Source organism: Thalassophryne amazonica, chromosome 17 (assembly GCF_902500255.1).
Source record: "Thalassophryne amazonica chromosome 17, fThaAma1.1, whole genome shotgun sequence".
Taxonomy (NCBI): Eukaryota; Metazoa; Chordata; class Actinopteri; order Batrachoidiformes; family Batrachoididae; genus Thalassophryne; species Thalassophryne amazonica.
In genome coordinates, this window is record NC_047119.1 from 30,136,724 (window position 1) to 30,260,494 (window position 123,771).

The 123,771-nt window shown below is 43.8% G+C and overlaps 1 protein-coding gene and 1 long non-coding RNA gene across 2 annotated transcripts; both read right to left on the reverse strand.

Moving 5' to 3' along the window:
- Positions 1-1,227: 1,227 nt before the first annotated feature.
- cabp7b (calcium binding protein 7b) lies at positions 1,228-99,866 on the reverse strand. The gene is made up of 5 exons (XM_034192826.1): positions 99,664-99,866; positions 5,876-6,019; positions 4,304-4,416; positions 1,875-2,022; positions 1,228-1,783 (listed from the first exon to the last, which is right to left on the reverse strand). The coding sequence occupies exons 1-5, from the start codon at positions 99,770-99,772 to the stop codon at positions 1,656-1,658; spliced, it is 642 nt and encodes a 213-aa protein (XP_034048717.1). The 5' UTR covers positions 99,773-99,866; the 3' UTR covers positions 1,228-1,655.
- On the reverse strand, positions 26,137-43,989 carry LOC117529922. Its single transcript, XR_004566145.1, has 4 exons — positions 43,858-43,989; positions 36,362-36,366; positions 32,059-32,062; positions 26,137-26,147 (listed from the first exon to the last, which is right to left on the reverse strand). It is a non-coding gene; the product is annotated as an uncharacterized LOC117529922 (long non-coding RNA).
- Positions 99,867-123,771: the final 23,905 nt, after the last annotated feature.

Genomic DNA, 123,771 nt, shown 5'->3' on the forward strand with positions numbered 1-123,771 from the left:
ATTTCAAAACGCACGACACCCAGCAAACGCATACATAAAAAGTTGGCTCACTTTAACTTTTATCGTGTTGGCTGGTACTGCGCTGCTCTCCAAATTTGTGAGGCCGTCGTCATCAAGCTGGCTGCTTTGGCTGCTGTTCATTGTCGGACTATCCATGATAAAATCATCCAGAATATCCATACTGGGGCCAACACACACTTCTCGCCTTTTCATGTTATCGTCTGTGGACAGTTCTTGGGTTACGCATGATATGACGTCATCACTTTATGCACAGCGGGCGCATATTGGGATACCCGCCCGTTACTGCGGGCAGGTATAGACAGGTAGCGTAAATGTAAATCTATGCTACCGGCCCAGCAACGCCTCAGTAAGTGATAATAATAGATAAATAAATCATGTCTGCTGTTTTTTTTTTCTCAAACTATTCAATGAATATTTGTACACACATTCCTTGGTGACTATCTGGCCATGGTAGGTTGGATGTTCTGACTGAATCCCTGTGGGGCACCACAGAGTCCCCCAAAAGGACAACAAATTCAGCTGACTATAGCCAAATAACTTATTTAATGCATTTCCCCATGTTTGGTCCAGGGGCTGTGTGCGTTTCTCCATGTAAAACTGGAGTTGCTTCTGGAATGACATCCGGTGTAAAACTTGTGCTGAATCCCAATGCAGAGCTGTGCTGGATCAACCCAGTCTCACGGCAGTTTATGGCGGCATTATAAAAAGTATGTTAATCTATGGGTTTGTGATGGGGGCACAAAAATGGGCCGCTTTTTGTCATGGGGCAGGAAATGTGGAGTGACGGGGTGGGGGGTCTGGGGGGGTTATAGTTAGGGTTAGGGGAGTGTAGACACGTTATGGTTATGGTTAGAGTTAGGAGAAGGGGAGGATTCTAAATAGCAAAATAAAGAATGTGTCACAAAAATCGGGCCCTTTTTGTTACGGGGGCACGAAAAAAAACGTGAGACTGGGCTGGCTGGATTGGCTGTGATGACCTCAGAAGAAGAGGAGCAGCTGTAAGTCCAACAACAACATACATGTATCAATGTCTGAGTAAAATTTGGTGGATTTTACCATTAACCACACAATTGTTACATATCTGTCCCGCTAACAGTAGATTTAGAGCTTTGTGTATCTCAGGTGTGTGATGTCGTTGCTCCTGGTTATTATTTCTGCAACAAGCTGCTGATTCTTGCTATAGTCCATGCATTCACAGTGATGTCATTTAAAAAAAAATTGGAAAATACTATTTTCCTTCGAGTTGCATATAATGTTTGAATGTTAAAAATGTCTATATATAAGCTACCAAAGTGATGGACAGAGTTTTTTCTATCCCAAGTTGCACATGCATCTCCGATCGTCTCCAAGTTGGAAACCATCCAGAATATGACTTCTTACTAAGATCTTTGTGCACCAGTATTTAGAACCAATGACATCATGCTGCTGATTCCTTCCTGACATCATTTTTGTTCCTTATATACAGAAAGTGTAACATGTGCAGTGAGAGTAAACTTGATTTTAAGCTCAAATGTAAAAAAAAAAAAAAAAAGGTGAACAATGCCCCCCAAAACAGGACATATTTTGGTTTAGCTTTGCTTTTGCAGAGCCCTTCCTTATATCCCTTTGCATTGACCTGCAAACAAAACTTGAGTTTACTTCATTCCTCTGCGCAGCATTTGATTGGCCGCGATGAGCATAACGCTGATGATAAATGCTATGGCGAAGGCACAGATCAGGCTTTTCCGCACACACGTGTGTTTCTCCTGTTGTGTTGGACTCGCTGCAGACAGATTCAGAGAAACAAACGTGTTAGCAGATGTGAGCTCTCTGGCACGTGAAAAACAGTACCTTGATATCTTTGTGAAACATACTGTCGATGTCAACGTGGGACTCTGGACTGTTCAGGTGCTTCTCCTCAGTCATGATGATGTTCTCGATGTCCTTCATAGTGAGGTGGTCACCGAACGTGTCGTAAAGCAGTCTCTTAAGCTCATCCACCGTTAGTTTTTGCATATCACACTGAGATAAGAGAAAATGCAAGTAAAAGTCACATTAGAGATGGAAAGAGCTAAAGTTTCAACAACGTAAAAGGAAACAGTTACACTCGCGTGCAGGGTTAGCATGCTCAGGGTATTGTTTTCAGTCCTGTGTGCACCTCCATGTGTGCAAAAAATATAGTAACAGACATTTCATCTGATTTGGATCAAAATAGTGGAATGATTTAGGGTCACACATCTGTGTCTAATTAAGTGACAAAATACCCTGCACTTTACTTTATGCTCAGATTACACATTGTGTAAGTAGCAAAGTGAAGTTGGACATGTCCCAGATTCACTTGGGTTTTGCAGTCCCACCCAACTCACAGTGTAAGTGTAAGGGGCCACTCTGTTTGGGGAACCCACTGGATCGCATCAAGTGGTTCCACTGCACAAACATTGAGGAGCTCATAGCATGGCCCCAACAGCCACTCGCCTCCTGCCATGAAGTCATATGATACTCTGATGGTACAAACACATTATGTGCCTCTGTCCTAAACATCTAACCTGAGCCATCCTGGACTTTGAACCTCATTAGGCTAGGAATCACAGCCCAGGACCTCAGGACAGGTAAAATCATGCTGGACCAAACTCAGCTTCTGGCACATAATAGACCAAAATGGAACTCACTGGTTAACCTATTTAGCTCTATGCACCAATTGCAAGAGGACTAAGGGGAAATGGGAACAGGTTTTGCTGTATTTGGTCTCACTAGCCATTTAAATAGATCAAGTGTGATCATTAGAGACCCTTAGAGATAGGGTGAGAAGCTCGGTCATCTGTGGGGAGCTCGGAGTAGAGCCGCTGCTCCTTCACGTTGAAAGGAGCCAGCTGAGGTTGTTCGGGCATCTGGTAAGGATGCACCCTGGGTGCCTCCCTAGGGAGGTGTTCCAGGCACGTCCATCTGGGAGGAGACCCCAGGGAAGACCCAGGACTAGGTGGAGAGATTTTATTTCCACACTGGCCTGGGAACGCCTCGGGATCCCCCAGTCAGAGGTGGTCAATGTGGCCCAGGAATGGGAAGCCTGGCGTCCCCTGCTAGAGCAGTTGCCCCCACAACCTGATCCTGGATAAACGGCTGAAGATGAGTGAGTGAGTGAAGTGTCATCATCAGTATGGTAATTTAGTGCATAGATCTTGTGGCAACACATCTCTGTGATAAGATCTGTTCCACCAAAGTACTGAGGGCAGTAGATCCCAAAACGAGCAGCACGCACAAGAGATGGTCTGTTCTTGCACATTTTGGAGTGTGTCGATTCCTTCTAATGTTTTTTTTAAACTAATCAACAATGAAAGGGGTGTGATCTAAATTAGTGCACCAAAAATCAATGTTCAATCAATCAATCAATCAATTTTATTTATATAGCGCCAAATCACAACAAACAGTTGCCCCAAGGCGCTTTATATTGTAAGGCAAGGCCCTACAATAATTACGTAAAAACCCCAACGGTCAAAACGACCCCCTGTGAGCAAGCACTTGGCGACAGTGGAAAGGAAAAACTCCCTTTTAACAGGAAGAAACCTCCAGCAGAACCAGGCTCAGGGAGGGGTAGTCTTCTGCTGGGACTGGTTGGGGCTGAGGGAGAGAACCAGGAAAAAGACATGCTGTGGAGGGGAGCAGAGATCAATCACTAATGATTAAATGCAGAGTGGTGCATACAGAGCAAAAAGAGAAAGAAACACTCAGTGCATCACGGGAACCCCCCAGCAGTCTAAGTCTATAGCAGCATAACTAAGGGATGGTTCAGGGTCACCTGATCCAGCCCTAACTATAAGCTTTAGCAAAAAGGAAAGTTTTAAGCCTAATCTTAAAAGTAGAGAAGGTGTCTGTCTCCCTGATCCGAATTGGGAGCTGGTTCCACAGGAGAGGAGCCTGAAAGCTGAAGGCTCTGCCTCCCATTCTACTCTTACAAACCCTAGGAACTACAAGTAAGCCTGCAGTCTGAGAGCGAAGCGCTCTACTGGGGTGATATGGTACTATGAGGTCCCTAAGATAAGATGGGACCTGATTATTCAAAATCTTATAAGTAAGAAGAAGAATTTTAAATTCTATTCTAGAATTAACAGGAAGCCAATGAAGAGATGTTTGCACTAACAGAAAAAGATTTTCTATACATAAAACATTCAAAGCACCCTTAACCCAAGACTATTAAATGAGGAGTTAGTATGCTTTGTAATGTTTGTATGGACAAAATAAAACAGCTCCATAAAGAAAATTGTAAAGGAACAAAAATTAACTGATCACGTCCAATGTGAACATCTACCTTCCAAAACACTGAATCAAAATCTGCTCCGTGGAACTTATCAGGCATTCCAGCAGCAGACAGCTTCGGTCCGAGCAATGTGACAAATTCATCAAAGCCCACCTGACCATCACCTGATGAAATGGACACAAATAGACATTTTACCTTACAGTGTTTTACAACCTCAATTCAGAAAAAGTTCAAATGATATGGAAAATGTAAAACAGAAAACAAACAAGCTATAAAAAACCCAAAACAAACTTAAAAAAAAAAAAACATCCATCCTTACATTTACATTGAGTTATATTTCATTCACAGCATGAACCCAAGATATTTCATCTTTTTTGTGGCCAACTTTGTTTTATTTGTTAGTATACATCCATTCATAAGGCTTACAATGCATTCCAAAATAAAAAAAAGTTGGGACCCTAAAACATTTACCATTTTGTAATGTTACCATTCCTTCTCACAACAGAAGACATTTTTCATTGAGGACACAAGTGATGAAGTTTCAGGTGTTATGATTTTTTTCCCACATTCGTCCTGTAGACACATATTAAGATGTGCAACACTATGGGGTTGTTGTTGCATTTTTCATTTCAAAATTCTGCACACATTTGATATTTAGGACAGCTGAGGACTGTAAGTACTCCAGTCCAGTATCCATACCGTCTTCCTCAGCCGCCATGCCTTTGTAATGTGTGTAGAATGTGGTTTTGCATTGTCTTATTGAAAATTGCATGAACATGGCTGAAAAAAAAAATCATTACAATATTAATGTACTTTTCTGCATTAACACAGCCATTACAGAGGTGTAAATTAACTTTGCTACAAGCACTGGCACAACCCCATACCATAACAGACCCTGGCTTTTGGACTTGTTGCTGATAACAGTCTTGATCGTCCTTTTGTGAATGTAACCACTTACTGTAGTGCTTGACAAAAGTTTCTCAGTGTAGTCCCTTGCTTATGCGGTTATGTCAGTTATTGATGAAAGTTTTTGATTCATTGCTGTCTGAGGGATCAACATCATGGGTGATCAGCTTGGGCTTGCACCATTGGCCTTTATGCACCGGAATTTGTCCAGATTCCTTGAATTGTTTAATGATATTATGCACTGTAGAGGGAGAAATATGCAAAAACCCTTCCAGTCTTTCTTTGAGGAACATGGTTTTTAAACATTTCAATAATTTTTTCACCCAGAAATGGAGATCATCTGCCCTTTTTTCCTCCTTAAAGACTCAGCTTTTCGTGGGTACTGCTTTTGTACCAAATCATGATTATAATCACCAGTGAACATCATCTTTTTGAAACATCATGATCATTATTATTTTTTATTATTATTATTTTACCTCATTACTAGCCTTAAACTGTCCGCATCTCAACTTGTGTTAGGAATGTTTTGTAGGCTTTAAAATACAGGAATGGATGTATATTAACAATTGAAGTGAAGATGTCTGCACAAACATGAAATATCTTTGGTTCAGTGTATTATTACTTTTTTCTTTTCCATACCATCCCAACTTTTTCTGACTTGGGGTTGTATAACAGTCAGTGTATTCATGAGCATTTGAGAGAGTGAGAAAAACTTGCCATCCGTGTCGAGTCTTTGGACGATAACTTCCAGTTCTACCTCATTTGGCATGTAACCGAGGGAACGCATGGCCGTCCCCAACTCCTGCTTCGAGATGAAGCCATTCCCATCTCGGTCAAACACTTTGAATGCCTCACGGATCTCTGGAAAAAGCAGTTAAAATGGAGAGAAAGGAGTCTAAAACACCTATGTATATTTATATTGATTTATCACTGAAGATTTTAATAATCTTAGCCAAATTCTTCTCGTGACAGACACAAAAGCAAAGCTGTTATTTATGATGTCATCAATGCCATAAGCTGCTTGCCTCCTTCAAAACATCTGAGAATAGATAAACTCAATTCTAAAAAACAAATTACAACCCCTGGCAAAAATTATGGAATCACCGGCCTCGGAGGATGTTCATTCAGTTGTTTAATTTTGTAGAAAAAAAGCAGATCACAGACATGACACAAAACTAAAGTCATTTCAAATGGCAACTTTCTGGCTTTAAGAAACACTATAAGAAATCAAGAAAAAAAGATTGTGGCAGTCAGTAACGGTTACTTTTTTAGACCAAGCAGAGGAAAAAAAATATAGAATCACTCAATTCTGAGGAAAGAATTATGGAATCACCCTGTAAATTTTCATCCCCAAAACTAACACCTGCATCATATCAGATCTGCTCATTAGTCTGCATCTAAAAAGGAGTGAACACACCTTGGAGAGCTGTTGCACCAAGTGGACTGACATGAATCATGGCTCCAACACGAGAGATGTCAATTGAAACAAAGGAGAGGATTATCAAACTCTTAAAAGAGAGTAAATCATCACGCAATGTTGCAAAAGATGTTGGTTGTTCACAGTCAGCTGTGTCTAAACTCTGGACCAAATACAAACAACATGGGAAGGTTGTTAAAGGCAAACATACTGGTAGACCAAGGAAGACATCAAAGCGTCAAGACAGAAAACTTAAAGCAATATGTCTCAAAAATCGAAAAATGTACAACAAAACAAATGAGGAACGAATGGGAGGAAACTGGAGTCAACGTCTGTGACCGAACTGTAAGAAACCGCCTAAAGGAAATGGGATTTACATACAGAAAAGCTAAACGAAAGGCATCATTAACACCTAAACAGAAAAAAACAAGGTTACAATGGGCTAAGGAAAAGCAATTGTGGACTGTGGATGACTGGATGAAAGTCATATTCAGTGATGAATCTCGAATCTGCATTGGGCAAGGTGATGATGCTGGAACTTTTGTTTGGTGCCTTTCCAATGAGATTTATAAAGATGACTGCCTGAAGAGAACATGTAAATTTCCACAGTCATTGATGATATGGGGCTGCATGTCAGGTAAAGGCACTGGGGAGATGGCTGTCATTACATCATCAATAAATGCACAAGTTTATGTTGATATTTTGGACAATTGAAAGGATGTTTGGGGATGATGAAATCATTTTTCAAGATGATAATGCATCTTGCCATAGAGCAAAAACTGCAAAAACATTCCTTGCAAAAAGACACATAGGGTCAATGTCATGGCATAGGGTCAATGTCAATGAGCAGATCTGATTTGATGCAGGTGTTAATTTGGGGGATGAAAATTTACAGGGTGATTCCATAATTTTTTCCTCAGAATTGAGTGATTTCATATTTTTTTCCTCTGCTTGGTCTAAAAAAGTAAGCGTTACTCAATCAATCAATCAACTTTTTTCTTGTATAGCGCCAAATCACAACAAACAGTTGCCCCAAGGCGCTCCACATTGCAAGGCAAGGCCATACAATAATTATGAAACACAGTCTACGTCTAAAGCAACATAACCAAGGGATGGTCCAGGGTCACCCGATCCAGCCCTAACTATAAGCCTTAGCGAAAAGGAAAGTTTTAAGCCTAATCTTAAAAGTAGAGAGGGTATCTGTCTCCCTGATCTGAATTGGGAGCTGGTTCCACAGGAGAGGAGCCTGAAAGCTGAAGGCTCTGCCTCCCATTCTACTCTTACAAACCCTAGGAACTACAAGTAAGCCCGCAGTCTGAGAGCGAAGCGCTCTAATGGGGTAATATGGTACTACGAGGTCCCTAAGATAAGATGGGACCTGATTATTCAAAACCTTATAAGTAAGAAGAAGAATTTTAAATTCTATTCTAGCATTAACAGGAAGCCAATGAAGGGAGGCCAACACGGGTGAGATATGCTCTCTCCTGCTAGTCCCCGTCAGTACTCTAGCTGCAGCATTCTGAACCAACTGAAGGCTTTTTAGGGAACTTTTAGGACAACCTGATAATAATGAATTACAATAGTCCAGCCTAGAGGAAATAAATGCATGAATAAGTTTTTCAGCATCACTCTGAGACAAGACCTTTCTGATTTTAGAGATATTGCGTAAATGCAAAAAGGCAGTCCTACATATTTGTTTAATATGCGCTTTGAATGACATATCCTGATCAAAAATAACTCCAAGATTTCTCACAGTATTACTAGAGATCAGGGAAATGCCATCCAGAGTAACGATCTGGTTAGACACCATGCTTCTAAGATTTGTGGGGCCAAGTACAATAACTTCAGTTTTATCTGAGTTTAAAAGCAGGAAATTAGAGGTCATCCATGTCTTTATGTCTGTAAGACAATCCTGCAGTTTAGCTAATTGGTGCGTATTCTCTGGCTTCATGGATAGATAAAGCTGGGTATCATCTGCGTAACAATGAAAATTTAAGCAATACCGTCTAATAATACTGCCCAAGGGAAGCATGTATAAAGTGAATAAAATTGGTCCTAGCACAGAACCTTGTGGAACTCCATAATTAACTTTAGTCTGTGAAGAAGATTCCCCATTTACATGAACAAACTGTAATCTATTAGTTACTGACTGCCACAATCTTTTTTTCTTGATTTCTTATAGTGTTTCTTAAAGCCAGAAAGTTGCCATTTGAAATGACTTTAGTTTTGTGTCATGTCTGTGATCTGCTTTTTTTCTACAAAATTAAACAACTGAATGAACATCCTCCGAGGCCGGTGATTCCATAATTTTTGCCAGGGGTTGTATTTCAGAAAACTGATGTTAAAATCACTTTATTTTATAAACTGAAAATAAATCCAATAATAATAATGGCAAAGCAATAGATTGCTTGTTGAAAGTGGGTAAAAATGGTGGATTCATTGGCACTGTGGCACTCTTCTGCAGCACCTCCAGTGCTTGCAGCTATTCAGTGATTACTGATGTGCTTATTGTGCTGCCTCATAGGTTATGCTTAAAGTAACATTGCGTAGGTTCGATGTTAAATCATCCAGCCTTGTTTAGACTCCACTGCTGGGACTAGAGTTGATTGATTTTCCTGTGCCGCCCGTTTCCCACTGCATCTTCTGAGGATTTTCTTAAAAAGAAGACCTGAAAGTTTAGTTACACTTTGCCAGAAGGTACATCTAAGATGTAAACCTAGATTTGATGTTTTGTTGAAAGAAAATCCTCCTCTGTACCACTTCATCATGAAGCTGTATAACTGGAGGTGCAAAAAGCAAAACATGCACTATGCACAATTAGACCAATCACAGCCACAGAAGGCCATAACTTCTGGATTGTCTGGGTGTCTTGGTGGCTTTCCTCACTCTTCTTCTTGCACAGTCACTCAGTTTTTGAGAACTGTCTACTCTACATAGATTTACCATAGAGTGCCACACTGTTTGTATTTCTTCGTAATTGATAAAGTCCAAGACATATTCAATGACTTGGAAATGTGCATGTATCCATCCCCTGACTTGTCTGAAGAAAACTGGCAATAAATCTGATTATTTACAGGCATTATACCAAAGTGTTCGATTACTTATGCAATCCTTCATCTTGGCTTTTATATTTTTAATTAATTTATATCAAGTTGTAGAGATTTGCTTTCAGTTTGAGTGTAAGGAAGATAATTTTAGGAACTTTTTTTTTTGTATTCGAAATGGCATCAACAAATTAAAATGTATGAAATGCCAAGTGTTCCAGTATTTTTGGAGGGCAGTGTAGCACAGTGTTGGACAGCATTTGGAAGCATGGCAGCTTCAACTGCAGCAGTGTGTCCTTGCTGTCCCAGAGAATGACAGAGACTGCAGTCAAACATCTCAGAATGACAGAGACAGACAGAGACTGCGGATGAAAGTTTGTAGAAAAAAAAAGTGCACAGTGCAAAGTCCAGCTTGGACACAGTGAAGGTGCAAAAAAAAAATTAAAGTGTATCCATTGTGAATACATGAACACTGGTTAGATAAAGTCATGAAGTGACAAGGCCACAGGACAGTGTTTTTTGACATAATGCTTTGTGTTTACAATTAACTGCATCTTTTGGCAAATAATTCAAAAACACTTGGCTCTGTTCACCAGCCTGTAATCCAGTGTCACAGACCGAACGGTCCACCCCTAAAAATCAGTCCGCCTTTTGCATCTGCGCATGCATCATTTTGGACCACAGCAGCACCTCTGAGACGGAGTCTCTTCACCCAAAGCAATCAAATGGATTAATGGGATTATTAACCATCAGATGATAAAGGTAAAACCTCTTAAATCATTCTAAAGTCAGTTTTAAGCAAAAACTGGGCCATTTTAAGCAGAAATGAGGCAAAGTTGCGTGACACTTTGAAATGTCCAACGTGCAGCGAACGCATCAGATAGCAGCTCGTTTAGCTGTAGCGCTCTGATTAGAGGTGGGCGATACCGGGAATTTTGGTATTGATCTGATACCAAGTAAATACAGGCCCAGTATCACCGATATCGATACCGATACTTTTTCATATTTAAGCTTCATAGATCCAAAGGATCCAAAAGACCTAGGATAAAAACTTGCCAAACATTGTACGTGACAACAAAATACTTTATTATCACAATCAACATTAAAAAAAAAAAAAAAAAAAATCACTCAACAGAACTTAAAACAAAATCTCCTGAGGTAGAGGACTAACAAACCACAATACAAGGGTGCACTGCTCCGTGTTGTGTGACACAGCACAGTGCTGCTCTTACAGACAGAGAGGAGACTATGATGAATCTGCGTGCGCAGCAGTCAGTGCGTGCGGGAGAGAAAAAAGCTTCAGTATCGATCTTTTTACACAAGGATTGTTCAATATCAATAGCAGCGTTGGTATCGATATTATCGATATTAGGATCGATCCACCCACCTCTAGCTCTGATCACTTCCTCTGTCTTTTATGATGAAATAATGCTGAATTTAAGTGGAAATGATTGTTGTAGAAATGCTTTAGATATCTGTGGCTGAGATAGATGATGGCTGGAGTGCAGTTTGAAGCAGAAACAGGTGATAATCGGTGAACTGCGACTGATGACGCATGTGCAGTGAAGGCAGGGCAGACCGATTTTTAGGGGGGACCTTACGGTCGGCAACACCGGCATTCAGTTTGAAGTGGTGAAAAAGAGCAGCTGCATATCAAACTAACAGGAGCTGAAGCTTTTTTTCATGAAAATTCAGTAAGGTATATCTTATATATTATATTCCAGTTCTAAGGTGGAACTATGCCAGTATATAAAGGTATATCTAAATATCTAAAAAGGAAGAGTAAAATAGGAGAGTAAAAAAGAGTAGATTAGAGCCACTTAGGTGCCTGGTCTTGAGAACCAGGGATGGTAGGTTGAAAAGCTTTTTTATCCCATGGGAACTCTTCCTACCCACCCAAGCGGCTCAAGTTGATCTTCAAATATACAAGACTGCAGTTCACGCTCAGTCGTGTTATCAGATAAGACAATGAGGTGACAGGTGATAAACAATCCACCCGTCCCAAGGCTACGACATTCTGCCCCTCACATTCACAATTTACAGCATTAAATCCACCTAACGTAGATGTCTTTAGATTACACGATCAAGGATGGTGTAGTGTGTTAAGCGAGAGAGAGAGAGAGAGAGAGAGAGAGAGAGAGAGAGAGAGAGAGAGAGAGAGAGAGAGACAAAGGACAAAAACAAAGTGGGAAGGACATTATAAATATTGTCAAAACCCCTCAAACATATTCACATCACCGTATTTGTTTATTTGCTTGAACTCAACGTTGCTCCTGAGCCATGAAATTGAAAGAATTCTATTTGAATTTATGCATGAAGTGTTTAATTACCGCCACACCCGGCTGTGCCACTGCAGAGAAACCACAATATTTAGAAGTATACAGCTGGGCCTGTAATTTACATGCAAGACATGACTGTGCAAACCGTACTGTACACCTGATGTGCACTTTCCCACATTAACAGTCTGCACAGTTTGTGAGAGAATGACATGATGCCAATCTCATGGAAAAATAACACTGTCTGTTCCCTCGTCAACACTTTGACATATGAGACAACACAATCGTTTTAAAATTGCAGCCAGCAGTTCTTGGATCTTGTTATCTTACTTCTGCAGGATTCTGAAATCAGTGTTACGACCTCTAGTGTCGGTGACAAATAATGAATCGACCCATGCGGCTGAGATGCGGCTTAACTGCAGATTGCTTGAGACTATGTGACGTGAATATATATATAATTATAACATGTAACTTAAAGAATTTTCATTCAATTTGGGTCAAACTTACCAGAAAGGTTGAGGGTCATCCAAAGAAAAAGTCAATCTATTTTGAGAAGAATCAATCAAAGCTCAAGATCACGGGCCAAGGTAAAATGGTCAGTCATTTAGAAAAATTGGTTAAAGCTACGCCTCTGTTTCCTCCTGAACACAGATATGAAGTTGTATCACCTTTCTCTTGGCCACATGATGTTTAACCTTGGCTGACCTTGACCATCTATCAATCGATCGATCTATGAGATAATTGACATTATGAAATATACTAAGAAATATTTAGATTTTAGATTTTCCATATTATTTTGAAGCTGGTGTGCAGGGGTGGTCGCCAAGAGGTTAAGTGTGCTTGCTTCCAGTGCGTAAGGTTCCCGGTTCAAACCCACCCCTGCCCACCTCTCCATGTCATGTGGAGTTGCGTCACAAAGGCAATCCGGTGTAAAACTTGTGCCAAATCAACATGCAGATCCACCTTGGATCTGCTGTGGTGACCCCAAGTGAAACAAGGGAGAAGCCAAAGGGACATTTGTTATTTTAAAACCAGTAGTCACATAAATTATGACTCAAAATGTCCCATGTCTCAGTGTTGGTATTATTTTCTGCATCTGCTTTTATGCAGATCAAACCCAAACTTCAACTCCACTTAAGGTCAGTCTCAACTTTCTCACTGCACTTTGTGAAAACCTGTTATGAAGTAATTTTATTGCAATTCCAGCAAACAAACATCACCTGCTGTGTAGTAAAAAAAAAGGCAAATAGACAGGTTCAAATGATGAAATAGAGCAGACTTAAGTTATTTTTCTTGTAGAACCTGCAGGTGTAGATCTGAAACTATACATACATTTTCACACCCTATGTGCCTATATTTAAACATTTTTATAAATGATTTATATGTTGGGGTTGGTGGTGGTGGTGGAGAGCAGAGCTGGATACATAACACATAATCCTGAAAAGCACCGTCTAAACGGTGGCCTTGAAAATGTCATAGGACTGAATCAATATCTCGCTTCTCATGCCTCGGAAGAAAAATGAGGTGTGTCACCTTCACAAGGGAATTTACTGCAAAGCTATTCACTTTGGTGCATTGTACGTGGTTTTGGATTTTATTGTACGACTAAAACAGTTGAAACCTGTCTATCCCATACGTGCATCGTACATGAAGACTTTCTACATTGTGAAAATGAATTTTCGCACATCATTTTAGAATATATGTTTCAGGGACAGACGAGCTTCACCTGATTTAGTTCTATGACATTTTCAAAGCTGCAGATTAAGTGGCACTTTTCTGGATTGCACGAAATGGTACAGCACTTGTGTTACGTGAGAACATATTTTCACACACTCCTCATTGCATGGAGAATGGGCACAGGTGGTCTTGAGCTGAGAACCTTCTGTTTTGCAAGGAAAATATACTTTCCTATTCATTTGAAAGGGAAAGTGTCCAAAGTTCTGACTGGCACTGTGTATATATATATATATCCATCCATCCATTTTCTTCCGCTTCACCCGGAATTGGGTCGCGGGGGCAGCAGCTCAAGCAAAGCCGCCCAGACCTCCCGATCCACACACACCTCCCCCAGCTCCTTCGGGGGAACCCCAAGGCGTTCCCAAGCCAGCCAAGAGATGTAGTCCCTCCAGCGTGTCCTGGGTCTTCCCCGGGGCCTCCTCCCAATGGGACGTGCCGGGAACACCTCTCCAGCAAGGCGTCCAGGGGGCATCCGGAAAAGATGCCCGAGCCACCTCAACTGACTCCTTTCGATGTGGAGGAGCAGCGGCTCGACTCCGAGCTCCTCCCGAGTGACCGAGCTCCTCACCCTGTCTCTAAGGGAGCGCCCAGCCACCCTGCGGAGGAAACTCATCTCGGCCGCTTGTACTCGCGATCTCGCTCTTTCGGTCATGAGCCAAATCTCATGACCATAGGTGAGGATCGGAACGTAGATCGATTGGTAAATCGAGAGCTTTGCCCCCCTACTCAGCTCTCTCTTCACCACGACGGTCCGATACAGCGACCGCATCACTGCAGATGCTGCACCGATCCGTCTGTCGATCTCACGCTCCATCCGTCCCTCACTCGTGAACAAGACCCCGAGATACTTAAACTCCTCCACTTGAGGCAAGGACACTCCACCGACCGGAAGAGGGCAAAGCACCTTTTTCCGGTCGAGAACCATGGCCTTGGATTTGGAGGTGCTGATTTTCATCCCGGACGCTTCACACTCGGCTGCAAACTGCCCCAGTGTACGCTGAAGGTCCTGATTTGACGAAGCCAACAGAACCACATCATCCGCAAACAGCAGAGACAAGATTCTGTGGTTCCCACTCTAGCTGCCACCTTATCGTCGTGGGGGAGTTTGTGTACCCGGATGATCCTAGGAGCTATGTTGTCGGGGGCTTTGTGCTCCCTGTAGGGTCTCCCAAGGCAAACAGGTCCTAGGTGACGGGTCAGACTAAGGGCAGTTCAGAACCTCCATGACCAGTAAAAAATCAAGGACCGAGACGTCGCCCGGTATGGCAGAGCTGGGGCCCCACCCTGGAGCCAGGCCTGGGGTTGGGGCTCGCGCGCGAGTGCCTGGTGGTCGGGCCTTAGCCCATGGGGCCCGGCCGGGCTCAGCCCGAAAGAGCGACGTGGGCCCGCCCTTCTGTGGGTTCACCACCTGCAGAGGGGGCCATGGGGATCGGGTGCAGAGAGGATTGGGTGGCGGTCGAGGGCGGGTGGCCCGGCGGCCCGGTCCATGCTCACACCCCCTGGCTGTTGAGACATGGAATGTCACCTCGCTGGGGGGGAAGGAGCTTGAGCTTGTGCGGGAGGTTGAGAGATACCGACTAGAGATAGTCGGGTTCACCTCCACGCACAGCTTGGGCTGTGGTACCCAACTCCTGGAGAAGGGCTGGACGCTTATATATACATATATATATATATATATATATATATATATATATATATATATATATATATATGTATATATATATATATATATATGTCACACCATTTTGTTGTGTGGGCCGCCAGAAGAGGAGGTACTGCTGGCCCACCACCAGAGGGCGCCCTGCCTGAAGTGCGGGCTTCAGGCACGAGAGGGCGCTGCTGCCACGGACACAACCGGGAGTGACAGCTGTCACACATCAACTTGTGACAGCTGTCACCCATCTTCATTTCATCACTCCATAAAAGCCGGATGTCATCTCCACCTCGCTGCCGAGATATCATCTACCTGTAGAGGTAACGACTCTCAGCCGTTTGTGTGCTTATACATAAGTATTGTTCTGTACGTGTTTTGCAGGAGTACCTGTTTAATCTCAGGACAGCAAGAGCTGGTGATTGGGAGCTAGGACTGCATTCCTTTTCCCCCTGAGAGATAACTGCTTTACTCTGCACGTTCTTGTATTAGAGGTGGAGGTGATATTTCCACCATTGTTGTTACTGGGTGTGCACGCACCCACATCTGACTGTTTTTGCTCCTCGCCAGCAGTACCAGATCCGACATCCGGAGACTGTGGCCACCTGGGAATTCGGGACTTGGCGGCTCCAGTATTCTCCATGTTCGGTGGTGGAGGAAATCGTGTGGTTCCGGTTCTTCTCAGGACAGACGTCTTCTATCCTCGAGCCTGCCCACACGTCACCTTTCTAGATTGACTGTTTGTATAAATTCTGTAATCATCTGTGTTCTGGTTGTGCTTGTTTCACAACAGTAAAGTGTTTATATTCGACTCTTTCATTGTCCGTTCATTTACGCCCCCTGTTGTGGGTCCGTGTCACTACACTTTCCCCAACAGGATATCTCGGCCAGCGTCATGGATCCCGAGGGGCGTCAACCATCTGTTGGACAACCAATGGAAGAGCAGGGTGCACAGGCGTCTGCAGGAGGCGTAATTGGTGAGTTGCAGCAAATCCTCACCGCCTTTACCGCTCGGTTGGTTTTGATGACCGAGCAAAACGTCATCCTTAATCGCAGGATGGAGGCTCTCACCGCGCAGGTGGAAGCGTGCGCTCAGGGCGCTGTTGCAGCTCCTCCTCCTGCCGACCCAGTGCGGAATATAGACGTTCCTCTGGTTGTTCAACGACCCACCCCACCATCCCCTGAAGCATACATAAGTCCCCCAGAGCTGTACGGAGGTTGTGTGGAGACGTGCGCGGACTTTCTGATGCAGTGTTCGCTCGTCTTCGCACAACGTCCCGTAATGTACGCGTCTGACGCCAGTAAGGTGGCTTATGTAATCAACTTGCTTCGAGGTGTGGCACGCGCTTGGGCTACAGCACTTTGGGAGCAAAATTCACGGCTCCTTACCACGTATGCTGGGTTTGTGAGGGAGTTCAAAATGGTTTTTGATCATCCTAACAGAGGAGAGACTGCTTCAACAGTGCTGCTGTCAATGCGACAGGGGCGCCGGAGCACAGCCGAATATGCAGTCGACTTCCGCATCGCGGCTGCGAGGTCCGGCTGGAATAACGTTGCGCTCCGCGCCGCCTTCATAAACGGACTGTCGTCGGTCCTGAAGGAGCACCTGGTAGCCAAGGAGGAACCGCAGGATTTAGATGGGCTTATTGATCTCGTTATACGGTTAGACAATCGGTTAGAAGAACGCCGTCGGGAGCGAGACGAAGGACGTTGCCGGGCACGCGCTGTCCCTCTCCCTTCCGGGTCCGAAAAGGCTCCGCCCTCCCCACGCTCCACAGCCTCAACGCTCCGTGTGGCTACAGCTCCCCCTGCTGGCGAAGCTATGGACATGATCAGGGCCACATTTATACCACCTAACAGACAGAGGAGGCTGGCCCGCGGGGAGTGCTTTGTCTGCGGCTCGAGTGAGCATCAGCTAAGAGACTGCCCCAATCGGTTAAACACCAATGCCTGCCCCTAGAAACTGGGCTGAGGGTGGGCCAAGACATTCACGTGGGACATACACATATTTCCACATGACTCCGAGTTACAATCCTGAGCGGGGATTTAACCCTTCAAGCCCCAGCACTGGTGGACACGGGGTCAGAAGGGAATCTGCTAGACAGCAGATGGGCTAGGGAGGTAGGGCTCCCTCTGGTGGCGCTCCCTTCGCCATTGCAGGTGCGGGCACTAGATGGCACCCTTCTCCCTTTGATCACGCACAAGACACAACCAGTAACTCTGGTGGTGTCTGGAAATCATCGGGAGGAGATCGAGTTTTTTGTGACTCCTTCTACCTCCCGCGTGATTTTGGGTTTCCCGTGGATGTTGAAACACAATCCCCGGATTGACTGGCCGTCTGGGGTGGTGGTGCAGTGGAGCGAAACCTGCCATCGGGTGTGTTTAGGATCCTCGGTTCCTCCCGGTTTACATGCTAAGGAGGAGGTCAAAGTCCCTCCCAATCTGACGGCTGTGCCGGTTGAGTACCATGATCTGGCTGACGTCTTCAGCAAGGATCTGGCACTTACCCTTCCCCCGCACCGTCCGTACGATTGTGCCATTGATTTGATTCCGGGCGTTGAGTTCCCGTCCAGCAGGCTGTACAACCTCTCACGACCGGAACGCGAATCAATGGAGACCTACATCCGGGACTCTTTAGCTGCCGGGCTGATCCAGAACTCCACCTCCCCGGTGGGTGCAGGTTTCTTTTTTGTGGGCAAGAAAGATGGCGGACTCCGTCCATGCATTGATTACAGGGGGCTGAACGAGATTACGGTTCGCAATCGATACCTGTTGCCCCTGTTAGATTCAATGTTCACGCCCCTGCATGGAGCCCAAATCTTCACTAAACTGGATCTTAGGAATGCGTACCACCTGGTTCGGGTCCGGAAGGGAGACGAGTGGAAGACGGTATTTAACACCCCGTTAGGTCATTTTGAGTACCTGGTCATGCCGTTCGGCCTCACTATCGCCCCCGTGACATTCCAAGCTTTGGTTAATGACGTCTTGCGGGACTTCCTGCACCGATTCGTCTTCGTATATCTGGACGATATACTCATTTTTTCTCCGGACCCTGAGACTCATGTCCAGCATGTACATCAGGTCCTGCAGCGGTTGTTGGAGAACCGGCTGTTTGTGAAGGGCGAGAAGTGTGAGTTTCACCGCACCTCTTTGTCCTTCCTGGGGTTTATCATCTCCTCCAACTCCGTCGCTCCTGATCCGGCCAAGGTTGTGGCGGTGAGAGATTGGCCCCAACCAACAAGCCGTAGGAAGCTGCAACAGTTCCTCGGCTTTGCAAATTTCTATAGGAGGTTCATTAAGGGCTACAGTCAGGTAGTTAGCCCCCTGACAGCCCTGACCTCTCCAAAAGTCCCCGTCACCTGGTCGGATCGGTGCGAAGCCGCGTTCAAGGAGTTGAAACGACGGTTCTCTACTGCACCAGTTTTGGTGCAGCCCGACCCTAGCCGCCAGTTCGTGGTTGAAGTGGACGCCTCTGACTCAGGGATAGGAGCCGTGCTATCCCAGAGCGGAGAGACCAATAAGGTTCTTCACCCATGTGCCTACTTTTCTCGCAGGTTGACCCCGGCTGAACGGAACTATGACGTCGGCAACCGAGAGCTCCTTGCGGTGAAAGAGGCTCTTGAGGAGTGGAGACATCTGTTGGAGGGAGCGTCTGTGCCATTCACGGTTTTCACTGACCACCGGAACCTGGAGTATATCAGGACCGCCAAGCGGCTGAACCCCAGGCAAGCCCGCTGGTCACTGTTCTTCGGGCGTTTTGACTTCCGGATCACCTATCGCCCCGGGACTAAGAACCAAAGATCAGATGCCTTGTCCCGGGTACACGAAGACGAAGTCAAAACCGAGCTGTCGGATCCACTGGAGACCATCATTCCGGAGTCCACTGTCGTGGCCACCCTCACCTGGGACGTGGAGAAGACCATCCGGGAGGCCCTGGCACGGAGCCCGGACCCCGGAACTGGACCAAAGAACCGTTTATACGTCCCACCAGAGGCCAGAGCTGCAGTCTTGGACTTCTGTCACGGGTCCAAGCTCTCCTGTCATCCAGGGGTGCGTAGGATCGTGGCAGTTGTCCGGCAGCGCTTCTGGTGGGCATCTATGGAGGCCGACGTCCGGGAGTATGTCCAGGCCTGCACCACCTGTGCCAGGGGCAAGGCAGACCACTCCAAGACACAACGACTTCTGCAACCTCTTCCGGTGCCTCGTCGCCCCTGGTCTCACATTGGCCTGGACTTTGTCACAGGCCTCCCGCCGTCCCAGGGCATGACGACCATCTTCACGATAGTGGACCGTTTCTCCAAGGCGGCCCACTTCGTGGCCCTCCCGAAGCTCCCTACGGCCCAGGAGACAGCGGACCTCCTGGTCCACCACGTCGTGCGTCTGCATGGGATACCAATGGATATTGTCTCGGACCGTGGTCCTCAGTTCTCCTCACAGGTTTGGAGGAGTTTCTGCAGAGAACTGGGGGCCAACGTGAGCCTCTCGTCCGGGTATCACCCTCAGATAAATGGACAGGCAGAGTGGGCCAACCAAGAACTTGAACAGGCCCTCCGCTGTGTTACATCCGTGCACCCGTCGGCCTGGAGTCACCATCTGGCCTGGATCGAGTACGCCCATAACAGCCAGGTGTCCTCTGCCACCGGCCTCTCCCCGTTTGAGGTGTGTCTGGGGTACCAGCCCCCATTGTTCCCCGTGGTGGAGGGAGAGGTCAATGTGCCCTCGGTCCAGGCCCACCTGCGAAGATGCCGTCGGGTGTGGCGCACCTCCCGTTCTGCCTTGTTGAAGGCCCGGACGAGGGCTAAGGCCCATGCAGACCGCCGGCGATCCCCGGCCCCTGCTTACCAGCCCGGGCAGGAGGTATAGCTTTCAACGAAGGACATCCCCTTACAAGTGGACTCCCCAAAGTTGAAGGAACGATACATCGGGCCGTTTAGGATCCTTAAAGTGCTCAGCCCGGCCGCAGTGAAGCTGCAGCTGCCGGCTTCACTGCGGATCCACCCGGTCTTTCATGTCTCCCGCATCAAGCCATACCACACCTCAACCCTCTGCACTCCTGGACCGGCGCCGCCTCCTGCCCGGATCATCGACGGGGAGCCTGCATGGACGGTTCGCAGGCTCCTGGACGTCCGTCGGAAGGGCCGGGGGTTTCAGTATTTGGTGGACTGGGAGGGGTATGGACCGGAAGAACGCTCCTGGGTGAAGAGGAGCTTCATCCTGGACCCGGACCTCCTGGCCGACTTCTACCACCGTCACCTGGACAAGCCTGGTCGGAGGCACCCATTGAGGGGGGGGTCCTGTTGTGTGGGCCGCCAGAAGAGGAGGTACTGCTGGCCCACCACCAGAGGGCGCCCTGCCTGAAGTGCGGGCTTCAGGCACGAGAGGGCGCTGCCGCCACGGACACAACCGGGAGTGACAGCTGTCACACATCAACTCGTGACAGCTGTCACCCATCTTCATTTCATCACTCCATAAAAGCTGGATGTCATCTCCACCTCGCTGCCGAGATATCATCTACCTGTAGAGGTAACGACTCTCAGCCGTTCGTGTGCTTATACATAAGTATTGTTCTGTACGTGTTTTGCAGGAGTACCTGTTTAATCTCAGGACAGCAGGAGCTGGTGATTGGGAGCTAGGACTGCATTCCTTTTCCCCCTGAGAGATAACTGCTTTACTCTGCACGTTCTTGTATTAGAGGTGGAGGTGATATTTCCACCATTGTTGTTACTGGGTGTGCACGCACCCACCTCTGACTGTTTTTGCTCCTTGCCAGCAGTACCAGATCCGACATCCGGAGACTGTGGCCACCTGGGAATTCGGGACTTGGCGGCTCCAGTATTCTCCAGGTTCGGTGGCGGAGGAAATCGTGTGGTTCTGGTTCTTCTCAGGACAGACGTCTTCTATCCTCGAGCCTGCCCACACGTCACCTTTCTAGATTGACTGTTTGTATAAATTCTGTAATCATCTGTGTTCTGGTTGTGCTTGTTTCACAACAGTAAAGTGTTTATATTCGACTCTTTCATTGTCCGTTCATTTACGCCCCCTGTTGTGGGTCTGTGTCACTACACTTTCCCCAACACCATTTAATACTATGAAGCAAATCATTAGTAGTGCTGTGACATAAGTCATCAGTCGCGTCCCTGACACTGCTGCACAATGTTATGGTTGATTTGTCATTCGAGATGCCAGAGGGCGTTGTGCACTTTGGAGCTGAAACTGTAAGAGAGTCAGTTTCAATACGTGATTGGAGTTCAGAGTGAAGTCGAGGGTAAAACCAAAGGCATGCCGTCCCAGACCAAACAAATTGGTAATCCATTCTTGTCATGCTTTACTGGATGTCAAAACCACAAACACTTACACTACATTTCTTTTTGCTTGAGGGTAATAAATTATAATTATCTTCATGCACAGTGGAAACAATACTTAAAGATCTAATTTAAATTTGATATTCAGTCAAAAGACGACAGCCAAATGATTAAACTCAGACACAGCTGTAGCACAGGAGGAGGTATAGTTTTCACTCGTGTGTGTGTGTGTGTGTGTGTGTGTGTGTGAGAGAGAGAGAGAGAGAGCGAGAGAGAGCAGTATAAGTCAGAGTATTGGTTTAACTTGGACATAACTCAGTTTAGGAGAAGTTAAGGTCAAAGTGATTTGATTTGTGGGGAGAATAGATCAGAGGTCAAGGTCAGAGGTCAAGGTAAAAGTTTAGGTTATTTTGAGGAATTGGTTAAAAATAAACTTATGACTACTGTTAAGCAGTACTATTAAGTCATGTATCACCTTTCTCTTGGTCACACAACATTTGACCTTTTTTGTCCTTGGAAAGTCAAACTCAAGGTCATAACTGTTTACCTTAAATACACTCAACAAAAATATGTAACACTTCAGTGACTTTCCATGAGCTAAAGTAAATGAACTAAGAATTCTTTCACACACAAAAAGGTTCTTTATCTCAGATTTGTTAAAGTCTGTTTGAGTGCATTCTGCCACACTGATTTTGAAACCGATTTGGGCAAAATACGCTACACATAAAAGCCAGAGTGACCTTTCATTTTGATGAAGGTCAGAGTCAGAAGGGTCAAATGTCAGACTGCTGTAGCCCTTACTGTCTTGATGCCCATAATGTCCACAAATTTAAAAGGAGGCTTATTTGAACTCTAACATATCACAGCTGTCACTGGTAGAAAGACAGTTTAAAAGAAGACCAATAATGATGTTTTCTCTTCAAACCAATTGTCGCTTTGTAGTTCTGATGTTTCCCACAATAAGTGATCAATATGTGCTTCACAGCACAGCAAGCTGTCAAGGCTAAAAGGACGCCCACACTTCATCTGGCTGCAGCTGATAGAAGGTCATTTTAGAGACGAGGGGTGAACCGGTTGTCTGCCTGAGTGGTTCCCATCCAGGATCCAAGGCGGTGAAGCGTGGCACCAGCACACGCTCCTGGGCTCCACCTGACTTGAATGTTTCAGTACTCAGGTCGTGACAGCTTTGACTGCTGCAGTGCAGGTTGAAGGAATTCCTCATAAATGCGCGCTAGAGGTGAAACGCTCGACTCCTTCCTTCACAGTCAGTGTGTAACCTCTCTTGCTGATAACATGCACACTTTCCATCTTGAGGACAGGTGCTGCATCATCCTGAACACAGTTCGGGGACTCGCTGTGGAAATCTTTGTATTGCTTTGTGCCTCGCAGTGCAAAGATTTCTGTGTAGTGATTGTGATCACACATTAGAGCGGTGGCCTCCAGCACTTTGGCTTGGAGGACGCGGGACACTTATATTCTCAAGTGAGGAATGCAAATGATGTGGAATGACATTACAATAAGTGCATTCTGGAATTTACTGAAGCTAAAGATGACAATTTTATCAATTTGTGGCATGTGAGAGGGAAAATTAAATAAACCAAAGGCTGCCGAAGAATCACAATGCAAATTGTTTCCTGGAAAGCAAACAGGCTTTTTAATGATTGTTTTTTCTTCAAAACAGACCTATTTCTTTTAGAGTGTTTGGTGTTTTCTTTTGATGAGATCTTTTTACTGCCTTAATTACGGAGTGCCATTGTGTGAATTAATGCATGTTCTAAATAATGTTCAGCTTTCCCCTCATTTAGCCATCAAAATAATAATAATATTAATAATCAGTTGATCTGCCTGGGTGATTCTGTACTGTGGCAGATGGGGCAAAGTACATCAGTAGTGCATGTTGATCGATCTGACCACATCTGATATTCAAATTTTCATGTACGTTAAAAAAGAGAAACATTGGACCAACTTTTAAAAAGTGCGTCAACAGGTAACACTCAAATGAATTAGGCTGAACCAAATTAACAAGTAATACGGTGCATCCAGAAAGTATTCACAGTACTTGGTTCAGTGATTATTTGCTTGACCTCAAGCATAAAGCAAGAGGTCTAGAATGGAAATGACGTTTCACCTTGCATGGCGTGACGCTATCTTAGACTATAAGCATGCATTATTGGCTACAAAGCGAACCTACTACTCTGATTTGATCAACAAAAACAAGCATAACTCAAAGTTCTTGTTCGACACGGTGGCAACACTTATGCATGGACAACCACCTGTAGTTCGCTCTCCTTTTACAGCACAAGATTTCCTGGATTACTTTGGGAAGAAAATAGAAGACATCAGGTTAAACATATCCCAGCATGCCTTAACCCAGCCACGACACCCTGCTATTGATGTGGGCGCCACTACTGATATATTACCGAGATTTACAGAATTTGATAGTATCTCACTAGGCATGCTGACAAAACTTGTAATGTCAACAAAAAGCACAACCTGTTTATTTGATCCTATACCAACAAAACTGTTTAAGGACCTGTGGCCCACTCTTGGGCCGACTGTGCTGGAAATGATTAATCTTTCTTTAACTTCTGGATCTGTTCCTAAATGTTTCAAATCTGCAGTGATTAAACCATTACTTAAGAAACCTAATCTTGACCCTAGTGTATTGAAAAACTATTGGCCGATATCAAATCTATTATTTTTCTCTAAAATTCTGGGAAAAGTGGTGTCACGGCAGCTTGTAGACTATCTTACTGAGAATAATCTCTTTGAGTCACTGCAGTCTGCTTTTAGAAAATATCATTCCACAGAAACGGCTCTCACTAACGTGGTGAATGATCTTCTGCTTACAATGGATTCGGACACCACTACGGTTCTGTTGCTGTTAGATCTCAGTGCTGCATTTGATACAGTGGATCATCATATTCTACTTGACAATCTGCTGGAAAATCATTTTGGGATTACTGGGAGTGTCCTTGCATGGCTGACGTCATTCATACTTGACCAGTCGTTCTCACTGTGTTTTGTACAGTAACACTACCTCTAACCTTAGTGACATGAAATTTGGGGTTCCACAGGGGTCTGTCTTAGGCCCCCTGCTTTTCTCCCTTTATATAGCACCCCTTGGGCACATATTGCGGCGTTTTGGGATTACCTTTCACTGCTATGCAGATAATACTCAGTTATACATGCCGATAACTGCTGGTAATCTCGTTCACATAAAATCCTTAGAAGATTGCCTTGCAGCAGTGAGAAGTTGGATGTCTAGAAACTTCCTACTTTTAAACTCTGATAAGACTGAAATGATGGTTCTTGGTCCAGTGAGACATCGGCATCAATTTGACCAGTTAACGCTCAGCCTCGGCTCGTGTGTCATACATCACACTGACAAAGTGAGGAACCTTAGGGTAATTTTTGATCCTTCATTGTCCTTTGGCCTCCAAATTAGAAATATTACTAGGACTGCTTTCTTCCACCTGCAAAATATAGCGAAGATTCTTCCTATCCTGTCTATGGCTGATGCTGAGACCTTGATCCATGCATTTATCTCTTCTAGATTGGACTACTGCAATGTTCTATTTTCTGGTTTACCGCAGTCTAGCATTAGGGGTCTCCAATTGGTTCAAAATGCTGCAGCCAGACTTTTGACACGAAGCAGAAAGTACAACCACATTACACCCATTTTGGCATCCCTTCACTGACTTCATGTCCCAGTGAGATCAGATTTTAAGGTTCTGCTACCAACCTATAAAATTATTCATGGACTGGCACCTCCCTACCTAGCTGACCTAATTAAACCTTACGTACCGGCCCGGGCTTTACATTCTCAGGGTGCAGGACTACTTTGTGTCCCTAAGGTGAATAAGAAGTCTGCGGGTCACAGAGCTTTCTCTTATCGTGCCCCTGTTCTGTGGAATGATCTCCCTGCGTCAATAAAACAGTCAGATTCTGTGGTGATTTTCAAGTCCAGACATAAGACGCACTTATTTTCCCTTTCATATGGCTAGCATACTGGTACAGTTTTGTTTTACGCTTTTTACTCTTTTAATTCATTTATTAGCAATTGGAGCGGGCTGTGGCCTCAACTTTACCTAAATTCTGGGTCTTTTAGTGAAGTTTAGGGCTAGTGGCCTGCAATCACTTTAGTACTTCTCTATTTTTCTTGTTGTTTAATGCTGACAAATTATACAGTATTTTTTGTCTTTCTGATGCCTGATTCTGTTTTTTCTCTCTGTTTAAGGTGCAGCTCCATCCAGAGATGGGAGTTGTATTTGTGTTGGCGATCCTCCTGTCCTGTGCGCCAATAGCGTTTCTTGTATATTCATCCGTGAATTGTTCTGTGAATTGTTCTGTAATTTATGTTTGTAGCATGGCCCAAGCAGAGGGTCACCCCTTTGAGTCTGGTCTGCTTGAGGTTTCTTCCTCAGAGGGAGTTTTTCCTTACCACTGTTGCTTTGGGGGTTGGTAAGGTTAGACCTTACTTGTGTGAAGCGCTTTGAGGCAACTCTGTTGTGATTTGGCGCTATATAAATGAAAATAAATTGAAAATTGAAAATACTTCACTTTTTCCACATTTTGTTATGTTACAACCTTTTTCCAAAATGGAGTAAATTCATTTGTCTCCCTCAAAATTCTACTCACAACACCCCATAATGACAACATGAAAAACATTTTTTTTTTTTTGAAAATTTATTAAAATAAAAAAAAAAACAAATTAGTTCATTAGTTTTGTATCCCGGGGGTGGTGGTGCCTATCCCAGAATTCACTGGGCGAGAGGTAGAATGCACTACCGTATCTCATGGCATGTCGTGATTCAGCATCACGAAATATACATTAATCTGTTGGTTTGTGATATTGTCACGAAAAGTGCAAAATTTTCATAATGGGAGCACAAATTTAGTCTAATACATTCCGTGATGACTACAATGTCATGGCCTACCCTGGTCCTTTGCCCTTTTTTAACCTTGTGTGTAGTTTGTCTGTTTTTTCCCCCAGATGGTGCACTGTAGAGCCAAGGAACACCTGCTGCTCATCACCGCCACACACCTGAGCATGAGCGGCTCATCAGTGGCAGGTTACTTAAACCCAGGCTTTCCGTTGATTCACTGCCGGATTCTTGGTGGTTTTCCATGCCATGAAGCCAGATTCTTGCATTGTATCCTGCATGAGATTCTATGACCTTGACCTCGTCTTTTCTGGTGCTTCCATGCACTTAGACGTCGGAGCTTTCCGCAGCTCATTTCAAGGTAACCTGGCCAACTGTAATTCCCGTATTAAAGCTCGTTGGTTTCTCTGGTGCTTCCAGACACTCTCCTGCATGGCTTCCATGTCGCATATGCTCCTGGCTCCACGACTATCTGCATCATGTCACTGTGGATCTCTCCGGCTGTCAGCTACAGAGCGCGTAGCTCTGCCATGCTTCATTTAAGTTCCTTCATGTTCTGTGAGATCCCGCTCTCACACTGTTCCTGGCAGTGACTGTGCTTGAATAAGAACTGTTTCCAAGAACTGGCTTCATGACATGGAAAACCACAAAGAATCCGGCAGTGAATCAGCTGAAAGCCTGGGTTTAAGTAACCCGCTGCTGATGAGTCACTCATGCACGTCAGATGTGTGGCAGTGATGAACAGCATGTGTTCCTTGGCTCTGCAGTGTGCCATCTGGGGGAAAAACAGACAAACTACACACAAGGTTAAAAAGGGCCATGGCATGCATGAAAGTAAAAGTGATGCGGGAGGTGGGGGGTCTGGGGGGTTATGGTTAGGGTTAGGGGAAGGATTAGGGTTAGGTTATGGTTAGGGTAAGGGTAGGGCGAGGGTTTGTAATAGTAAGATTAAAAAAGTCACAAACATTTGATTCATTTTGTGACGGGAGCACGGAAAAAACTCGTGAGACTGGGTGGGGAATACACCCTTGACAGGCTGCCAGTATATCACACGGCCATGTCTAGACAATTGCTCATGCTGCTCCTGTTTGTGACTGTGCATGACCAAGAACTGTTTCCAAGAACTGTATTCAAGAACTGTTTCCAAGAAATAGTACCAAGAACTGTTTCCAAGAACTAATTCCAAGAACTGTTTTCCAAGAACTGTATGAGCTCTGATGCAGAACCACTCAGAACTTTCCAAGCCGTTTCTAAAGTCAAGTCCAGCTTAATTTAAACTGCGTCACAAGATGTACAGCAGCTGACTTCTGAGGACAATTCATGAACTGTGAACGTTCCTGCCTTAAGCCTACAGTGAACTGTTGTGTTGAGGGCTTCCAGTGTGAGTGCAATCACTCACCTCTGTTCTCCTCCGTCCTCCTGGTTCCTTGGCTCTCTGCATCCCACCTGGCCCCGGTTCCAGCTCCATATACTCCAGAAGTCCAGCTCACTCTCAGACTCCCAAGTCTGGCCCTGTGTGCACTGTGGCTCTCGAACTTCCACCACTATACGTGGGCCCAGTCTCAGCTAAGCAGGCTTCCTCCAGCTCAGCACCTCAGTTACAGTTGTATGTAAACGTTTGGGCACCCCTGGGGATTTACATGATTTTCCTTTATAAATCATTGGTTGTTTGGATCAGCAATTTCAGTTAAATATATCATATAGCAGACAAACACAGTGATATTTGAGAAGTGAAATAAAGTTTATAGGATGTACAGAAAGTGTGTAATAATTCTGTAAACAAAATTAGGTAGGTGCATAAATTTGGCACCCCAACAGAAAAAATACATCAATATTTAGTAGATCTTCCTTTTGCAGAAATAACAGCTTATCAACTTAGTAGATTTTGAGCAGTGTTTAGGGTCGTTGTCTTGTTGAAAGATGTACCATCCGTCGCTTCAGCTTATCTGAGTTTTTTCTTGGCCTGCCACTTCAGTCCTTAACTAGTACTGTGCCTGCGGTCTTCCATTTCCTGACTATGTTCCTCACAGTGGAAACTGACAGCTTTAATCTCTGAGATAGCTTTTTTTATCCTTCCCCTAAACCATGATGTTGAACAGTCTTTGTTTTCAGGTCCTTTGAGAGTTGTTTAGAGGCTCCCATGTTGCCACTCATTAGAAGAGATGCAAAGAGAGGAATGTTTGCAAATGGCCACCTTAAATACCCTTTCTTATGATTGGATTCACCTGTGTAAGGAGGTCAAGGGTCCATGAGCTTACCAAACCAATTTTGTGTTCCAATAAATAGTGCTAAATGTATTCAAATCAATAAAATGACAAGGGTGCCCAAATTTATGCACCTGCCTAATTTTGTTTAAATAATTATTGCACACTTTCTGTAAATACTAGAAACTTCATTTCACTTCTCAAATATCAGTGTGTTCATCTGATATATGATATATTTAACTGAAATTTCTGATCCAGACAACCAATGATTTATAAAGGAAAATATGAAAATTATCAGGGGTGCCCAAACTTTTGTATACAACTGTATTTATTATTGTAAATAAAGCTCCTTTCATTCACAACCTGTTTTAGTTCTTGCTCCCTAGCGTTTGAGTCCATCATATGTAACGGTCCGGTCCCATCCGGACCTCTAACCACAACATTGCACTTCCCATCCACCACACTGTTCAGTGCAAATTCTGCCTCAAGAAAACCCACTATTTCAATTACAAGTCATAAATCATGCATAAAATCCATCAAATCCAACTCACTCCGTAGAAGTAATAGAAAAAAGTGTGAGAGTAAATAAAAAGCAAGAAGGGCACACATTGAACTGCAGTTCATACATCCTGGATCTGAATTTGGTTCTGGTGTATTCTTAACTATGTGTCTGCTGTCAGGGTCAGTATGGCTGAAAAATCTGTTGTACCTTGATGGATGTTTGTGCTCTACTGTGTACCCCTACAGATATTCCTAGAGTTCGGAAAAGCCTAGTCATGCATATAATCCATAAAATCCAGTGAGTGAGTGAATTAATCCATCCCCTCCAGCTTGTTAACATTTTCTCAACAACAATAAATGCTATTGAATTAAAAGACCATATGGGTACAAACTAACTGATGTATCAGATCAATCAAAATAAATGTATAAATAATTTGGTTTTGCTTCTGTCACCTGTTGAGCATGTCTGGGTTTCTGGTTGTGAATAATCTTATTCTCACATACATGATAGAAATAAGCAGCAGTGGCCTTGGTAGACACCAGACCTTTGAAAGAGGAAGGCCTATATAGACCCTGAGGCCCATTGGTGCTGATGCTCTGGATTCTGTAGCATTAGTTTAGATTAGATTAGATATAAATTTAGTGATCCCTTGGGAGGACTCCCTCAGGGAAATTGAGGGTCCAGCAGCATTGTATAGCAGCACACAGGGTAAGAAGCACACAGAGCATGAAGTGGTTCTCTTTGGTTACTTCCTCGGCCATCACCAATACCCATTTACAGATGGGAAAGCTGAGACAATGCAAATTAGAGACAGGTAACTTGATCAGAAATTGAACACATGTCTACATATTGGTAGTAAAGCTACTTATCCGCTGACCCACCTGCTCTGAGAAAATGAAAGAACACAACAAAAGATCACACAACTTCAGTCACATTTGTTCCTAATTTCCATCATGTATGTGATGATACAATTAATCCTTCCAACAAGCACTCAAAAAACTGACTCACTGGATTGGATTCCATCTAATACACTCAACAAAAATATAAACGCAACACTTTTGGTTTTGCTCCCATTTTGTATGAGATGAACTCAAAGATCTAAAACTTTTTCCACAAACACAATATCACCATTTCCCTCAAATATTGTTCACAAACCAGTCTAAATCTGTGACAGTGAGCACTTCTCCTTTGCTGAGATAATCCATCCCACCTCACAGGTGTGCCATATCAAGATGCTGATTAGACACCATGATTAGTGCACAGGTGTGCCTTAGACTGCCCACAATAAAAGGCCACTCTGAAAGGTGCAGTTTTATCACACAGCACAATGCCACAGATGTCGCAAGATTTGAGGGAGCGTGCAATTGGCATGCTGACAGCAGGAATGTCAACCAGAGCTGTTGCTCGTGTATTGAATGTTCATTTCTCTACCATAAGCCGTCTCCAAAGGCGTTTCAGAGAATTTGGCAGTACATCCAACCAGCCTCACAACCGCAGACCACGTGTAACCACACCAGCCCAGCACCTCCACATCCAGCATGTTCACCTCCAAGATCGTCTGAGACCAGGCGCTCGGACAGCTGCTGAAACAATCGGTTTGCATAACCAAAGAATTTCTGCACAAACTGTCAGAAACCGTCTCAGGGAAGCTCATCTGCATGCTCGTCGTCCTAATCGGGGTCTCGACCTGACTCCAGTTCGTCGTCGTAACCGACTTGAGTGGGCAAATGCTCACGTTCGCTGGCATTTGGCACGTTGGAGAGGTGTTCTCTTCACGGTTGAATCCCGGTTCACACTGTTCAGGGCAGATGGCAGACAGCGTGTGTGGCGTCGTGTTGGTGAGCGGTTTTCTGATGTCAATGTTGTGGATCGAGTGGCCCATGGTGGCGGTGGGGTTATGGTATGGGCAGGCGTCTGTTATGGATGAAGAACACAGGTGCATTTTATTGATGGCATTTTGAATGCACAGAGATACCGTGACGAGATCCTGAGGCCCATTGTTGTGCCATACATCCAAGAACATCACCTCATGTTGCAGCAGGATAATGCACGGCCCCATGTTGCAAGGATCTGTACACAATTCTTGGAAGCTGAAAATGTCCCAGTTCTTGCATGGCTGGCATACTCACCGGACATGTCACCCATTGAGCATGTTTGGGATGCTCTGGACCGGCGTATACGACAGCGTGTACCAGTTCCTGCCAATATCCAGCAACTTCGCACAGCCATTGAAGAGGAGTGGACCAACATTCCACAGGCCACAATTGACAACCTGATCAACTCTATGCGAAGGAGATGTGTTGCACTGCATGAGGCAAATGGTGGTCACACCAGATACTGACTGGTATCCCCCCCCAATAAAACAAAACTGCACCTTTCAGAGTGGCCTTTTATTGTGGGCAGTCTAAGGCACACCTGTGCACTAATCATGGTGCCTAATCAGCATCTTGATATGGCACACCTGTGAGGTGGGATGGATTATCTCAGCAAAGGAGAAGTGCTCACTATCACAGATTTAGACTGTTTTGTGAGCAATGTTTGAGGGAAATGGTGATATTGTGTATGTGGAAAAAGTTTTAGATCTTTGAGTTCATCTCATTCAAAATGGGAGCAAAACCAAAAGTGTTGCGTTTATATTTTTGTTGAGTGTAAATATATGTAGTCCCAACTAAATTAAATTACATTATCTTGCATGGATGTATTTTATTTGAGTTGAGGCTACATATATTTATTAGATGGAAATCCTGCACATAACTGAACTGAGTTCAGCCAATGAGTCATTTGTTTGAGTGATACATTCAAAAAACTGATTTATTGGATTATATTCCATCTAATAAATATATTAAGAGTTCAGGTGGAAAACCCTGTATCTCCACCAGACCACTCTTGTTTTAAATAAGGATATTTACTTGGAAGTTGTCTCCATGAATCATTCTTTCTTGTTATGAAATGGTTATGGTGCACTGAACAAAATAGCAGAATCTCAAAAATCAACCTTTATTCAGAAATGTGTTAATTAGCAACCTTTAATAGATTTGGCTGCAAAACCTGGTATCTCCACCTTCAGTTTGTTTGTAAAACTCAGTAAGTCCATCACTTTAATGTACGCTTGGACAGAGACGCTAAGCTGGCTAAAAGCTTCGTTGCAATGCTCCTCAGCGCGCTCCTGCAGGTGTTCCACCTGCTGCTGCGCCTGATGTTTGGGGAAAATGAGTGAGACGAGAGCCGCGTGAAGTCACACATCTGGCTCTCTCTGTTTCCTCCTCCTCTCTGCGCCACTCCATGGCATAGAGCCCAACTAAGCATGCAGTCACAAAGCTCTTCTGGTGTGGATTTAAATGAGCAAACTGGAGTGATCTGAATTGTTCATCGGCAGATGGATGAATATGGGTGTGTGTGTGTGTGGAGACAGTTCGCCTCGTTCACAACGTGACACAACTTAACGATGTGCTGTTACGTGGTAACAGGTTGCAGCAGTTCCTGAGGACACCTGACGCATCTGCCTTAAATCATTGCATTCGTGATCAGCAGCCAAGAATTTATACTTCGTGGCATTAGTGACGTGCCGTCGTTATGTGTAACTGCAGCATCAGCGAAACTCTCGTGGGCGCCGCAATCGTTTCGTCACGTGACCGAGATACATGCCAGTGAGTGGTGCGCTGTTCACTATGTGGTTTTGTACACAAACATGGATGGCTTTTACGGGGTTCTGCATACAAACCGCATCTTGACTTGCATTTACCACAGGATTTATGGGGTGTTGCAGCAGAATTGATTTTGTTATCGGATACGAGCATCAGTAAGCTTTCACTTGCAATGGTTATCTAATTTTTCCGTGGGCGTGGTGTTTACGGCGTTTTGCACCTGAACTCTTCATATGTAGTCCCAACTAAATTAAATTACATTGTCCTGCACAGATGTGCTTTATATAGTTGGGACGACATGTATTTATTTATTAGATGGAAATCCTACACATAATTGAATTGAGTTCAACCAATGAGCCATTTTTTTTGGGGGGGGGGGGGGTGCAGAGTTGTGCAACAGGTGCCAACCAAACTACAACTACGTTTAACCACACCTGCTCCTAATTGCCTCCAACAAGGAGATACTATTTTCAGACCGGTTTGTCTGACTGTTTGCAGGATTATGCAAAAAATACTAAACTGATTTTCTGGAAACCTGGTGAAAAGGTGGGGTATGGGCCAAGGAAGAAACCATTAACGTTTGGGGTGGATCCAATTAAGGGGGGGAGGGGGGGGGGGTTCACGAAAATGTTTAAAAATGTCATATCTCACAATATTAATGAGAGTGAACAAAAAAAAAATCCTGGATCTGCCCCTTTAACTGGTTCCACTCCTCAAAGTTAATGACTTCTTCTTTGGCTCATATCCCACCCTTTCAACAATATGTTTTGTAGTGTTTGTGTAATCCTGCTACAGTTTATCTCGAGCAGTTACAGAAACATGTGTGACGTGTTGGCAGAGGTATTTGCTCTCGGAGCGCTCTCCAGTTTCCATCATCCATCCAGCCGTAGATCCTGGATGGATAAACGATGCCACTGCTGCCTGTCATACCAACAAAATACTCCAAACAAGTATTAAATTGTGTAAAAACCTCACTTCTTCCTTTCTGAACCTGCTGAAAATGCTACTGGTGTCTGTTTGATATAATGAGGACATTTGGAGCTACTCATTAGTTATCATGATTTGAAAAGGTCAGTCAGTCAGACAGACACAGAAAATGTGAAATCACCTCCTCAACGGAGATGGAGAAGATAAAAATAAATACCCATAATACCCCTGGTAGTCTGTCACATGCGTCTCTTGGGGTTCATATCCTGTCAGCATTTGCATGTATCCCAAGATAAATGGGTTTTAGCAGGTTCTGTACAATTTAGTGTTGTTTTCACAGCTTTTACAGAAGAATTTCAATTGGCTGTTGTTTTATTTATGTGCTGCCAAACAGGCTATCTCAACTGTGTAGCCTTTTGATCTTTGTAGCCTCTGGTTAATATGATTCCTCTTTCATTATCAGGAGAAAGGATGCCACGGGCACGATCATTATTATTACTGATGCAGCCACCCGGGAGAGATCCTTATTTAATAAAACACTCTGATTCATCACCTGGTGCATAGTCATGTGCTTTAACCAATTATCTGTAAAAACGTAGTCTTTTCTTTTTTAAGTATGGATAAAGCATAAACAGATACAATATCTGCATTCAAGGAGAGCATATATAATAAGGTTACACACGTGTCCTGTTCTATTAGGAATTCATGTTTTTTTTCAAAGCTGACAGGATGCACAAAGCACTTTTATACTCATCTAAGTCAGAGAGTCACAGGGAACATAAGAGCCGTCTGTTAATAATAATTGTAAAGTGTGGAAAAGCCCCAAACTTTAGTGCTGATGAATGAAGCCAACTTTGAAGTTCCAAATGTTGCAGTTCCTTGAATGGCCACTTGAGGTTGGCTCCAAACGTAGTCACCCTCCACAGAAGCCTGTGTTCAAATTTCCAGCTTTACAGTAGAGAAGCTTGACTCTTTGACTGGACTGGGTTGCTTGACGCAAGGACGTTTCGCTTCAAATCGCAGAAGCTTCCTCAGCTAAAATTCTTGCTCTGGAAATCTGACTTCTGTCTGACTCTTGTAGAGAAGAATAAAACAGAAGCCAACAAAAGCTGGAGTTTTAAATCTAACCAGACCCCTCCTACCGAGAGGCCGACTGCTATAGGCTAGTGACTAAACAATAGCTCTAATTAGCAACTATTGTGCTCTGGTTAGCACACCTAATGACAGGACAGCTGTCCCTCTAATGATGGGATGGATGCCTTTCTGATGGCTCCCTTGATGACGTGAATGACTCATTACCATGAACAAAAGACTGAAACTCCTTTGACCTGAGTACCCCATTGTAAACAGGGGATAAAGTGTGTCTCAGACCCCCTCCCCGGTTAAGGCTGGGTTTCAAACGTTTCACAAAGAATGCCTCCTTGACCCCTCTCTCAAACCATTTCTTCTCTCTGGCTAATATTTTTTTAATAAAATAATAAACATGTTTACAACCTGGTTTAAAAAAACAAAAACGGTTTTGGTCTCTGTAGCTAATATTGGCGTTCAGTGATTTTTTTAATGACTCAGCAGTCTAATATATTTTAAGCCATAAAATTGTCACTAATTAGGGCTATGATCGCTCTGAGTGACAGATGTGCCATGCTAATAGAGGCTGCTAGCCGTTGTGTACTCAATGTTTATCCTTTGTGAACATTTTATTACACATATCTCACTTTATATGTCTTGTTGTGTTGTTAATTGGACTAATGAACAATTAAAGAAGTCGGTGCTTCAGTATTTGCATTGTGAGAAATTTTAGGATTAATTAATTTATAAGTTAGCATTAGCACCAGATTAGAATAGAACAGAATAGTCTTTATTGTCATTGTACAGGAGGGTACAACAAAATTGGGGGGGGGGGTGCTCCCGCAGAGTTACTGTACACCACAAAAAAGAAAAACAAGACATCTTATATAACACACACAATATATACGAGGTCTGTCAATAAAGTATAGGTCCTTTTTATTTTTTTCAAAAACTATATGGATTTCATTCATATGTTTTTACGTCAGACATGCTTGAACCCTCGTGCGCATGCGTGAGATTTCCCACGCCTGTCGGTGACGTCATTCGCCTGTGAGCACTCCTTGTGGGAGGAGTCGTCCAGCCCCTCGTCGGAATTCCTTTGTCTGAGAAGTTGCTGAGAGACTGGCGCGTTGTTTGATCAAAATTTTTTCTAAACCTGTGAGACACATCGAAGTGGACACGGTTCGAAAAATTAAGCTGGTTTTCAGTGAAAATTTTAACGGCTGATGAGAGATTTTGAGGTGATTCTGTCGCTTTAAGGACTTCCCACGGTGCGAGACGTCGCGCAGTGCTCTCAGGCGCCGTCGTCAGCCTGTTCAAGCTGAAAACCTCCACATTTCAGGCTCTATTGATCCAGGACGTCGTGAGAGAACAGAGAAGTTTCAGAAGAAGTCGGTTTCAGCATTTTATCCGGATATTCCACTGTTAAAGGAGATTTTTGTAATGAAAGACGTGCGGACGGGTCCGCGCGTCGGGATGCAGCCGCCGCGACGCTCCGCCACAGGAAAAACACCTCCGTTGGAAGCCTTAAGGACAAGTTGGAACATGTCCTGCTGTTAAACAATTTCTCATATACTCACTCCACTGAAAGCCATCAAAAGCCACCTGGATTTTACAAATGGTTATCAACACGGAGGTGTTTTTCCTGTGCCGCCGCACCGCGTCAGCTGCGTCCCGACGCACGGACCCGTCCGCACGTCTTTCATTAAAAAAATCTCCTTTAACAGTGGAATATCCGGATAAAATGCTGAAACCGACTTCTTCTGAAACTTCTCTGTTCTCTCACGACGTCCTGGATCAATAGAGCCTGAAATGTGGAGGTTTTCAGCTTGAAACAGGCTGTCGACGGCGGCTGAGAGCGCTGCGCGACGTCTCACACCGTGGGAAGTCCTTAAAAGCGACAGAATCACCTCAAAATCTCTCATCAGCCGTTAAAATTTTCACTGAAAACCATCTTAATTTTTCGAACCGTGTCCACTTCGATGTGTCTCACAGGTTTAGAAAAAATTTTGATCAAACAACGCGCCAGTCTCTCAGCAACTTCTCAGACAAAGGAATTCCGACGAGGGGCTGGACGACTCCTCCCACAAGGAGTGCTCACAGACGAATGACGTCACCGACAGGCGTGGAAAAACTCACGCATGCGCACGAGGGTTCAAGCATGTCTGACGTAAAAACATATGAATGAAATCCATATAGTTTTTGAAAAAAATAAAAAGGACCTATACTTTATTGACAGCCCTTGTATATATATATATGTATATATATATATATATATATATATATATATATATATATATATATATATGTATATATATATATATATATATATATATATATATATATATATATATATGTATATATATATATATATATATATATATATATATATATTGTCACTCAGGAGGAGCTCGGAGTCGAGCCGCTGCTCCTCCATGTTGAAAGGAGTCAGTTGATGTGGCTCGGGCATCTTTTCCGGATGCCCCCTGGACGCCTTGCTGGAGAGGTGTTCCGGGCACGTCCCACTGGGAGGAGGCCCCGGGGAAGACCCAGGACATGCTCGAGGGATTACGTCTCTCGTCTGGCTTGGGAATGCTTGGGGTTCCCCCGGAGGAGCTGAGGGAGGTGTGTGTGGATCGGGAGGTCTGGGTGGCTTTGCTTGAGCTGCTGCCCCCGCGACCAGAGTCCGGATAAAGCGGAATAAAATGGATGGATGATGGGGATATATATATATATATATATATATATATATATATATATATATATATATATATATATATATATATATATATATATATATATATATAAATAAATAAACAGGGTTGTCATCATTAAATGGCCTTTTATTTTAGTGAGTTAAAAGCTATTGCCATTTATTGGTTTTGAATGGATGGTTTTACTGGCTGGACTCATTCATTCATTCACTTACTCAATGGATTTTCTAGGGTACCTGCAGACAACTCAGTTTATTTTACTTTATAAAAATGACTGATGTTTGAATCATATGTGTTACTGAACTCAGACAGTTTAATTGAACTGGTTTCGTCAAACGGTTTAATTTAAACGAACTTGTCAAGTTTTAAAATGTGTATTACAGTAACCTATAAAAAAGTACATGAAAACAGATTTATGTATAGCCCCCTTGATGTGGTGACTGTTCTCAGAGGAAAGCTGTCACAAATAGTGCACATCAAGGTTCATCCCCTTTAGGAAACTTTGGAGACTGGTGGCACTCTGTTATTCTCTTTGGTTCTTGTGGAGTTTGGAGGATTCTTCATCTACCTCCTGCTGTGTTGAATCTCTTAATGTGTCCTCTGCAATGTCATGATGGTTACTGCAGGTGAAGAGCTGATTCGTAGCAGGCTGGACAAGTCACAGCTGGATGCTTACTTACACATCATTACATCTGAAACCTAACAGTTTTATCCTGTATTGCTTAAAGCACCAGTAAATACAGTTTGTCTCAGCTTGTGGTCTTTTAATGGCAAATTCACTGGGAGCAGCCTGACTCATATTCATGACATTCATATTCATCATCGATAAAATAAGGTCCAAACTTTTAATGAGACAATAACACAAACACCCAACAGTATCCCCAAAGTCCCACTGTGAATTTGGATCTGTACCAGAATCAAATGCATTATGTCTTTGCCAGTGACCCATGGCTCATCCAAGTTTCAAGAAATTTAACAGAGAGATTATTCAAATAATCATACTTGGACAGGCCAACTCCATTATTACACTCTCCAAGTGACAGAGGGTAGACAGGGTTTTGACTGTTATCCCCATCAGATTTTTATGATGTCCCAGGTGAGAATGATCAATGAACAGATTAAATATTTCTATCAATATGAAAGAAATTAAGGGTGACACAGTGGTGTAGTGGTCAGCACTGTTGCAGCAAGAAGATTCTGCGATCGCTTCCCATGTGGGGCCTTTTGTTTGTGGAGTTTGCGTATTCACCCCGTGTTCGCGTAGGTTTCCTCTGGATGCTCCAGTTTCGTCCCACATCCAATGACATGCAGGTTAGGTGGATTGGTAACTCTAAGTTGATCGTAGGTGTGCGTGCAAGGGAGAATGTGTTTGTCTGTCGACATGCAGACCTACGAAACACACACGCACAAAAGGTTTAGCCCATCTCAGTCTTATATTGGTATTTCCACAAACATCACAACATCTTCCATTAAGTCAAAGTCAGTCAACCTTTTCCAAACCAACAAAGCACCCAAACTGCAGGTTTTCTTAATCCTACCCAGCACCCAGTCCATGCAAGCACTGAACTGTGTAGGACCCAGAACACATCCCTGATGAACACCAGTATTCACTGGAAAAAGTCTTAAGGGGGTAATAATAAGAAATGATTAACTGAACAAAGGAACTCTGCTGATATGCAGTATGCTGCTATCATATTGTCAGAGATAAGTGAACTGAACTTTAGAGGGAGTGAGGGATTGTTAGACTTTTACAGCCGTCACCTGATGCAGAACAACATTATAAAGGAAGATTTACAAATTAAAATTAAGCTTAGTCACAGTGACAAAGGAGCTGCAAAGTGAACCTCTTACAGTTATTAGTCTGAGGACAATGTACACGCTAAAATTGTGATTACAAAAGCAAATATGCTGCAAAAATAAGGAAAAGCTTTAAACATTATATTGATCAATTCATAATCCATTGACTATTGCTTCATCTCTGTGAGCTCATGCATTGGACTGTAAAACCTTCTGAAAATCATAGTTCAGGGAAGCAAAGGTCTTAGTCAGAAGGACACAATGTTTTACAGACATTGTAAAATGTCTGTTATTATATAACCATGAATTTATTTGCAATCAGCGTAAAACCTTTCACTTTACAACACTGACCATCAGACGAACCCATATTGAAAGGATATAGTAAGTCCCTTCGAGTTCTACCTTGTTTCACTCAGGGTCATTGCAGCAGAAATTAGGTGCCTCTGCATGTTGATTTGGCACAGGTTTTATGCCAGATGCCCGTCCTGATGCAACTCCACATTACATGGAGAATGGGCAGGGATGGTCTTGAACTAGGAACCTTCCACTCTAGAATCAAGCACAATGAATCACGTGGCTCCCACACTGAAAAGATATAATCATGTAAAAATTGTTTCATCTTGACAAACTATAATCTGAAAAACAGATGGACAAAACAGGTCTTGATCAAGCCCCAACCTCTGGTCTTGATAAATGAAGCCAACACGCAAGTGGCAAATCCTGCAGTTCCTTGAATGGCCACTTGATACTCGCTCTAAAAGTGAGTCACCCCCCATAGAGGCCCATTTTAAATTCTCCAGCTTTTCAGAACAAAAAAACATGTTTAGAGCCTGGTACAAAAACAGGATTTGGTCTTTATAGCGTTTTACTCCGGTCATGACAATTGGTTGTACTCAGTGATGCCGGTAACGCGTTACTCTAATCTGACCACTTTTTTTAGTAACGAGTAATCTAACGCGTTAATCTTTCCAAATCAGTAATCAGATTAAAGTTACTTCTCCAAGTCACTGTGCGTTACTATTATTTTTGCATTGTGGGTCAATAGCAGCATTAAACTTGGTCCGTGGGCAGGAGGTCGGGGTTCAACTGAACTGCCCACTTTAAACGAGCTGTGAGCTTTTCATTTGCAGTTTTCTACAGCAGCTACAACTTGTCCTCACCTCTTAAAGCACAGTGATAACAGCACACCTGCACTGAGATTTACAAAGACATTTTTATGCTTTTTTTCTCCTTTATTTAGAATTCTGAGCTGAGCCGCTCCGTATCTGCTGCTAAAAACAGCTGATCCTCCACGACGCGTCAACAACTAACACTATTTTCCACTCAAATGCACCTAAACTCTCTTTCTGAGGACCACATGATGTGAAAACGCAATAAAACTTTCTTACCTGTAAATCTGGTCCTGTTTTCTGCATAAATAAATGTCATCCATTCTTTGTGCTCAGACGCCAAAGGAGGGGCGAATCCAGATTGAATGGGGGCGTGGGGCAAGGATATGCCCCCCCCCCCCAAAACACCCCTAGATTAAAGGTCCAGTTCTGAAGCCTTTTTTGTTTACTACAACTACTAATACTAGTTATAATAATAATTTGGACAAGTAAAATGTTTAGAGAGAATTTAAATGTTAGAAAGAATTCAATAGTTACATTTATAAACAATGTAGGTTAGAAATGGCAAGTTTTACTGTTACAGTGCTGTCAACAGTTAAATATGAGGTCAAGAAAGACGTCTTTATTTTACTTTTTATAAAACAAGTATTTATTTTCATTGAAGTTAAGAAAAGGTGACTATAAAGTGAGTTTTGGCAAAACAGGTATCATTGTCATGTTGAGGTGGCAGAGGGTTGTTGTCGGCAGCTGGGAAAAGTAACTAAAAAAGTAACTAGTAATCTAACTTAGTTACTTTTCCAATTGAGTAATCAGTAAAGTAACTAAGTTACTTTTTCAAGGAGTAATCAGTAATCAGTAATTGGATTACTTTTTCAAAGTAACTGTGGCAACACTGGTTGTACTTTCTGAGCATGTAATTTCAAATATTTCATGAGATGGCTTGCTGAACAGTTAATCGGAGTAACGGACCACCAAAGAAGTCATTGCTTCACTATTTACATTAATTGAAATTTTAGTGTGATGTATTATGTAGTGTTATGCTCCAACTCTTTATCCATTTATGAGTTGGTTGGGAGATAGGAGGAGTTAAGCACTGCTAAAAAGGAGACACTGAGACTAGCCCTATTTGAACTTCAAAAGCGATCTTCTGAAAACCTACAGGTGGCGACATGAAGGATTTGTTCATTACATCTACATCATCCCAAAACTGCGCTTCACTTTTTTTATGTTACAGCCTTATTCCAAAATGGATTAAATGTATTTTTTTTCCCTAAACATTCTACACAAAATACCCCATAAGGACAATGTGAAAAAGTTTTCTTGAGATTTTTGCAAATTTATTAAAAACCAACAACAACAACAAAACCCCTAAGGAATCACACTCAACAAAAATATAAACGCAACACTTTTGGTTTTGCTCCCATTTTGTATGAGATGAACTCAAAGATCTAAAACTTTTTCCACATACACAATATCACCATTTCTCTCAAATATTGTTCACAAACCAGTCTAAATCTGTGATAGTGAGCACTTCTCCTTTGTTGAGATAATCCATCCCACCTCACAGGTGTGCCATACCAAGATGCTGATTAGACACCATGATTAGTGCACAGGTGTGCCTTAGACTGTCCACAATAAAAGGCCACTCTGAAAGGTGCAGTTTTATCACACAGCACAATGCCACAGATGTCGCAAGATTTGAGGGAGCGTGCAATTGGCATGCTGACAGCAGGAATGTCAACCAGAGCTGTTGCTCGTGTATTGAATGTTCATTTCTCTACCATAAGCCGTCTCCAAAGGTGTTTCAGAGAATTTGGCAGTACATCCAACCAGCCTCACAACCGCAGACCACGTGTAACCACACCAGCCCAGGACCTCCACATCCAGCATTTTCACCTCCAAGATCGTCTGAGACCAGCCACTCGGACAGCTGCTGAAACAATCGGTTTGCATAACCAAAGAATTTCTGCACAAACTGTCAGAAACGTCTCAGGGAAGCTCATCTGCATGCTCGTCGTCCTCATCGGGGTCTCGACCTGACTCCAGTTCGTCGTCGTAACCGACTTGAGTGGGCAAATGCTCACATTCGCTGGCGTTTGGCACATTGGAGAGGTGTTCTCTTCACGGATGATGCGAAGGAGATGTGTTGCACTGCATGAGGCAAATGGTGGTCACACCAGATACTGACTGGTATCCCCCCCCCAATAAAACAAAACTGCACCTTTCAGAGTGGCCTTTTATTGTGGACAGTCTAAGGCACACCTGTGCACTAATCATGGTGTCTAATCAGCATCTTGATATGGCACACCTGTGAGGTGGGATGGATTATCTCAGCAAAGGAGAAGTGCTCACTATCACAGATTTAGACTGGTTTGTGAACAATATTTGAGGGAAATGGTGATATTGTGTATGTGGAAAAAGTTTTAGATCTTTGAGTTCATCACATACAAAATGGGAGCAAAACCAAAAGTGTTGCGTTTATATTTTTGTTGAGTATACATACTTATTCACAGCCTTTGCTTTGAAGCTCAGAATCAAGCTCAGATGCATCCTGTTTCCACTGATCATCCTTGAGATGTTTCTGCAGATTAATTGGAGTACAAATCTGGGGAAGGGTACAGAAACATTTCTGCTGCTTTGAAGGTCCCAGTGAGCACAGTGGCCTCCATCAGTTGTAAATTGAAGAAGTTTGGATCCACCAGGACTCTTCCTAGAGCTGGTCGCTCGTCTAAACTGAGTGATCGGGGAAAAGGGTCTTAGTCAGGGAGGTGATCAGACAGCCCAGTCTCACGTTTTTTTTTCATGCTCCTGAAATGAGTCAAATTTTTGTGACAGGGTTTTTTTTAACTCACTATTCCTAACCCTACTCCTACCCCCAACCCTAACCTTAACCATCACCTAACCACCCGACCCCCCGCTTCACTTTTAATTTCATGCAGCCATCACGGAATGAATTAGAATGAATTTGTGCTGCCGCGCTAAAAATGAGGCGCTTTTCCTCACCATATCACAAACCAATAGATTAATGTATATTTCGTGCTGCTGAATCACGACTTGCCATGAGGCCAGGTTGAGTGGTGGCAGCATCATGCTGTGGGGATGTTTGTCAGTGGCAGGAACTGGGAGACTAGTCAGGATTGAGGGAAAGATGAATGCAGCAATGTACAGAGACATCCTGGATGAAAACTTGCTCCAGAGCGCTCTTGACCTCAGACTGGGGTGACGGTTCATCTTTCAGCAGGACAATGACCCTGAAGACACAGCCAAGATATCAAAGAAGTGGCTTCAGGACAATTCTGTGAGTGTCCTTGAGTGGCCCAGCCAGAGCCCAGACCTGAATTTCAGGTTAAAGGGAAGACTAAGTGGACTTTAGGAGTGGCCAGAGAGTCCGTCAACAGGAAAGGAAAAATCACATCAAGACCTCAGGATGGTTACTGAACCATATGGTTGAGAAGTGAAAATGAGTACAAAGCTTGCTGTGTCCCTCCAGTCCGTCTCTCTGTGAGGTCTCAGCCTGAGAAGGTCGGGGTGTTTGTGGATTATGAGGAGGGTCTGATCTCATTTTATGATGTTGATGTTGCAGATCTTCTTTACTCCTTTACTGGCTGCTCCTTCACTCAGAAAATCTACCCTTATTTTTGGCCTGAACCCAATGATGGTGATAAAAATTCTGTCCCCCTGATTGTCTGTCCTGTCAGTCACACTAACATAAACATTTAATTGTTATTGATTTTTTAATTATTTTTATTAAAATGCTTTTTAATTTGTAAATCACATTTTTTGTCAATAAACTGTGTGTACTTTCATGGTAAACATTTGGAATCATATTTATTTTATTTGTTATTACAACGTAAAATGAGGTAAATACGTTTTTTATGCTATTTTTCAGGAGGCATGTTAAACATGCAAACATTCAAACACATCATAATATAATCTTGGAATAAATATCAAAATACTGATAAAACATTTGGGGACAGTAATTGATTACAATGAACTGTAATGAGCAGTTGTTGTGTCACTGTATCCAGTTATGAATTTAAAAACACTGACCTGTGACAGTCTGACAGACTGAGGTCATTAATGATCTGAAATTATGCAAGTGGCATAATTTCCAGATTTAACTCTGGTTTTTCTCTTCAACACTAACAAAGTTACAAAAATTGTTAATTCTGAGAGCACGCAATGGTGCTGCACTTTGCTGTGTCCACAACACCACGGAAGTTGCTTGCGTCCTGGATAGGAACCACCCATTCAGACAACCAGTCTATCCCCACGTGTTGAAGGTAACCCTCTATCTGCCACAACCAGGTGAAACATGGGGGTCCCCATGGCCTTCTCCAGCCACCTGGGCCGTCAACACTCAGACATCTACGTGCTGGAACATGCACAGAGAAACGTGCCACATGACCAAAATGTCGAAGGTCAATTTTAATTTATTCAATATATTTCATTTATATAGCACCAAATCACAACAAACCTGGGAGCCAATTTCCTGGGTACTCCCCTAAGAGTCAAGTGGCGTGTCAAGAGCCATACTTTCTGCCCGGGGATGTAGGACGGGGCAGCGGTCCTCCTACGGTCAGCGACCGCCTTATAAGTCATCATTGAAGGTGACAAAATGTTCCGTGCCCGCTCCCAGTTTCATCGGCAACGAAGAATCAGACTGAGAGCTGAGGGAACCGGGGAGTTGAGATCAACTGAGGAAAAAGTTTAGGCTGGTGACCAAAAACCACATGAAATGGGGAATAACCGGTGGAATTTGAGGGTAAACTGGTATGTGTTGTGAAAGTGTAGGAACACGGACCCACAACAGGGGCGCAAATGAACGGACAATGGAGGAAGTCAAATAACAACACTTTACTGTTGTGAAGAAGCACAACCAACACGGCGAATTACAATTGTAGACAAGTAGTCAATTCACAAAAAATGTGTCACGTGGGCAGGCTCGAAGATAAGAGACGTCCGTCCAAAGCAGAACCGGAACCACACGATTTCCTCCGCCACCGAACCCCGGGAATACTGGAGCCGCCAAGTCCCGAACACCCAGGTGGCCACTGCCTCCGCTTGTCAGATCTGGTACTGCTGGCGAGGAACAAAAACAGTTAGATGTGGGTGCGTGTGCACCCAGCAACACGTATGGTGGGAAAACCACCTCCACCTCTCGTCGAAAAAAGAAACAGAATATCTGCTGTCCAACACACACAAGCAACAGATATTCCTGTCAGAAAGTCAACACAGTCAGCTGAGAACGTTACCTCCTTGGTAGAGCGATATCTCGGCAAAGAAGTGGAGATGACGTCTTGCAGATATACCGCTGCGGATCAGATGATTGGTAACAGCTGTCGTAGGTGACAGCTGTCACCCCGGCTGCTCCTGTGAGGTGGCAGCGCCCTCTGGTGCCTGGAGCCCGCACTCCAGGCAGGGTGCCCTCAGCAGTACCTCCTCTTCAGCGGCCCACACAACAGGACCCCCCCCCATCGGGCGCCTCCTGGCGCCCGACCAGGCTTGTCCGGGTGGCGGCGGTAGAAATCGGCCAGGAGGGCCGGGTCCAGGATGAAGCTCCTCTTCACCCAGGAGCGTTCTTCGGGGCCGTACCCCTCCCAGTCCACCAAATACTGGAAGCCCCGGCCCATCCTTCGGACATCCAAGAGCCGGCGCACAGTCCAAGTCGGCTCGCCATCGATGATCCAGGCAGGAGGTGGTGCCGGACCCGGAGTACAGAGGGGTGAGGTGTGATGTGGCTTAATCCGGGACACATGAAAAACGGGATGGATCCGCAGTGAGGCCGGAAGCTGAAGCCTCACCGCGGCTGGACTGATGACCTTGAGGATTTTAAATGGACCGATGTACCGATCCTGCAGTTTAGGGGAGACCACTTGGAGGGGAATGTCCTTTGTTGACAACCACACTTCCTGCCCTGGCCGATACGTAGGGGCCGGGGTTCGCCGACGGTCTGCATGGGCTTTTGTCCTCATCCAGGCCCTCAGCAAAGCAGAACGGGCGGCACGCCACATCCGACGGCACTTCCGCAGGTGGGCCTGGACCGAGGGCACACCGACCTCTCCCTCAACCACCGGAAACAAAGGAGGCTGGTACCCCAGACACACCTCAAAAGGGGAGAGGCCGGTGGCTGACGACACCTGGCTGTTATGGGCATACTCGATCCAGGCCAAATGGGTACTCCAGGCCGCCGGGTGCGCGGCCGTCACGCAACGCAGGGCCTGTTCCACCTCCTGATTGGCCCGTTCTGCTTGCCCGTTGGTCTGGGGATGATACCCGGATGAGAGACTCACCGTGGCCCCCAGTTCCCGGCAGAAGCTCCTCCAGACTTGTGAGGAGAACTGGGGACCGCGATCGGAGACGATGTCTGTTGGAATCCCATGCAGCCGGACGACGTGGTGGACCAGGAGGTCCGCTGTCTCCTGGGCAGTTGGGAGCTTCGGGAGGGCCACGAAGTGGGCCGCCTTGGAGAATCGGTCCACTATCGTGAGGATGGTGGTGTTGCCCTGGGACGGTGGGAGGCCCGTGACAAAATCCAGGCCGATGTGGGACCAGGGGTGATGAGGCACGGGTAGCGGCTGGAGCAGTCCCGAAGCCCTGCAATGATCAGCCTTGCCCCTGGCGCAGGTGGTGCAGGCCTGGATATAATCCCGGATGTCGGCCTCTAGGGACGCCCACCAGAAGCGCTGCCGGACAACTGCCATGGTTCTTCGCACACCTGGATGACAGGAGAGCTTGGAGCCGTGACAGAAGTCCAGGACTGCAGCCCTAGCCTCTGGTGGGACATAGAGTCTGTTCTTCAGCCCAGTTCCGGGGTCCGGGCTTCATGCCAGGGCCTCCCGGACGGTTCTCTCTACGTCCCAGGTGAGGGTGGCCACGATAGTGGACTCCGGGATGATGGGTTCCGGTGGATCCGACAACTCTGCTTTGACTTCATCTTCATGTACCTGGGACAAGGCATCTGATCTCTGGTTTTTGGTCCCGGGACGGTAGGTGATCCGGAAGTCAAAACGGCCGAAGAACAGTGACCAGCGGGCTTGCCTGGGGTTCAGCCGCTTGGCGGTCCTGATATACTCCAGGTTCCGGTGGTCAGTGAAAACCGTGAATGGCACGGACGTTCCCTCCAACAGATGTCTCCACTCTTCAAGAGCCTCTTTCACCGCAAGGAGTTCTCGATTGCCGACGTCATAGTTCCGTTCGGCCGGGGTCAACCTGCGGGAAAAATAGGCACATGGGTGAAGGACCTTATCGGTCTTCCCGCTCTGGGAAAGCACAGCTCCTATCCCTGAGTCCGAGGCGTCCACTTCAACCACTAACTGGCGACTAGGATCGGGCTGCACCAGAACGGGTGCAGACGAGAAGCGCCGTTTCAACTCCTTGAACGCGGCATCGCAACGATCCGACCAGGTGAAGGGGACTTTTGGTGAGGTCAGGGCTGTCAGGGGGCTAACTACCTGACTGTAGCCCTTAATGAACCTCCTGTAGAAATTAGCAAAGCCGAGGAACTGTTGCAGCTTCCTACGGCTGGTGGGTTGGGGCCAGTCTCTCACCGCCGCGACCTTGGCCGGATCAGGAGCGACGGAGTTAGGGGAGATGATAAACCCCAGGAAGGACAAAGAAGTGCGGTGGAACTCGCACTTCTCGCCCTTCACAAACAGCCGGTTCTCCAACAACCGCTGCAGGACCTGACGTACATGCCGGGCATGAGTCTCAGGATCCGGAGAAAAGATGAGTATATCATCCAGATATACGAAGACGAATCGGTGCAGGAAATCCCACAAGACATCATTAACCAATGCTTGGAACATCGCGGGGGCGTTTGTAAGACCGAACGGCATGACCAGGTACTCAAAGTGATATAAGGGGGTGTTAAATGCCGTCTTCCACTCGTCTCCCTTCCGGATCCGAACCAGGTGATACGCATTTCTAAGATCCAGCTTAGTGAACATTTGGGCTCCATGCAGGGGCGTGAACACTGAATCCAACAAGGGCAATGGGTATCGGTTACGAACCGTGATTTCGTTCAGCCCCCTGTAATCAATGCATGGACGTAGTCCGCCATCCTTTTTCCCCACAAAAAAGAAACCTGCACCCATCGGGGAGGTGGAATTCCGGATCAACCCGGCAGCTAGAGAGTCCCGGATGTAGGTCTCCATTGATTCGCGCTCAGGTCATGAGAGGTTGTACAGCCTGCTGGACGGGAACTCAACGCCTGGAACCAAATCAATGGCACAATCGTACGGGCGGTGCGGGGGAAGGGTGAGCGCCAGATCCTTGCTGAACACGTCCACAAGGTCATGGTACTCCACCGGCACTGTCCCGAGATTGGGCGGGACTCTGACCTCCTCCTTAGCCTGGGAACCGGGAGGAACCAAGGAACCTAAACATACCCGATGGCAGGTCTCGCTCCACTGAACCACTACCCTGGACGGCCAATCGATCCGGGGATTGTGTTTTAACATCCAGGGGAACCCTAGAATCACGCGGGAGGTGGCAGGAGTCACAAAAAACTCGATCTCCTCCCGGTGGTTCCCTGACACCACCAGATTTACTGGAGGTGTCTTATGTGTGATTAAAGGGAGTAGGGAGCCATCTAGTGCCCGTACTTGCACAGGTGAAGTAAGTGCCACCAGAGGGAGCCCTGCCTCCCTGGCCCATTTGCTGTCTAGCAAATTCCCTTCAGAGCCCGTGTCCACCAGTGCTGGGGCCTGAAGGGTTAAATCCTCATAAAGGATTGTAACCGGGAGTCGTGTGGCAATATGGGTGTGTCCCACGTGAATGTCTTGGCCCACCCCTAGCCCAGTTTCTAGGGGCGGGCGTTGGTGTTTAACCGCTCGGGGCAGTCCCTCACTTGATGCTCTATCGAGCCACAAACAAAGCACGCTCCGCGGACCAGCTTCCTCTGTCTATCCGGTGGTCTAAATGTGGCCCTGCTCGTGTCCATAGCTTCATCAGCAGGGGGAGCTGTAACCACACGGAGCGTAGAGGCCGTGGAGCGTGGGGAGGGCGGAGCTCGGTTGGAACCGGAAGGGAGAGGGACGGCGCGTGCCCGGCCACGCCCTTCGTCTCGTTCCCGACGGCGTTCTTCTAACCGATTGTCTAATCATATAACCAGATCAATAAGCCCGTCTAAATCCCGCGGTTCGTCCTTAGCCACCAGGTGCTCCTTCAGGACCAACGACAGTCCGTTTACGAAGGCGGCACGGAGGGCAGTGCTATTCCAGCCGGACCTCGCCGCCGCGATGCGGAAGTCGACTGCATAAGCAGCTGCGCTCCGGCGCCCCTGTCTCATTGACAGCAGCACGGCTGAAGTGGTCTCTCCTCTATTTGGGTGATCGAACACTGTTCTGAACTCCCTCACAAACCCATCATATGTCTGAAGGAGCCGTGAATTTTGCTCCCAGAGCGCTGTAGCCCAAGCGCGTGCCTCACCGCGAAGCAGAGTTTATAACATAAGCTATCTTGCTAGCATCAGTCGCGTACATGACGGGACGTTGTGCGAAGATGAGCGAACACTGCATAAGAAAGTCCGCGCACGTCTCCACACAACCCCCGTACGGCTCTGGAGGGCTTATGTATGCTTCAGGGGAAGGTGGGAGGGGTCGTTGAACGACCTGTGGAATGTCAATGTTGCGCACAGGATCGACAGGAGGGAGAGCCGCAGCAGCGCCCTGAGGGCGCGCTTCCACCTGAGCGGCGAGAGCCTCCACCCTGCGGTTAAGGAGGACGTTCTGCTCGGTCATTAGATCCAACCGAGCCGTAAAGGCGGTGAGGATTCGCTGCAACTCACCGATCATTCCTCCTGCAGACGCCTGTGCGCCCTGTTCTTCCATTGGCTGTTCAACAGCCGGTTGACGCCCCTCGGGGTCCATGACGTTGGCCGAGATATCCTGTTGTGAAAGTGTAGGAACACGGACCCACAACAGGGGCGCAAATGAACGGACAATGGAGGAAGTCAAATAACAACACTTTACTGTTGTGAAGAAGCACAACCAACACGGCGAATTACAATTGTAGACAAGTAGTCAGAACCGGAACCACACGATTTCCTCCTCCACCGAACCCCGGGAATACTGGAGCCGCCAAGTCCCGAACACCCAGGTGGCCACTGCCTCCGCTTGTCGGATCTGGTACTGCTGGCAAGGAACAAAAACAGTTAGATGTGGGTGCGTGTGCACCCAGCAACACGTATGGTGGGAAAACCACCTCCACCTCTCGTCGAAAAAAGAAACAGAATATCTGCTGTCCAACACACACAAGCAACAGTTATTCCTGTCAGAAAGTCAACACAGTCAGCTGAGAACGTTACCTCCTTGGTAGAGCGATATCTCGGCAAAGAAGTGGAGATGACGTCTTGCAGATATACCGCTGCGGATCAGATGATTGGTAACAGCTGTCGTAGGTGACAGCTGTCGGCTGCTCCTGTGAGGTGGCAGCGCCCTCTGGTGCCTGGAGCCCGCACTCCAGGCAGGGTGCCCTCTGGTGGTGGTGGGCCAGCAGTACCTCCTCTTCAGCGGCCCACACAACAGTATGGGCAAGTTCGATCCAAGGAAGTTGTTCTGACCAGGATGCGGGGTGTGTGATGCAAGCAACTGGAGGCCTTTCTCTAATTCTTGATTTATCCGTTCCGCCTGCCCATTGACCTGTGGATGGTAACCTGAGGTTAAGCTCAATGAGACCCCGAGGAGAGGGCAAAACTCTTGCCAGAAATGGGATACAAATGGTCAGAGACTATATCCTGAGGCAGACCGTGTAGTTTAAAAACCTGGTTTAACATGACCACAGCAGTTTCCCGAGCTGTCGGTAATTTACCCAGAGGAATGAAATGAACCATCTTTGAGAGGCGATCTACCACAGTCAAAACAACAGTGTGTCCCTTAGAGGGTGGAAAGCCGGTCACCAAATCCATTGCAATATGAGACCATGGGCGAGTCGGGACAGATAACAGCAACAAGGGCCCGCTGGTAGGCGGATAGAGGACTATACATAGCACATACCTGGCAAGCGTATACATATTCAGTGACATCCTTAACTAGTCCTGGCCACCAAAATTTTTGCTGTACTATTACAAAGTCTTCTTAATTCTGGGATGGCAGAACATCCAGCAGTCATGACACCAGCGGATCATTTCACTCCTGAGGGATAGGAGGAACAAAAAGTTTTCCCTGTGGACACCCAGCAGGGCCTGGCGGATCTCCGACTGCCAATTGATTTTGGACTCAATGTATCAGGTTAGGGCGGACACAAAACATGAGGCCGGCAAAATTGTTCCCAAAACAATGGGCGCGTCTACCGGGTCCCCCAACCAAGATAAAGCATCAGGTTTACCATTTTTAGTGCCTGGGCGGTAGGACAGACTGAAATTAAAACGACTAAAAAATATTGCCCATCGGGCCTTGCGGGAGTTGAGATGTTTGGCACTGCGGAGGTATTCAAGGTCTTTGTGATGAGTGTCGACTATGAACTGGAATTGTGCCCCCTCCAGCCAGTGCCGCCACTCCTCCAAAGCCACTTTACAGCAAACAGCTCGCGGTTGCTGATGCCATAATTATGTTCTGCTGGGGCAGTTTCTTTGACAAAAAGGCACACGGGTGCAACCTGTTATCAGAGGAATTCCTCTGGGACAGAACGGCACCCACTCCTACATTGGAGGCATCGTCTTCCACGATGAACTGCCGTGCGGGGTCAGGGAGGAGCAGCACGGGGGCTGCGGGTAAAGCTTTTTTAGGACTCTGAATGCCTCGTCACACTCCGGTGTGCAGGCAAATGGGCAGAGGGACAAGGTGACCGTGTGAAGGGGAGCTGCAAGCGTACTGAAACCCAAATAAATTTACAATAGAAATGAGCGAAACCTAGAAAGCGTTGCACCTCCTTACGAGAAGCAGGAACCACCCACTCTTGAACTGCTGCCACCTTTGTGGGATCCATCATCCCCTGTGGAAATTACAAAACCCAAAAAGAGACCATGGATTTATGGAATTCACTTTCTTAGCTTTGACAAACAGCCCATTTTGCAGTAATGTCTGTAACACTTGGTGAAGATGTTGGGTGTGGGTGACCAGATTGGGGAAAAAAAATAAAGAAATCGTCCAGGTAGACAAAAACAAACTTATTAAGGAAGTCACGTAGCACATCGTTGACCACGTTTGGCAACGGCAGGCGCATTCGTGAGGCCAAATGGTATCACAAGATATTACATAATGACCGGAGGGTGTGTTAAAGTCCAGACGAATCTGGGAGCCAATTTCCTGGGCACGCCCCTAAGAGTCAAGTGGCATATTGAAGATGATTTAATCCTAACCAAATGATATGCGTTCCGCAGGATCGAGGCTTAGTAAAAATTATGCCTCCTTCCAATAACGCAAATGCAGAGGAGATAGATGCAGCGGGTAATGATTTTTTACCTGTGATTTCATTCAGACCATGGTAATCATGCAGGGGCAGAGTGTCTTATCCTTCCTTTCAACAAAGAAGAACCCCACCCCGCAGGCAATGACAATGGGCGATCAAGCCCAGCTGCTAAGGACTCCTGTATGTACTCATTCATAGCGCGGCGTTCAGGTGCGGATAGAGAAAAAATTTTCCCCGTGTCGGAGTTGCCCCAGGGAGGAGCTCAATGGCGCAGTCATAATCACGATGCGGTTGTAACCATTTAGTGTTTGCTTTGCTAAAATGGCCTGCGCGGTCATATTAACATTCGGGAACCCCAGCGAGATCCGGGTTTGAAACCCTGCTGGATGCAGTCAGATTTAGGAAGACATACATTATTACATGTTGGGCTCCAAGAAATAATCTTGCCCTTAACCCAATCAAAGTTGGGCCATGATGGTCGTTGCCAGGGGTGCCCCAGTATGATCGGGTGAGTCATCTTATCCATTATATGGAAACTAACTGATTCAGAATGATGAGTGAGAAATGAGCATTTGACCCACTGAGTGCGGTGAGTGATTTGGCCAAGAACGTGACCAACCACGGCACATACCACCAAGGGGCGAGGGAGCTTAAAACATCTTAATGTGAGGGACCTGGCAAGATGAGGACAAGATCTAAATTGGCATCAGAACAGACTCTACAAAAGCAGATACGGCTATAGCGGACAGGTCGATATTAACCCCTTAACGCCCGAATTTATATAGCTGTATATAAAAAAAATGTGTTGTGTGTGTTTTTGCCTTTAAGTAGATGGTAAATAATGTTGATATTATTCATTTCACTTTTGCACAAAAACTAGATAGTAATATTGGTATTCTGGTAATGACTTTATGTTATAAATGTTATAATAATAATGATGGTATGTTGCAAATTTGCGACAACGGCGCATACAGGACAATTTGGTAAGTTGCATATTTGAGTCAGAGAGTGTAGCATATGTGCAACGATGGGCTTAAGGGGTTAATTTGGCTAGGATTATATTCTGAGTTGAAGCATGACTGAGATGGAATTACGACTCACCCGTACCTCAGATCTTGGCCACATGGTGGCACCCCTGGCTTAACAATTGGAAATGAAGTGTCCCGATTGTCCACAAGTAAAAGCAGAGGCTGTCCTCATGGCGGGTCTGTCGCTCTGCTAATGACATGCGCATTCGCCCCAGCTGCATTGGTTCCTCTGAGTTGTGTGGAGGAGGGTCGGGCCGAGCATGAGTGGAGAAGGAGGAACGGGCCAGAGGCGTGCCTGTTCGGTGGTCCGGATAGCGTTTTCCTCGGCGAGGGCAGTCCTGCAGACGACAGTCGGTATGGATGGCCAGCGCTATCAGCTCATCCAAATCATCTGGCAAATCGATGGCTATTAATTGGTGCTGAATGTCGGCTGACAGACCCTGGAAGAAAACATCAAGAAGGGCCGCCGGGTTTCATTCACTTTTTGCTGCAAGAATGCGAAATTCTATGGGGTTGTCTGTTACCCAGTGGCTGCCCTGCCTCAGCGTCATGATGGAGCGTGCTGCCTCGCGCCCGGAGCCGTGTGCTGGAATACTTGTTGGAGAGCAGAGGTAAATGCCGGGAGAGAAGCACAGGCGGGAGATTGACAACCCACTCGGAGTTGCCCAAGCAGCTGCTCAACCGGTCATACACGCGATCTTCGTTCTGTCCGTCGGGAACATGGGTGACATCAGCTCGAAGTGAAACTCGCACTGCGTGATAAACGGTCTGACATCGCCAGTTTCACCAGAGAAATGTTCAGGTTGCGACAGCTGATTACAGACCACAGGGGCTGGTGTGGGAGCCGGTGGCCACGTCCGACGAAGCTTGAGAACTGAATTGTGCCAGAATCGGACCTCATCTGCATGCTGACTGACAACATGAATGTGTTCCTGGCGTTTAGCGATGTTCGCTAAACCCAGAACTAAGAGTAGCAAACTGGTCTTCCTGCTGCGCGACCTGCTGACTGTGGTGACGTGCCGCCAGCTGGAAGGGATCTGAGCCTGCTGTGTCCATGGTTGCCAGATTGATCTGACAGGTGGGTTGGTTAGGACACAAATGCAAGGCTCACAAACACAGCTCTGGTTGAAAAACTTAGTGGTTGTGGCAAGCAATGGTCGGTACACAGGAAGGCAGTCCAAAAAAACACAGCAGCAGTAAAATAATTATCAGGCCTTAAACAAGTAGAGAAGCTTGAATCTTCGACTGGACTGGGTTGCTTGACGGGTAGGACGTTTCACTTCAAATCGCAGAAGCTTCCTCAGCTAAAATTCTTGCTCTGGTGGTCTGACTTCTGTCTTGACTCTTATAGAGAAGGAATAATCAAGAGTCACAAAAGCTGGAGTTTTAAACCTAACCAGACCCCTCCTACCGAGAGGCAGACTGCTATAGGCTAGTGACTAAACAATAGCTCTAATTAGCACCTATTTGCTCTAGTTAGCACCCTCCTAACGACAGGGCAGCTGTCCCTCCTAATGATGGGACGGACCCTCTCCTAATGGCTCCCTTGATGACTCTGCTGATGACGTGAATGACTCTATTACCATGAACAAAAGACTGAAACTGCTTGATCTGAGTACTCAATTGTAAACAGGGATAAGCGTGTCTCAGACCCCCTCCCCGGTTAAGGCTGGGTTTCAAACGTTTCACAAAGAATGCCTCCTTGACCCCTCTCTCAAACCATTTCTTCTCGCTGGCTAATATTTTATAACTACCTTGTCCTCAATGTGTGGTTAGTGTCTTTAAGGTGGAGATGAACTGCAGACTGAGGTCCACTGGCGCCCTCTCTGCGGTGCTGGTATAGCCTTTTGTGTAAAGGTTGCTTAGTCTCACCTATGTAGTGTTCGTTACAGTTTTCCTGACATCTGATAGGAATACACTACATTGCTCTGTTTGTAACTAGGGATCCTGTCCTTAGGGTGAACTAATTTCTGTCTCAAGGTGTTAACCTGTTTAAAGTAAATTTAAACTTTAAATTTTGTGCTCTCTGAAGATCCTCTGTAGTTTTTACCCTACTCCTGCTAAATAAGGGAGAGACACTCCTCTTCTTCTTGTCTCCATCTCCTGTCTATCTGGTCTCTTTGTCTCTGGGACTTCTGCACTTTGTCCAGGGACCATCGTGGGTACCCCATACTGTGAGGGGCTTTCTGGACAAGTTGTTGTTCTTTAGCCCTTCCCTCTGCAGTTGTGGGCACCTGTAGGGCTCTGTGTTGAAGCGTCCTGATCACTCCGAGCTTGTGTTCAGGGGGTGGTTTGAGCCAAAGAGCAGATATTGGTCAGTGTGAGTTGGTTTTCTGTAAACCCCAGTCTGGAGCTGCCTGTTCTCTCCAATCATACCATCACAGTCCAAGAAGGCTAAATGTTGTTTCTGGCATCCTCACATGTGAACTTGATATTGGTGTCCACCGAGTTGATGTGTTCTGTAAAGTCCTCAACTTCCTGTTGCTTGATTTTAACCCATGTGTCATCAACATATCTGAACCAGTGACTGGGAGAGATGCCCGTGAAAGACATCAAGGCTGTCTTCTCCACTCGCTCCAAACAAGGTCGAAACAAACGGGCAGGAGGTCGAGAACACGATGAGGCAGGCAGGACTATGGAACACAAAACCAAGAGCTGGAAAGAAGGTACAGGGCACATCAATCTGGTGAAGAAAGAAAGCAGAATGAGCAGTATATATACACCCAAGTGATGAGCTGTAAATTGAAAGCAGGTGACCATGGAAAGCACCAAAAGGAGGGCGTGACCAGGGAAAGAGAGAGAGATAATGCCCACCACCAAGAAAGGCAGAAAGACCCAAGCAGGAAAAAAATCCAACAAGAAAATAAACAAACAGGAAGGTAACCAACAGACAAAAACAGATCAAAGCAAAGAAATAACAGCAGATCAGACACCCCCTTACAACTTGAGATTGACTTGACAGTGACTTCGTCCACCTCTGAACCTTACCAACCTCTAGAGCAAGCACACAGGTGACACTGGTAAAGAAAAACTCCCTCTGATGATGTTGAGGAAGAAACCTCAAGCAGACCATACTCAAGGGGTGATCCACTGCTTATGCCATTATAACAGTTACAAGATTTTTCCAAAGTTTTTACAACGCTAAAGAAAGAAGGGTGTGTCAACTTTGACACTCCTCATCTTAGTCTCTCTGACTAACTGCTCCTTGGACACAAAGTCATTCCAGTGGTACCCAAGGATCCACCTGAGACGTAGTTCAAAGACATCCAATTGTCCCCTTAGGTTACTCGCTAGTGTCCAAGTCTCACAACCTTACAGTAAGACAGGAAACGCCAGAACCCTAAAGACCTGATGGCTGAGGTCAGGAAGGCACTGACAAAGAAATTAAAGTGTGACACAGTGGTGTAGTGGTCAGCACTGTTGCAAGCAAGAAGATTCTGCGATCGCTCCCATGTGGGGCCTTTTTGTTTTGTGGAGTTTGCGTATTCACCCCGTGTTCGCGTAGGTTTCCTCTGGATGCTCCAGTTTCGTCCCACATCCAATGACATGCAGGTTAGGTGGATTGGTAACTCTAAGTTGATCGTAGGTGTGCGTGCAAGGGAGAATGTGTTTGTCTGTCGACATGCAGACCTACGAAACACACACCACAAAAGGTTTAGCCCATCTCAGTCTTATATTGGTTTTCCACAAACATCACACATCTTCCATTAAGTCAAAGTCAGTCAACCTTTTCCAAACCAACAAAGCACCCAAACTGCAGGTTTTCTTAATCCTACCCAGCACCCAGTCCATGCAAGCACTGAACTGTGTAGGACCCAGAACACTCCCTGATGAACACCAGTATTCACTGGAAAAAGTCTTAAGGGGGTAATAATAAGAAATGATTAACTGAACAAAGGAACTCTGCTGATATGCAGTATGCTGCTATCATATTGTCAGAGATAAGTGAACTGAACTTTAGAGGGAGTGAGGGATTGTTAGACTTTTACAGCCGTCACCTGATGCAGAACAACTTATAAGGAAGATTTACAAATTAAAATTAAGCTTAGTCACAGTGACAAAGGAGCTGCAAAGTGAACCTCTTACAGTTATTAGTCTGAGGACAATGTACACGCTAAAATTGATTACAAAAGCAAATATGCTGCAAAAATAAGGAAAAGCTTTAAACATTATATTGATCAATTCATAATCCATTGACTATTGCTTCATCTCTGTGAGCTCATGCATTGGACTGTAAAACCTTCTGAAAATCATAGTTCAGGGAAGCAAAGGTCTTAGTCAGAAGGACACAATGTTTTACAGACATTGTAAATGTCTGTTATTATATAACCATGAATTTATTTGCAATCAGCGTAAAACCTTTCACTTTACAACACTGACCATCAGACGAACCCATATTGAAAGGATATAGTAAGTCCCTTCGAGTTCTACCTGTTTCACTCAGGGTCATTGCAGCAGAAATTAGGTGCCTCTGCATGTTGATTTGGCACAGGTTTTATGCCAGATGCCCGTCCTGATGCAACTCCACATTACATGGAGAATGGGCAGGGATGGTCTTGAACTAGGAACCTTCCACTCTAGAATCAAGCACAATGAATCACGTGGCTCCCACACTGAAAAGATATAATCATGTAAAAATTGTTTCATCTTGACAAACTATAATCTGAAAAACAGATGGACAAAACAGGTCTTGATCAAGCCCCAACCTCTGGTCTTGATAAATGAAGCCAACACGCAAGTGGCAAATCCTGCAGTTCCTTGAATGGCCACTTGATACTCGCTCTAAAAGTGAGTCACCCCCCATAGAGGCCCATTTTAAATTCTCCAGCTTTTCAGAACAAAAAAACATGTTTAGAGCCTGGTACAAAAACAGGATTTGGTCTTTATAGCGTTTTACTCCGGTCATGACAATTGGTTGTACTCAGTGATGCCGGTAACGCGTTACTCTAATCTGACCACTTTTTTTAGTAACGAGTAATCTAACGCGTTAATCTTTCCAAATCAGTAATCAGATTAAAGTTACTTCTCCAAGTCACTGTGCGTTACTATTATTTTGCATTGTGGGTCAATAGCAGCATTAAACTTGGTCCGTGGGCAGGAGGTCGGGGTTCAACTGAACTGCCCACTTTAAACGAGCTGTGAGCTTTTCATTTGCAGTTTTCTACAGCAGCTACAACTTGTCCTCACCTCTTAAAGCACAGTGATAACAGCACACCTGCACTGAGATTTACAAAGACATTTTTATGCTTTTTTTCTCCTTTATTTAGAATTCTGAGCTGAGCCGCTCCGTATCTGCTGCTAAAAACAGCTGATCCTCCACGACGCGTCAACAACTAACACTATTTTCCACTCAAATGCACCTAAACTCTCTTTCTGAGGACCACATGATGTGAAAACGCAATAAAACTTTCTTACCTGTAAATCTGGTCCTGTTTTCTGCATAAATAAATGTCATCCATTCTTTGTGCTCAGACGCCAAAGGGGGCGAATCCAGATTGAATGGGGGCGTGGGGCAAGGATATGCCCCCCCCCCCCAAAAACACCCCTAGATTAAAGGTCCAGTTCTGAAGCCTTTTTTGTTTACTACAACTACTAATACTAGTTATAATAATAATTTGGACAAGTAAAATGTTTAGAGAGAATTTAAATGTTAGAAAGAATTCAATAGTTACATTTATAAACAATGTAGGTTAGAAATGGCAAGTTTTACTGTTACAGTGCTGTCAACAGTTAAATATGAGGTCAAGAAAGACGTCTTTATTTTATTTTTATAAAACAAGTATTTATTTTCATTGAAGTTAAGAAAAGGTGACTATAAAGTGAGTTTTGGCAAAACAGGTATCATTGTCATGTTGAGGTGGCAGAGGGTTGTTGTCGGCAGCTGGGAAAAGTAACTAAAAAAGTAACTAGTAATCTAACTTAGTTACTTTTCCATTGAGTAATCAGTAAAGTAATAAGTTACTTTTTCAAGGAGTAATCAGTAATCAGTAATTGGATTACTTTTTCAAAGTAACTGTGGCAACACTGGTTGTACTTTCTGAGCATGTAATTTCAAATATTTCATGAGATGGCTTGCTGAACAGTTAATCGGAGTAACGGACCACCAAAGAAGTCATTGCTTCACATTTACATTAATTGAAATTTTAGTGTGATGTATTATGTAGTGTTATGCTCCAACTCTTATCCATTTATGAGTTGGTTGGGAGATAGGAGGAGTTAAGCACTGCTAAAAGGAGACACTGAGACTAGCCCTATTTGAACTTCAAAAGCGATCTTCTGAAAACCTACAGGTGGCGACATGAAGGATTTGTTCATTACATCTACATCATCCCAAAACTGCGCTTCACTTTTTTTATGTTACAGCCTTATTCCAAAATGGATTAAATGTATTTTTTTTCCCTAAACATTCTACACAAAATACCCCATAAGGACAATGTGAAAAAGTTTTCTTGAGATTTTTGCAAATTTATTAAAAACCAACAACACAACAAAACCCCTAAGGAATCACACTCAACAAAATATAAACGCAACACTTTTGGTTTTGCTCCCATTTTGTATGAGATGAACTCAAAGATCTAAAACTTTTTCCACATACACAATATCACCATTTCTCTCAAATATTGTTCACAAACCAGTCTAAATCTGTGATAGTGAGCACTTCTCCTTGTTGAGATAATCCATCCCACCTCACAGGTGTGCCATACCAAGATGCTGATTAGACACCATGATTAGTGCACAGGTGTGCCTTAGACTGTCCACAATAAAAGGCCACTCTGAAAGGTGCAGTTTTATCACACAGCACAATGCCACAGATGTCGCAAGATTTGAGGGAGCGTGCAATTGGCATGCTGACAGCAGGAATGTCAACCAGAGCTGTTGCTCGTGTATTGAATGTTCATTTCTCTACCATACCGTCTCCAAAGGTGTTTCAGAGAATTTGGCAGTACATCCAACCAGCCTCACAACCGCAGACCACGTGTAACCACACCAGCCCAGGACCTCCACATCCAGCATTTTCACCTCCAAGATCGTCTGAGACCAGCCACTCGGACAGCTGCTGAAACAATCGGTTTGCATAACCAAAGAATTTCTGCACAAACTGTCAGAAACGTCTCAGGGAAGCTCATCTGCATGCTCGTCGTCCTCATCGGGGTCTCGACCTGACTCCAGTTCGTCGTCGTAACCGACTTGAGTGGGCAAATGCTCACATTCGCTGGCGTTTGGCACATTGGAGAGGTGTTCTCTTCACGGATGATGCGAAGGAGATGTGTTGCACTGCATGAGGCAAATGGTGGTCACACCAGATACTGACTGGTATCCCCCCCCAATAAACAAAACTGCACCTTTCAGAGTGGCCTTTTATTGTGGACAGTCTAAGGCACACCTGTGCACTAATCATGGTGTCTAATCAGCATCTTGATATGGCACACCTGTGAGGTGGGATGGATTATCTCAGCAAAGGAGAAGTGCTCACTATCACAGATTTAGACTGGTTTGTGAACAATATTTGAGGGAAATGGTGATATTGTGTATGTGGAAAAAGTTTTAGATCTTTGAGTTCATCACATACAAAATGGGAGCAAAACCAAAAGTGTTGCGTTTATATTTTTGTTGAGTATACATTATTCACAGCCTTTGCTTTGAAGCTCAGAATCAAGCTCAGATGCATCCTGTTTCCACTGATCATCCTTGAGATGTTTCTGCAGATTAATTGGAGTACAAATCTGGGGAAGGGTACAGAAACATTTCTGCTGCTTTGAAGGTCCCAGTGAGCACAGTGGCCTCCATCAGTTGTAAATTGAAGAAGTTTGGATCCACCAGGACTCTTCCTAGAGCTGGTCGCTCGTCTAAACTGAGTGATCGGGGAAAAGGGTCTTAGTCAGGGAGGTGATCAGACAGCCCAGTCTCACGTTTTTTTTCATGCTCCTGAAATGAGTCAATTTTTGTGACAGGGTTTTTTTAACTCACTATTCCTAACCCTACTCCTACCCCCAACCCTAACCTTAACCATCACCTAACCACCCGACCCCCCGCTTCACTTTTAATTTCATGCAGCCATCACGGAATGAATTAGAATGATTTGTGCTGCCGCGCTAAAAATGAGGCGCTTTTCCTCACCATATCACAAACCAATAGATTAATGTATATTTCGTGCTGCTGAATCACGACTTGCCATGAGGCCAGGTTGAGTGGTGGCAGCATCATGCTGTGGGGATGTTTGTCAGTGGCAGGAACTGGGAGACTAGTCAGGATTGAGGGAAAGATGAATGCAGCAATGTACAGAGACATCCTGGATGAAAACTTGCTCCAGAGCGCTCTTGACCTCAGACTGGGGTGACGGTTCATCTTTCAGCAGGACAATGACCCTGAAGACACAGCCAAGATATCAAAGAAGTGGCTTCAGGACAATTCTGTGAGTGTCCTTGAGTGGCCCAGCCAGAGCCCAGACCTGAATTTCAGGTTAAAGGGAAAGACTAAGTGGACTTTAGGAGTGGCCAGAGAGTCCGTCAACAGGAAAGGAAAAATCACATCAAGACCTCAGGATGGTACTGAACCATATGGTTGAGAAGTGAAAATGAGTACAAAGCTTGCTGTGTCCCTCCAGTCCGTCTCTCTGTGAGGTCTCCAGCCTGAGAAGGTCGGGGTGTTTGTGGATTATGAGGAGGGTCTGATCTCATTTTATGATGTTGATGTTGCAGATCTTCTTTACTCCTTTACTGGCTGCTCCTTCACTCAGAAAATCTACCCTTATTTTGGCCTGAACCCAATGATGGTGATAAAAATTCTGTCCCCCTGATTGTCTGTCCTGTCAGTCACACTAACATAAACATTTAATTGTTATTGATTTTTTAATTATTTTTATTAAAATGCTTTTTAATTTGTAAATCACATTTTTTGTCAATAAACTGTGTGTACTTTCATGGTAAACATTTGGAATCATATTTATTTTATTTGTTATTACAACGTAAAATGAGGTAAATACGTTTTTTATGCTATTTTTCAGGAGGCATGTTAAACATGCAAACATTCAAACACATCATAATATAATCTTGGAATAAATATCAAAATACTGATAAAACATTTGGGGACAGTAATTGATTACAATGAACTGTAATGAGCAGTTGTTGTGTCACTGTATCCAGTTATGAATTTAAAAACACTGACCTGTGACAGTCTGACAGACTGAGGTCATTAATGATCTGGAAATTATGCAAGTGGCATAATTCCAGATTTAACTCTGGTTTTTCTCTTCAACACTAACAAGTTACAAAATTGTTAATTCTGAGAGCACGCAATGGTGCTGCACTTTGCTGTGGTCCACAACACCACGAAGTTGCTTGCGTCCTGGATAGGAACCACCCATTCAGACAACCAGTCTATCCCCACGTGTTGAAGGTAACCCTCTATCTGCCACAACCAGGTGAAACATGGGGGTCCCCATGGCCTTCTCCAGCCACCTGGGCCGTCAACACTCAGACATCTACGTGCTGAACATGCACAGAGAAACGTGCCACATGACCAAATGTCGAAGGTCAATTTTAATTTATTCAATATATTTCATTTATATAGCACCAAATCACAACAAACCTGGGAGCCAATTTCCTGGGTACTCCCCTAAGAGTCAAGTGGCGTGTCAAGAGCCATACTTCTGCCCGGGGATGTAGGACGGGGCAGCGGTCCTCCTACGGTCAGCGACCGCCTTATAAGTCATCATTGAAGTGACAAAATGTTCCGTGCCCGCTCCCAGTTTCATCGCAACGAAGAATCAGACTGAGAGCTGAGGGAACCGGGGAGTTGAGATCAACTGAGGAAAAAGTTTAGGCTGGTGACCAAAAACCACATGAATGGGGAATAACCGTGGAATTTGAGGGTAAACTGGTATGTGTTGTGAAAGTGTAGGAACACGGACCCACAACAGGGGCGCAAATGAACGTACAATGGAGGAAGTCAAATAACAACACTTTACTGTTGTGAAGAAGCCAACCAACACGGCGAATTACAATTGTAGACAAGTAGTCAATTCACAAAAAATGTGTCACGTGGCAGGCTCGAAGATAAGAGACGTCCGTCCAAAGCAGAACCGGAACCACACGATTTCCTCCGCCACCGAACCCCTGGAATACTGGAGCCGCCAAGTCCCGAACACCCAGGTGGCCACTGCCTCCGCTTGTCAGATCTGGTACTTGCTGGCGAGGACAAAAACAGTTAGATGTGGGTGCGTGTGCACCCAGCAACACGTATGGTGGGAAAACCACCTCCACCTCTCGTCGAAAAAAGAAACAGAATATCTGCTGTCCAACACACACAAGCAACAGATATTCCTGTCAGAAAGTCAACACAGTCAGCTGAGAACGTTACCTCCTTGGTAGAGCGATATCTCGGCAAAGAAGTGGAGATGACGTCTTGCAGATATACCGCTGCGGATCAGATGATTGGTAACAGCTGTCGTAGGTGACAGCTGTCACCCCGGCTGCTCCTGTGAGGTGGCAGCGCCCTCTGGTGCCTGGAGCCCGCACTCCAGGCAGGGTGCCCTCAGCAGTACCTCCTCTTCAGCGGCCCACACAACAGGACCCCCCCCCCATCGGGCGCCTCCTGGCGCCCGACCAGGCTTGTCCGGGTGGCGGCGGTAGAAATCGGCCAGGAGGGCCGGGTCCAGGATGAAGCTCCTCTTCACCCAGGAGCGTTCTTCGGGGCCGTACCCCTCCCAGTCCACCAAATACTGGAAGCCCCGGCCCATCCTTCGGACATCCAAGAGCCGGCGCACAGTCCAAGTCGGCTCGCCATCGATGATCCAGGCAGGAGGTGGTGCCGGACCCGGAGTACAGAGGGGTGAGGTGTGATGTGGCTTAATCCGGGACACATGAAAAACTGATGGATCCGCAGTGAGGCCGGAAGCTGAAGCCTCACCGCGGCTGGACTGATGACCTTGAGGATTTAAATGGACCGATGGTACCGATCCTGCAGTTTAGGGGAGACCACTTGGAGGGGAATGTCCTTTGTTGACAACCACACTTCCTGCCCTGGCCGATACGTAGGGGCCGGGGTTCGCCGACGGTCTGCATGGGCTTTTGTCCTCATCCAGGCCCTCAGCAAAGCAGAACGGGCGGCACGCCACATCCGACGGCACTTCCGCAGGTGGGCCTGGACCGAGGGCACACCGACCTCTCCCTCAACCACCGGAAACAAGGAGGCTGGTACCCCAGACACACCTCAAAAGGGGAGAGGCCGGTGGCTGACGACACCTGGCTGTTATGGGCATACTCGATCCAGGCCAAATGGGTACTCCAGGCCGCCGGGTGCGCGGCCGTCACGCAACGCAGGGCCTGTTCCACCTCCTGATTGGCCCGTTCTGCTTGCCCGTTGGTCTGGGGATGATACCCGGATGAGAGACTCACCGTGGCCCCCAGTTCCCGGCAGAAGCTCCTCCAGACTTGCGAGGAGAACTGGGGACCGCGATCGGAGACGATGTCTGTTGGAATCCCATGCAGCCGGACGACGTGGTGGACCAGGAGGTCCGCTGTCTCCTGGGCAGTTGGGAGCTTCGGGAGGGCCACGAAGTGGGCCGCCTTGGAGAATCGGTCCACTATCGTGAGGATGGTGGTGTTGCCCTGGGACGGTGGGAGGCCCGTGACAAAATCCAGGCCGATGTGGGACCAGGGGTGATGAGGCACGGGTAGCGGCTGGAGCAGTCCCGAAGCCCTGCAATGATCAGCCTTGCCCCTGGCGCAGGTGGTGCAGGCCTGGATATAATCCCGGATGTCGGCCTCTAGGGACGCCCACCAGAAGCGCTGCCGGACAACTGCCATGGTTCTTCGCACACCTGGATGACAGGAGAGCTTGGAGCCGTGACAGAAGTCCAGGACTGCAGCCCTAGCCTCTGGTGGGACATAGAGTCTGTTCTTCAGCCCAGTTCCGGGGTCCGGGCTTCATGCCAGGGCCTCCCGGACGGTTTCTCTACGTCCCAGGTGAGGGTGGCCACGATAGTGGACTCCGGGATGATGGGTTCCGGTGGATCCGACAACTCTGCTTTGACTTCATCTTCATGTACCTGGGACAAGGCATCTGATCTCTGGTTTTTGGTCCCGGGACGGTAGGTGATCCGGAAGTCAAAACGGCCGAAGAACAGTGACCAGCGGGCTTGCCTGGGGTTCAGCCGCTTGGCGGTCCTGATATACTCCAGGTTCCGGTGGTCAGTGAAAACCGTGAATGGCACGGACGTTCCCTCCAACAGATGTCTCCACTCTTCAAGAGCCTCTTTCACCGCAAGGAGTTCTCGATTGCCGACGTCATAGTTCCGTTCGGCCGGGGTCAACCTGCGGGAAAAATAGGCACATGGGTGAAGGACCTTATCGGTCTTCCCGCTCTGGGAAAGCACAGCTCCTATCCCTGAGTCCGAGGCGTCCACTTCAACCACTAACTGGCGACTAGGATCGGGCTGCACCAGAACGGGTGCAGACGAGAAGCGCCGTTTCAACTCCTTGAACGCGGCATCGCAACGATCCGACCAGGTGAAGGGGACTTTTGGTGAGGTCAGGGCTGTCAGGGGGCTAACTACCTGACTGTAGCCCTTAATGAACCTCCTGTAGAAATTAGCAAAGCCGAGGAACTGTTGCAGCTTCCTACGGCTGGTGGGTTGGGGCCAGTCTCTCACCGCCGCGACCTTGGCCGGATCAGGAGCGACGGAGTTAGGGGAGATGATAAACCCCAGGAAGGACAAAGAAGTGCGGTGGAACTCGCACTTCTCGCCCTTCACAAACAGCCGGTTCTCCACAACCGCTGCAGGACCTGACGTACATGCCGGGCATGAGTCTCAGGATCCGGAGAAAAGATGAGTATATCATCCAGATATACGAAGACGAATCGGTGCAGGAAATCCCACAAGACATCATTAACCAATGCTTGGAACATCGCGGGGGCGTTTGTAAGACCGAACGGCATGACCAGGTACTCAAAGTGATATAAGGGGGTGTTAAATGCCGTCTTCCACTCGTCTCCCTTCCGGATCCGAACCAGGTGATACGCATTCTAAGATCCAGCTTAGTGAACATTTGGGCTCCATGCAGGGGCGTGAACACTGAATCCAACAAGGGCAATGGGTATCGGTTACGAACCGTGATTTCGTTCAGCCCCTGTAATCAATGCATGGACGTAGTCCGCCATCCTTTTTCCCCACAAAAAAGAAACCTGCACCCATCGGGGAGGTGGAATTCCGGATCAACCCGGCAGCTAGAGAGTCCCGGATGTAGGTCTCCATTGATTCGCGCTCAGGTCATGAGAGGTTGTACAGCCTGCTGGACGGGAACTCAACGCCTGGAACCAAATCAATGGCACAATCGTACGGGCGGTGCGGGGGAAGGGTGAGCGCCAGATCCTTGCTGAAACACGTCCACAAGGTCATGGTACTCCACCGGCACTGTCCCGAGATTGGGCGGGACTCTGACCTCCTCCTTAGCCTGGGAACCGGGAGGAACCAAGGAACCTAAACATACCCGATGGCAGGTCTCGCTCCACTGAACCACTACCCTGGACGGCCAATCGATCCGGGGATTGTGTTTTAACATCCAGGGGAACCCTAGAATCACGCGGGAGGTGGCAGGAGTCACAAAAAACTCGATCTCCTCCCGGTGGTTCCCTGACACCACCAGATTTACTGGAGGTGTCTTATGTGTGATTAAAGGGAGTAGGGAGCCATCTAGTGCCCGTACTTGCACAGGTGAAGTAAGTGCCACCAGAGGGAGCCCTGCCTCCCTGGCCCATTTGCTGTCTAGCAAATTCCCTTCAGAGCCTGTGTCCACCAGTGCTGGGGCCTGAAGGGTTAAATCCTCATAAAGGATTGTAACCGGGAGTCGTGTGGCAATATGGGTGTGTCCCACGTGAATGTCTTGGCCCACCCCTAGCCCAGTTTCTAGGGGCGGGCGTTGGTGTTTAACCGCTCGGGGCAGTCCCTCACTTGATGCTCTATCGAGCCACAAACAAAGCACGCTCCGCGGACCAGCTTCCTCTGTCTATCCGGTGGTCTAAATGTGGCCCTGCTCGTGTCCATAGCTTCATCAGCAGGGGGAGCTGTAACCACACGGAGCGTAGAGGCCGTGGAGCGTGGGGAGGGCGGAGCTCGGTTGGAACCGGAAGGGAGAGGGACGGCGCGTGCCCGGCCACGCCCTTCGTCTCGTTCCCGACGGCGTTCTTCTAACCGATTGTCTAATCATATAACCAGATCAATAAGCCCGTCTAAATCCCGCGGTTCGTCCTTAGCCACCAGGTGCTCCTTCAGGACCAACGACAGTCCGTTTACGAAGGCGGCACGGAGGGCAGTGCTATTCCAGCCGGACCTCGCCGCCGCGATGCGGAAGTCGACTGCATAAGCAGCTGCGCTCCGGCGCCCCTGTCTCATTGACAGCAGCACGGCTGAAGTGGTCTCTCCTCTATTTGGGTGATCGAACACTGTTCTGAACTCCCTCACAAACCCATCATATGTCTGAAGGAGCCGTGAATTTTGCTCCCAGAGCGCTGTAGCCCAAGCGCGTGCCTCACCGCGAAGCAGAGTTATAACATAAGCTATCTTGCTAGCATCAGTCGCGTACATGACGGGACGTTGTGCGAAGATGAGCGAACACTGCATAAGAAAGTCCGCGCACGTCTCCACACAACCCCCGTACGGCTCTGGAGGGCTTATGTATGCTTCAGGGGAAGGTGGGAGGGGTCGTTGAACGACCTGTGGAATGTCAATGTTGCGCACAGGATCGACAGGAGGGAGAGCCGCAGCAGCGCCCTGAGGGCGCGCTTCCACCTGAGCGGCGAGAGCCTCCACCCTGCGGTTAAGGAGGACGTTCTGCTCGGTCATTAGATCCAACCGAGCCGTAAAGGCGGTGAGGATTCGCTGCAACTCACCGATCATTCCTCCTGCAGACGCCTGTGCGCCCTGTTCTTCCATTGGCTGTTCAACAGCCGGTTGACGCCCCTCGGGGTCCATGACGTTGGCCGAGATATCCTGTTGTGAAAGTGTAGGAACACGGACCCACAACAGGGGCGCAAATGAACGGACAATGGAGGAAGTCAAATAACAACACTTACTGTTGTGAAGAAGCACAACCAACACGGCGAATTACAATTGTAGACAAGTAGTCAGAACCGGAACCACACGATTTCCTCCTCCACCGAACCCCGGGAATACTGGAGCCGCCAAGTCCCGAACACCCAGGTGGCCACTGCCTCCGCTTGTCGGATCTGGTACTGCTGGCAAGGAACAAAAACAGTTAGATGTGGGTGCGTGTGCACCCAGCAACACGTATGGTGGGAAAACCACCTCCACCTCTCGTCGAAAAAGAAACAGAATATCTGCTGTCCAACACACACAAGCAACAGTTATTCCTGTCAGAAAGTCAACACAGTCAGCTGAGAACGTTACCTCCTTGGTAGAGCGATATCTCGGCAAAGAAGTGGAGATGACGTCTTGCAGATATACCGCTGCGGATCAGATGATTGGTAACAGCTGTCGTAGGTGACAGCTGTCGGCTGCTCCTGTGAGGTGGCAGCGCCCTCTGGTGCCTGGAGCCCGCACTCCAGGCAGGGTGCCCTCTGGTGGTGGTGGGCCAGCAGTACCTCCTCTTCAGCGGCCCACACAACAGTATGGGCAAGTTCGATCCAAGGAAGTTGTTCTGACCAGGATGCGGGGTGTTGTGATGCAAGCAACTGGAGGCCTTTCTCTAATTCTTGATTTATCCGTTCCGCCTGCCCATTGACCTGTGGATGGTAACCTGAGGTTAAGCTCAATGAGACCCCGAGGAGAGGGCAAAACTCTTGCCAGAAATGGGATACAAATGGTCAGAGACTATATCCTGAGGCAGACCGTGTAGTTTAAAAACCTGGTTTAACATGACCACAGCAGTTTCCCGAGCTGTCGGTAATTTACCCAGAGGAATGAAATGAACCATCTTTGAGAGGCGATCTACCACAGTCAAAACAACAGTGTGTCCCTTAGAGGGTGGAAAGCCGGTCACAAAATCCATTGCAATATGAGACCATGGGCGAGTCGGGACAGATAACAGCAACAAGGGGCCCGCTGGTAGGCGGATAGAGGACTTATACATAGCACATACCTGGCAAGCGGATACATATTCAGTGACATCCTTAACTAGTCCTGGCCACCAAAATTTTTGCTGTACTATTAACAAAGTCTTCTTAATTCTGGGATGGCAGAACATCCAGCAGTCATGACACCAGCGGATCATTTCACTCCTGAGGATAGGAGGAACAAAAAGTTTTCCCTGTGGACACCCAGCAGGGCCTGGCGGATCTCCGACTGCCAATTTGATTTTGGACTCAATGTATCAGGTTAGGGCGGACACAAAACATGAGGCCGGCAAAATTGTTCCCAAAACAATGGGCGCGTCTACCGGGTCCCCCAACCAAGATAAAGCATCAGGTTTACCATTTTTAGTGCCTGGGCGGTAGGACAGACTGAAATTAAAACGACTAAAAAATATTGCCCATCGGGCCTTGCGGGAGTTGAGATGTTTGGCACTGCGGAGGTATTCAAGGTCTTTGTGATGAGTGTCGACTATGAACTGGAATTGTGCCCCCTCCAGCCAGTGCCGCCACTCCTCCAAAGCCACTTTAACAGCAAACAGCTCGCGGTTGCTGATGCCATAATTATGTTCTGCTGGGGTCAGTTTCTTTGACAAAAAGGCACACGGGTGCAACCTGTTATCAGAGGAATTCCTCTGGGACAGAACGGCACCCACTCCTACATTGGAGGCATCGTCTTCCACGATGAACTGCCGTGCGGGGTCAGGGAGGAGCAGCACGGGGGCTGCGGTAAAGCTTTTTTAGGACTCTGAATGCCTCGTCACACTCCGGTGTGCAGGCAAATGGGCAGAGGGACAAGGTGACCGTGTGAAGGGGAGCTGCAAGCGTACTGAAACCACAAATAAATTTACAATAGAAATGAGCGAAACCTAGAAAGCGTTGCACCTCCTTACGAGAAGCAGGAACCACCCACTCTTGAACTGCTGCCACCTTTGTGGGATCCATCATCCCCTGTGGAAATTACAAAACCCAAAAAAGAGACCATGGATTTATGGAATTCACATTTCTTAGCTTTGACAAACAGCCCATTTTGCAGTAATGTCTGTAACACTTGGTGAAGATGTTGGGTGTGGGTGACCAGATTGGGGAAAAAAAATAAGAATATCGTCCAGGTAGACAAAAACAAACTTATTAAGGAAGTCACGTAGCACATCGTTGACCACGTTTTGGAAAACGGCAGGCGCATTCGTGAGGCCAAATGGTATCACAAGATATTCATAATGACCGGAGGGTGTGTTAAAGTCCAGACGAATCTGGGAGCCAATTTCCTGGGCACGCCCCTAAGAGTCAAGTGGCATATTGAAGATGATTTAATCCTAACCAAATGATATGCGTTCCGCAGATCGAGCTTAGTAAAAATTATGCCTCCTTCCAATAACGCAAATGCAGAGGAGATTAGATGCAGCGGGTAATGATTTTTTACTGTGATTTCATTCAGACCATGGTAATCAATGCAGGGGCAGAGTGTCTTATCCTTCCTTTCAACAAAGAAGAACCCCACCCCGCAGGCAATGACAATGGGCGAATCAAGCCAGCTGCTAAGGACTCCTGTATGTACTCATTCATAGCGCGGCGTTCAGGTGCGGATAGAGAAAAAATTTTTCCCCGTGTCGGAGTTGCCCCAGGGAGGAGCTCAATGGCGCAGTCATAATCACGATGCGGTTGTAACCATTTAGTGTTTGCTTTGCTAAAAATGGCTGCGCGGTCATATTAACATTCGGGAACCCCAGCGAGATCCGGGTTGAAACCCTGCTGGATGCAGTCAGATTTAGGAAGACATACATTATTACATGTTGGGCTCCAAGAAATAATCTTGCCCTTAACCCAATCAAAGTTGGGCCCATGATGTCGTTGCCAGGGGTGCCCCAGTATGATCGGGTGAGTCATATTATCCATTATATGGAAACTAACTGATTCAGAATGAGAGTGAGAAATGAGCATTTTGACCCACTGAGTGCGGTGAGTGATTTGGCCAAGAACGTGACCAACCACGGCACATACCACCAAGGGGCGAGGGAGCTTAAACATCTTAATGTGAAGGGACCTGGCAAGAGAGGACAAGATCAAATTGGCATCAGAACCAGACTCTACAAAAGCAGATACGGCTATAGCGGACAGGTCAGATATTAACCCCTTAACGCCCGAATTTATATAGCTGTATATAAAAAAATGTTTTGTGTGTGTTTTTGCCTTTAAGTAGATGGTAAATAATGTTGATATTATTCATTTCACTTTTGCACAAAAACTAGATAGTAATATTGGGTATTCTGGTAATGACTTTATGTTATAATGTTATAATAATAATGATGGTATGTTGCAAATTTGCGACAACGGGCATACAGGACAATTTGGTAAGTTGCATATTTGAGTCAGAGATTGTAGCATATGTGCAACGATGGGCATTAAGGGGTTAATTTGGCTAGGATTATATTCTGAGTTGAAGCAGATGAGATGGAATTACGACTCACCCGTACCTCAGATCTTGGCCACATGGTGGCACCCCTGGCTTAACAATTGGAAATGAAGTGTCCCGATTGTCCACAGTAAAAGCAGAGGCTGTCCTCATGGCGGTGCTGTCGCTCTGCTAATGACATGCGCATTCGCCCCAGCTGCATTGGTTCCTCTGAGTTGTGTGGAGGAGGGTCGGGCCGAGCATGAGTGGAGAAGGAGGAACGGGCCAGAGGCGTGCCTGTTCGGTGGTCCGGATAGCGTTTTCCTCGGCGAGGGTAGTCCTGCAGACGACAGTCGGTATGGATGGCCAGCGCTATCAGCTCATCCAAATCATCTGGCAAATCGATGGCTATTAATTGGTGCTGAATGTCGGCTGACAGACCCTGGAAGAAAACATCAAGAAGGGCCGCCGGGTTTCATTCACTTTTTGCTGCAAGAATGCGAAATTCTATGGGGTTGTCTGTTACCCAGTGGCTGCCCTGCCTCAGCGTCATGATGGAGCGTGCTGCCTCGCGCCCCGGAGCCGTGTGCTGGAATACTTGTTGGAGAGCAGAGGTAAATGCCGGGAGAGAAGCACAGGCGGGAGATTGACAACCCCACTCCGGAGTTGCCCAAGCAGCTGCTCAACCGGTCATACACGCGATCTTCGTTCTGTCCGTCGGGAACATGGGTGACATCAGCTCGAAGTGAAACTCGCACTGCGTGATAAACGGTCTGACATCGCCAGTTTCACCAGAGAAATGTTCAGGTTGCGACAGCTGATTACAGACCACAGGGGCTGGTGTGGGAGCCGGTGGCCACGTCCGACGAAGCTTGAGAACTGAATTGTGCCAGAATCGGACTCATCTGCATGCTGACTGACAACATGAATGTGTCCTGGCGTTTAGCGAGTTCGCTAAACCCAGAACTAAGAGTAGCAAACTGGTCTTCCTGCTGCGCGACCTGCTGACTGTGGTGACGTGCCGCCAGCTGGAAGGGATCTGAGCCTGCTGTGTCCATGGTTGGCCAGATTGATCTGACAGGTGGGTTGGTTAGGACACAAATGCAAGGCTCACAAACACAGCTCTGGTTGAAAAACTTTAGTGGTGTGGCAAGCAATGGTCGGTACACAGGAAGGCAGTCCAAAAAACACAGCAGCAGTAAAATAATTATCAGGCTTAAACAAGTAGAGAAGCTTGAATCTTCGACTGGACTGGGTTGCTTGACGGGAGGACGTTTCACTTCAAATCGCAGAAGCTTCCTCAGCTAAAATTCTTGCTCTGGTGGTCTGACTTCTGTCTTGACTCTTATAGAGAAGAATAATCAAGAAGTCACAAAAGCTGGAGTTTTAAACCTAACCAGACCCCTCCTACCGAGAGGCAGACTGCTATAGGCTAGTGACTAAACAATAGCTCTAATTAGCACCTATTTTGCTCTAGTTAGCACCCTCCTAACGACAGGGCAGCTGTCCCTCCTAATGATGGGACGGACCCTCTCCTAATGGCTCCCTTGATGACTCTGCTGATGACGTGAATGACTCATTACCATGAACAAAAGACTGAAACTGCTTTGATCTGAGTACTCAATTGTAAACAGGGGATAAAGCGTGTCTCAGACCCCCTCCCCGGTTAAGGCTGGGTTTCAAACGTTTCACAAAGAATGCCTCCTTGACCCCTCTCTCAAACCATTTCTTCTCGCTGGCTAATATTTTAACTACCTTGTCCTCAAATGTGTGGTTAGTGTCTTTAAGGTGGAGATGAACTGCAGACTGAGGTCCACTGGCGCCCTCTCTGCGGTGCTGGTATAGCCTTTTGTGTAAAGGTTGCTTAGTCTCACCTATGTAGTGTTCGTTACAGTTTTCCTGACATCTGATAGAATACACTACATTGCTCTGTTTGTAACTAGGGATCCTGTCCTTAGGGTGAACTAATTTCTGTCTCAAGGTGTTAACCTGTTTAAAGTAAATTTAAACTTTAAATTTTGTGCTCTCTGAAGATCCTCTGTAGTTTTTACCCTACTCCTGCTAAATAAGGGAGAGACACTCCTCTTCTTCTTGTCTCCATCTCCTGTCTATCTGGTCTCTTTGTTCTCTGGGACTTCTGCACTTTGTCCAGGGACCATCGTGGGTACCCACATACTGTGAGGGCTTTCTGGACAAGTTGTTGTTCTTTAGCCCTTCCCTCTGCAGTTGTGGGCACCTGTAGGGCTCTGTGTTGAAGCGTCCTGATCACTCCGAGCTTGTGTTCAAGGGGGTGGTTTGAGCCAAAGAGCAGATATTGGTCAGTGTGAGTTGGTTTTCTGTAAACCCCAGTCTGGAGCTGCCTGTTCTCTCCAATCATACCATCACAGTCCAAGAAGGCTAAATGGTTGTTTCTGGCATCCTCACATGTGAACTTGATATTGGTGTCCACCGAGTTGATGTGTTCTGTAAAGTCCTCAACTTCCTGTTGCTTGATTTTAACCCATGTGTCATCAACATATCTGAACCAGTGACTGGGAGAGATGCCCGTGAAAGACATCAAGGCTGTCTTCTCCACTCGCTCCAAACAAGGTCGAAACAAACGGGCAGGAGGTCGAGAACACGATGAGGCAGGCAGGACTATGGAACACAAAACCAAGAGCTGGAAAGAAGGTACAGGGCACATCAATCTGGTGAAGAAAGAAAGCAGAATGAGCAGTATATATACACCCAAGTGATGAGCTGTAAATTGAAAGCAGGTGACCATGGAAAGCACCAAAAGGAGGGCGTGACCAGGGAAAGAGAGAGAGATAATGCCCACCACCAAGAAAGGCAGAAAGACCCAAGCAGGAAAAAAATCCAACAAGAAAATAAACAAACAGGAAGGTAACCAACAGACAAAAACAGATCAAAGCAAAGAAATAACAGCAGATCAGACACACCCCCTTACAACTTGAGATTGACTTGACAGTGACTTCGTCCCACCTCTGAACCTTACCAACCTCTAGAGCAAGCACACAGGTGACACTGGTAAAGAAAAACTCCCTCTGATGATGTTGAGGAAGAAACCTCAAGCAGACCATACTCAAGGGGTGATCCACTGCTTATGCCATTATAACAGTTACAAGATTTTTCCAAAGTTTTTACAACGCTAAAGAAAGAAGGGTGTGTCAACTTTGACACTCCTCATCTTAGTCTCTCTGACTAACTGCTCCTTGGACACAAAGTCATTCCAGTGGTACCCAAGGATCCACCTGAGACGTAGTTCCAAAGACATCCAATTGTCCCCTTAGGTTACTCGCTAGTGTCCAAGTCTCACAACCTTACAGTAAGACAGGAAACGCCAGAACCCTAAAGACCTGATGGCTGAGGTCAGGAAGGCACTGACTCCTCATCCTGATAATGTGAAAAAGTATTTAATAGACTCTCCTTGTGGTTGACCGACATTAGCTGCACACGTGCTAAAACCTTAGTCATCTCAAGCACTCTATCATCACAATTCCCAAGAATTTTCTGTGATCTTTCCACACATCTCAAGTGTATTCACGTTATTAGATGTACACAAACACAATGACAACATCGTGTACAAGCCCTGCAGCTAGAATGACCCCTGCTGCCAAAAAACCCCCCACTATAAATCCTCGCACCGCCTACAGCTCTTTGCAGTATGACTTGACCTTACATGACCTGATTTCTTTTTGGGAAGGCCAATTTAAGATGTGATATTTTTTTCCTAAAATGATGCAAAAACAAAACAAAACAAAACAAAACAAAACAAAAAATTCAGGCTTGGAGTTGGATTGTCTTCTTTTTAAAGACAATCTTCTTTTTTTCAGTTGTTTGGAGCAACTTTTATGTGCAGTGTTCTTATCACTTCTTTATCTTGATGTAAACCAATTTAAATGCAATATTTTTCAGAAAAAGGCAAACTCCATCAACACCGAAAAAAATTACACTTGAATCATTTTTTAAATTATTCTAATTTATCCATCCATCCATCCATTTTCTTCCGCTTTATCCGGAGTCAGGTCGCGGGGGCAGCAGCTGAAGCAAAGTCGCCCAGACCTCCCGATCCACACGCACCTCCCCCAGCTCCTCCGGGGGAACCCCAAGGCGTTCCCAAGCCAGCCGAGAGATGTAGTCCCTCCAGCGTGTCCTGGGTCTTCCCCGGGGCCTCCTCCCAATGGGACGTGCCCGGAACACCTCTCCAGCGAGGCGTCCAGGGGGCATCCGGAAAAGATGCCCGAGCCACCTCAGCTGACTCCTTTCGATGTGCAGGATTGCCTCAAGTGGAGAGTTTTATTCTAATTTAATGACACTTAAATTTGTTAGTTTCTCTCAAAATATTTTAACCATATTCTTAATATATTTTGAAAAAAACTAATACATTTAGGTGTAAGAAATCTGAGTAATTTTTAAAGTTTCACTTGTTTCAGTGAAGCATGTTTTCACTGCTGTCTGTGTGTCAGACTGTCAGCAGGCAAAGCTGTACACTTTGATCTTGGATGCTGGTTCCTTTGATGCTGATTCAGTTTTTGTTGTTTGATCCTGTGTATTTGATCATGTTTGTAGACAGAAAAATGGATGGATGGATGGATGGATGGATGGATAGATGGACAGACACACAAAAGTGAATAAAACAAATTTCCTCATGGAATGACAGCAATTACCGGTCATAAGCAAAAGGTTACCAAGCAGGATCACCGATGAGTTCAGGATCAAAGATCAGGATCATAGGTGAATGATCTGGATGAAAAATAAGAAATAAGGATCCATCTTCAGTGATCAGCATTCAAGGTCATGAATCAAGATGAATAGTAAGTGTTCAGACTCCACCTATAGATGTACTTTTGCCAAATATGATGAGGCAGAATGTCACTGTGGCAGCTAAGACGTGATGCATGCCTCTGCTAGCTTGAAGCTAGGTTACGCAGCAATGTTTGATGATTTTTCTGCTATTCACTGGCTTTCAGTACGGACAATTTCAATTCAACCGTGCCTTTTGTGACCTACAACAGTGTTTAAAACCCTAAAAACATCTCATGTTGACCTAAGCTGCCACTTATCATATGAGCTACGTGATTAGCAAATCATATTAAAAATATTGTGTGTGTGTGTGTGTGTGTGTGCAGTGATGCTAATCTAACCACTTTTTTTAGTAACGAGTAATCTAACGCGTTAATCTTTCCAAATCAGTAATCAGATTAAAGTTACTTCTCCATGTCACTGTGCACGTTACTATTATTTTTCATTGTGGGTCGATAGCAGCATTAAACTTGGTCCGTGGGCAGGAGGTCGGGGTTCGACTGAACTGCACACTTTAATCAATCAATCAATCAATCAATTTTTTTATATAGCGCCAAATCACAACAAACAGTTGCCCCAAGGCGCTTTATATTGTAAGGCAAGGCCATACAATAATTATGTAAAACCCCAACGGTCAAAACGACCCCCTGTGAGCAAGCACTTGGCTACAGTGGGAAGGAAAAACTCCCTTTTAACAGGAAGAAACCTCCAGCAGAACCAGGCTCAGGGAGGGGCAGTCTTCTGCTGGGACTGGTTGGGGCTGAGGGAGAGAACCAGGAAAAAGACATGCTGTGGAGGGGAGCAGAGATCGATCACTAATGATTAAATGCAGAGTGGTGCATACAGAGCAAAAAGAGAAAGAAACAGTGCATCATGGGAACCCCCCAGCAGTCTACGTCTATAGCAGCATAACTAAGGGATGGTTCAGGGTCACCTGATCCAGCCCTAACTATAAGCTTTAGCAAAAAGGAAAGTTTAATCTTAAAAGTAGAGAGGGTGTCTGTCTCCCTGATCTGAATTGGGAGCTGGTTCCACAGGAGAGGAGCCTGAAAGCTGAAGGCTCTGCCTCCCATTCTACTCTTACAAACCCTAGGAACTACAAGTAAGCCTGCAGTCTGAGAGCGAAGCGCTCTATTGGGGTGATATGGTACTACGAGGTCCCTAAGATAAGATGGGACCTGATTATTCAAAACCTTATAAGTAAGAAGAAGAATTTTAAATTCTATTCTAGAATTAACAGGAAGCCAATGAAGAGAGGCCAATATGGGTGAGATATGCTCTCTCCTTCTAGTCCCCGTCAGTACTCTAGCTGCAGCATTTTGAATTAACTGAAGGCTTTTTAGGGAACTTTTAGGACAACCTGATAATAATGAATTACAATAGTCCAGCCTAGAGGAAATAAATGCATGAATTAGTTTTTCAGCATCACTCTGAGACAAGACCTTTCTGATTTTAGAGATATTGCGTAAATGCAAAAAAGCAGTCCTACATATTTGTTTAATATGCGCTTTGAATGACATATCCTGATCAAAAATGACTCCAAGATTTCTCACAGTATTACTAGAGGTCAGGGTAATGCCATCCACAGTAAGGATCTGGTTAGACACCATGTTTCTAAGATTTGTGGGGCCAAGTACAATAACTTCAGTTTATCTGAGTTTAAAAGCAGGAAATTAGAGGTCATCCATGTCTTTATGTCTGTAAGACAATCCTGCAGTTTAGCTAATTGGTGTGTGTCGTCTGGCTTCATGGATAGATAAAGCTGGGTATCATCTGCGTAACAATGAAAATTTAAGCAATACCGTCTAATAATACTGCCAAAGGGAAGCATATATAAAGTGAATAAAATTGGTCCTAGCACAGAACCTTGTGGAACTCCATAATTAACTTTAGTCTGTGAAGAAGATTCCCCATTTACATGAACAAATTGTAATCTATTAGACAAATATGATTCAAACCACCGCAGCGCAGTGCCTTTAATACCTATGGCATGCTCTAATCTCTGTAATAAAATTTTATGGTCAACAGTATCAAAAGCAGCACTGAGGTCTAACAGAACAAGCACAGAGATGAGTCCACTGTCCGAGGCCATAAGAAGATCATTTGTAACCTTCACTAATGCTGTTTCTGTACTATGATGAATTCTAAAACCTGACTGAAACTCTTCAAATAGACCATTCCTCTGCAGATGATCAGTTAGCTGTTTTACAACTACCCTTTCAAGAATTTTTGAGAGAAAAGGAAGGTGTTTAAGTGAGCTGTGAGCTTTTCATCCACGGTTTTTTGCAGCTGCTCGACTCGTCGTCGTCTCCTCTTAAGGCACGGTGATCAGCACACCTGCACTGAGCTTTACAAAGACATTTTTATACTTTTTTTCCTCCTTTATTTAGAGCTGAGCTGAGCCGCTCCGTATCTGCACGTTAAAACAGCTGATCCTCCGCGACGCGTCAACAACTAACACTATTTTCCACTCAAATGCACCTAAACTCTCTTTCTGAGGACCACATGATGTGAAAACACAATAAAACTTTCTTACCTGTAAATCTGGTCACGTTTTCTGCATAAATAAATGTTATCCATTCTTTGTGCTCAAACGCCAAAGTAGGGGCGAATCTAGATGGAATGGGGGCGTGGGGCAAGGATGTGCCCCCCCACAACACCCCTAGATTAAAGGTCCAGTTTTGAAGCCTTTTTTTACTACAACTACTAATACTACTTAAAATAATATTAATTTCGACAAGTAAAATATTTAGAGAGAATTTAAATGTTAGAAAAATGCTAGAATTAATTTAATAGTTACATTTATAAACAATGTAGGTTCGAAATTGCAAGTTTTACTGTTACAGTGCTGTCAACAGTTAAATATGAGGTCAAGAAAGAGGTCTTTATTTTACTTTTTATAAAACAAGTATTTATTTTCATTGAAGTCAAGAAAGGGTGACTATAAAGTGAGTTTTGGCAAAACAGGTATCATTGTCATGTTGAGGTGGCAGAGGGTTGTTGTCGGCAGCTGGGAAAAGTAACTAAAAAGTAACTAGTAATCTAACTTAGTTACTTTTACAATTGAGTAATCAGTAAAGTAACTAAGTTACTTTTTCAAGGAATAATCAGTAATCAGTAATTGGATTACTTTTTCAAAGTAACTGTGGCAACACTGTGTGTGTGTCTTCACTTTTATTTAAAGATTCAAAATAATGTAAATATTTTCAAACGTCCTTTTCCGTTGTCTCTATTTTTATGACTAAGTCCAATGGATTGTAACAGAGGGCCCCTCTATAGAGTCTGATTCTGCTCGACGTTTCTTCCTGATAAAGGGAATTTTCACCCTGTGTCTACTCCTGTGGGAATGTCGGGATGATAGAATACAGTACAGTCTAGACATGGTCAGTATGAAAGACGCCTTGCAAGGAGGGCGCCATGCAGTGCTAGTAAAACTGACTTGAATATATTTGCAAATTACACAACAAAGTATACTCAACAAAAAAATAAACGCAACACTTTTGGTTTTGCTCCCATTTTGTATGAGATTAACTCAACGATCTAAAACTTTTTCCACATACACAATATCACCATTTCCCTCAAATACTGTGCACAAACCAGTCTAAATCTGTGATAGTGAGCACTTCTCCTTTGCTGAGATAATCCATCCCACCTCACAGGTGTGCCATACCAAGATGCTGATTAGACACCATGATTAGTGCACAGGTGTGCCTTAGACTGCCCACAATAAAAGGCCACTCTGAAAGGTGCAGTTTTGTTTTATTGGGGGGGGGGGGGGGGGATACCAGTCAGTATCTGGTGTGACCACCATTTGCCTCATGCAGTGCAACACATCTCCTTCGCATCATCCGTGAAGAGAACACCTCTCCAACGTGCCAAACGGCAGCGAATGTGAGCATTTGCCCACTCAAATCGGTTACGACGACCAACTGGAGTCAGGTTGAGACCCCGATGAGGACGATGAGCATGCAGATGAGCTTCCCTGAGACAGTTTCTGACAGTTCGTGCAGAAATTCTTTGGTTATGCAAACCGATTGTTCCAGCAGCTGTCCGAGCAGCTGGTCTCAGACGATCTTGGAGGTGAACATGCTGGATGTGGAGGTCCTGGGCTGGTGTGGTTACACGTGGTCTACGGTTATGAGGCTGGTTGGATGTACTGCCAAATTCTCTGAAACACCTTTGGAGATGGCTTATGGTAGAGAAATGAACATTCAATACACGAGCAACAGCTCTGGTTGACATTCCTGCTGTCAGCATGCCAATTGCACGCTCCCTCAAATCTTGCGACATCTGTGGCATTGTGCTGTGTGATAAAACTGCACCTTTCAGAGTGGCCTTTTATTGTGGGCAGTCTAAGGCACACCTGTGCACTAATCATGGTGTCTAATCAGCATCTTGATATGGCACACCTGTGAGGTGGGATGGATTATCTCAGCAAAGGAGAAGTGCTTACTATCAGAGATTTAGACTGGTTTGTGAACAATATTTGAGAGAAATGGTGATATTGTATATGTGGAAAAAGTTTTAGATCTTTGAGTTCATCTCATACAAAATGGGAGCAAAACCAAAAGTGTTGCGTTTATATTTTTGTTGAGTGTATTTTGTAACATCCAGTCATTTTGGAAATTTCTCCCTTTTCTACCTGTGAACTGTCCCAGTGCCGCGTGTTGAGAAACAATGATCGAGCATTAGCTTGAAACTTTCGTCAGAAAGTATGCATATTGTCCATGATGGAGACGTAAAGGTCATCACTTTGAGCAGGTGGGATAAGTTCAATAGTGAAATCACCTGCTGGAGTCAGTGGCTGCAAAGAAAACCTGCACCCTCTCAGCCCTTTATGGAATAGTTTGGACACCACTGCTCTAACGTAACTTGCGATGTTTGGCTGAGGGGAAGAGTTTGATTTGTAATCTCTAAGGCTGAGTTCATGTACACACACAGGAGCTATATGAACACATAAATCTTCATCACACAGGTAGAACATTGCACCCACATTATGCGGTCATAGGTCCAAACTGATTTATTGTCCTCGAGCTGCTTGATTTACTCTAAGTTCTCTGCTGAGAATTTGTCCAGAACATTGAGATGGAGTAGTGACTGTAGGAGGTTAGGTCAAACCAGACCTGTCACACTTTGATAAATGATTCTTTCAGGTTATTGTTTGCAGCCTTAAGTTGAATCTGTTCCTCGGTCATGTTGAAGAGCCACAGATTTGACCATTTTGTCCAAAATCCACTTAATGTTTACATTGTGCCTCAGCCAACACAGCAAATGGCATCTGGCTCACTTGTGGCCCACATCTCTCACATTCTTCTAGCCCACATACTACATGGTATGACTTCAGGGACTAAATCCAGATAACACACGGTGCCAACACTTTGGGCCATCAGTGGCACAAATAGCTAGGTTATGGGAATGACAAGAGTCCTATAGGGCAAATTTGGCCAAAACACAAGACAGGTTTTGGGTGGGGTTTATCTTATTATGTAGAGCCCAGATGTGGCTCACGTGCAATAAACTAGTTTTAAGGTGAATATTGCAGAAAGAAACAATCACAAAGTGCTTCACAGCAAGATTAAAATAAAGACATAAAAAAGCAACAACACAATGCTAAATAAAAGTACTCCTGAACAGGTGGCTTTTGAACTTCTCCTTAATCCTCCTGATCATTTCTTAATAACATTTACATTTACTCTGATGGACTACCCAGCAGTGGGGAATAAGTTTCATTACACTAGAAGTCTTTCAGAAAGCGCTGTAACTAGGTTTAAGGATATGATTCCTTCTTTATGTTCTCTAATGCCATATAACAACACAGTGCAGAGTAGCTACCTAAACTCTGTAAGTGAGATAGAGTATCTCGTCAATAGTTTTACATCCTCATTGAAGACAACTTTGGATGCTGTAGCTCCTCTGAAAAAGAGAGCTTTAAATCAGAAGTGCCTGACTCCGTGGTATAACTCACAAACTCGTAGCTTAAGCAGATAACCCGTAAGTTGGAGAGGAAATGGCGTCTCACTAATTTAGAAGATCTTCACTTAGCCTGGAAAAAGAGTCTGTTGCTCTATAAAAAAGCCCTCCGTAAAGCTAGGACATCTTTCTACTCATCACTAATTGAAGAAAATAAGAACAACCCCAGGTTTCTTTTCAGCACTGTAGCCAGGCTGACAAAGAGTCAGAGCTCTATTGAGCTGAGTATTCCATTAACTTTAACTAGTAATGACTTCATGACTTTCTTTGCTAACAAAATTTTAACTATTAGAGAAAAAATTACTCATAACCATCCCAAAGACGTATCGTTATCTTTGGCTGCTTTCAGTGATGCCGGTACTTGGTGAGACTCTTTCTCTCCGATTGTTCTGTCCGAGTTATTTTCATTAGTTACTTCATCCAAACCATCAACATGTTTATTAGACCCCATTCCTACCAGGCTGCTCAAGGAAGCCCTACCATTATTTAATGCTTCGATCTTAAATATGATCAATCTATCTTTGTTAGTTGGCTATGTACCACAGGCTTTTAAGGTGGCAGTAATTAAACCATTACTTAAAAAGCCATCACTTGACCCAGCTATCTTAGCTAATTATAGGCCAATCTCCAACCTTCCTTTTCTCTCAAAAATTCTTGAAAGGGTAGTTGTAAAACAGCTAACTGATCATCTGCAGAGGAATGGTCTATTTGAAGAGTTTCAGTCAGGTTTTAGAATTCATCATAGTACAGAAACAGCATTAGTGAAGGTTACAAATGATCTTCTTATGGCCTCGGACAGTGGACTCATCTCTGTGCTTGTTCTGTTAGACCTCAGTGCTGCTTTTGATACTGTTGACCATAAAATTTTATTACAGAGATTAGAGCATGCCATAGGTATTAAAGGCACTGCGCTGCGGTGGTTTGAATCATATTTGTCTAATAGATTACAATTTGTTCATGTAAATGGGGAATCTTCTTCACAGACTAAAGTTAATTATGGAGTTCCACAAGGTTCTGTGCTAGGACCAATTTTATTCACTTTATACATGCTTCCCTTAGGCAGTATTATTAGACGGTATTGCTTAAATTTTCATTGTTACGCAGATGATACCCAGCTTTATCTATCCATGAAGCCAGAGGACACACACCAATTAGCTAAACTGCAGGATTGTCTTACAGACATAAAGACATGGATGACCTCTAATTTCCTGCTTTTAAACTCAGATAAAACTGAAGTTATTGTACTTGGCCCCACAAATCTTAGAAACATGGTGTCTAATCAGATCCTTACTCTGGATGGCATTACCCTGACCTCTAGTAATACTGTGAGAAATCTTGGAGTCATTTTTGATCAGGATATGTCATTCAAAGCGCATATTAAACAAATATGTAGGACTGCTTTTTTGCATTTATGCAATATCTCTAAAATTAGAAAGGTCTTGTCTCAGAGTGATGCTGAAAAACTAATTCATGCATTTATTTCCTCTAGGCTGGACTATTGTAATTCATTATTATCAGGTTGTCCTAAAAGTTCCCTAAAAAGCCTTCAGTTAATTCAAAATGCTGCAGCTAGAGTACTAACGGGGACTAGAAGGAGAGAGCATATCTCACCCATATTGGCCTCTCTTCATTGGCTTCCTGTTAATTCTAGAATAGAATTTAAAATTCTTCTTCTTACTTATAAGGTTTTGAATAATCAGGTCCCATCTTATCTTAGGGACCTCGTAGTACCATATCACCCCAATAGAGCGCTTCGCTCTCAGACTGCAGGCTTACTTGTAGTTCCTAGGGTTTGTAAGAGTAGAATGGGAGGCAGAACCTTCAGCTTTCAGGCTCCTCTCCTGTGGAACCAGCTCCCAATTCAGATCAGGGAGACAGACACCCTCTCTACTTTTAAGATTAGGCTTAAAACTTTCCTTTTTGCTAAAGCTTATAGTTAGGGCTGGATCAGGTGACCCTGAACCATCCCTTAGTTATGCTGCTATAGACTTAGACTGCTGGGGGGTTCCCACGATGCACTGTTTCTTTCTCTTTTTGTTCTGTATGCACCACTCTGCATTTAATCATTAGTGATCGATCTCTGCTCCCCTCCACAGCATGTCTTTTTCCTGGTTCTCTCCCTCAGCCCCAACCAGTCCCAGCAGAAGACTGCCCCTCCCTGAGCCTGGTTCTGCTGGAGGTTTCTTCCTGTTAAAAGGGAGTTTTTCCTTCCCACTGTAGCCAAGTGCTTGCTCACAGGGGGTCGTTTTGACCGTTGGGGTTTTACATAATTATTGTATGGCCTTGCCTTACAATATAAGGCGCCTTGGGGCAACTGTTTGTTGTGATTTGGCGCTATATAAAAAAAAAATTGATTGATTGAAATTGATTGATAAAAGCTCCAACAGAGTCTATGGAACGCAGATACGAAGACGGTGCATTCCATAGCTTTGGAGCTACCATTCCAAATTGGTTTTCAGCCTTGACCTTGGCACCACCAGCAAGTTCTGGTCTGCAGACCTCAGGGATCTGCTTGGAGCAAAGGACTGCAAATAACAGTGGTGGGCTACATATTTCGAGCCCATGTATTTTATGAAGTAAGTCCTGATGCTTATCCCCGGATTCTGTATAATGAAGCAGATCAGAGTCCAGAATTCCCTCTGGATGGGCCACTAGTCTGACACTTACTTCCCAGCCAAAGCTGGTACCCATTTACAGCTGGGTGGACCTTAACAATACAGATGAAGTGTCTTGTGCAAGGCCACAGAAAGGCAGCATGACTAGGAATCAAACTCGGGTACCAGTTTACGTAAATCTGCATGTAGACACTATATAGAAAAAGAGATGACTCCAGATAACATACACGACTGGGCCTCATCTAGACCAACAATGGCACAAATGACTCAGATCAAGAGATGGCAAAAGTCACATACGCCACATTTGACCAACACACAAACCAGTTTTTCACTGAGTTTTTGCTTGTTGTGCATAAGTCAGATTTGGCTCATATGCAACAAGCCAAGGTGACTTTTGTCTTGGTGTGGCTGCAACAAGAGACTATTCAGTCAAACAGCAGCAAAGATGATGGTATGTGTTTTAACACATTTGTTAAGGGCTTTTTTAAAAACTCATTGTTCTTGATTTGCAGTATTAATAATAACAATAATTAGAAATGAAGTATAGTTGAGTCTGTGATATGCACAAGATGACAAAACCCAAATATCACAGATAAATGTCAGAAAATGCAGTTTATAGTATACATTGCACGCTTGTGTACAATGCTGCTGCACAAACCCATTTATTTGTCAGAACAAAAGAAAACAGCTTTGCATACAAAGTGGAAGAGAGTCAACGCTCCACTACAATGCCTGATGTCTAGGGATTCTCACTTTGCCTCTGATCTATAAATACTGTTCACCGCCTCCGCCAGCGATGCACCGAGGAGCGATACGAGCTCAGACAGTCCACCAACAAGTGCCGCTGCCAGTACGTCTGGACTGTTCTGCCGTAAAACAACACTCTTATCTTTTTCAACACGTACGGCACACATTTTATTTCTACACTGAGGAGGAGTGATTCTGTTTTTAATTTGACACGCTGAATTAATTGTTACAGCAGCTGAGAAGTGAACACATTTTGCACATCTGTTCATAGAAATAAGCTGTTTTATTTAAGAGGAACGTCAGTAAAATAAGAACAAGAGAGAATATTTCAATGCAACATGTTGACAGAGTGATGCTTTAGTCATTTTGTCTCTGTGGTGATGGACAAGCTGGCATCTCCAAGGAAATTAAGGAGAATTTTATCATTAAAAAAAATCATTTCAGTTGTGGCTATGTCAGGTTGATGGGAAAGATCACATTTTCACATGCAATTTTACTGACACGAAAAGGGAAAATGCCTCTGTCTCACCTTTTGATATTAATGGTATTTTTATACTTAACCTTTATTTAACCAGGTTAGTCCCAATGAGATCAAGACCTCTTTTGCAAGGGAGACGTGGACAATTATAAAGTTTCCAATTCGCCGAACCTGCATGTGTTTTTAAACGTGGGAGGAAACTGGAGCACCTGGAGGAAACCCACGCAAACACGGGGAGAACATGCAAACTCCACACAAAAAGGCCACACACTCAAAAATCTGACTCACTGGATTGGATTTCCATCTACTAAATATATGTAGTCCCAATTCAATTAAATTATCTTGCATGGATGTGCTTTTTTTGAGTTGGGGCTACATATATTTATTAGGTGGAAATCCTGCACATTACTGAATTGAGTTCGTCCAATGAGTCATTTTTTGAGTGCAGGTGGGAATCGAACCCATGATCTTCTTGCTGTCAGGCAACAGTGCTAACCACTAGGCAACCATGCTGTCTAATAATAGGGAGTATTAGATTTACATAATCGCTGAGCCATTAATGCATTTTTTTAAACTGACTTACACACCAGGACCTCCAGGACCGGTTGTCTGCCTGGGTAGTTGCCATCCAGAACCCAAGGCGGTTCCGTAGTGTTGTGGATGCGGCGAAGTACAGCACCAATGCCATCCGTAAAGCTACAGTGTGTAGGACTTAGTGTCCTCTAGTGGTAAGGTTGTAGATTGCATTATGATGTTGTGGTCATGATTTTCTTTCCCTTCACATTTTTGCTTCTTTGTCAATGGGAATTCATGCTTCCTTGCCTTCTCTTGTGAGCAGCAATAAGTATGATCCTTCATTCCACAATATTAGGGATTTTTAAACTTGTACGGGGTGTACACATGGCGTACAGGGGGCAACCACTGATTCCTCTTTTTTTCTTTAGTTTTCTGGCAATGCTGCAAAATGTGAAAGGTGCAGTGAGTCTGTCACTTATGGATGTCTGTATCAACATATCCCAGTAACATGGCGCCATCCATGAGGAGGCCTGCTCCCATGTAGATATGAAGAGTTGATTCTAAACTCATGAAAACACATTGATTTGTTGTTACAGATAATTTATACACTAACAAACAAATGATTATGAATGCTGTATTCTATTTATGTCAATAAACACCCATAAATCCTACACACTGTTTATGATGTAATAAAGATGGGATGGACTAACAAGTCCGAATTCTGACTACATCGTATCAGGTCTAGCGGTCGGATATGGCTGGGCGCAAATGCAGGACTCAGACAACTGGCTCTGTAGGTAAAAGCAGTTTACTAAATCAGTAAACTGGGTCCGGTACACAGTGAAGCAGTCCGACAAGAGTAACAAAAACAGAATCATCAGGCTGAAGGCGTGGTCGAAGATGCAGGCAGGTAGTCATAACACACTTGAGGCTACCAGGTCGAGAATACAAAATCAGAGCTGGAAAGTAGGCACAAGGTGCAACAATCTGGTGAAGAACAAGGAGAACTGAGGAGCTTAAATAAACCCATGTAATGAGGTGCTGATAAGGAACAGGTGTGCATGGAATGAACCAGAAAGAGGGCGTGACCGGAGAGAGAGAGAGAAACACCCACCACAAAGAGTCAGCAGGGAAAGACAAGAGAAAAAGGGACAGACAAACCCCAGCTGGAAAAACCCCAGCAAGAAACTCAACAAAACCAAACAAAAGCCAGAAAACAAAACCCCAATCCTGACACATCGCACCATCAGGGGTACACACTCTCTGAGTGCTGTTCCAGTTTACATTTGCCTTTGTCACCAATATTTTTCATTTATTCATATTTATGCAACGCCATAAGCAGAGCAGCATCAATTTCCATTTTTGCTCTGTTTTTATGTAGCAGAATCAAAATAAATCATTTTGAACACAATCGGACTATTAAAAAACAAAACAGAATGACTGCAATTACTTAAATTGTAGGAGAAAATAAAATGATTGAAGGTATGGTAAATATATCACAGAAATGTGTATTTATTCCATTTGTATTTTAATATTGATTGTACTTGAGGGGACACTTGGCACAGCATAAAAATCATCCTGGCACTTATACAAAGACATCCTAATGAGTAAAAATCTCTCACACGCTATACGTCCATTTCCAGTGGTGTCAAAAGTACACACATTTGTTACTTAAGTAGAAGTATAGATACTGCAGTTTAAAAACACTCTGGTAAAAGTTGAAGTATCAACTTGACCTCTTTACTCAAGTAAAAGTGAAAAAGTATGTGCTCCAAAACCTACTTAAAGTATAAAAGTATAAAGTAACCTTAAAAAAAAAGAGGCAGATGCCACTATATGAATTGAAAGCTTAATTTAAAAACTGATTCGTTCTACATGTGGCCCAACACCCAAAACCCAAAATTACCCTCCAACACCACCTGCACGAAAATGTTTCAATTCTAGAAGCTCTGAAATGCAATCTGGGACTATTCCAGACAATAAACTGCAGTGAGTGCAGCATCCATTTAGTGAGAAAAAAAAAAAACTTTCCTTATTCAGATTCATTCCAGCAGTATTCTGCTCTTACTAGGATGCAGCAGTTTTCTAGTTTGGCAGATAGTTCTGGAGGAAATCACTGAAGAAATTAACAAATTGAAAATATGGTTTGACCGAAACAAACTGTCATTAAACTTAAATAAAACAGGGATGAAATGGAGGTGTAAGAGTCACTAGGTGTTCACAGGAAACATTTATTTCTGTATGTATGTATGTATGTTCATTGTTAGTTGCTTTTATATTTTATTTTCTGTTGTGTTTCTATTCAGGTTCTTTTTGTCTCTTTCTCTGAAATTGTATATAATAATTATCATTAAATTATTAATATATAAACAAAAATAAATTTAAGAAATATTACAATTTGAAAACAAATGCACCCGAACGTGAAGACAGCTGGAACTGCTTCATGCTAACTTTTAACATTGAAAATGCCATAGACATGCTAACGTGTTAGCGTCGCTCCCATTTTTAAGTTATAAAATACATCTATCAACTGTTTCAGAAGACCATAACAGGTCGGTTTAACATAGAAAAGGTAAATAATACTCACAGAAGTATGCTCTTTAGGGTTTTAGCGGGGGAAAATTAAGCGAAAGAAAGAAAGAATAAACGAAACAATAGGTTGAAGCATTGCTTCAATCTGCAAACCACTGCTTCGACTGGTTCAAAATCCATTCCTTTATCTTCATTGATCCATGTTTCTGATATAGCAATTATGTTAATTTTTTTTAAATTGACTTAAATATTCTTTAATGTTGTTAAAGTTTGCATACAGACTTCTGCTGTTGAAATGGATTATTGATAATTTGTTATCCGTTTTAATGATCCGATTAAACTGTTCACCTGTATAATAGCAACAACTGTCATTGATATTTGAGAAGAAATTATTGTCCGGGTCTATATCGTGCTCCAAGTCCAGTACATTGTGGTCTGTGTATTTAAATGTTCTCAGTTCTAGTTTTCCATGATCAGCAATCCTGTGAGTTATATCCTTCTTGTCTCCAGATGTAGATGATGTAGTAGATGAATAGGTTCCTCTGGTCTGTGTCATGGTGTTGTGATGTGTTTGTGTCCTCATACCTTATTGGTCGTATTTGTCCAGTTCCTTGATGTTCCTGATTACCATAACCTTCGCTTGTTCTGGTGTTCCGTTCAGTTTGATGAATGTTTTGCAGTTGGATGTCCATGTCTGTTGAATTTTTCCCTGATTTTTTTAAGAGACGAGCTTTCCTGGCGATGTCTGCGTTTCTTTTGGTCAGATGTTCATTGATGAATACGTTTGTTCCTTTGAGTTTCCGTCCCTGTTTTAACAATGCCATTTTATGTTTTCTGTTGACAAACCTCATTATAACTGCTCGCTTGTCTCCATCCTCTCTCCTGGGCAGGGGGTGGCACGCTTCAATGTTATTACAGTCCATTTGAATACCTTTAGATTGCAGGAAGTCAGCCACCTGTTGTTCCACTGAGCTGGCCTCCTGCTCACTGGCCTCCCCTCCACTGTCTTCTGACACCGCCCGTGCGTAGGATCGAGGTTTAATATGAATTCCTGTAATAATAACGTCGTTCATCCTTGTGTACTGTTCCAACCCTGCAACACGGTTCTCCAGGTGCACCAGACGCCGGTCTTTCTCGGCATTCTGGATCCGGAGAGCCTTCACTTCTTCCACCAGCTCCATAATGGATTTCTGCTGCATTTTAACAACAGAGATTTCCTCAGACAAAAAGTCCAGGGACTTATTGATATCGTCTCCCTCCTCCGCCATCAGTGCCTTCTTCGGACCCATGGTCAGATAAATCCGCGCTGGCACCTCGGTAAAGCCGCGCCGGTGGATGTCACCGGCACTGAAGCCAAGAGTAACGAGGCTGTTTGTTTTAAAAATGTAAGGAATAGAAAGTACAGATACTTGTGTGAAAATGTAATAAGTAGAAGTCGGAAGTAGGCAGAAAAATAAGTAATGGAGTAAAGTATAGATACCTAAAAAGTGTACTTAAGTACAGTAACGAAGTATTTGTACTTCGTTACTTGACACCTCTGTCCATTTCATTGATGAATGAGCTGCAAATAATCTACCAATGCACAGAACGGGTTTGGAAGTGTGAGAGCAGATGCATGCTGTGATTAGTCTATTTTTTTTTTCTTATGCAGACAGACAGTCTGCGTTTGCAGCTGAAACTAATAAGGTGTTGGGGGAGATGTTTATAAAAACAACATCGATCACCACATTCGGTAATCTAAGTGAAGCACTTGTGTTATTAATTTGACACCAGCAGCTGCTTGAATGCATACATCACTGTGCACAACAAAGTGCATGACAGGAACGTGAAGAAAAGGACATTAAATGTTAACACTGACCTCTTCCACCTGCAGCCATCTGCTGCAAAACATTTCCTGGAAACACATCCATTAACAGGTTGGTGTCCTTCATCAGCCTCCCACTGAACTTCTCTGCAGCCACTCAAAGCATCTGGATTCCCCACCACTGTCAAAAATGACTAATATCTTGTTTTTCATGCCTGTATGCATTTGGTAATGAGTCCATCAATTAGTATTATGGTTGAAAAACATGTGATCTGATTCACTGACATGATTAAATTTTATGAAATTGTTTTTTTGTTTGTTTTTTTTTACCATAACAAACCAATAAGAAAAGCAGCATTATTGTAATATTTGGTAGCATTAATAAAATGCAAGTAACTGACTGGAGCCAAAATTTAGGCTTTAATTTATTTGAAATACGTATATTGGAAGTAATTCAATTCAGATGTTATTCTAATCCATGCAAACTGTCAGGGTAAATGTGTGCAGAAAGCGGGATTACAAAAATCACTACATAAATCCTGCAGAGCCTGGAGTGTGGTGCTGGAATAATTAGATGCCTTTATGGTATTTTAGCGCACTGAATCAATTTATTGAAGGCTATTAAATAAAAGGCTTTGTATATTTTTTTCTCTTACTAAGTTAATGCAGTCTATCTATCTATCTATCTATCTATCTATCTATCTATCTATCTATCTATCTATCTATCTATCTATCTATCTATCTATCTATCTATCTATCTATCTATCTATCTATCTATCTATCTATCTATCTATCTATCTATCTATCTATCTATCTATCTATCTATCTATCTATCTATCTATCTATCTATCTATCTATCTATCTATCTATCTATCTATCTATCTATCTATCTATCTATCTATCTATCTATCTATCTATCTATCTATCTATCTATCTACAGTAGTGTTCAGAATAATAGTAGTGCTATGTGCCTAAAAAGATTAATCCAGGTTTTGAGTATATTTCTTATTGTTACATGGGAAACAAGGTGCCAGTAGATTCAGTAGATTCTCACAAATCCAACAAGACCAAGCATTCATGATATGCACACTCTTAAGGCTATGAAATTGGGCTATTAGTAAAAAAAAGTAGAAAAGGGGGTGTTCACAATAATAGTAGCATCTGATGTTGATGCTACAAACTCAAAACTATTATGTTCAAACTGCTTCTTTAACAATCCTGTGAATCATTAAACTAGTATTTAGTTGGATAACCACAGTTTTTCATGATTTCTTCACATCTGCGAGGCATTAATTTTGTTGGTTTGGAACCAAGATTTTGCTGGTTTACTAGTGTGCTTGGGGTCATTGTCTTGTTGAAACACCCATTTCAAGGTCATGTCCTCTTCAGCATAAGGCAACATGACCTCTTCAAGTATTTTGACATATCCAAACTGATCCATGATACCTGGTATGTGATATATAGGCCCAACACCATAGTAGGAGAAACATGCCCATATCATAATGCTTGCACCACCATGCTTCACTGTCTTCACTGTGAGCTGTGGCTTGAATTCAGAGTTTGGGGGTCATCTCACAAACTGTCTGCGGCCCTTGGACCCAAAAAGAACAATTTTACTCTCATCAGTCCACAAAATATTCCTCCATTTCTCTTTAGGCCAGTTGATGTGTTCTTTAGCAAATTGTAACCTCTTCTGCACGTCTTTTATTTAACAGAGGGACTTTGTGGGGATTCTTGCAAATAAATTAGCTTCACACAGGCGTCTTCTAACTGTCACAGCACTTACAGGTAACTCCAGACTGTCTTTGATCATCCTGGAGCTGATCAATGGGTGAGCCTTTGCCATTCTGGTTATTCTTCTATCCATTTTGATGGTGTTTTCCGTTTTCTTCCACGCATAACTTTTCAAAGTAACTGTGGCAACACTGAGTAAGAGTAGCAGTAGTAGTAAAAGTCAGGGAAAATTAAATGAAAATAAATTACTCATATTCCACAAGGGTTTTTTGTTTAAAAAAACAAAACAAATTGAATGTCATTCCAAGTCAAGAAAACGTTTCCATTTTTTCCAGTTCTTGACACATCTGAGAGAGTAGGTTATCCGCTCCATAACATAAAGTTTCCCAGCAGTCATAGGGCGTGTGAGGGGGTTCACCCTGGATAGGACACCAGTCTGTCGTAGGGCCACATATAGACAAACAAACAAACACATGCACACCTACGGACAATTTAAACTTCCCAATCCACTTAACCTGCATGTCTTTGGATGTGGGAGGAAGCTGGAGCACCCGGAGGGAACCCACGCAAACACGGTGAGAACATGCAAATTCCACACAGAAATACCCCAAGTGGGAATCGATCCCATGACCTTCTGGCTGTGAGGCACTAAGCCACTGTGCTGCCCTCCCCAAACATACAAGCTTCAAAGCTTGTGAGTTAATGCACCAAAATTGTTGAAACTGATTACATAATTTTTTAAGTGGTACCAACTAGTTTTCTATAAGTTGAAGACTTATTCTTGATTAAATAACTTAAAAATTTAGTTGGTGTCACTTAAAAAATTATGTAATCAGTTTCAACAAATTATTTGAGTTAAATTAATTTATCTGCATTTGCAGTGTGGTTAATTCACACATAATGTCACGTTCTGTCAGAAATTGGTAATGCAGCATTCTTTTGGGCTAAAAAAGTAATTTGAACTACAACCAAAAAAAAAAAAATTAATATACAAAGAATTATTAAGAAAAATAGCTGTAATATAACTACTGACTCAGTTTTTGCTTTAGCTGCTGCTATATATGGATTATTTTTAAAAAAATATATGTATTCTGTAGTTGTTTTGAATATTTAGCTTTATATACTGTATCTTTAAGCACATATTTTAAGAAAAGAAGAAACCCTCATTGTTTTTATTTCTAGTGCAAGCTGGATTATGATCTCACTCTAATATTTTGCATCTGGTTGCTATTTCGATTGGCAATGCCTGAAATACTTCCAAGTATGTGACACGACACTGTACATATTTACACAGCACATACGAAAAAAAGAAGCTATTTGCACAAAAATAAATCACATGTTGAGCCATCTGCTGCTCTGTAAATAAAGATTTTATGGATGAAACAATATTTGCTGACTAATATTCAGACATATTTTAAGAAACACACGACACTGCGGCACTCGTTGCAGACAAACAGGCTTCTTTTGCATCACTTGTGCAGCTCTCATGCTGGTTGTTAATGTAAAGCAGCAGCAGTAACTGGTTCAGATGGTCGTCACACTGGGTAGAAGAGACTGAATGAAAATTCTTAACTCCCATAACAGCTGCAGGCAAAGAGCTGTTTATTCTAAGCCAGAGGGGCTGTACGGTGCCAAAGGTGTTTACATCATGCACTGACAAGGTGTGAAGCAAATGTGGTCAATCAATAGTAAGTCCCTTCGGCTGCAACCTTGTTTACACTCAGAGTCACCACAGAAAGGGCACATTTGATTAAGATACAGTATAATATAAAATATACATTAAATGGGGTTTTTAATGTTAAATTTAAATGGCCACAAAATCTGGAATCTCCATCAGATCTGGATCAAACTTTGTAAGTCAGTAAAGGATACCCTCCTACACAACTCTCCCAAATATGAAATTAATTTGATCTTGTCTGACAGAGTCATGAATTTGTGAAAATTCCTTCAGTGTTAAAGATAAAGATATTTCCAATTTTCCAAGATTTTTCTTGACTTTGCCCTTTGACCTATGACCTTGAAAACTGAACCAGTTCTTGCCTATTGGGATATGGATCTTCAGTAAAAAAATCATAAATAGATATTGCATTCTCAGGGTGCAGGACTACTTTGTGTCCCTAGGGTGAACAAGAAGTCTGCGGGTCATAGAGCTTCCTCTTATCGTGGAATGATCTCCCTACGTCAATAAAACAGTCAGATTCTGTGGAGACTTTCAAGTCCAGACTTAAGGTGCACTTATTTTCACTTTCGTATGACTAGCATACTGGCATAGTACAGTTCTACGCTTTTTACTCTTTGAATTTATTTTATTAGTAACTTTACCTAAGTTCTGGGTCTTTTGGTGAAGCTTAGGGCTAGTGGCCGGCAATCACCATAGTATTTGCTGTTTTCTTGTAGTTTAATGCTGACAAATTATACAGTATTTCTTGTCTTTCTGATGCCTGATTCTGTTTTTTTCTCTCTGTCTAAGGTGCAGCTCCATCCAGAGATGGGTGTGGTATTTGTGCTGGAGACCCTCCTGTCTTGTGCACCAACAGCATTTCCTGTATATTTGTTTTGTGACTTTTTCTGTAATCTATGTCTGTAGCATGACCCAAGCAGAGGGTCACCCCTCTGAGTCTGGTCTGCTTGAGGTTTCTTCCTCAGAGGGAGTTTTTCTTTACCACTGTTGCTCTGGGGGTTAGTAAGGTTAGACCTTACTTGTGTGACGCGCCTTGAGGCAACTCTGTTGTGATTTGGCGCTATATAAAAGAAAATAAATTGAAATTGAAAAAATTGAATATGAAAAACTGAGGGCTCCAGGCTGTTCACAAACAAACAAACAGGGGCGAAAACATAACCTCGTCCAACTTTGTTGGCGGAGGTAACAACCCAATTAGACTTTGAACAGATTTCTTCATGATGCAAACAGCTGCTGCAGACACATGTGCATTCTTCTAACTCTTCCTTTTTTTTCCCTCAAGCAGGTTTTAATTCAGTTTATGTCATCATTGCTGGGTTTTCAATGTCATACCATGGCAGCACACAGCAAGGGCAGGTAGCCACTTGTGGGTCTGAACAAACTGCACACAGCATAAAAGACAAAGTGGAATTCTCTTTGCATCAACGATTTACTGCTATCAGATCAGATATTTATCTTATTGTTGTCCCCTCCTTGCCTTTGCTCCTGTTCGAGTTCTCATTCTGAGGACCTTTTTGCCAAAACAAAGGCTCTGTACGCTCCACAGTTCTGACAACAATAAGACCAAACACAATGAGTCAGTGAGTCCTTCAGGCTGAAGATGTGGAACACTGTGTTGCAGGTCATACTAATTCATCTTATTAAGAGAGGGGAGACGAGCTCATGTGATCCTCTCTGTTTACTGTTGGGATTGTTTGCATCAAATTTCAAAATGTAACGGACAGATTAAAAGAGGGTTTTGTGCAGAGATGGCTGCAGGGGAGAGGTGATTCCATTTTGGCAGTGGTCCAGTGCTTCTTTTCTCTTGAGTTTTTCTTTTATCTCATTTTTAACATTCTTGCCTTATGCTATTACAGATTGATAGATGCACATGATCCTGGACATATAACCCTGGTGTGACAACAATCTAGAGTCTCCACACATTTCTTGGTTAACATGATCCAGGGAAGATCTATAGTTCACAGGAAAAAAAAAAAAAAAAAAAAAAAAAAAAAAAATCTGAATTAAAGCCTAAACTCAAATGCATTTAGGCTAAATGGAGAAAAAAAAATAAAAAATTTGATGGTCTTCTTCTGTCCATTGGTGAAGATAATCAAGCTGTTGGCTGTTATTACCCATCAATACACTCACAGACTCTTTCTTGTCACTCTGCACACTCAGCAAGTAGGGTAGTTGCTTCTCTCACTCTCACTCTCACTCACTCTCTCTTTCTCTGTGTGTGTGTTAACAAAATAGCAAGAGGACTGGTCCACGGTCATGATCAAGGTCAAGCAAAACAGAACCCAAATAGAATGTTATCAGACAACGCATACCCCCTCTTGCATATTGGACATTCTTCTCAATCTTGGATGCAAAATGTGTTTTGGATGAAATTCAAAATAAAATACCCTTGGCCGTATCAGTGTTGTGTTCTTTATAATTTGCAGTTGTTAAATTATTACTGTCCTATTGTCTTATGTACCATTTGTACATGTTCAATAAAGCCCCTCTATCAATCAATCAATCAATCAATCAAAAACAATATTTACGTTTTAAGAGCGGAGGTTTTGCAAATCAGAAAATATTTCTAGCTCGCCCTCTGTGCATTTGCAGGTATTAATGAGACAAATGTAACTCCATAGAAAGTTAGCTTTGAGTTAGTGGAAGTTAGCATGCATGCTAACATCTGCAAAATGTCTTGTAAATGACTCCAGAGGTGTTATTAGGTTACAAAAACTGCATTTTCAGCTTTAGAAGTGTTTAGTTCTCACTAGCTTTTACATAATATATGACAAAGAGGTTATATTTACACACAAACAAAAAGGACATTTGCAGCTAGCCACCAGCCTGTGATGTCACCATGCTAACATCTGCGAAATGTCTTGTAAATACATTCAGAGGTGTTATTAGGTTCCAAAAACAGCATTTTCAGTTTTTGAAGTATTTATTTCTTGCTAGCTTTTACGTAATATATGAGAAACATGTATATGAACACACAAAACGAAGTGATTTTGGAGATAACAACCACTAATGTCTGAGTGCTTTACAATTATGCCTCACATTTACCCATCGATGTCAGGGTGCTGCCATGCAAGGTGTTCACTACACACCAGGAGCAACTTGGGCATTAAGGACCTCGCCAAAGGGCCCTTAGTGATTTTCCAGTCAGGCTGGGGTTTGAACCGAGGGTCTTCTGGACTCAAGCCCAACACTTAATCTCTAGACCGTCACCTCTGTTTTGAAACTGTTAATGTAACACTCTCTGTGTTAATTAATTAGCGTTAAAGTGTAGTGTTAGTTAATTTAACACTGACAGTTAAATTAACAGTGTCAGTGTTAAGTTCACTAACACTTCAAGCTAACACCAATTAATTAATGCAGAGATTGTTAAATGAACAGTGTCAGTGTTAACACTATTAGTGTTAAATTAACAGTGTCGGTGTTGACACTATTAGCATTAAATTAACACTATTAGTGTTAATTAACAGTTCTGTGTTAACACTATTAGTGTTAAATTAACAGTGTCAGTGTTAAGTTCACTAACACTTCAAGGTAACACCAATTAATTAATGTAGAGATTGTTAAATTAACAGTGTCAGTGTTAAGTTCACTAACACTTCAAGCTAACACCAATTAATTAATGCAGAGATTGTTAAATTAACAGTGTCAGTGTTAAGTTCACTAACACTTCAAGGTAACACCAATTAATTAATGTAGAGATTGTTAAATGAACAGTGTCAGTGTTAACACTATTAGTGTTAAATTAACAGTGTCGGTGTTGACACTATTAGCATTAAATTAACACTATTAGTGTTAATTAACAGTTCTGTGTTAACACTATTAGTGTTAAATTAACAGTGTTGATGTTGACACTATTAGTGTTAAATTAACAGTGTCAATGTTGACACTATTAATGTTCAATTAACAGTGTCAGTGTTGACACTATTGGTGTTAGAACAACAGTGTCAGTGATACATAACAGTGACATTGTTAAAATGAACACAAGAAAAGTGTTAATACTGAAACCATTGGATACATAAGTATAGACACTTTGTGGTATTGTTTTAACACTGGGGATTTTGAACAATTTCAGTGAATTCTGCGACAATAAACGTACAGAACAAGCAGAAAAAAACAGAATATTCACCAGATGACTCCTTTAAAGTCCAAATCTGATGAATATCTGCGATCACTTGGTGTCACTGATGTAACCTGGAGGTTTGTGAAAATAAAATCAAATATTTTGCCATGAATGAAAAAAAAAATCTGTTATAGATTGTATGGAAGTCTTCTTTATGTGTTAATACCGTAATGTTTTTAAAGATCATGCTCAATTTTGTGGCAAGCAGGAAAAAAAAATCACATAAAGCTATAGAGATAAGATGATCATTTGAGCCCCGCGCGTGCTGGAGCTCTCCGTGGTGCTGAAACAGGTCCGTCTGATGACCACTTATTTACAGGAACTTCAAACAAAACACAACCAACTGACAACCAGAATCAACCAGACTCACCTTCCACCTCATCCTCAGGCAGGTTAACAGGGGTCCGGTAGGAGAGGACATCTGGAATAGTGCAAAGTCCCTTGTACATGAACCTGGTGGTGACAGCGCGCACTGGCATTTCTGCGAGAGAAAACCACCAGCTGTGCCGCGATCGTCATAAAGCCCAGATCTTCGGAGTTCAGACGCCGATCCTGTGCTGCTGTCTTTGATCTTGACTTTCAGTCAATCGGATCTCAACGCAAACCGAATAGTTCAGCTCCTCTTTGCAAAGTTCAGTTAAAAAAAGGGGGGAAAAAAGAAGAAAAGAGAGGAAAAATCACTGCGCGTGTCGCGCCACGCTGCGCCGCGTGCGGCGACAGAGCTGCGCGTCAGTCAGCGTCTGTTTCAGCCCGAAGCAGCTAAATGTGACGGCGATCAAAAAAAAGAAAAAAAAAAAAAAAAAAGAAACACAAATACACCCACAACTTTCATCTCACAGCCTCGCCGCAATATAGAACTGCTTATTGTTAAAGTCTCAATTAGAAGAGATAAAGGGGGCTGGATTTCAGCTCTGAAAAAAAGATTAATTTGGAATAAGCATTCATTTATTTACTTTCTTTCAGATACAGGCAGCTATCACCTCAGTATTTTTCCCCCTTTTGCAATCACCGTGAAAGAAAGAAAGAAAGAAAGAAAGAAAGAAAGAAAGGAAGAAGGAAAAAATCGAATTGATGATACAATTTGAAAAAGGAAGAAAGAAAAAAACATCAGCAAACTGATCCGAACCGAGTAAACAAACAACAAACAAAAATGTCACATTTTCATTTTTCCTGGAGCAGCTTCAGTGGAATCTGTGGGGAAACCTCTTCTCACCAGATAATAACTCTCCCTCTCTCTCTGTATCTCAGCAACGAGCGCGCACACACACTTTCACTGTTGCACTCACAGACTGAACTGTTCTTGTGTGTGTGTGTGTGTGTGTGTGTGTGTGTGTGTGTGTGTGTGTGTGTGTGTGTGTGTGTGTGTGTGTGTGTGTGTGTGCATGTGCTTTTACTTATTTTCGGAACAACAGTTTGGTCATAGGCAACTCAATAAAGAGGGGGGTCTAATAAGGGCTGCACCCCCCCACCAGAATTTCTGTAGCCTCACCACAATTCATATATTCATCCATCCATTCATTCATTCTTTGCTGCTTATCCAGGCCCAGGTCGTGGCGGCACTTACCCGCTTTTTTTTTAATGTTACAGTCTTATTCCAAAATGGATGAAATTATTATTTTTTTCCTCAACATTCTACACCCAGTACCCCATAATGACAATGTGAAGCTTTTGTTCTTGAGATTGTTAAGAAAACACTGATTTTATCTTTAAGAAATGCTCACAGCGATTCAGTCTTCTTAGAAGGTTAAGATGTCTTGGTGTTAATCTGCAGATTTTAGAGCTTGTGTATTCTGCACATATTGAGAGTATCTTAACATTTCATCTTTGTGTTTGGTTTGGTCACTTGAGTTGCAAGTGTAAGGACAAATGAAATAGAATTATAAAAATGGTGGGGAAAATTGTGGGAAAACCCCAGAAGCCTCTGGCCCACCGACAGGACGAGGAGGAAAGCTCGGAGAGTCCTGGCAGACAGCTCTCATACTCTGTCCTGTCAGTTTGAGCTCTTCAGGTCTGGGAAGTGCTACAGAGCTCTTCTGGCCAAAGGTTCTTTTAAAAAATCTTTTATACCAAATGCCGTCACCATTATGAACTCAACAAAGTGACCAATCCACAGATAAAACCTGAACTGCTTTACTTCTGTTTTATTTATTTTACTAGATTTTATTTTATGTTTTATTTATCTTACTAGGTCTTATTCTACTTCTTGCTTTATTCCTATGTATTTTATTATATCTTATATTTATTATGTTTATTATATGCTTTATGTAAAAATATAATCTTTATGTTTTTATGCTTATTGTGAAATGGTTTTATTCTTTTTTAACTAATAGGACTCAGAACGTAAAATTAAACAACACAGTCTCAGACTCTAGATCTATCAGTATAGGAGTACCTCAGGGTTGTGTGAGTTCCCTCAGCCTTTTGCACAAGGACAAAGGGCCCTCATCTTATTTTTCTGAGGCTGAGTCTTTTGTTCAGTGGTGTGATGCCAATCACCTGGTTATAAATGTAAATAAAATGCAGGAGATGGTTCTAGATCCTCAGTCTGTTGGGGACCAGACTCCAGTTGTAGTTCATGATTAAAAAATCCACCAGGTAAGCTCTTATAGATATCTAGGTGTTCACTTAGATATTCTATTCAGCTGAGAAACCCATATTGATCATTTGTGTGCATGCTTACAGCAAAGACTGTATTTGGTGTTTGGTGTTGATCAGAAAGTTATGTTTTTATTTTATCGGGCGGTGTTGGAGAACATCATTAGATATGGGATGACAGCATGGTATGGAAACTTATCGGTTCAGCTAAAATCAAAGCTTTCTCGTCTGGTGCAGACTGCTATGAAGGTTACGGGGAGGACTGGAGCCCTTCCCCTTCAGCCCATCTATGAGCAGTCTGTCTGTAGGCAAGCACAGAAAATATTCTGTGATCCATCCCACATCCTCCATCAGGAGTATGAACTTTTACCATCTGGGAGATGATAAAGAGTCCCCAAGTGCAAACTGAACAGATACAAGAACTCTTTTGTTCCATCCTCAATCAGACTCCTGAATGCTGCAGGGGTTGTCCAGGAGCAGCGTTAAAGGCTTTGTGCATGGATGTGTATGCATTTGTGAATATGTGTATATGTGTGTGTGTGTGTGTGTGTGTGTGAATGTGCATGTGTACAAGTAAGGTGTGTACTTTAACTTATCTGTTTTAACCTGTTTTTTATTTGTTTTATTATGCTGTTTTAATTGTAAATTATATTATGGGAATGTGCAATATGCTGATGAATGTTCCATAGACATGCAAGCAGTGTACTGTTTTGTTGTTGTTGATTTTTGAGACAGAAATGTTTGCAAAGCACTTGAAGTCCAAGACAAATTTCCCTTTGGGGACAATAAAGTATCATATCATATCGTATCGTATCGTATCGTATCGTATTGTATGACAATGTTTGTATTTTAGTGTTGTCTTTTTTGTGCTGGTGAGGTGAAGTCAATTTTCCACCTCGGTGGACAATAAAGAATTATTCTATTCTATTCTATTATATTTTTGCAAATTTGTTAAAAATAAAAACTAAGAAATCACCTGTACATACATATTCCTTTGCCATGAAGCTCAAAACAGAGGTTCATCCTGTTTCCACTGATCATCCTTGCAATGTTTCTACAGTTTAATTGGAGTCCACCTGGGGTAAATTCAGTTGACTGGACATGATTTGGAAAGACACACATATAACACACATATATATATTTGGAAAGTCTACATATAAGGTCCCACAGTTGACAGTGCATGTCAGAGCACAAACCAAGCATGAAGTCAAAGGAATTGTCTGCCGACCTCAGAGACAGGATTGTCTTGAGCCACAAGTCTGGGGAAGGGTACAGAAACATTTCTGCAGCTTTGAAGGTCCGAATGAGCACAGTGGCCTCATCATCTGTAAATGGAAGAAGTTCAGATCCACCAGGACTCTTCCTAGAGCTGGCCACCCGTCTAAACTGAGCGATCAGGGGAGAAGGGCCTTAGTCAGGGAGGTGACCACGAACCCGATGGTCACTCTGTCAGAGCTCCAGCATTCTTCTGAGGAGAGAGGAGAACCTTCCAGAAGGACAACCATCTCTGCAGCAATCCACCAATCAGGCCTGTATGGTAGAGTGGTCAGACAGATGTCACTCCTTAGTAAAAGACACATGGCAGCCCACCTGGAGTTTGCCAAAAGGCAAAAATGCAGACAAAAGTTTGACATCTGACACTAAGGACCTTCACTTTTGCCAAAATGAAACCTTTAAGGGCTCTTCTTTGGTTGACTGTCATCCACATATCACCTCGGAGGAGTAAAATCAGCTAAAGCACCTCGGAGGAGTAGAGAACAAACACAAAAATTGTCGCTCTTATTACAGTGATGCATGACATCAGTTATGTCCAGCATGTAGTAAAAGTAAGTCCCTTCATCTGCTCCCTTGTTTGCACTCGGGGTCGTGAGGTGGATCTGCATGTTTCACACCCTTTCTGACGCAACTCCACATTACACAGAGAAACATGGCAGGGGTGGGGTTTGAAGCAGGAACCTTCTGCACTAAAACCAAGTGCACTAACCACTTGTCCACCACCCCCATTATGCCCAGCATGTAGAATGCAGCAAAAATACACGTGAATCATTTATTACAAGAAAAATGATCTTACTCCATAAAAATCAAATAGAGGTGATTATAGGCAGCACAATTATTTATTTAAAAGTAAAATAAAACAATGGGAATTATCATGTTTTTGTCCAAACAAATACGATAAACGATCTGGGTGAGTTATGCAGAAAAAAAAAAAAAATTCAAACATTGCTCGGTGGGAATGTTGGCATCTTTCATAAGTCATATCTGTGAAGCAGGTTGTTAGTATCTTTCCGGGCTGGTTCACAGCAGATCAGTGTGCAGAGAGTCGGTTCCACTGGCTGCTTCTTGGAGGGTTTAGTGGACTGACAGGTCTATTCCCCTCTGAACGTGGACGGATTTTCTCTCTCTGTTGCACCTGAGCCGCCTGCCGGCTCTCCACCCAGACAGGCAAACTTCTTACAGCCTGAATCTCTGGCTTTGCTCAGCGATGTAATTTCTGAGTGATGACTCAGATTTTCTTACGTCCGAGACTTTAATCATTGTCACGCGTGCAGATGTTTCTGCACTCTGGGCAGCACTGTTAAATGTTCTCAGGGGCTTTGAAAGTTTTTGAAAACATGTCACCGGTGGACCTGTTGTGATGCATTGCTTCATTACAGAAAGTTTGATAAAAGAAGAACAAATTGTACTTTGACAAAGTTTACACAGACCCTCATCCCTGCTGATGACCTCCCCACTTCTTCAGAAATGTTTCTTTCTGACACCAAAAAGCAACACTACAACAGCTTGATGACACAACAGAAACACATTTCTGTCCACCAGAGCCAGATAAATCATTAGTTCTGGATCATTTAATTCAGATTTGTACATGTTAATGTAAATGCCTGTTATATCTTTTATTAAATTTGAGTTTTGGATGCAAGCACCAAAGAGAAAAGTGCACTGAAAAAGTGAAACTTAGACCAACTTTTTATATATATATATATATATATACAACCCCTGGCAAAAATTATGGAATCACCGGCCTCGGAGGATGTTCATTCAGTTGTTTAATTTTGTAGAAAAAAAGCAGATCACAGACATGACACAAAACTAAAGTCATTTCAAATGACAACTTTCTGGCTTTAAGAAACACTATAAGAAATCAAGAAAAAAGATTGTGGCAGTCAGTAACGGTTATTGTTTTAGACCAAGCAGAGGAAAAAAATATGGAATCACCCTGTAAATTTTCATCCCCCAAACTAACACCTGCATCAAATCAGATCTACTCGTTGACATTGACCCTATGTGTCTTTTTACAAGGAATGTTTTCGCAGTTTTTGCTCTATGGCAAGATGCATTATCATCTTGAAACATCCCCAAACATCCTTTCAATTGTCCAAAATATCAACGTAAACTTGTGCATTTATTGATGATGTAATGACAGCCATCTCCCCAGTGCCTTTACCTGACATGCAGCCCCATATCATCAATGACTGTGGAAATTTACATGTTCTCTTCAGGCAGTCATCTTTATAAATCTCATTGGAACGGCACCAAACAAAAGTTCCAGCATCATCACCTTGCCCAATGCAGATTTGAGATTCATCACTGAATATGACTTTCATCCAGTCATCCACAGTCCACGATTGCTTTTCTTTAGCCCATTGTAACCTTGTTTTTTTTCTGTTTAGGTGTTAATGATGGCTTTAGTTTAGCTTTTCTGTATGTAAATCCCATTCCCTTTAGGCGGTTTCTTACAGTTCGGTCACAGACGTTGACTCCAGTTTCCTCCCATTCGTTCCTCATTTGTTTTGTAGTGCATTTTTCGATTTTTGAGACATATTGTTTTAAGTTTTCTGTCTTGATGCTTTGATGTCTTCCTTGGTCTACCAGTATGTTTACCTTTAACAACCTTCCCATGTTGTTTGTATTTGGTCCAGAGTTTAGACACAGCTGACTGTGAATAACCAACATCTTTTGCAACATTGCGTGATGATTTACCCTCTTTTAAGAGTTTGATAATCCTCTCCTTTGTTTCAATTGACATCTCTCGTGTTGGAGCCATGATTCATGTCAGTCCACTTGGTGCAACAGCTCTCCAAGGTGTGTTCACTCCTTTTTAGATGCAGAATAACGAGCAGATCTGATATGATGCAGGTGTTAGTTTTGGGGATGAAAATTTACAGGGTGATTCCATAATTTTTTCCTCAGAATTGAGTGATTCCATATTTTTTTCCTCTGCTTGGTCTAAAAAAGTAACCGTTACTGACTGCCACAATCTTTTTTTCTTGATTTCTTATAGTGTTTCTTAAAGCCAGAAAGTTGTCATTTGAAATGACTTTAGTTTGGTGATTCCATAATTTTTGCCATGGGTTGTATATATATATCAGATGCATGAATGATACAGTGCCTATAAACAGCATTCACAATCTTGGGCGTATAAACATTTTAATGCCTTTACTCCAAAAAAAACAAACAAAACAAAACAAAAAAACAAAACAAAAACAAAAATTGTATTAAAATTTGTAAAATTATGCTCTTTAAACTCAAATTAAAAATAAATGCAACTTCATATAAATTAAATAAAAATATATTATTATTATTATTATTATTATTATTATTATTATTATTATTATTATTATTATTATTATTATTATTATTAAATATAACAATATGAGTGTTGTATGGCTGGGGGTGCCTGGCTGCCTTTTGTTTCTGTCTTCTGTTCTGTCTTTTGTTTTTCCTTCCAGGTGGCTTGCATTCAAGACTGAGTGGCTGTGTGGCTGAGCTATCAGGACCTCACCCTGATCACCTGAGGCTGGTCATGTGCAGCTCGTCAGGACTCACAGCTGTGGTGCATCTACATGGATTGGGGAATGGTTGCATTTAAGGCTGGAGTACACAGTGTGTATTTGCCAGAGACTCGACCTTGTGACCAGACGGGTGAGATCGTCGTCTCGAGAGCCATCTCATCATCATGGATGCAGAGACCGTACCAGGTTTGATGCATGGTCTGTGAAAGAGGAGGGGGTGAGGTCTCACGCTCGTCAGCACACTTCCTGAGGTACGTTAGGTTTTGTGACTAACATTAGTACAGTCAGTAAATGTGGTGTCCCTCACACCTTATTATATTGAGCTGTTATGTTAGTCGTTTAATCAGCTTCCACTGCAGTGAAGAATGTGAACTGGGTGTTCCATGCCTGCAGGGTGGGAAGTTGATTAGTGATTAAGCCAGGAAGTGTTTGCTGTTTATGTACACCTTTGAGTGGTCTCTCTGTGTGTGGAGTGTGGACTCACATGATGGTTTCTTCTTTCACAGACTCGGTTTGTTGCGGCCACCTGGGGGGTGTCGGCAGGGTCCTTGGGTCCAAACTGTTTCTGGCTCCAGACCGTTTGTGCTGCTAGGAGCGCACCGTATCTCCACCTCGTAGGCCGCGCACTCATTTGTTTGTACTTTAGCACATCACTGTTATGTTTATTAAATTCTGTTATCCTTTGTACCGTGCTCTGCTTATTTCATACTGGGTCCTTCAAACGCTGTTCGGTTCTCCGTCCTGCGTCCGACACATAACAATGAGTGTAGGACTGACAATCCAGCCCTTCCGTACATGTGGCAATGGGTGATTCAGATGATTATATAAGAGCTGTTCTGGAAGGCAGAATTTACGTTGTGGATCAGATGCACCTGCTGGAAATAACTGCACATGGGGAGTCAGTGCGTGGCGTTCACACGGACTGATCAATTTACTGCTCTGATCATACATTCAATCATCTTTATTCTTTACACTTATTTTCATTCCCCCTTTTGACAGTTTTTGTTATAAATCAATATACAGTATATGGCTTAGTAATGTAATACAGTGATAGAGCAGTCACCACAGCACACCAGCAATTTTTTTCAGGCCTACTGCACACTCCTGCAATATTTCGGCTCCTGCACCTCCTGCACCTTTCAGTCCAGCCGGGAAAGAGTTGCTGCACAAAAAGTCCAGCCGGTGTCCTCCCAGGAGCTGCAGCATTCTGTCCATGAACTCTGAAGGGCTTGCTTTCGTCCAGCCCGTGCAGAGAGAAGAGCCTACTGGCCCTTTCAGTCTGACAGTTCAAAGGTTTTGAGGAGGTGATCCTTGATAGGTGCGTATTTGTTCGCAATGGGGGGGTGGGGGGTGCTGTGCAGGAGCACGATCAGCCTCGTTGCTGTACAGCTGCTGAGGGCCGTCATGATGTAATAATATTTTGTATCGTCTGCGGTGATCTCTCAGAGCGAACTGTGCCTCGGTTTGTGCAAACCAGGCAGCAGTTTATACAAGCGAGACTTTGAGCATCAAGTGTGAAAAAGGTTTCAGCAGCAGCAGACATTCGCATGTGAACAGCTTTGATCGGTGATCAGAAACACCAGGGTTTTGAGAAAAGGCAGTAACGGGAAAACAGCGCTCTCTCTCTCTCTCGCTCTCCCTTTGTCTCGCTCTCAATGCTGAAACAAGAGACGGGAAGTTTTAAGTTTGCTTGTGACTTTAAATGATGTGCTAACAAATTTCCACAGTGGGTAGGATCGCGTGCTTCTCTTTGCAGCTTCTCCAGGACTCAGGTGCTACAGAGCTCCGTCCCAGTGGCAAGTCCTGGAACCCAGAGCAGGATGCAGACACGCTACTCCAGCAGTGGCTCCAGGCGCGTTTCATTTAAAGTGTCGAGATCAACGTTAGCTTTGATTTTGTTTTGTTCCTCTTTCGTTCCTTTTGCACTCTTGATTCGCAGACTATTCGGTGATGGGAAAAGTCAAAAGCTTATTTGTCCACCTTTTCTTGACGGTTTGTGACTTTTTTACTTTTTTCCCTTTGTTCAGGAATCGTTGTATGCTGTGTGATGCCATTTGTGTGTGTGTGTGTGTGGGGTGGGGGGTGGGGGTGGGTTCGGCACAGTCACACCCATGTGTGTTGCTTGGTTACGCCACTCTCGTGGCACTTAGACACTTTTTACAAACAGCTCAAATGTGACCGCCTGCTCTCTGCTATTGTACCAGGTGTGCGAATAGCCCTGCCTTTGTGTGCAGTGAGCGGTGTTAGATGTTCGTGTGCAACACCTGAAATTTGGCCAACACCTGCCGCGAGGGGGATTGAATGAGCACACGCAGGGCATTCACTGTCTTTCGGCCACTCATGCGCGCGAATGTTGTGGCGACAGGTATACTAGGTGTTTGAAGCGGCTCCGATTTTTAATAAATGGCATGCAATTTCTCCTTCGTGCGCTAATCGGCTTCAATCGTGTTATGTGTGAAGGGGCCCTAAGATAGTGCCCTATGTGTTGATGGACCTGTGTTAACAAATGGTTGGCAACAATGAATATTCCTAAACTACCTCAGCATAGCAACTGTGACAAAACAGGGGCTTCTCCAGCTTCAGCGCCAGACTCCCTTCAGTGTTTTGGCCATTTTAAGTTTATTTTATTTTGTGCCAATGACGGCATCTCATAAAACATCACTCTGTACAGATTTGAAATTACTGTTTGTAGTGTTGCCATCAGTGATGCCCAGTGATGCCGGTAACACGTTACTTAGTAATGCGTTACTCTAATCTGACCACTTTTTTAGTAACGAGTAATCTAACGCGTTAATCTTTCCAAATCAGTAATCAGATTAAAGTTACTTCTCCAAGTCACTGTGCGTTACTATTATTTTTGCATTGTGGGTCGATAGCAGCATTAAACTTGGTCCATGGGCAGGAGGTCGGGGTTCGACTGAACTGCCCACTTTAAGCGAGCTGTGAGCTTTTCATCCGCGGTTTTCTGCAGCAGCTACGACTCGTCCTCACCTCTTAAAGCGCGGTGACAACAGCACACCTGCACTGAGCTTTACAGACATTTTTATGCGTTTTTTCTCCTTTATTTAGAATTCTGATCTGAGCCTCTCCGTATCTGCTGGTTAAAAACAGCTGATCCTCCGCGACACGTCAACAACTAACACTATTTTCAACTCAAATGCACCTAAACTCTCTTTCTGAGGACCACATGATGTGAAAACGCAATAAAACTTTCATACCTGTAAATCTGGTCATGTTTTCTGCATAAATAAATGTTATCCATTCTTTGTGCTCAAACGCCAAAGGAGGGGCGAATCCAGATGGAATGGGGGCGTGGGGCAAGGATGTGCCCCCCCACAACACCCCTAGATTAAAGGTCCAGTTTTGAAGCCTTTTTTTGCTACAACTACTAATAATAATTTTGAGAAGTAAAATGTTTAGAGAGAATTTAAATGTTAGAAAAATGTTAGAAAGAATTTAATAGTTACATTTATAAACAATGTAGGTTAGAAATGGCAAGTTTTACTGTTACCTCTTATTTAACTGTGACCTCATATTTAACTGTTGAACAGTTAAATATGAGGTCAAGAAAGAGGTCTTTATTTTACTTTTTATAAAACAAGTATTTATTTTCATTGAAGTCAAGAAAGGGTGACTATAAAGTGAGTTTTGGCAAAACAAGTATCATTGTCATGTTGAGGTGGCAGAGGGTTGTTGTCGGCAGCGGGGGAAGTAACTAAAAAAGTAACTAGTAATCTAACTTAGTTACTTTTACAATTGAGTAATCAGTAAAGTAACTAAGTTACTTTTACAAGGAGTAATCAGTAATCAGTAATTGGATCACTTTTTCAAAGTAACTGTGGCAACACTGGTTGCCATTAGGCGGCCGTGTCATCCATGAAAGTTTACACTAATTAATATAAAACATCAATTTATAAGTTAGTGGTGTTTCTGTGTAAATGTGCACTGATCTCATTCTGGGACAGCAATTCAACACAAACGCGTATCAGTACAATTTCACTTTTAGGTTAATGTTTCCAAAGAAAAAGATAAATGAATCAATTCAATGTTTCCAAAGATTCTGATTGGAGTAAACTGTTCACTAACTGTCAGATTCTCTGTTTCCTCTTTTCGCCTCAGAAACAGATGGCAGACTCAGGCGCATGGTCACGCCTCTTGCACTGAGGGTCTGGCTATGCCTCCTACACAGTGCTTGGAACAAAAGTGACACAATCTGTGGAAATGAGATGAAACATCAGTGATTTATGGAAACAAATAAGAACGTGTCTGCCATACTGATTGTTTGCTTTTATTTATTATTAAAATGCCAAAAGGATAACACAGTAAAGCAACTAGCACTCCATTGTGGTCCTTACTGTGCAGAGTTGTACTATATATATATATATATATATATTTTTTTTTTTTTTCAGATGCATGATAATAATAATAATAATAATAATAATACATTTTATTTATATTGCACTTTACATTTGTAAACAAATCTCAAAGTGCCACAGAAGTTAAACAGAAGCATAAAACAACAATCAACAACAACAATAAAAAAAAAAATAGGATCAATTAAAATCAATTAAAATTAGCAACTATAATTCATAAGCTTTCTGAAATAAAAACGTTTTAAGATTTGATTTAAAAGAGTCCACTGGCTATGGCGCCCTCAGGTGGATGGGCAGGGCATTCCACAGGCGTGGTGCTGCTGCCTGAAAGGCTCTGTCCCCCATTGTGTGGAGCTTGGTTTTGGGGACCTGGAGGAGGTGACTGTTGTTTGAGCGGAGACGTCTCATGGGCTCATAGGGGGACAGAAGTTCTTTGACGTACACTGGTGCACCGCCGTAGACACACTGATAGGTCAGGAGGCAGATCTTATATTCCACCCTGAACCTAACAGGAAGCCAATGGAGTTTGAGGATGGGAGCAATGTGTTGAGTTTTGGGCACCCCCATCAGGATCCTGGCAGCACAGTTTGAATGGACTGGAGACGTTCCGATGAAGAGTGCATTACAGTAGTCCAGCCTGGAGGAGACAAAGGCATGGACCAGCCTCTCAGCATCAGATGACAGGGAGGGGCGGAGTTTGGAAATGTTTCTGAGATGAAAGAATGCTGTCTTACAGATATGCTGGATATGGATGTCAAATGAAAACTCCCAGGTTTGTAACAGATGTTGATAATGGAATGTTGTGGCCAGACAATGAAAATACTTTGAGGGGGGATGATTTCAGTTGATGTGGGGTGCCAATGAGAATGGCTTCAGTTTTTGTGCTGTTTAGCTGGAGAAAATTGTAATTCATCCACGCCTTTGTCTCCTCCAGGCAGGCAGTGAGGGTATGAATGGAAAATGAAGAAGTGGGGTCCAACCTGACATAGAGCTGAGTATCATCAGCATAGCAATGGAAGGATATTCCAGCTGGAAAATAAGGTCGGTCCAAGGACCGACCCCTGGGGTACCCCATAGGTTGCAATGTGGGCCCTCGACCTGGCTTCCCCAAGGGCCACATACTCACATATCAGTCAGGTAGGACCGAAACCACTGGAGTGCTGTGTCTGAAAGGCCAATGAAATGCTGGAGTCGGTGAAGAAGGATGGTATGGTCTACAGTGTAAAAGGCGGCCGAAAGGTCCAGGAGCAAGAGAAGGGTTGGAGAGCCCTGGTCAGAAGCCACCAACAAATCACTGGTGACCCTGACCAGGGCTGTCTCAGTGCTGTGGGCAGAGCAAAACCCTGACTGAAACTTCTCATAGACTGGAAGATTGCAGATGATCATGGATTTGGGTGGAAACAACTTTTTCTATGATTGTTGAGAGGAATGGAAGATTTGAAATGGGCCGAAAGTTTGAAAGTAGTGCAGGGTCGAGAGTAGGTTTTTTTAGCAGAGGTTTTATTAAAGCGGTTTTAAGAGTTTGTGGCAGATGACCGGATTGCAGAGAATAGTTTATAATATGTGTGAGGAGAGGGCTCAAGGAGACCACATGGGATTTAATCAAAGATGAGGTAAATGGATCCAAGTGACAGGTGGAGGGTGTCATCTTGCGAATGAGAGCCTCCACCTGTTTCTGTGTGGTGGAAGTGAAATTAGTGAAATTGTGAACTGGGGAACCAGGGGTGGAATTGGGGGCACCAGAGGGGCTAAGAGAGCAACGTATTTTATCAATTTTAGACGTGAAAAAAATCCAAAAATGCATCACACTGTTCATTGGTATTGATTTCATGCATGTGTTTTGGGGGTCTTAGCAATTTATTTACGATTGTGAAAAGTTGTCTTGAATTACCTGGATTACTGTTTATGATATTGGAATAATAATGTGAACGAGCTTGACTGAGGGATTTGGAGTAGGATTTTTGATGTTGCCGGTATGCATCTCTATGGACAGTTAGACCTGAAGCTACATAGCGCCTCTCAAGGACCCTCCCAGCTGCCTTCTGTCTACGCAGTGCACCAGTGTACCACGGAGCAGATTTGGAGAAGGACACAGCTCGCGTTTTAAGGGGAGCATGGACCTCAAGGATTTGCTGTAGTCTGGTGTTGTAGTAATAGCATGAATGGATACAGTGAATATAAACAGCATTCACAATCTTGGGCTTTTAAACATTTTAATGCCTTTACTCCATAAAAATCTAATTGTATTAAAATTTGTAAAATTATGCTCTTTAAACTCAAATAAAAAATAAATGCAACTTGATATAAATTATATATATATATATATATATATATATATATATATATATATATATATATATATATATATATATATATATATATATATATATAAAATAGATAGTCTGTTTCTTGCATTCTAAGGCAATCTGGGAAGCTAGATACTGATTCTCTTGTCATAATTCTTAAAAATTTAAAAAATTTAAAAAAAAATTATAACCCTGCTTGCAGCAGCATTCATCAGTCAGCCTTTGTTTATGCAAGTCATTTCCCATATTTTATCACACCACTGGTTAGCGGCTCGGGGTGGGATTGGTGGTGGGGGGTTGCAACCTTTTCAAATCTCCCAATCTTGGTCCGCCACTGCTGAAGAATTCTTCTTCTTATTTTGCATATTTATAATTTCTGAGGAGATGTCCAACTCCACATTTATAATGAGATTCATGTTTAACGTAAGCAAACATGGTCATATATTAGGTAAACAAACTGGAACAGCATCTACACACCAAATGCAATTCATAAAACTAACAGTGCAGAAAGAATCTCATCAACGAGCCTACATCAAACCAGCTTGGTGTCAAAGATTCATCTTGAATTATTGATTGGTTTAATAATTGACTGAAGAACCAAAGAAACAGCCTTTATGTGATAAGAATTGAAAATCATACACAAAGAGCACAAAAGTGGCCCAAACTGTGAATGTACACCATTTACTCAATGATAGACATTTGTGCAAAAGTCTTAGACACCCTGATACTTCTGTAGAAATGTTTGATATTTTTTCTTCATTCATTATTATGTCAGGAAAAAAAAATCCCAAAGTTATTTTACAATCTGATGTTATAGAGTTTTTTCAATTTGTGAAAGAATTGTATGAAAGAAAGTAATACACTTCATCACAATAAAAATGATGTATTGTGTAGGTTTACAGTCTATGCATTATTTCATAAAGCCAACAAACTTCTTCTTCTTCTTTGTCTTTCGGCTGTTCCGTGTAGGGGTCGCCACAGCAGATCAATCGTTTCCATCTCACCTGTCCTCTCTGTATCTTCCTCTGTCACACAACCACTGCATGTCCTCTCTCAGCACATCCATGAACCTCCTCTTTGGTCTCCCTCTTCTCCTCCTTGCCTGGTGGCTCCATCCTCAGCATCTTCTCCCTATATACCCTGGGTCCTCCTCTGCACATGTCCAAAACCATCTCAATCTCGCCTCTCTGACTTTGTCTCCAAACCGTCCCACCTGAGCTGTCCCTCTGATATGTTCATTCCTAATCTTGTCCATTCTTGTCATTCCCAAAGAGAATCTCAACATCTTCAGCTCTGCCACCTCCAGCTCTGCCTTCTGTCTTTTTGTTAGTGCCACTGTCTCTAAACCATACAACATAGCTGGTCTCACTACTGTTTTGTAAACTTTCCCCTTCACTCTTGCTGATATTCTTCGGTCACAAATCACTCCTGCCACCTTTCTCCACCCACTCCACCCTGCCTGCACTCTCTTCTTCACCTCTCTACTACACTCTCCATACTTTGAACAGTTGACCCCAAATATTTAACTCATGTACTTTCATCACTTCTACTCCTTGTACTGCACTATTCCACTGGGCTCCCTCTCATTCACACACATGTACTCAGTCTTGCTTCTACTGACTTTCATTCCCCTTCTCTCCAAAGCATATCTCCACTTCATCCAGACTAGACTCAACTTGCTCTCTACTCTCACTACAGATCACAATGTCATCTGCAAACATCATAGTCCATGGGGACTCCTGTCTGATCTCATCTGTCAACCTGTCCATCACCACTGCAAACAAGAAGGACTCAGAGCTGATCCTTGGTGTAATCCCACCTCCACCTTGAATGAGGTCTGTCATTCCGACTGCGCATCTCACTGCTGTCACACTATTCTTGTACATGTCCTGCACTACCCTAACGTACTCTCTGCCACTCCAGACTTCCTCATACAATGCCACACTTTTCTCTTGGCACCCTATCATAAGCTTTTTCTAAGTCCACAAACACACAATGTAACTCTTTCTGTCCTTCTCTGTACTTTTCCAACCAGTATTCTCAGAGTAAACATTGCCATCTGTAGTGCCTCTTTCCTCGGCATGAAACCATATTGCCTGCTCACAGATCTTCACCTATTTTCTAAGCCTAGCTTCTACTACTCTTTCCCATAACTTCATGCTGTGGCTGATCAGCTTTATGCCTCTGTAGTGTACTGCAGCTCTGCACATCACCCTTGTTCTTGAAAATAGGAACCAGCACACTTCGTCCACTCCTCAGGCATCCTCTCACTTTCAAGATTTTATTAAACAATCGGTTTAGAAACTCTACTGCCATCTCTCCTAGACATTTCCATGCCTCCATTGGAATGTCATCTGGACCAACTGCCTTTCCACTCTTCACCTCTTCATAGCAGCCCTTACTTCGTCCTTGCTAATCTCTTTTACTTCCTGATTTACCTCTCACCACATAATCCAGCCTTTTCTCTCTCTCCTTTTCTTTATTCATCAACTCTTCAAAATATTCCCTCCACCTTCTCAGCACACACTCCTCACTTGTCAGCACATTACCATGTGCATCTTTTACCACCCTAACCGGCTGCACATCCTTTCCAGCTCTGTCCCTGTGTCTGGCCAATCGGTACAAGTCCTTTCCTCCTTCCTTACTATCAACTTCTTGTACAGCTCGCAATAGCCTTTTTCCTTTGCTTTTGCCACTTCTCTTCTCGCCTTACGCCGCATCTCCGTATAACTCCGGTCTACTTTCATTCATCTCTCCGACTATCCCAAAACGTTTTCCGCCAACCTCTTTCTCCTTATGCTTTCCTGGACCTCTTCATTCCACCACCAAGTCTCCTTGTCTTCCTTCCACTGTCCAGATGTCATACCCAGTACTGCCCTAGCTGTCTCCCTCACCACATCTGCAGTACTTTTCCAGTTGTCCAAAATTGCTTCCCCTCCAGCTAGCTGCTTCTCTCACCTGCTCGCTAAATTTCACACCAACAGTCTTCCTCCTTCAGCTCCACCATCTGAGCCTTTGTTGAGCTCTCACTCCAACAACAGGAGATAATAATCAGCTAATAATCAATTTATCAACCAGTGTGAAAAATGTATTGTGTAAAAAAGCAAACAAACAACAAAAACAACAAACTATGGGATCTCACACAGTAATGTTCAGATAATAGTAGTGCTATGTGACTAAAGGATTAATCCAGGTTTGAGTATGTTCTTATTGTACATGGCGAACCAGGTACCAGTAGATTCAGTAGATTCTCACAATCCAACAAGACCAAGCATTCATGATATATGCACACTTAAGGCTCTGAAATTGGGCTATTAGTAAAAAAGTAGAAAAGAGGGTGTTCACAGTAATAGTAGCATCTGTTGTTGACGCTACAAACTCAAAACTATTATGTCCAAACGCTTTTTTAGTAATCCTGTGAATCACGAAACTAGAATTAGTTGGTAACCACAGTTTTCATGATTTCTTCACATCTGCGAGGCATTAATTTTGTGGTGTGGAACCAAGCTTTTGCTCGTTTACTAGTGTGCTTGGGGTCATTGTCTTGTTGAAACTCCCATTTCAAGGGCATGTTCTCTTCAGCATAAGGCAACATGACCTCTTCAAGTATTTTGACATATCCAAACTGATCCATGATACCTGGTATGCGATATATAGGCCCAACACCATAGTAGGAGAAACATGCCCATATCATGATGCTTGCACCACCATGCTTCACTGTCTTCACTGTGAACTGAGGCTTGAATTCAGAGTTTGGGGGTCGTCTCACAAACTGTCTACGGCCCTTGGACCCAAAAGAACGATTTTACTCTCATCAGTCCACAAAATATTCTCCACTTCTCTTTAGGCCAGTTGATGTGTTTCTTTGGCAAATTGTAACGTCTTCTGCACATGTCTTTTATTTAACAGAGGGACTTTGCGGGGGATTCTTGCAAATAAATTAGCTTCACACAGGCCTCTTCTAACTGTCACAGCACTTACAGGTAACTCCAGACTGTCTTTGGTCATTCTGGTTATTCTTCTATCCATTTTGATGGTTGTTTTCCATTTTCTTCCACACGTCCCTGTTTTTTTTTTTTGTCCATTTTAAAGCATTGGAGATCATTTTAGATGAACAGCCTATAAGTTTTTGCACCTGCGTATACGTTTTTCCCTCTCCAATCAACTTTTTAATCAAACTATGCTGTTCTTCTGAGCAATGTCTTGAACATCCCATTTTCCTCAGGCTTTCAAAGAGAACAGCATGTTCAACAGGTGCTGGCTTCATCCTTACATAGGGGACACCTGATTCACACCTGTTTGTACCACAAAATTGACGAACTCACATGACTGAATGCCACACTACTATTATTGTGAACACCCCCTTTTCTACTTTTTTTTTTTACTAATAGCCCAATTTCATAGCCTTAAGAGTGTGCATATCATGAATGCTTGGTCTTGTTGGATTTGTGAGAATCTACTGAATCTACTGGTACCTTGTTTCCCATGTAACAATAAGAAATATACTCAAAACCTGGATTAATCTTTTTAGTCACATAGCACTACTATTATTCTGAACACTATTGTATGTACTACCATTTATTGTAACTTATTTGATATTTAGATTATTATGGCAGCATGTTTACATCTGTTTTTTGTTGTTAATTTTTTGCGTACATTTGTGCGTTACTGCAAGTTGATTTTTTTTTCTTGATTCATTCAGAATAGTTTAAAATGCTTTGCTCAAACCCAGAAACTACAGCTATGCAAACTATAATCACAAAAAGGTAAATGGGAAGAGTATCAGTGCAGCAGCGGAATAAATAGAAATATGACAACAAAAGATGTAGTTATTTTTATTTTTTTAAACATCTTGGAGCACATTTCCATGATATCAGCCTTCATCTGGATGGAAAAAAATACTGTGAATAAATTTGTATTATATTTATTTATTTAAATTCAGAGGGCCTTCAAATGACTTTCAAACCACATCCATGAATATCAAAAATGGTACCAGAAAATGAACTGATGTCTGCATTATCAGGTGTAATTTCTACATGTTTTATTCTCAGCACCACTTTGTCTCAGTATCCTTTTCACAATCGACTGCAAGTGTAATTGGCAATAAGACCAATATGACGCAGTCTGTAATGCACAGTGATTCATGAATATTGATAATAAAATACCTTATTGCATATCACATTCACCACGAACACTGCTCCGGCTCAGTCAGCGTCCCTGACACTAATTTGTCCTTGGTGGGGGTCAGACAGAACAATGTTCCGGTTTGTACGTGAACCAGTGTTCTAATGCACGGGGCTCTGTTCCACAGACTCTGATGTATTCACCCTGAGCAACATATTCAAATAGAAAGGTATTTAGTAGAGTGTATTGCTCTGGCAAGGCCCCACAATTCCCCTTAATTTACTGAAACAAATCAAATTCAAATCCTTACTATGCTCCAGCAGACCACCCAGATAGATCTAGATTATAATTATTAGGATCTGGACCAACAATCATGACATTCTGATCCCTCATCTTTGATCCAAATGTTTGTTTGTGATCACTCTTTGATTATGACCCTGTCCTTTTGTCCCAGTGGTTGAACTATGACACTGACTGTGGCTTTGATCCTGAGTGCTAGCCAGTAGTCATTGTCTTGATCTTTGTTCCTGATTCCTAATCTTTAATCCTGATGCTAGTTTGTGATAACTTATAACTGATCCTTATCTTTGTTCGTGATCACTTTATCTTTGGCCATGATGTTTGGGTTTGATCAGTCATCTTTTATCAGGTTCCAGACCTTTTATCCTGATTTAAAAACTTTGATCTTATGTGTGACTTTGATCCTGATCACTGACCTATGGCTTTCTTGATCCTGATGAGTGTTCTCAATTACTTGTCTTTGATCCTAATATGCAAACGTGATCAAGCACCTGACCTTTTATCCCGATTGGGCAACTTTGATCCTAAATGTGACCTGCATCCTGATAGCTGATCTGTGAACCTAATCTTGATCTCTGTTCCTCATGACTCATCTTTGATCATAACATTTGCTCCTGGTCATTCATTGTTGATCATGTTCTTAACCTTTTGCCGGATTAGTGACCTTTGAATCTGTACTTGATCTTTGATCCTGAACTTTTACCCTGATTGCTGAACTTTAATACCAGTTACTATCCTTCAGTCCAACACTTGATGCTGGTCCAAACCAAAATTTAATGGGTACTTCCTTAGTCATTGGTTATTGTGTAATTCTGTAAACAACAAACCCAGCAAACAAACAGATGTGGTTGAAATCATAATTTCCTTGACAGAGGTAATTAAAAATTGGCAGCTGTTAAATGTGTCATTCACCTCCTCTATTAGTGCGAATAGACAGCAGACCAGAATTCACAACAATGAGCTCAAAATGCAGACATGCTACATTTTACATGCTGGAAATTTACAACAAGAAAAAAAAAAATGCTGGATTCCTTAAATTAGCTGTTGCTGTGGCAGATGGCATGCTTTGTCTTTAACAGCAATTTAGAAAATTCCCAGAAATCCTGGTGAAATATTCATCCCAAATCTTCACCACTGATAATGATGTAATTAATTTCTTCTCCAATTCTGTGAGGGCCAGAAGAACTCTTATTGAATTTTTACTTCATCACGGATGCAAGTGATGTATTAAAATATAATGAGACCATCTACTGCTGCAGACAATTTAAAGTTTTCAATTAAACCTAACATGCACGTGCAAGGGAGGACATCGGAACACCTGGAGAGAACCCATGCATATGCCACACAGAATGGGTGGGAAGTGATCCCACAACCTTCCTGACGTGAGGTACCAGTGTTAACCACTGAGCCACCATGCTACCCGAACCAATGCATGTGATTTGCTAATGGCCAAGTGAGGAAAATAAGTTAAATACTTTGTAGCTATACACAGAAAATAAATTCTTTGACAAAAGCTACAATACATCACATTTTCGAGTGATGGTGATGATGATGGTTATTACTACATCTTTCTATTTTTGTGAGACACATAATCTAATTACAGCAGTTTATATGAGTTTTTACACGGCAGGCAGAAAAAAATTACAATTTTTGGTGGAAATGACACTAATTATTATTTAAGAAACATTTTTTTAGACATAAAATAAGCCTTCTTGATACATTTCCACACTTTTGGTATTTAACAAAATACCATTGCTGCTGGATTTCTGCATTTATTTTGGTCTGCTCAAAAAAGTAACTATAGAATAAACATGGCTCACTATCACAATGCAGTGATCCAAAGTTGCATAATCCAGCAGGAGGATTTGGTACAGGTTTTATAATAGTTGTCCATTCTGATATGGAACTAAATGCACAGTTCACTCAATCACCACACTGTCCTAGACTGGAAAGAAGTTATTTTGTTTGTTTTTTTTTGTTATTCCACTATTGTGATTATAAACTGTAGTTTGTATGAAATAACATTAAAACACAAGCGTGCACACGCACACCCACAAAAAGGCTGAACCAGCCCCTCATGATGCCCAGGCTGTCCACAAACCAAACTGTTGTGGATTAATTTCGTCTCCGATTACAGTTCACATGGCTCCAAATTCAAATTCTGCCACCAGTCCCTCCAACATTTTTCAATAATTTGTACTCATCAAATAATTTTCAAACGTACCTTTCAGAATTTCTTTGAATATAAAAGAGAGCTTTGCAGTGATGCTTTAAGTTTGACAGCATGTGACTGATGTGGCAGCCAATCAGGATGCAGCCAGTCAGGATGCAGCCAACCAGGATGCAGTTACCCAATCAGCAGAAGCTGTATGTCTGTCCAAATATTATTCTATGTGGCAGTGACAATATAGTCAAATATATAGAAATTAATATTTAAAAAATTTTACTTCATGACTTAGATTTTTTCTGTGCCCTGATACAAAACAAAAGGACTATTTCAAAACATCTGGGAAACATTTGTCAAACATGGTCCTAAAACATACTGTTGTGACCTTAAGCCCCTTTCACACCAGAGCAAACATAAAGTTGCGCATTGTGGCGTAACGTTGAGTTATGCAGCTCTATACGCAACTCAGTGCAGAGTTTTTGCTCCCCAACGCAGCAGTAAGCCGAATTGTACACAAGGCGGATGCAAGAAATTAAACATGTTTAATTTTTTCTGCATAGTTCAGTGGACACAGAAAGCACACTGTTTTAAGCAGGTCTGTGCTTCTGCATGTAAGTCTGTGCTCCACTGAGCTACTATATGCAAATCTACACACTGTAGAAACTGAGTCAGTGGCTCTGAACACTGCACGGTAGAAACAGAAGCCGGTTTGTGAGCACTGCTGTGGAGGGAGAGAGGCAGCTTCTCCGCCGGTGGTGCTGGTGTGTGGTGTGGGGCTTTTGTCACTGTGTGTGATAGGGCGAGTGTAGCTGCTGTTATGCCATGGTGCTAGCCGGCCAGGAACAATTTGTTGGTGTCCTCCACCAGCACACAGCAGTCCGTGATCGTGGTGTTGACCAGTGCTACGCGCACCTGAGGTAGTTGGTTCACAAGTTCATAAGTCCAGTCGGTGTCCTCCCAGGAGCTGCAGCATTCTGTTCATGAGCTCTGGCTTGCTGTCCTCCAGCCTGTGCAGAGAGAAGAGCTTGCTGGCAAATTCAACGTCTGACAGTTCAAAGGTTTTTGAGGATGTCATCCTTGATGGGTGTGTATTTCTTCACAGTGGCCGGGGGGGGGGGGGGGGGGGGGGGGGGGGGTTAGCGTGATCTGCCTCATTGCTGTGGGGCTGCTGAGGGCCAAGATGATGTAATAATATTTTGTGTCATCTACGGTGATCTCTCAGAGCGAACTGCACCTCGATTTGTGCAAACCAGGTAGCAGTTTACACTGCTCTCTCTCTCTCCCTCTCTCTCTCTCTCTCTCTCTCTCTTATGGTCAAACAAGAAGCATGATGTTTAAGTATGTGAGTTTAAATGGCAATATTTTCCTTTGTTGTTTTTTTTAGGAGAAGCATACATTAAAAGCAAACATACGCAGCTGCAAGCAAATGTGTTCTGCATAGCCGGCAGGAGTGAACTGAAAACGAGATGAACTGGTTTTAAATAGCAGCAAGTGTTGTGTGGGCCGCCCGAAGAGGAGGTACTGCTGGCCCAACACCAGAGGGCACCCTGCCTGACGTCGGGCTTCAGGCACCAGGTTTATGGAAGTTGGAAGGAGTTGGCACTTCCACTCCTCACTTTCCTTATCTCTAAGTATACTGTTGGTACTGCACGTTTTCAGTGTTCCTGTTTTCGGGGAGTGGTGGATTTTTCCCTCAGGAGAGGAACTGAACTTTTGCTGACTGTTTGCTGGGTGTACACACACCCACCTTAACCTGTTTGTTTTCCCTGCCAGCAGTACCGGATGTGACAGCTGGAAGCGGTGGCCACCTGGGGACTCGGGACTTGGCGGCTTCGGTGTGTTGCGGGTCTCCATTGGCGGTGGCACCTTGTGGGTCCCGGCTCTTCTCTGGATAGGCATCTCCTACCCTCGGGCCTGCCCACACGTCACCTTTTGTGAAAACTTAATTGACAGACTAAAGCAGTTTTCTGACCTGTTGTGCACATTTGCAGTATTAAATTGTACTTATTGGCATCTCTATTGTCCGTTCATTTATGCCCCCTGGTGTGGGTCCGTGTCTTACACTTTCCCCAACAGCAAGGGCTACACGCAACAGTACGCATACATTAAAAGCAAACATACGCAGCTGCAAGCAAATCTACAAATGGAACGACACGCGATTACGCTGGAAAAATGCAGAGTACGCGCACATTTCAGACATACTCTAAATGCAACTCTACGTTTGCGCCGGTGTGAAAGGGGTTTTAGGAAGACATACATAAAACATCTTGTTGGGGATTTGTTTTGTCTCAGATTACAGTTCACATGGCTCCAAATTCAAATTCTACTACCAGTCACTCCAACATTTTTCAATAATTTGTACTAATCACACATCTTCAGCATATAACTATCAGTACATTATGATCTCGGGACCTTATTCTACCTAAATACACAAATAATTTTCAATCTTACCTTTCGGAACTTGCAATTTCTTTGAATATAAGAGAGAGAGCTTTGCAGTGATACTCTATAGGGCCCCTTCACACATAGTGCGAATATGTACAACTCAGGGCAACACCCGTTGGAGCACCACGAAACATCGTGCCAACGGGCAGGCGTACACGATGCCGGTGCGAAGGGTCATGCACAGGGGAACACAGTGCAACCAGCTGTGCGATGTGTAACCATATCGTATAGCTGCTGTGAAGAAAAACAAAAAAACAAAACATACATGCTGTGACGGTTTTGTGCATGCGGTAACACAGCAGCTTCTCACAGCAGCTGCATGTAATAAAAGTTGTAATAAAAATGACATGCCATGCACAGGAATCAAACCCGCGAAAA

Bases quoted from the DNA above. Each gene is read 5' to 3' on its own strand.
- cabp7b (XM_034192826.1), bottom strand. From the start codon at position 99,772: ATGCCAGTGCGCGCTGTCACCACCAGGTTCATGTACAAGGGACTTTGC. The intron at 6,020-99,663 runs GTGAGTCTGGTT...TGCTTTTTCCAG, and splicing joins GCCTGAGGATGAGGTGGAAG to AGATCCGTGAGGCATTCAAA. The intron at 2,023-4,303 runs GTAGATGTTCAC...CTCTTATCTCAG, and splicing joins TTGATTCAGTGTTTTGGAAG to TGTGATATGCAAAAACTAAC.